This window comes from Ochlerotatus camptorhynchus, unplaced genomic scaffold, assembly GCF_037179485.1.
Source record: "Ochlerotatus camptorhynchus isolate MF236.1 unplaced genomic scaffold, CSIRO-AGI_Acam_v1.1 ptg000242l, whole genome shotgun sequence".
Taxonomy (NCBI): Eukaryota; Metazoa; Arthropoda; class Insecta; order Diptera; family Culicidae; genus Ochlerotatus; species Ochlerotatus camptorhynchus.
Genome location: NW_027040732.1, coordinates 918,978 through 1,063,156, shown reverse-complemented (window position 1 = coordinate 1,063,156; position 144,179 = coordinate 918,978). Strand labels below are relative to the sequence as shown.

The window sequence follows — 144,179 nt, the reverse complement described above, 5'->3', positions numbered from 1 at the left end:
AATGACAAGATTAGTCTTGTGTTAGTTAGTGTTGTTATATTCCAGTACTTTTTTTTATAATGCGTTTATTTTTCCAGGCTCATTTGCCGTAGCTTTGCGGAGCCGATATCCATCGTTTGGGATACAAAATTACTTAAAACTACTTTAGTAAAGCGGGGGCTGGCAGCCCTAAGTATGCACCTTTAGAATTGATAAAACGATCCATAAAATATAGAAAAACGTTCCATTAAAAACATCCAAATGATCCATAAAACATCGGAGAAAATCCCTAAAAAAGTGAGGATGATCCATAAAAAATATCAATATTATCAATATTTTATCTGAAATTTAGCAACACAATTATAAAAATGTACCGTCAAAAAAATGAGCATTGAAATTGTACGAATTATCCATAAACAGATTGCAATTGATCCATAAAACATTCAGCAATGAAGCTTAAACTAAAGAAAGTGATCCATAAAAAATCAAGTTTGCGCCCTTAAAAATATAGACATGATCCATAAACTAGACGTATATTATCCATGTTTAGGACACTTTTTTTAAATTTTGTATAATTGCTCCACTGCATATCTACTTAGACTTACTGTCCTGCCCGTGAATTTCAGGTAGATGTGCGAAGCGACGGGCAAGCGTCTAGAATTAGCTTCCAAAAGAAGATTCTATAATAATATTCTCAAGAAGCTTCGTATGGAAGCTTCATTTAGAAATCTTGTAAAGAAGCTTATTCTAGACGCTCGCCCATCGTTCCGCTCTTCTGACAAAAAAAAAAAAACACGGGCAGAACAGTAAACCTGAGTAGCTACGCAGTAATGTAGCAATTTTCCAAGGTTTATTGATCAAATTAAAAAAGGGTCCAAAACATGAAAAACATCTGTATATCCCATATACTATAATTGGAACACACCATAATAGGAACGTCTACCAATAACTGGAACACATACCCTAGGTATGAACCAAAAAAAAATTAACATTTATTTTTCATATTTTCTAAAGAAGATTATTATAGAAGCTTCTTTTGGAAGCTAATTCTAGACACTTGATCATCACTCCGCACCTCTACCTAAAAAAATCTAAGTAGTTACGCAGTAATGGAGCAATTTTTCATGGTTTATGGATCAAAATTAATAATATAGTGTCCAAAACGTGAATAATATACGTCTAATTTATGGATCATGGCTGTTCAGTATATCGGGATAACCCTGGATGTTTTTTATGGAACGTTTTCCAATATTTTATGGATCATTTATTGGTTTTTATATTCAAAAATATATTTGCCGCGGCTATCTCGAGGTTATGGGTAACAAATTGTAACAAACGGATGGCAGGGTAGGGATTGAGAACACAAGGTTTTTTCGAGCAATCTGCTCTTGATCTCGAACTAAGCGACATACTGATGAAAAAGACAAACATGGGGGTACACCAATGGGCAGCTAACAACTTGGGAGAACACAAGAAGACAATAACTACTAAATCCGTTTTAAAAACACATAAATTAATTTTAAATAGTCGAGATCTTGGATCACCAAGATATCTCTAACGGGCAAAGGTTGTGTTCCTCGGGCCCTGAGGGATGCGGATAACTCGGATCTAGCAACACAATGGAGGGTGCATGACCAAAGCAGGTGGTCGATCTCGTGATAGCCACTACCACAAGCGCACACATTGCTGCCTGCGAGCCCGATTCGGAAGAAATGCGAGTCTAACGAGTAGTGATTGGACATGAGCCTTGACATGACACGTATAAAGTCACGGCTCATGTCCAATCCTTTAAACCACGGTTGAAGAATAGAATGTAACCATCTTTCCAGATCACTTCCATTCCATTTTTTTTACCAGTTGGTGAGTACTTGCTGACGGGTAATTGAGAAAAATTCCGCAAAGGCGATTTGTCGATCAAAAATATCGCCTTCCATAGCGCCCACTTTAGCCAACGAGTCCGCTTTCTCGTTACCCGGATTAGAGCAATGAGATGGGACCCACACTAAAGTGATGGTATAGGAGCAGTTAGATAAAGTACTCAATTTGGCTCGGATTTCGGTCAGGAAAAACGAAGAGTACGAATAGCCTCCAACGAGCTGAGGCTATCCGTAAAAATGAAATAGTGATTAGAGGGTAGTGAGGAAATTTGCTCAACTGCGTAGAATATGTCTACCAGTTCCGCAACTGGCAAACCTGTCAGTGGGAGAACTAGCAATGGGCGATCTTGGATCGAAACATAAGAGATCGATTCTTTTGGTTCGATTAATCGATTTTTTAATCGATCTCAAGCACGACAAAAATCGACTGTATCGATGCTTTTCATTCGATTTCTGTTTCGATAAAAAAAAAATGTCAGTGCATTTGCATTTGCAATTTAATATTGACCTATACCTGTAGTCTTCAGCTCACGCTGGCGCAGTTAAATTTGGGTTCGGTTTACTTTTCGGTCATCAAAACAAAACTTTATTTTTCTCGGATCGGTGCGAATGTTACTTTCGACATAATGAAAATTTGCTCCTGATATGCACACATCTTTCCCCCCTCCAAAACCAACCGGAGGCCTGTGGGATTTTTTATGACGAAATGGTAAAGAATGTTATTAATATACATAGGGGAAATTTAGGACGGTACTAATTGATATTCCTGGTCGCTATTGAAAATTTAGTCGATGGCTGAATTTATGCATGGGCCCAAATTAGGAGCATTTAGGCCGACATTGCATCCATTTCCCCTATCTACAAACATTCACTTCTTATGAAATATTTCAGGTTCATCAGTTCTCTATGTCAGAACTGGATCACCACGGAGGCATATCGGCAGAATTGAAATTTTTTTTGCATCAGCCTGTTTTCCCATGTTCTGTCGATCCTTTTCAAGCATGGGAGAAAATCCGTAGTGAATATCCCCATTGCTCGAGACTATCTATGAAAAATGGTAACAAGTGTTCCGTTAGAGAGGCTATTCTCGAAGACTACAAATCAAGAAGACTGGCAACTATTCCATTCTCCCATACAAATGTCAAACGTCACTGATAACAGTGCCTCTGACAATCAAAGGTGAAACTTTGAAGCACAAGTGTTAGTGAGACTGCTCATTAACAGTGACTGTGTGTGTGTGTGACCTAATGTCACCAAAACGAATAATCATAACACAGTACTCGTTGTTGTTTTGGTTTTGCTCTACAAAATTTCACGGCAATTTGTATCCTAATCACAGCAAGCCGGTGGTTTTCCAACTCCAAACCGAAAAACTCGTCATGGTGGATCAAGTAGAGGATTGAAACTCGGATCGATACCTAGGAATTGACGGCTTCCACCTCCGTTGAGTGAGCTACCGTCATTCGAAAACTGCTGAAAATTCAAGGATTCAAAAAGAAGCAAGATCCGATACCTATATCACGATCCAACGGAAGGCGTAGCAGGATCTAATGTTGGAGAAAATGAAAATGAAAGGTTTGAAGGACTACAATCCCAAACGGTACGTATTGATAAAGAATATATTTCCATTTTAAATGTTGTCAGAACATGAAACCACCGGATAGTGATCCTCTGTATGCTTTAACAATTCTTGGAATCGACCGGACCCTGCCAGATAATGATAACAACAGTGTCGGATTGGCCAGTGACATTCAAATGGTCTACGAGTACTGTGTCAAGTGCCATACGGAACGGGCATGCATTTTACTAATGCATCATACGAATGCCCATAAATGCATCACTAAAGAGCTTAGGAAAAGTGCAAGATAATTCTGAGATAGTCCCACCATAATTGTGAAGGGCATCATTGCCATAGTTTTAATTTTCAAAACAAATTTACTTACGCATCTGTTCAATTTCAGCTGGAATTTTACTCGTTGTCAACATAAAGCAAAGAAAGAAACGTTTCACTTTTTACGACAATCATAACAAAACAAATAATTGACAGCTATTTATTTCTACCTATGTGTGTGAATGCACTCGTGAATTAACACACACCATCATACACAGGTTCCACTTTTGCTCAGAAGAGGCGTTGCCGTTACTGTCTCCTGATTTTTGGCAGAGTTGCCAGTCTTCTTGATTTGTAGTCTTCGCTATTCTTCAAAACTGGTGCAACCACTCAGAATCGATATCGGCTCAATGCAAAATGCATAGAAAACGGCGCCGGTGGTGTAGTGGTAAGCGTGATTACCTCTCACCCCAGCATTACCTGGGAAGTAAAGCCGTTGGTTCCCGGTTCATGAGTTGATGGGTCGATAGGTAGGGTCCAGGTGTGGGAGCTGCCTTCCTGGCACGTCGGTAGCATTGGTGCTCAGCACGGAAAACAAGATCGACGGTAAAAACAAACCAAAGGAAAAAAAATGCATGCACTCAAAAAATTTCACACGTTTGATCGAAGTGTTTAAACACTTGATTTTCTAAATGCACAATCACATTTACTTTAAGTGTATTTCTCCTTGGTTCAATGTGTTATACACGTTAATTTATGGTGTTGGTGAAAATCTTTCACTATCTATTCAAGTGTATTGCACATTGAATCACGCTACTGTTCAAAACAGATGGATTTAAAGTGTTTTGCATTTCAATACGATGTGAATTGCTTGCTCAGTAAGGCAAACATCGATAACAAGAGTTGTGACTTTATCCTATCAACCTGCCTCATATATGAGAACAACCGTGGCACAGTGAGATCGAACGAAGACTCCGGCAGCAGCATATCCCAACAGTCCATGATCGAATCCCAAATCAGACCCATTATAAATATATGTGAAAGCTCTGGCCTCTGGCAGTTTTGTTTATATATTTGTCGATTCATTTTTAGAGTCGGTAAAGTAGAATTCGATAAAGTAGAATATTGTAGAATATTGAAGTATGGTGTGCAAAGCTATTGATATCACCATATGAGGCACATAGAATCCAAGTGTGTCACGATTCAAATCCATAGTGTTCAGGCATGGTTCATAGCATAAGATTCACACATGAAATGGATGTGTTTCACAATATGCGCAAAATTAAGTGTGAGACACATGATGATGACGTGTGGAATTTTTTGAGTGTAGCTCAATTAGCTTTCTTGGGACCCCTCACGGTCAAGTTTTGGGATATCCTATGTACAGAGATTCGCGAAAATATTATCAGACAATTTGACAACGTGATTTGTTAATGTCCTACAGGAAATTAAATTTAAGTTTATCTAGCTTCTTAGTGAAAATGTACCACCAGGGTTAATATATATTCGGAAAAATGCGATGTTTTTCTTCAGCCGAGTATTAGTACAAGACACTGAAGAAGTCTGCACATTGTAGACGAAGTACGCGTATCTGTCAAGGATAAGCAAATACGGTAGTGGAATTAAATGGAAATTACTAATCCTTCTCTCTCTCTCTCTCTTTATACAGGTATTCCACTAAGACGCCCACATTCATCAGGATTCTTTAAAATTTATCCATCCACAATTTATTTTATAATTATTAATTATGCTTAAAACTCTCTTACGTTAACATACGCATTTTACTGCTATACAATGACAGTTTTCGTGGCTCGATTGGCTCAAGATGGCCGCTCCCGCGAATCTCTGTATGTAGGATTACTAATCTGAATCAAGTAATTTCCGTACTTACCAACTCTTACACTCGGACCATCTGTAACCGTTCGTCGAATGCTCTAAGTGAGACATTGCAAACACAGTGGCTTATACGCCACTCTCGGATTAGAGAAACCAGTGGTCGTTTCTTTTAAGTTTGCCCGACTTAGCTTTTTTTAAGCATGAGCGACGTTCTCAAAAGGGAATTTCCGAACGGTACGGCGTTGGCTTCCTCTTAGAGACGATCCGGTAGAGTTTCGGAACCCCAGCCGGTGCCCTTTCCCGCATCTTTAATTTAGACCGTTTTGCACGGGCGCTCCACTCGCAGACGCCGGTTGGAGAAATTCAAATGTAATCAAAATAGTAATTAACTTTATTCTCATCATGTTTGTATGTTACACTCACAACTTCTACTGCGTACGTACTGCACAATTTATTTCTAAATGATATCAATCATCACACTAAATGAATATTAAGGCCCAAACGCAATGTGAGCGGAAGCGGAACGGAAACGGAAAGTTGTCACAAATGACATCAAGATGCCTAACCGAAGTGGATTTGATTCTTATTAGTTTTCAATCCGACAAGTAGGCTTACTCAGCTTGGGCTGCCGCTGCCGTTCCGCTGTCATAGCGCTTGGGCCTTTATAAGTGAAATGTCATAACAAGATAGCTTATGTAACGTAATATCAACTTTAGACTGAACTTGGCGTTAATCTGCACCAACTTTCCTTTGATCCGTTATATTTTTATTTTATTTATTTATTTATACAATACAAGAATAATAGCACAAGTAATCTACTAAAGATTTTCAGAGCATATGCTACTATTACACTACCGATGTACCTATTAACCTAACTTAAGTAGTTGCTGCATAAGTTTTTGAATGTTGTTAAACTTCTTGCTGTCTTGCATTCCCTAGGTAGTTCATTCCATAATCGAATCGAACGATAGCGCATTGATTCACTTAAAAAATGTGTCGAGCATCTTGGAATAATTTAAACACTTGACCTAGAAGATTGTGAGTTAATAAAGAAGTTTCGAAGATATATCGGACTTTCGTTTAAAATTTTAAAAGTTTGAATGAACATTCTAAATTTCATGTAGTTGACGAAATCGTAGCCGAGTAATAAATTAGAAAAGTTAGAAATGTGATCGTATTTCCGCAGGTCGTATACGTATCTGGTAACGGCATTAAATACCAAGTTGAATTTCTTTGTATTTGTCTTAGAAGTTAAACTAAAAAGAATATCCCCGTACAAAAATAACGGATTGATCAAGGATCTAGCAAGCTGAAGTCTGATATGTTGAGGCGTGGAGTGACGTAACAAAAATAGGGAGTGAAGCGTACAATAAACTTTGCTGCACACAGCATTGACTTGAGCATTAAAGTTGAGGTTACAATCCATTACAATACCAAGGTTTTTATTTGTGTCAGAATACATAATGATATCACCACCCAATTTAACTAATGGGATATCCTAAATACCAGTTCGTTTTGATCTAAAAATAATACTTTGTGTTTTTGCCCTGTTCAAAATAAGACCATTAGTTTCACACCATTTTAAGATATTTTCTATATCACTATTTAATAATGTTGACAGTCATCTGCATATAAGTGAAATTTACAATTTGATAAAACGTTGGGCATATGATTGATGACCATAGAAAAAAGTAGGGGTCCCAGGATGGATCAGCTTTCTGGTAAGAGAGCCTGAAACATTTTTGTGCCATTTTGAAACATGAATCGTCTCTTTTAGCAAAGATTGACAGTTTCTTATGGGAATTTTCCGTGGAGCGAAAGGATAGTACAAAGTCCGCCATGTTTCACGCACAGTCTGACGTTTGCTTATGGATTTTAACATTGGAGTAAAGAGCTACAATATAGCCAAGCGCGATTCGGAGACAACGGTATTGAACCCGTTGCAGCTTCAGGATGTGCGCAGATTGAAAGCAGAAGCTACCGCACTCTAGAACCGACAAGATGGTTGTTCGATACAACCTGATCAGATCTTCCGGGTGTACTCCCTTAGGGATAAGTTGAAAATAGAAAGAATAGATAAGAAAAATCGCAAAAAATCTACTATTTATAATTTTTATCTAGATAAACGCGTCATTGGGACGATACTAATGGATATGTTTTGTCGCTATTGAAAATTTAGTCGATTGCTGAATTTATGTATGGGCCCAAATTAAAGGCATTAAGGCCATCATTGTTCGTTCCCCCTTAAAAAAAAACATAAAGTTTGACATGCTGCACGATGGGTTTTGATTCTTGTCGAGAACTGGCCACTGTCAATTACCGGCCAAGTTTTGTAAAATTATTAAGTTCGATATGTCACACGACTGGTTTTGGTTCTTGTTGAGAATTGGCCACTTCCTCGGGTCCATCAGAACTTTTCCGGGATGCCCAACGGGATCACGTACCATCGGTATAGCCGTAATTGGTCCAATTACATAATTTTAACAGTCAAGCCGAATGCCGACCCAGCGTGACCCCAACGGAAACCGGAATAACTCCGGAACCATGTATTGACCTAAATTCAAGAACTTTAATAGATTCCCGATAAAATGCAACTTGTTGTGCAGAAAAAGATATGAAATTAAATTTTTAGAATTAATAGAATTTTGAAATCTATGCAAATTTAGACGTTAGGCAGCAAAGGTTAATGAGGACAAAATCAATATTGAGTATAGTATCTTTTCCATTTTAATAAGGGCGCATACTTTTAAAAGACTTAGCAGTATTTTAACAAATTAAGATACCCCGTTGCACATTTTCCTAAACAGAGAGGTACCTGTTGGTTATGGGTGGAGTTTAAGTCGGTATTCTTTATTGTGGACTACTGGTTTTTGGTAATACCGATACCATTTGTGGACAGTATTCTTAATACTAAAAATCAGGTAGCTAGAAATTGGGAAAAGGAATTCTGGCAAAAAATCCATTCGCAAACAAAGGTTCCTCTCTATACCTTTTACATAGTCAGTCACATTTTTTTGCAGATCAACCCCCTCCTATTTTCCCCTTCTAAATTGCTATCATGTGAAAGAAGCATCAGGCAAAGCAGGAAATTCGGTTGTAAGAAATAAAACACCAAAGAGCAAATATAGATATATTCAACAAAATCGTTCAACATATTCGGCGGGTGGTGGCTATGCTTGTACATTGTACAGCAACGATGACTGCAACTTCTTTCTACCTGAGTGCTGGAAAAGGTGTGTAAAGTCTTTTCACCGCCGGATGCATTTACCAGGCGTAGTGAGAGCTAGAGTCCTGGAAGCTAACGTGCGAAACTTGAGCCTCCGGTGCGTAGCTTAGGGTCTTGGTGGCAATAACGGGAGACGGAGTAGCGTAGATGGGTTGGGCAGAAACGGTCTTAACGTAGGTTGGCTGATGGACCAGGGTCTTGGCGTAAACTGGCTCGGATACGTAGGTTTTAGCAACTGGTGCACTGTAGGCTAGTGGAGTTTGGTACGACACGGCATTGGAAGCATATACGGCTGGCTCCTGGTGCACATAAGCCTTGGCATAGGTTGGCACAGCCTTTGCGTATGATGGTGGGTGAGATACAACATGCTTGGTGACGGATGGCTGCGAAACAACGGTCTTGGCATAGGTTGGCTGCTCATGGACGTACTGAACCGAAGGCTGGGCATATGTGACGGCCTGGGTGGCAACTGGACTGGAGTAGTGCACAGCTGGCTGGGCATATGTTACGGCTGGGGTGGAGTAGTGTACAGCAGGTTGTTGATGGACATAGGATGGCTGTGCAATCAGGGTCTTGGCGTAGGTTGGCTGCTCATGGACGTACTGAACTGAAGGCTGGGCATATGCAACAGCCTGGTGTGCGACTGGGGTAGAGTAGTGTACAGCTGGCTGGGCGTAGGTTAGGGTCTTGGCAACCGGGGCAGCATATTGGATGGTTGGTTGCTCGGCATAGGCCACGGTCTTGGTGACTGGGGTGGCATAGTGGACAGACGGCTGGGCATAGGTTACAGTCTTGGCAACTTTGGTGGGCTCGTGACGGGTGATCGAGCTGTAGCTAACGGCTGAGGCAGGCGAGTAGTGTGCCTCGTGTTGATCAGCTTCAAGGTAGGCTGCTCTGGCACAGGCCAGGGCGGCGAAGAGGACAACCATCTGCAGGGCGGCAATGAAATGGAAAGGAGTTAAGTTTTACATGTGCGTAACATACGTTGGACTGAGGGCTAATATTGCTGGTCATCATGCTTTAGTAGATCTCTGAGTACCCAAAGCTTTTGAAAAAAATGTTTACTTAATTATCTTGGCTCTGTGTTCTCTAATTCTAAGGTACTGATATTTTTAAAGATGTGACGTAAAGTTTACGATTTTCAGAGTTGGGAGGAAATGCTATACTAATGTGCTATTACAGAACTATCAATCGATCCTCTTCTGAACTTTATCTAGCTAATAAATTATGATGAAGTAACAAAACACATTGATTGAATTTATTTATGCAAAATAAACACACACATTTTTTTAAATTTAAGTTTAACATATTTTTGAATTTTTTTATTCAAAATTCCTAAACTTATTTCCCATTTGCATTTTTCCTGGAAAGCAATTGTTTTCTCCTTTATTTTTTCAAGTCGTCATTTTGATTGGAAGTCACGTTGTTGTTCTACGATTTTTTTAAATTGATTTATTCCGCCATTTTGATTATTTTTTGGCAAGTCTCCAAATGGCTGAATTTTAGCTCAATGAATATTAAGCAGAATATGTGCATTTAGAGCCTCAAATTGAAATTTTAGAGAAAACGTGTCTTTTTAAAAATGTTTCTAAACATAAAACATGATAAAGAAGAGGAGGATGGCTTTATCACAGAGCCCCGTCTCGGAGCGAGTGTGTTGTTGATGGACCTGGTCTACGATTCAAGATTGGTTTCTGTGATGATAAGTATCACGATCTTCATCGAAATGTAAGTATTATTGACAATAATCATAACAATCAACTCGTATATACATTGAAATACATATATAAAAGGGAAGGGACGATCCAACAGGGCACTCGATTAAAGCAATTTGGACGGGGAGAGTGGGAATGCGAACTCCCTGTTGATAACATTTCGTGGATAAAGGGCGGGCTCTTTTCGCCACTCATTGGGGCATCTTCCTGTTTGGGGGCTTGTCTTTTTGACCAATTGGCTGATCAAGTTGCTGGAAGGAGATTCTTTATTGTTCCGTAGATGCGTATAGGCGACTTTGCCTATCGATCTACCCAATCCGTTTTTGGCCCTTCAAATAGCGACATGCTGAGGACAATCAGAGGTTATTAAGCTTGATCAAGACACAAGCAGAGAAGAGAGCCCACTTCTGTTGGACTAAGTTCCGTGCTACAATGGGTGGTAAACCACTATCATCACCATCATATCTTTGACAAAGATGTTCCTTATAGTAAGGCCCTTGTTTTGGGGTCAGTGAATACTTGGGTGGTCCAAAAAAACTTGGGTGGAAAAAAAATCGTTTTAATTTGAATTAAATAAAGGCATACATTTTTTGGAAAAATTGTAACTCAACTAGTGCAATGAAATTTTGTATATATCTTGAATTGACCAATTTAGAGCTATTTACCTTAATTGACTTGGAATGTCTCTAAAAAACGGTTTTTTGCTATAATTTATTTTTATTTTTTATTTCTCAGCAATGTTGTCTCTCGATAACTTATTGAAATTCAGAAGACGAAACTTTTCCACGCAGAACTTTTCGATATATTTTGCCGCTCAAAAGTTATTGACAATTTTATTCAAAAAAATATGCTGATTATAAATGTTTACAAATCTCTCTTGTTGGAGCAAATATAAAAAAATATAATTTTGCAGCATTTGAAAGGTAGGTGTTTTTTTCTATGTAAAATTAGAGATAAGTAATTATTAGAACTTCTTCAAAATCATCATATCTCCTTTATATCAAGAGATACAGAAGATTGTTCGTCATGCATCAGAGATACGTATTTGACTTGTTAACAAAAGTTGTAGCTAATGACAAAACCTACAAAAACTCTTTACATTATTTTGCGGAATGCTTTTGATGCAAAAATTTAGAGGCAAATGAATTTAAATGAATGCAAATGATTGTCCATGCCTGCTCAGGACCACGCTTACCAGATATGTTCGCGAAATTTTCCGAAATTTTCCTGATGCCAATGGAATTTCTCTGGAGTTCTGGGAACTACCCTGAAATTCTCTTCAGAACTACTCTGAAAGACTCCTCAGAATTACTCTAAAGTTCTCCTCAGAACTAAGTTCTCGTCAGAACTATTCTGAAGCTCTCCTCAGAACTACTCTGAAGATCTTTTCAGTACTGCTCCAAAATTCTTATCAGAATTACTTTAAAGTTCTCCTCTGAACTACTCTGAAACTCTCATCAGAATTACTCTGAAGTTCTCCTCAGAACTACTTTGAACTTCTCCTCGGAACTACTCTGAAGATCTCTTCAGAGCTACTCTGAAATTCTCCTCAGAATTACTCTGAAGTTTTCCTCAGAACTACTATGAAGGTCTCCTCAGAACAATTCTGAAGTTCTCCTCAGAATTATTCTGAAGTTCTCCTCAGAACTACTTTGAAATTCTCCTCATAACTACTCTGAAGTTCTCCTCAGAATTACTTTGAACAGGTCTTCAGAACTACCTCTTCAAAACTACTCTGAAGTTCTCCTCAGAACTAAGTTCTCGTCAGAACTAAGTTCTCGTCAGAACTAAGTTCTCGTCAGAACTAAGTTCTCGTCAGAACTAAGTTCTCGTCAGAACTAAGTTCTCCTCAGAACTAAGTTCTCCTCAGAACTAAGTTCTCCCCAGAACTAAGTTCTCCTCAGAACTAAGTTCTCCTCAGAACTAAGTTCTCCTCAGAACTACTCTGAAGTTCTCGTCAGAACGACTTTGAACTTCTCCTCGGAACTACTCTGAAGATCTCCTCAGAACTACTCTGAAATTCTCCTCAGAATTACTCTTAAGTTCTTCTCAGAATTACTTTGAACTTCTCCTCAGAACTACTCTGAAGTCCTCTTCAAAACTACTCTGAAGTCCTCCTCAGAACTAAGTTCTCTGAAGTTCTTCTCAGAACTACTCTGAAGATCTCCTCTGAACTACTCTGAAACTCTCATCAAATTACTCTGAAGTTCTCCTCAGAACTACTTTGAACTTCTCCTCGGAACTACTCTGAAGATCTCTTCAGAGCTACTCTGAAATTCTCCTCAGAATTACTCTGAAGTTCTCCTCAGAACTACTCTGAAGGTCTCCTCACAACAATTCTGAAGTTCTCCTCAGAATTATTCTGAAGTTCTCCTCAGAACTACTTTGAAATTCTCCTCATAACTACTCTGAAGTTCTCCTCAGAATAACTTTGAACAGGTCTTCAGAACTACCTCTTCAAAACTACTCTGAAGTTCTCCTCAGAACTAAGTTCTCCTCAGAACTAAGTTCTCCTCAGAACTAAGTTCTACTCAGAACTAAGTTCTCCTTAGAACTAAGTTCTCCTCAGAACTAAGTTCTCCTCAGAACTAAGTTCTCCTCAGAACTACTCTGAAGTTCTCGTTAGAACTACTTTGAACTTCTCCTCGGAACTACTCTGAAATTCTCCTCAGAATTACTCTAAAGTTCTTCTCAGAATTACTTTGAACTTCTCCTCAGAACTACTCTGAAACTCTCCACAGAACTACTCTGAAGTTCTCCTCAGAACTACTCTAAAAAATTTTCCTCCCTCAGAACTATTTTGAAGTTCTCCTTCTCCTTAGAACTACTCTGAAGTTCTCCTCAGAATTACTTTGAACTTTTCTTAAGAACTACCCTGAAATCCTCTTCAAAACTACTCTAAAGTTCTCCTCAGAACTAAGTTCTAGTCACAACTATTCTGAAGTTCTCCTCAGAACTACTCTGAAATTCTCCTCAGAATTACTCTGAAGTTCTCCTCAGAACTACTTTGAACTTCTCCTCAGAACTACTCTGAAGCTCTTCTCAGAAAATCTCTGAAATTTTCCTTAGAATTACTCTCAAGCTCTCCTCAAAACTACATTGAAATTCTCCTTAGAACTACTTTGAAGTTCTCCTCAAAAATACTCTGAAGTTCTCATCAGAACTACTCTGACACTCTCCACAGAACTACTCTGAAGTTCTCCTCACAACTACTCTGAAATTATCCTCTCTTAGAACTACTTTAAAATTCTCCTCAGAACTACTATGAATATCTCCTCAGAGTTACTTTGAACTTCTCTTAAGAACTACCGTGAAGTTCTCTTCAAAACTTTTCTGAAACTTTCCACAGAACTACTCTGAAGTACTCCTCAAAACTGCTCTGAAGGTCTCCTCAGAACTATTTTGAAGTTTTCCTTAGAATTATTCTGAAATTCTCCTCCGAACTACTTTGAAGTTCTCCTCGTAACTACTCTGAAGTTCTCATCAGAATTACTTTGAACTTCTCTTCAGAACTACTCTGAAATCCTCTTCAAAACTACTCTCTAGTTCTCCTCAGAACTAAGCTCTCGTCAGAACTACTCTGAAGTTCTCTTCAGAACTACTCTGAAGTTCTCCTCAGAACTATTCTTAAGTGCTCCTCAGAACTACTCCGAAGTTCTCCTCAGAGCTAAGTTCTAATTCTCCTAAAAATACTCTAGACCTTCGATGAAGTTTTCATAATTTTCCTGAAATATACTAAGTTGTCTGAATATTCTTTTGAAGATCTTTAAATTTTCCTGTCGGAACTTCCCTAAATATATCTGAACTCCCCAGAAGTTCTTTGCACTTCTCAACAAACAAGAGTTCTCTGGACTTCCCTAAAAGTAACGGAACGTTCCTTAAGCTCCCGCAGTTTTACTGATATTCATAACTCTTCTCCGATATATCCCCATGGTTTATGGGGACTGATACTTCTTCAACGCTCCCCCCTTTTTTTGAAGTTAATGTAAATTCAAAGACGATCACTGAACTTCGGAGAATTTCAAAGCCCCTTGGATATTTTCACAATGATTCATATCGATTAGTTATTCAGAAGAATTTCTACTGATCAACTATTTAATCAGATAAGTTTACTATTTATTTACTATTTCAACTGAATCAGAGATTATTAAAATAACCGTATGACTTCATTACGATTAGCTCGTTTAAAGATCTCCAACTAATTGAAAGTGCAAGAGACGATTCTCAAATATTATGCCTTTAAGTAAGCTTGCAAATGCTCATTACAGCTAAAATGATATTTTTCGGATTTATGAAGCTATGAAATATGTTAATGGTAATTCTTATTGACAAGATGCAAGAAGATAAGGTAAAGTATCTGTATGATACATAAAACATGTTAATTTAGCTTTCAGAGGGTCCCAATAGCGGTTAATTGTAACGATGAGCAACGTGATGAGCGAGCAATCAGAGATCATAAAATCGCTAGTTGTGACCTTCGGAAAGCAAAATTGATACATTGTGTATGTCATACACAAACTTTACCACCTATTCTTGCTTCTTAAAAATAAAAATTATCATTATAGTATCTCATAGTTTCATAATTCCAAAAATTAGCGTTTTAGCTGTAATGAGCAATTGCAAGCCTGTCTTTAAGTAGATCAAGTAATATCGTGAAGATCTTGGACTGATCATAGTAAATCAATGACGTCTCGTAGCCAATATTTTAAGTTGCAAGCTAGATCAGGGATTATTCAAAAGATCTCCAGTTTATCGAAAATGGTACTTGGCATTTGATTTTTTAAAATTATTGTGGTAGATTAGGGACAATTCAAGTAACTGAAACAAAACAAAAATCAAATGACCTTCTTCAGATAGGTATTCGCATATGAATTCTAATAACATTAAAATTAAAAATTAAAAAGCTAAAAAGGTTACCTTCCATTTAATTACACTTAATTATTTTTCAAAAGAAAAAAAAAATCACATATTTTAGTCAAAAAATTATCAATTTTTTTTTTTAATTTCAATAACAAAAAAAGGTTATTAACAAAAAATGTTTAATGTTTTTATTCAGAAAACATATTTTTCGGCACTCAATGCTGAAGAATATTACTTTTCGACACTGATTTTAATAATATAATATATAATTTGCATCTTTGCGAAATTTGGTAACATTCGTTTTGAACTAGCGATTTTAAAATATGTTCTACAAAATAGTATTTCCGTTATAGCAAATTGTACATGCAATCTTGCATATTAATAAAATACTTGGCTCAACTAAAATTTATGATAACTGGTTCGTTATTTTATTTAGTTAACGTTGACAAAATCTAAACTGTATCATTCAAATATGAATGTGAATATACCGAAATTATTTGATTCATTCTAGCTAAAATGTTGTTTATTTTTTTCAGTTAGAATAGATTTTACGATATAATGATGCCTTATTGAGGAAGTTCTGCTTCAATTTAGAACTGTTCACATTGATTTTTTTTTTCATCTAAAAATGTGCGATTATTCACTTTGTGACCAGGGTTACACTCTATTTTACACCCATGATTTTGCCAACATAAATTGAAAATAAGCGTTTCTTGATCATTTATTGAACTCAAAATTCCGTTAATTTTCCTCGTGTCACTTATCGATTCACAGTAACAGTCCATTATGTTTTCCTAAAAGCTCACTAATCTTGAAGCTTCTTTCTTCCACGGCACTACACTAATCTGCTAGCCCCGTTCTGCCGTTACACCGGGATCTCACCTTAAACGCCATTATGTCGATGTAAATTTGCACTAGCGATGCGTGCGGGCAAACCGATTTAGTCGAATAAAAGTTAACTGAAGCAATGATACGGCTCTATCGGTTGGGTCCTATATTTATATGGAAAATCCTAGCCCTTTTAGGAACTCACATCAAAGGGCGCAAATCAAGAAGAGAGGGTGACCTTCCCTTTGGGGCCAGATCGTGGCGTGATCGGTGGCAAGAAGTTTTGGAAAATACACACTATCACACGTGTTACAGCAAATCTTACTCCTTCCGATCGTATCCCACACTACAGCTGTACGATTGTTCGGTGGTTGGTGGTTTGTTAGGGATGGTGAACTTTCCTGTCGAATAGTTTTGATTTCGACTCATCGATTTTCTCCGAAATTAGCTCGGTATTTTTCCAAGCAAGATATTGTTGGAATGTTTTCTGAAATCTCAATATTGCAAAAAAAAACATGCATGATTTTGTATCATCCCTATCCCTGGCTTGGAGTTCGTTTACAATGTTTGTTTACAACCGGCATGCTATTGAACGGGTTTCGTAATGGGTAGAGTGTGTTGTAAAATAGAGATGGTGAGTGAGAGAGAGAAACGAGAATTTCGACCACGTTAGAGTGATTTGAGTAATGTCTCTAGCGATGTAATGGATGTGTCTCACGCACCCATGAAAGCAACTGAACGCGTGAGCGAGTACACCGATGTGGATGGGAGGGGTTCACCATGACCCGTATTACAGATTTACGGCAATCCTGAAAGTTACAAAATTGGTACACTCATGAAAATCAATTTGACACCGTATTTAACCACATTATACCGATCATTCGGAAGTGACAATCCACGCGAGCCATGTGACGTCACGAGCTAAAAAACCCCCCCTTGGACGAATGCGACCTCGCAAGGGGTGCTTCTCCGAAGCCGGTCGTCGTGATGGTCACCCCAATGGGAGGTTAATTACCTTCCGTATTGAAGTTTCGAAGTGGAGTGGAAATGAATGGATCCGATGGTGGTGACAGAGCAGCAGAAAAAAAGCACTGTCTGATTCACATCATCTAATCAAAGCCACCGTCGTCGTCGGTCGGTGTCGGTGGGTTGTTTTATGGGTGCACCATAAATTAATGACCAGTTGGCGGGTAGTCCGAAATTGTTTTGATATTTCCTGAGAGCAGAAAAAAAAGCAATATTTACGATCGCGATCGACCTTGACCAAGGGAGCAAAGCCACGAGCGATGAGTTATGGGAGGAAATTAAACTATTGGTATTTTGGCTAAGCTCCGGCTGCGGATAGGCTCAGTGTCACTTCTGCCGGCGATGAGACAAGAGATCTAATTGGACTGTCCATTGTTGCTTCCGATGATTATGGGAGTTTCGGTTTCGCTAATTCTATAGTTGATTGTCTCAACTTCATGATGCCTAAGATTCATTTCCAATATTTCATCTTTGTTTTTTTTTTCGGTGGATCATGGTTAAATGGAAGAGTTTATTTTCCTTGAGGTAATTACTTTTGGGCAACCAATTTAAAACAATTTACCCATGGTAATTGGGCGTTTCAAATTCAACAGGTCTATAATTGCAGGCAGGAAGCCAAGACCGTTTCCAATCAAGCCCGAAGGTGATGGGAATGCATTCCTATCCCAATTTTCTGCTAATGAACAAATCAGAACTGCACAGACAAATCGAAAACAACCACATCGAATGGGCGTCAAAAGCTTAGTCATTCGAAAATTGACTCCGGTCACCTGATTTCCCGTGGGGGTCAAACGTTCAGGTTGACCTTTTGTGCCACCACCATCATCCATCATGCGCTACCGGACAGCGGCGTAGAGTTACAACTCATTGTCACCTTACGAAAGCCCTTAAAGCCCTTGAGATCCATTTATGGATCGATCGGCTCTATAATGCTCGATAATAGTGTCAACCGTCATGATATGGCTGTTTGGACGTAAAAAATGATCTGCATGAAGGTGCTTATCGAATTCTATCTGTTGGTCAGTAGATTTTGACTGTTTATATTGCCTCTCTTTCAATGCGTAGCCTGCGATCGTGAGTGGATATGTTATCTGGGGTAGGGAACAGGGTTGGGGCCTGGTTAGCGGTTTTGATCAGGACCAGGTGTCTTTTCGGTTGTACTACCACTTGATGAAAACTGTATCTGGCATGGTTTCTTTTTAGGAATTTAATCTTTGTAGCAATTAAGGGCAAAAGTTTATATGTATTGTTGCGTAACTGGTGTTCCGAACAACAACTGTGCTAAGTTTAATGGTATATATTTAATAATTACGGAACATATTAATCGTCATGTTACTTAATTGATGTGTTGAAAAAAAAAATTTCCAGAATTTATCAAACTTTTATAATCACGTAATTCTTCTCAGAAATCTCTCAAACTCTCCTCAGAATACCCCTTTTTATTAAATTTGATCCCTCCTCTGTATTCCCTTAGTATTCTTCCAAAATAAGCTTTGAATTCTCCACATAATTTCCTTGTAAGTTCTGTGACAGTCTATAAGTTATTCGACCTCCAAACTATCTATTTTTGTTATATCTATCGTCATTTTAAATAAATTTATGATAGAGTTAGGAGGAATTGCTACACTAATATCAACATGAAGCTTTAGTTCGATATTTTTTTTAGTTAGAGAAAGTTCTGAAGATACATAGATAGTTCCGAAAGAGCACGGCAGTGTTCCAAAAGGACTTCGGATTAGATTTCATGGATGCTTGAATGTTGCGCTGGTAAGCAGAAAAGCATGCTTTATTAATTTTTTGGTAACGCTGGTTGATACGCAAATATAGTAGTGCTCTTTCAGCAGAAGTGTTTTGTGCTTCGTTAATCTCCGAAAAGCAGCTCTTTTCTTTGTTTTTATATAGCGCAATTCGCTTGATAGCCATAGCGGGTACCTGGAAGATTTAGCAGTCTTCATAGGAACGTGGCGGTCTATGACATACGATAGAATGTTTGAGAAAGTTTGCGTAGCACTGTCGGTGTTCTTGTGATCTAGTTGGGCTTCCAAATAAAGTGTGTTCGAAACGGTAATAATGTTTCAGTAGCCTTGTATAAATCAGAACATCATACTCTGCGGTATCATTGAAAACTGGAAGCTTCTTGTCTTTAAGGATTAACTGCATGGGTGGGTGATGTGGCACGTGTTTCGCGAGTGGAGCTGGACTCACTGATATGTCTGGAGCAACGTCTTGAAGGATTACGAAACATTCTGTAGCTATCTAGCAAGGCATTGATGCACTATGGGAACAAAGACCTTTCCGTGTCTGCGAACACTTACTTACCAATCAGGCTAAGGCCTTGTTGTCCTTTGCTGTCCGAAGAAGTCGTCTCCATTCTACTCGATCAATGGCCACACTTCGCCAGCCCCGTAGTCTGCGAAGGGTCCGCAGGTCGCCTTCTACGTGGTCGATCCACCTTGCCCGCAACGCGTCTCTTCTTCTTATTCCTGATGGGTCACTTTCGAAAACCATTTTCTCTGTGTCGTCGTGCGGCATTCTTACGACCAAGCCCACCGTAGTCGCCCAATTTTTGCAATGTGGACGATGGATGGTTCTCCAGCAGCTGGTGCAATTTGTGGTTTATTCACCTCCTCCACGTTCCGTCATCCATCTGCACTCCACCGTAGATGGTACGCAACTCCTTCCGTTGGAAAACACGAAGGGCGCGTTGGTCCTCCACGAGCATAGTCCAGGTCTCGTGGCCGTAGAGGACCACCGGTCTCTTCAGAGTCTTGTAGATAGTTAACTTCGTGCGGCGGCGAATTTTAGTCGACCGGAGCGTCCTCTGAAGCTCAAAGAAGATACGATTTCCTGCAAAAGTGCGTCTTTGAATTTCTCTGCTGGTATCATTTTCGGCGGTCACCAGTGAGTCCAAATACACGAACTCGTCGACCACCTCGATTTCCGCCAATCTTCCCTAGAACCTCTTCCTCTTATGTATTTTGTCTTCGATGCGTTGATGTACGTTTCCGCCATCGTCTCAAAGTTTCGTGCCATGATGTCGATGTCATCGGCGGAGCCAAGAAGTTGGATGGACTTCCTGAAGATCGTGCCACTCGTGTCTATCCCAGCTTTCCTGATCGCGATGTTGAATAGTAGACACGAAAGTCCATCACCTTGCCGCAGCCCCCTTCGAGATTCAAAGGGACTGGAGAGTGTCCCCGATACTCAAACAACGCACATCACTCGATCCATCGTCGCTTTGACCAATCGCATCAGTTTATCCGGAAATCCCTACTCGTTCATAATCTGCCATTGCTAATCTCGATCGATTGTGTCGTATGCGGATTTAAAATCGATGAACAAATGATGTGTGGGCACGTTGTATTTGCGGCATTTCTGTAGAACTAGCCGAATTGCGAAAATTTGGTCCGGAAGGGTTCATGAGTTGCTTGGCAAAAGGTAGGGTCCAGGTGTGGGAGCTACCTCCCTGGCGTCGGTAACATTGGTGCTCACCATGGAAAACAAGATCGACGGAAAACAAATCAAGGAAAAAAAAAAACAAAAAAAAAATCAATGTTTTGAAAACTAAGGCCGCTGTGATTTTAAGTCTTGGTGTTTTATTATTTTCTACTATACGATGGAGCGACCAAAAAGTATTCACACAAAATGAAGTGTAGATAAACAAAGCTTATAAATTAATCTTCTGTATTACGTTATTCTGGCACCTTACTCTCCCATAAGCCCTTATATTGTTGATTTGCCAAATACGAATTCACGGACTTAACAGTTGACCCCTTCCATTAAGTTATGCTCAATATTTTTTAAATTGTCGAAGTATAATGAACTTGGTGGATTCTAGTATTTGGCTGCAACAGGAACGTTGTTGGTTTCATCTAATTTTCACGTAATTTTACCGCAGTGACAAGGTGCTAGATCAGGCCAATACAGCTTAGGGTATCAGTGGTCTCTAATACAAGGCAATGCACATTTGTTCAAACACTCGCTCACGTAAATATTCTGGTTGATGATGCCAGCTGGCTCAAAGATATTTGTTCTTCAACTCACCAGTGCAAATAACCTGTCCAACCAAATAGTTTTCTTCAAAATTTAGATTTATTTAGCAGTATAAAATTCTTAGCCATGAAGCTGTTTAAAATCAGCCTTCACGAATGGGCGAGCAGAATTTTTAAATGCTGGTTCTGTTGCTATCTTAATAACTGAATACGGGATTCCAAAGCCAAAAATCTCAATAGCTTTCATAGACACAGACCTTTGCAAATCAAGTTTATTTTTTTAATTTTTTTTCATATGCACGCTATTTAGACATTTACTACTTTTTGCTCATTCCACCCTTTAATAAACAACGTTATGAATGACTTATTAAAATGATATATTTTCAATTGCATTTTAGTACAAATTTAGTACCATGTTTTCATAACTAAAATTTTGTTTTGTTTTTGTTAATAACTTTATTTGCACAGGCTCAATCGAATACACTTTACAAAGCCAAGTTATTATTTGCGTTACACATTATTAATGTCTTAATTCTAAAGCTACAGGAATTGATTCAAATACTCGTGGTCTTCTTTAGTTTATTTGTTGACAATTTAATGGATGGGGTGAGATAGTAAGAGATTTGAAATATGATTTATGTTTAAAAATAACTAAAATATGACGCTTTTTATAAAAAAAAAAAAAACAGTGCCGAAAATCTCAGCTTCGCTCCTTACAGGATTTCCTGCCGTTTTTTTGTTTTTTTTTTAATGAATGGAGCGAGGCAGATAGTATCTTTTGTGCAGAATATGTAAAAAAGGATGGACTTCGGATGTTAACCTAATTGTATACAAAAAGGTAGCAGATATGTTTTGTAGTCGATTGTTGATAAATCACGAACATGATCAAAATGCCTCACAAGCGATTTTTTCTCAAATTTGAATGTTTTGGCTCTCTGGGAAGAAACGGAAATTAATTTAACTTAATTGTATATTTGTTAATTGTTATTTATTGGAAAAAAGTGATCATCAAAGTTCATGTCTTTTTCAAGTTTATGGGAGGAGGGATAGAATGCTAGTGTACTAGCCAACAAGCACATGGCCTGCTTACATTATGCTGGCCTATTTTTTGCACAGTGCTAGCACACTAGCATTAGCAGTAGTACAGCAGTACACTGTGTGGATGTCAACGTACTCCTGTTTTACGATAAATTATACGAAATCTTGTATGCTAATGTTCCTCGTCGCCGTCGTGCTCATAGCAGGGACCTTGGTGGTCAGCTAGTCAACAAGCTCCGAAAAGCCCACAAACGCTTTTCGCGTCTAGAACTGATGAAAACAGAGATTTTCTCCGACACACTAAAACTACCTATAATGATCTTCTTGCTTCAAGTTACCATGTTTATTTTCTAAGATCGCAGTCGTCTTTGAAACAAAACCCATCGATGTTTTGGCGCAAATAATCAATAATCGCGTTCCGAACAATGTTAGATTCGATTCATCTACGGCCACCACGCCCGAAGAAGCTGCTAATCTTTCATCAAACTTCTTTCAAAGCGTGTTCAGTTCAACGTCGCCTCAAATTCACCCAGATGTTTTCCAAAATGTACCTTCCTATGATGTACTGCTGCCTGTCCTCAATTTTCTCGAGAGGCGTACAGAAAGCTTTGGAAAATCTCGAATCTCTTTAGAAGATCCAATGACACAGCTGTACAATCGATCAATGGAAGAAAAAACGTTCCCAGGCCTGTGGAAAAACTGTTGTCTAGGAAAGATCCTCGAATCCTTAGTACTCGAAGTCATCTTGACTGCAGCAAAACCGCTGATATTTGAATACCAGCATGGGTTTGTTCCTCGTCCCTCAACAAGAACTAATCTGATACGAGCAGTTTATTCCGAGACATGGAACGCCGGAATCAAGTTGATTCTATTTACGTCGACTTTTCGAAGGCGTTTGACACTGTACCGCATTCCTGCGCCGTGGAGAAGCTGAAACTCATGAGTTTTCCGGAATAGATAACGGACTGGTTGAAGTCATACATCTGACTGATCGTGAAGCATTCGTCCAGCTCAACTCTGCACGTTCCAAAGCATTCGAAATACCATCTGGATTTCCACAGGTAGCGTGTTAGGCCCTCCTATCTTCGTCCTCTTCATAAACGATCTGTGCCTTCGTATGTCGTCTAAATCTAAAATTATTAAATGTTTGATCATATTTTAAAAATCTGTGTAATGTGTTTAAATCCTAAAAATCTATAATCTGTGAATACTGAGTCTTGGTTTTAAAGTCTCTAGAAATACAGATTTATCTGTAGTTTTGGTAACCCTGACGACAGCAGCTCTATTTTATATCTTTTCAGGTTCAATCAGAACGATGTGCAACCAAGTGGTACTCGATTATGACGACCGGGTTTGGGGTCACTTATGTTATTGTTTAACTAGAATGAGCTAAGTTTTAAACCCTATTAATTCAAATCAATTTAGATTTACTTCAAGTACTGCATTCCCTAAAATAAGTAACACTTTTATATTGAGCATGAGCATGATTGACCGCCCACGGTTACTACTCTGTTTTTGCCAGACCAGCTGTAATTACACAGAGAACCAATAGACGATGCTTGGGACTAGCAATCATCCTCAATGTGTAAAAACTGGTGATCTCGAATTAGGCAATACCAGCGCCAGCCGCGCCTGAACGCAGGTCAAGAAAGGAATGGGAAGGAATGTGTTGACATGACACTTGCTTTGATGGAAGCCGAGGAGTCCTCTGCAGTTCCACGAGAAATCACAGGGATGTTGGGTAAGAGGGTTGGGTTAGCAGCAGGGTTCGTGTTGGTAAACGATAAGCTGAATTGATGTCCTAACGATCGTATAACGCGAAGTAGCTTGGGATTGAACCTACGGTCTTCTGCTCATTAAGCAAAAACGTTTGCCACTAGGCTGACGAGCTACTTTTTAATCATTCACGAATCTTGAATGTGGATGGGCTTGAGATTAGACTCATGATGTTCTGCTCAGTAAGCAAAACCGGTTGCTCTAAGGCCACATTATAACGTTACTCAAGTTTTTATGACTATTCAAACCCGGCACCGACGACAACGAAAAGTTTTACAAAATACACGATAAACAAGCGATCTAACCATGCATTTTTAATATGAAAGGATCTGGGACCGCGTTTTTCTCCTCAGTAAGCAAGCCACTGCAACCGACGATCTTTGAAATCCTAAAACTAAAAGCTACAAAAGAGTACTTAGGCCTTCATTAAGATCCACTTTCACGCGACGTTCAATGTTTCGATTTTCTCTTTACGCATGGTTCAGGCAATCATAACAAGGTATGACCGACGTGACGATTGTTTAAGACCTAGTTAAACAAGCTATTCAAATGAAATTACGTTCTCGAATTTAACTTGGCATGTAATAACCAAAAGAATTACGCGATAATTCATATTTTCAGCGGTTGATGTTTAATTTTAAATATACTAACGGTACTGCCTACGACTACGACGAATATCTAATAGCAATTACCTTTGTTGTGATACTTCCTGTATTGCCATGGTGATCTGGGAGGAGGTTCGCATCTAGTGCTTTCCCCAGGAACCGTTCACGGCCACCAGCTACCGCCCGTCCAGTCTTGGGCGTATCCAGCGAGACATCCTTCAGCTTCAAAATCTCCGTCACTCGATGCAAATCGCAGGCACGCTTACGCTAGTTACAAAAAAACACCCGTGCAAATAAACGGATCCAATAAACGTCACTCTTGCGAAAGCATACCCGTCGTCGTGGAACGGCAAAAAAAAAGGAATCGGTGGGCAATTTTGTGATACGGATTTCCAAAATCAAACGGGAATGCACGAATTTCACCACACCCAACTGCGAAACACGTTCAGAAGCATTTATGGTACACTTTCGTTCGAAAACACTTAATTTTTTCAAAAATAGTTGCGAGTGAACCAACATCATCACCGCGTAAATAAACTAAAATTAAAATTATTACTCGCGATGCCACAAATTTCTGCACCGGGAGAAAAAATCAAACAACGCAGATGAGCGGTTCCATATCATTAAAGCAACGAGTAATTTTCATCTTTTTTGATTTGCATGAAACCTTGCATACAAGTTTTTGGGGAAGAAAAACGCCTTTTTGCATACTTGGTTTGCCATTTTGAATCTAGCCTTATTTATGAGAAGGGCCTATGAAAAATGCACATGATATCTTCAAAAAATTGTATCTCGGAAACGGTTTGTCCGATTGGTTTGGTGTCTTGAGCGAAGTTTTAGACAATTGTTGGTGTTATATGGAAAAAATATGCACGGTAAAAAAAAAGTTTGGTATTTGTGTTTTGAACTAAAATATAAATTTTCCCTTTAAAGTGACATGTCAATATTTTTTTTATTATCTTTATGTTATAGCTGACTGAAAATGCTATCTAGTGCACAGTAGGTTGTTCTGGAGAAAAATAGGTTACAATGAAAAAAAATGTTTTTTAAAAAAATACAATTTTCAAAAAAGCTATTAAGAAAAGTCAAAAAAGTTTGTCACCCTAATTTTATGAAAGTACATCAAATTTGCAAACAAAAAGTACTTCGGTAACATTTTTCTAAGATGCACCGTTTAGAAGATATTACTGATTTAATATTGTTTTTTTTGATAACTTAATAAGTTTTGGCCCTTTTCGGATGTACTCCGTGTTTTTCCAGTTTCAAAAGTATTTTTTTCGGAAAGATTGAAAAATTTTGAGTTAAAATGACACTGACAGCTTAAAGATTCGAGTGAAATTCTCTGCCTTAAAAGTATTTTGAAAAACAAGTTACAAAATCCCACTATCAGGAACAATGATTTCTTCAAATGATTTTTGGTGCGTTGTGCTAAAAATGTGCATTCAACTCTTGCATATCGCCTAACAGTTTAATACTGTGCATATTTTCTCTCTATTGCCGAACATCGCCACAGACATCAAACCGATGAGACAACTCGATTTCGAGATACACCTTTTTGAGAACTGCAAATGTAAGCTCCTCAATTAGCAAGATTCAAAAGAGCGAATTAAGCTTATTTTTCAGGGATGGTGATTGTGCGCAATAAAAAATAACATTATATGTTGGATATCATCAGTTTATTTTTATTCCTGTATTTTTATAAAATTATTGTTTACACAACTTTCATAACAATATTGAATATTTTGGCATCATTGTCAGGACAGTTTGAATAAAGCTTTGCCTTTATTGTATTTTCTGATAGAGGAAGAAATGAGTGGAATTTTAGAGTTCCTTGAATTGTTTTTGCATTATTATATTGATTATTTAGCTGCAAAGACATATTTTCGTATTCTTCTGTAGTAGAATAACAAAATGACAACTTTGTAAGTTCTTCTTCTTTTCGTTTGTTTGCCCAATTAAACAACTCTCTTGCAGTCTTTATCGGGTGTTCGCGTTCTTTGGCTAAACTTGCTCTGGTAGCCATGCGTTTTATCGTACCTCCAATAGCATCGCATGGACCTTTTCCGTGCGATGTTGCGAAGAAATGCCATTCAGCGTCAATACCATACTTTGACTTAAATTTACAAAGGCTAGAAAAGTTTTTTCGGTTTTTATACTGTGAAGCAGCACCATGTGACATAAAATATTTTTTTTTTATGTTTTTATTTTGATCAATTTGTAAAAAGTTTATCATTTTATCAATAAACAAATTGACAGCGACTGAATCATGTCTTAGTTCTTCAGAAATTATAATGAAGCTAAAATGTTTAATTTGCATATTTTCAGTATAATATATTACGAAAGGATGGATTGTGGCCTGTTGCACGTTCCAATGGTGTGATTGAACTTCATCCTGCAAAACGAAGCTGTAATTTTCAGAAAAGTCACAAATAGCTAAAAATTCACCATCTTGTAAGTTTTGTTTTGTAGTTTTCAAAAAATTGGATTGTTCGGTTTTTACAAAATCATGCGGAATCAAACTTTCTAATTTTGAGCTGAAAAATGAAACAAACTCATCGGTTTGCTTTACCTTGAGATGAATCAAATACATTATCTCTTTCCTTTCTTGCATCTGATGCCATATTTCTACTGGTTTTAAATTCGTCTACAATTTTTTGTACTGACCATGATTTTGGCAACAATGATAAAATTGATAGTTTTTCTTGCCTTGTGACTTCATCAAACTCGTTTGCTTTTTCTGTTTTAGCGTCTAATTTAAAAAGATTTCTTCGTACACCTTCGACGATTTCAGCGCACTTTTTTTTCAGGATAGTGAACATTTTTAACCTTACCTAAATCTATAGGCGAAACACGAATAGCTGCTATTCCTCGGTTGAATATTTCGACGTCTACAGGCATCGTGAAGTCTTCATTTGATTTAATTGTGCTTAGCGTTGACTCTGATGGTATCGTGACCAAACTTTCATAGCTTTGCGAATCAGGTACATCAGGTATGGTCTGAACAGTTGGTATCCTTGAGCCGCCGGCTACGCTTTGTTCCTCGTTTTGGGTGAGGTGAGCTCTTGAATCAATATGTAGCAAGATGAACAAACACGAAAATCCTTGGTGTTCAGTGTGGATACCTTGGAAAATCCAATTGATTTTAGTTTTTGGATGATACCATCCGTGAGATATCGCAGCTCTTTCGAACACTGAATGTCTTTGAATGGGCGAATACATCTTATTTTACTCATTTTGTAATCTGTAACATAGAAAATATTTTCCAATTGTTAGTTTTGTACGAAAATATCACAAAACATATAATTAAAATGTGTATTTAAAACTTACCTTTGCACCAAAACGTGTTACACTTTCCTTTACAATTATTATGTTATCAAACAACACTGGATCTCGTTCAAAAACACAGGATTATGAGCTGAAATTACTATAATCACTATGCTACTAGCAACCTTTCTGCATTTACTGTTTGGTTTTCCCTAGTAGATACTGGATGAATTCAGAACCGAGTCAGACATTATTATACAGCTCACGGGTAGAAATCATAGAATGCTGGGTAAAGACTGTTGGAAGATAGGTAGAGTTGAACGCTCAGGTATCGTCAAACCTTCAGGTACGAGTTTGGAGAGTTGGAGCGAGGTAGATTTGCTGGCGTAGGTATATTGTTATTGAAGAAGATTGTAAATTGTATATACCTGTAATGAATAAAGAGTGCGGCGGTTGTTGATTGAGGTATCAGTCGGCAGCCCTCTAGTTTGATGGAAGGTGACTACTGCGTTCTTTTTATTTATTATTAAGGAACGGTCAACGACGGAGCTAGCCTCGTTATGGCCAGCGTGGCCATGGTGGACTAGTTCCAACAAAGACCATGTTTACAATCACCAACTGTACGTAGTACAGCTAACTGGTATCTGATTACCTTGTTAGCACGTTTTCAGCACAACGCACCAAAAATCATTTGAAGAAATCATTGTTGGGATTTTGTAACTTGTTTTTCAAAATACTTTTAAGGCAGAGAATTTCACTCGAATCTTTAAGCTGTCAGTGTCATTTTAACTCAAAATTTTTCAATCTTTCCGAAAAAAATACTTTTGAAACTGGAAAAACACGGAGTACATCCGAAAAGGGCCAAAACTTATTAAGTTATCAAAAAAAAACAATATTAAATCAGTAATATCTTCTAAACGGTGCATCTTAGAAAAATGTTACCGAAGTACATTTTGTGTGCAAATTTGATGTACTTTCATAAAATTAGGGTGACAAACTTTTTTGACTTTTCTTAATAGCTTTTTTGAAAATTGTATTTTTTTAAAAAACAATTTTTTTCATTGTAACCTATTTTTCTCCAGAACAACCTACTGTGCACTAGATAGCATTTTCAGTCAGCTATAACATAAGAATAATAAAAAAATTATTGACATGTCACTTTAAAGGGAAAATTTATATTTTAGTTCAAAACACAAATACCAAACTTTTTTTTACCGTGCATATTTTCTCTATATAACACCAACAATTGTCTAAAACTTCGCCCAAGACACCAAACCAATCGGACAAACCGTTTCCGAGATACAATTTTTTGAAGATATCATGTGCATTTTTCATAGGCCCTTCTCATAAGTAAGGCTAGATTCAAAATGGCGAACCAAGTATGCAAAACGGCGTTTTTCTTCCCCAAAAACTTGTATGCAAGGTTTCATGCAAATCAAAAAATACAAAAAATAAAAACTGGAAAAATTTCCCACTTGTTCGTGGAACCGCTCAGATAGCGTTAAATCTTCTGTTGCTTGCAAACATGATGAATCATGTTTTCTTTCTCGATTCTAAAACTTCTCGGAAAGCGAGAAAACCACCACTCTCACACGTATAACCGTCCGTCCGGGAGGCAGAGTGCCAGCGCTAATCCGGCAAATGCAGCCGAAAACTATGAAAGCGCGCACAAAACAGAGAACAAACTTAATACACAACCGTATCCAAAGGCGTTCGAAACTCCTTTCTCAGTAACACTTTTATATTGAAATTCTTAAAAATTGAAATATTTTACTACCACTATATTCAAGGCTCGAGTGAAGAAATTAATCTAATAGCGAATTCGTTTATTATCGGGGTTGAAACCAGTTCCAACCCAGTGCGAAACCGAACTTTTTGTCAGTGCGAACCTCAACCTGAGCTAGGTTTTAAAAACAAACGAGCAAACTGACGTTTGTCGGAAAACAAGCAGACCCAATCCTGATACCCGATCCAGGTTGGAACTGAATAATAAACGAATTCGCTATAAGTTGAAACACTATTCTTTCACTGTAGTTTTCAACTATTTAATCGCTTTTTGTATAGCCAACGAAATTTTCACTCCACTTATATCCACCGAGGTTTGTTTTTGTTTCCTCATTTTTCTTCCGTCCGATCGCTGTCAGCTCGATTGATCAACGATCTACGCTACCCAAGCAACACATTTCCATCATAATAAGTTGCTATAACTTGATTGTGACTGAAATAAGTTACATACAAGTCACCACAACTACTCAGTGACAAGTGTGTTGCTAGGGTATGGTTCGGTTCCGGAATATCGTCGAAATTGCCGGATTTACTAGGAACCTCGATAAACGCCAACTTGGCAACAGCCCGTCTGAACACACCTCTAGACGTTCGAACATTCACCTGTCGTACTCTGCCATCATTACCTTTAAACAATTCCTCGACGATCCCTCTGATCCAGTTCTTCCTCCGCGCGCCATCTACGACAAACACTAAATCGCCTACCTGTATCGCTTTGCCCTCGTTGATCCATTTTGTCCGCTTGTTTATTGTCGGCAGGTATTCTTTGCACCAGCGCTGCCACATTTGGTCGGCCAAGTACTGCGACCGTTTATACGCATTCCGCAGAGCTTCCGCAAAGTCCACAGCGCCGTCCACAACCGTGTCTGCATCCTTTATAACGCCACGGAGAAAAAGGTTTGGTGTTGTGGCAGATAGGTCAAAGGACGAGTGTTTATTATATCCTCTGCCTCAGACAACGAAGTCAGCAAGATTTCATCCGTAAATTTTCGACCATCATCGAGCGCTCAAATACCACCAATGTCTGGGGTACCTGGGGGAGTTTGAAGTTTGTGCCGTTGTCGGAGAATATTTCGTCCGGAGCTCCACGTTTGCAGACAAACCTCCTAACCGCCATTAAGCACGCTTGGGTGGTCAAACTGTGCACAACTTCTAAGTGCACTGCTCGCACCGCTAGACAGGTGAAGAGCGCTATCGGCCTTTTCTCCCACCGTCGGCCCACCAATACTTCTGCGGATCCTAAATAGTCTACGCCAACCGAAATGAACGGACGAAGTTGTGGCGTAATCCGTTGTACCGGTAGAGATGCAATCATGGGAGCTTGCGGCAAACAGCGATTGACTCGGCACCACATGCAACTCTCACCGCTTGTTGAATAGCCCATCGCAATTTGGGAATGTGGAACCGTTGCCGCAATTCATTACACACGGTCTCACGGTTTCCATGGCCGAACTTCTTATGGTAGTACATTATCAGCCTGTTGGTTACCGCATGTCCTTCAGGGAGTATGACCGAATGTTTCATGTCGAATGTGGCAAATTCCACTTGCTCTATTCTGCCCCCGACACGCATAGCTCCTTCGGTATCGAGTACGGGGCTTATCTTGCAGATGGAGCTTGATTTTTCTAATCGTTCTGGAGCTTGTTCCGGTTTCAGATCTAGGTTTCTCTCAAGGATCCTTTTCTCCTCTGGAAACCCGTCACGTTGAGCCTGCCTCCACAAGATCGTTTAGGCCGCTTGCAACTCGTACTGTCGAATAGGTTGCAGGATAGATTTTGGTTTTGCTTTTAGCAGACGTTCCTGACCCGGGGTTGCCTTGGACACCAGGATGGGTTGACCAGCTATTTCTCTGCGCATCTCTTCACTGGTATCAACGGCAGGCAATACGCTTATTGGCCACCGTTTCTCAGTCTCCAAAAGAAATTGTGTACCGTTGCACCACGAACTGTTCGACGCCAATTGAGGACCCTGTCCTCATTATATCAGAACGTCGGCGATCTTTATTTTTGTTGGCACCCAACGCCAGTGGGATATGTTTGTGTTTTCCCGAATCTCGCCAATGCGAAAAGCCACAAACTGCTTATATTTGAGCTGGTCGGAGCGAATCCAACTGAGCACCGTCTGGGAATCCGTTCAGAGGAATTTGTTACTAATAGGGAGGAAATGGTGTGACTGGACTGTGCATAATAGCCGTGAACCCAGAAGCGCTGCCATCAGTTCAAGGCGTGGGATCGACTGTCGTTTTAACGGCGTTACTTTCGTGCGAGACATCACCAGAGAACTCTTCACGCTTCCATGCACTACCGTTCTGAAATAGGCCACACATGCATACGCGTGCTCACTGGCATCCATGAAAATGTGAAGCTGGAGTGATTCGACGGCGGATGAATACGAGTCCCCGAGATAACAACGAGGAATACGAACACCTTCTACCTGCGTCAACAGACCCGTCCAACGCTTCCACTTCTTTAACGACTCATCGTATATTTCGTCATCCCAACCGCAGCCCGTCCGCCACAAATCTTGGATGAGCATTTTGCCTTGTATCGTAAACGGAGCCAGAAGTCCGAGTGGGTCAAAGAACCCCATTAGGTAGCTTAGGACCAACCGCTTTGTTGGTCGTTGAGTACCTTCGAAAAACAGTTTCAGCTATGATCAATGATCGGTGGCGAATGAAAAAACGTCTGGTCTTGGATTCCAAATTATTCCAAAGACTCGCTCGTTCTCCGTTGCTTTTTCGACATTGAACTGAACTGTTTGGGTCGGCTGTGGTTCTCCAAGACACTCAAGTACTTCGGCGGTGTTCGAGACCCAGTTTCTTATCTCGAAGCCCACATTTGAATGGATTAATCGTACCTCTTTAGCTCGACGTACTGCTTCAATGGTGTTGACGCTGTCGTAATAGTAATTTTTCACTCCATTTATACCAAAAATTATATCAAAATCAGCACCACATCACTTATCTGATCCAACGAAACCTGTTAGCTTGATAACAAAATCTAGCCCCTGCAATCTTTGTGGGATCAATGCTATTTAAAATGAATCGTATAATCGAGTCCACCCAACCCAATCTACTATACAAAGCCAGAACAACTAATCAACGTAAGCCAGTCTTGCATGTTGATGTTTTTTTTACGTTCGACTCATAAAATTCGCCCTAGCATAATTCACCTCCGGTTTCACATCGGAAACCGGGACGACATTGACCACTCAAATGTCGAAAAGCCCGTAAATCTGACATCGATCATAAACCCAGTATGGAAATTATTATCTGAAAAATAAAAAAAATAAACAGCAAGAATTCGGATCGCCGTAAGCGATTCGATTCGCAACACTCAGTAGTGCAACGTCTACTTTTAACGGTTGCACGGTTGACGGATCCTTTGTGGAAATTCGTCGATCCGAAAGCTAAAATTGCGACCCAATCTGCGGCTGTTCCAAGGCTAGTCGAGCGTGTACGGCGGTTTTGTGCTTTGGTGTATGATGCCTTTCGGGATGTTTTCTTCCAAATTTGTCTCTTGCAGCCTTGTGAAAGTTGCAGTTCAATGCAACAATAATGCAGACACGCGCGAATCCGAACTAACTTCTATTATATCACGTCGATTCGATCAGTGTTGTTATGGATGCATTCCGACACGGAGATGGTGGCAGGGATTAAGTAATTTGGCATTGCTTTTGTGGAGCCGGGTTTTTTCGGATGCTTTTGTCAGTATAGTTCGGCTGGTCCAGATTTCCCATTAACCTTACTTTCAATTGAATCCATGCGATGACGGCCTTGCAGGGCCATCAAACGAGAGACAGAAATGAATAAATCCACTTTAATTACTCTCACTTGTTACCATGCCACGACCATCGGCGATTCAAAAATGGATCTCTTCTGCAATGGCAAGCATCCCTCGGAACGAGAAGAACTCGAGATCAGTACCAGTCCAGGGCTGTGCAAGACGAAGGCAATACAACGGTTGCATTTCATTCACAAAAGAAAAATCACAAACCGAACCGAATGTAGCTGGAATGCCTTCGACGAACGTGTGCGCGCGCGGGGTGGTATATAATGTGTGTCACGTAAATCAATCACTTATGTAGATTTTAACAACTGTCCGACACGAGAGACACCTTCAAGCAGCGAGTTTTCTGAGCGGTTTTGCATCAGTTGTGTAGTATAACACCAATCACAATAATGGTCCGAGCTCCCAAAACCTGGGGGTGTAACTCTCCGACTCCATTGGCGGAGTTAGCTCAACAGTCTGACAAATATCAATTATTTTCCGAAAAGGCCAGGAGTCAACCAGCGTAGCGTTTTCAAGAGTGTAGAAAATGATCTATTGTCCCGATCAAGAACGACCCGCCGCATTCAGCAGGCACTACTACTGTTTGGTAACATTGTAGCACGTCGTGGTCGGTCAGCGTAAGAAATTCTACACAGCCCCAGGTCATCTCACTCGAAAGGCCACGTATGACATAATTTCATCTCCCCCTCTATTTATACCCGGTGAATAATGTGCTTACAAGTCTATTTCAAAGATCAACCAGACCGGTGCCAGACAAGAAAGCCGCAATTGAGTCACTAAGCCGACACTTCTGACTGACTGTTGTTCAAACCCTTCGCAGTTCGCTCCCTTCAGCTTGCTTTGACCCAAGTCAGCGGGCTGCGCGCACCACAAGTGCCAACAGTTGTGCCAAGTGTCGTCGAAGTGGTGAGGATTAAAATAAGTTCCTATATCTCTATGCGCGTTGAGTGGTGCGCCAGCGTTCAATTGTTACCCTTAATGCGCTCCTCATCCCCCTCCCCCCAAAAGCCCATCTGATGCATTGGTGTCCCAATGCACTTAAAGGCATTTTCGGAGCTTTGGAGCGCGTGAATGCCACTATATGTATGGAGGAGACATTGGGAAATTTACGTGATTGATAATTGCTCAACGCGCCACATCAGAAGAGACTGCAGGGCTAATGTGCTGCACTTTCTTAGCTTACAGGTACGACCAAGATCGTTGGGCGTAGATTGACGGCGTGTTGCACAAATTGACCTATTTAGTCGTACCAGACCACCTCGTACAGTGGTGAAAAGTCACTGACTGCATGTGCCGTTTGAACTCATTAAAATGTCAAATTCCAACTTTTGTCGAGGGTGATTTACATATTTGGTGCGGTTTGTAACCAGCTCTGAAAATAAGGTACGTAAAGTTGTTGCAAATCATGCTTGGCGAGTTGTAAAATTTCCCGATTTCGTTACGTCTTAATAAAGTTTGTAAAATGTTATTTGGATTGATACTGAACTGAAGACAGATCGGTAAAAAGGGTATGTTACGTTTGCAACCATTGATGTAGTAGCTCCTCGGCCAAAAATGTCAACTACTTTTTGAATGACTAGTTCATTCATCGTCAGTTTCTACCTTTTTCCATTTAGAGTTGTAATACCGGTAGTACCGGTACCAAAAACGTGGTACTGGCTTTTGAAAATAACGGTATTTTCGGTACTGGTCATTTGAAAAATGCTAAAGCAAATTACAAGTTTTGATGGAAATATATTTTTAAAGCATTTTTAGTAGCACTGACGAATGAATATTTGAAATATTTTATAAAAACGTCTTGAACCAACAAGCTGATCAGAACGTGAAAGTGCAAAATAATCGGTGAATCAAGAAGTTTAATAGTAATGGATATGCTTTACATCAGCACTCCGAACAACTGCCAATATTAAAAACTGCAGGATGCAGGTAAACGCGTTATTTCTACACTAAGGTTATATTTTCTGGATATGAAGAACATTTTTTGTGCTGTGAGCTGCCAGCTAATAAAATACTCAAACAATTTAATACTAGAAACGACGACGTGGACGTGGTAAATAAATCATCAGCACACATGGATGAAGGAATTGGCGATGTTTTCGATAATCTTATAATAAAGAAATCTTTCAGAAGAAAGTCTTAGCAGTAAAAGGTAGTTTCTCCGGCTTTAAAAAAATTGATGGTGAATCGCGTATTTAATGAAAACTTTGCAAAATTTGTTCTTTTGCTATGTCTGAAAATTTTGTGACTAGAATTCTTTCTCATGTGAGAGAAGATATGTTGAATTTACTTCGTATATTTACGTTCACTCGGCTGTCGACAAAGCAGGCCACTCTCGATCGTCTGTTTACTCGGCAGCAGTTCTTTTGGTCGATCCGTCGTCGACTTTGGAAAGCAACCGTTTTGTGATGAGTGTGTGAGTGATGACCACGTTTTGCATCCATTGCTGCAGTGGATGCACTCTGCCCCCGTTGGCGATACTGCCTTACAATGAAACCACTGGAAGTAGCTACCGTTGTTATAGAGAAGGCTTATTGGATAGCGCAAGATAAAGTGTTAATTGTGTTGACTATAATTTTACCACAGACAAACCGACATTACACTCACCTTCATATTCTTCGCAAATAAGGTTTTAGTTGGGAAAGTGCTTGCATTTGACATGGTGGCGCCACTGAAGCGTTAAGCAAGCCACTACATTTCGAACTTATCAGTGATGCCAGTTCTTTTTCAGGTCGATTTAGTATATGTCAGCTCAATGATAAGGGGACCAAGGCATCCCACTGAAGATATATATAGTAATGACCCAATTTTGCCAGCCCCTTTTTAGAAAATCTTTTCTCATATTCTACGAAACCCATGCGCTTTTTCAGTGGTCTTATTGGACCAAACTATACCTTAAACAACCTTTCTTTAGTGGAAATGCCTGTGTCATCAGCGAACAAAGATTTGTGGCAGCCTTGAGGCAAATCAGGGACACACTTAATCTAGCTCGGTAAAATCTCCAACAGCCGATTACCTCGACATTTACTTTTGCTGATATATCTGCAAAATATCTGTTTGTTAGCTGATATCTCAGCAAAGTGATATTTGTTAGCTGAGTCTCGAAAATTGTTTTACTGAACCTCAGCAAAATAAATTGCAGAACTACTCGGCTGTTGGAATCTCGGCGAAAAAATTAAAGTGTGGAGGTCCGAAGTGAAAATGTTATACAATATAGGCCCAAGAATGCTACCCTGAGGAACTCCTGCTCTAACAGGTAGTCGATCAAATTCGGAATTTTGATAATTTACCTGCAGAGTTCTGTCAGTTAAATAATTTTGAACTAATTTCATAATATAAAGTGGAAAATTAAACTTTTTAAATTTAGCAATCAAAACTTCATGCCAAACACTGTCGAATGCTTTTTCTATGTCTAGAAGAGCAACTCCAGTTGAGTGGCCTTCAGATTTATTTGAACGAATTAAATTGGTAACTCTTAAGAGTTGATGAGTAGTTGAATGCCCATGGCGGAATCCAAACTGCTCATGTGCAAAAATTGAGTTCGTATTGATGTGAAGCATCATTCTATTTAAAATTATCTTTTCAAAAAGTTTACTTATTGAAGAAAGCAAACTTATTGGACGGTAGCTAGAAGCTTCAGCTGGCATTTTTCCATTTATCAGGAAAGTATGCCAAATGGAAACATCTGTTAAATAATTTTACCAAGAAAGACAAGGTACTCTCTGGGAGTTTTTTGATGAGGATATAGAAAATTCCATCATCACCTGGAGCTTTCATATTATGAAACTTTTTAGTTATAGATCATACTTCGTCCAAATCAGTCCCCCAGAAATCATCAAAAATATTTTCCCGAGAGAAAATATTCAGATAATTCCGAGCAACCTGATTCTCAATAGGACTAGTAAGACCCAAACTGAAATTATGGGAACTTTCGAATTGTTTAGCAAGTTTCTGAGATTTTCCAAATTTGTGATCAAATTTTTACCACCTTCTTTAAGCGCTGGAATAGGCTTTTGAGGTTTTTTTTTCAAAAATTTTGTGAATTTCCAAAAGGGTTGGCACTTGGGTCTAATTTAGAAACATTTTTTTTATAAGTGTTGTTCCTCAGGGCATAGAACTGCTTTTTAATTTGTTTTTGTAAATCCCGCCAGATAACTTTCATGGCAGGATCGCGTGTTCTTTGATATTGTCTCCTACGGACATTTTTAAGACGTATCAAAAGCTGAAGATCGTCGTTGAATCGAATTAGACCTCGCATTTTGGTACTGAGGCAGCTTTTGCTTCAACTATAGAAGTAGTCAGAGATTCAAGAGCATAATTAACATCATTTTTGGGTTGCAAAGGAATGTTTGGATCAAAGCTATATTCCATAAATGTTCGATTTTGCTCCCAATCAGCTCTATGGTAATTGAAAGTAGAGCTGTTGGGATTAGAAATTATTTCTTGGGATATTTCAAAAGTTACTGGAAGGTGATCAGAACCGAAGTCAGCATGGGTAACCAATAGGCTACAAAGTTGACATCAATGAGCGAGAAATAGCAGCATAGGTAGCTCTATTTCCTCGCTGAACATTGTTAGCAGCAAGGGGAGTAGGTATAGATGAAGATGAAGATGAAGATGAACCAACACAATCATTCAATCAATTCTGTGAAAACGAATTCTCACATGATCATAATTTGAAGAGCCCCTTTCTCATTCGAAGCTCAATGTCAATGTCAATTGAGTCACTCACTATCATTTGATATTCGACGGTGGAGTATGGAAGAAATCCAGTAAAATGATCCCGAACAGACAAATCGACCAGTAAGGCTAATTTAAGGTCGATTTCGACCCAATGACCCTTGTTGGGTCAATTTTGGGTTTATGTCGGGTCAATGTCGGGTCAACATCGGGTTGGGGTTTGGTAGAAGTCAGGTTGGTGTCGGGTTAGCTTAGCTTTTTCGCCGGAATGTCGACCAGAGCTCCGTTTATGTGTAGGATACACTCAATTGAATGATATATAGCGTTTCTCAAATGAGAATGATCCATGCCTTAGTCAAACAACTAAGCAACTGATATCACCCATTCGGAGGAGGTCCCCTTTGATAGCGAATAGCTGCTTTTCTCATTTTCATCAAAAATGTTCAAATGATGTTGATAATTTACAGCAGTGGGGGTGATATTTGTACCCACGGATACGAATGTAGAATATGTTCCTCGCTGACCGTTGTTAACAGCAGAGTAATTTGTACCTGGTCGGAAACATGGAGCGTTTCCTACCTGTCGCTTAGAACGAGATTGTTGGATCGCTTTGCGAGTCTTACATTCCAAAAATTGGATTTGTGGTTTTCACCACAATTTAAACATTTAAATTTCTTAGGATCTTCCTTCACAGGACTGTCGTCCTTTGCGTGAGAGGAATCACCACAATTCATGCATTTAGCTGGCATGTAGCTGTAATCTCGTCCCTGGCACTTACGGCATTGGGTGAGGTTTTGGGAATTTCCTCCAGTCTTCCTAAGGTGTTCCTACTTCACTCGGACATGGAGCATAAGGCTAGCTTTTTCTAAGACCTTAAGGTTGTTTAGTTAACTAGACTTGAAGTGAACTAAATAAAAATCATTAGAAATCCCGTTGCGCGAATCGCCAGGACGGGATTTCATTTTCATTCTGATAACTTGGAGTGGCACAACTCCAAGTAATTTTGCTAGTTCATCTTTGATTTGATCCAGGGATTACCCACTGGGCAGTCCTTTCATGACAACCTTGAACACACGTTCAGTTTTGGTGTCGTAAGTAAAAAATTTGTGCTACTTCTCAGTAAGATACTTGAGAAGACATTTAAATCTGTCCAAGGTTTCAGCCAATACACGGCATTCACCCCGACGTCCAATTTGTAGTGAAAACTTAACTTGCACGAAGTTCAAAAGTTCCATGCGAAGAGTATGGAAATCGTATGGAATGGTTATCACAATAGGGGGAATCTTTTCCTTCTTGGCATTAAGCCGGGAAAGTTTACTAGAATTTTTCTTGGATGATGGAACATTCTCATCATCCGTGAGCAAATCAAATTGATTGCTCAAATTAATTTCATCAGAAGGGGAACAAGAGTTTGCCCCTTTCTTTTGCGTTTAGGTGCCTTGGCGGCAGTAAATTTTTATCCAAATCGACTTCCAACCAAATTACTATAAGAATCTGAAGGATCGAAGAGGAATTTTCCAAATCGATATCCAAGGAGGATTACCTCGGGTAGGGTCTAAACAAGGATCGAAGAGGAATGATAGTTGAACAAGGTAAAAATTTTACAGGTTGAGCACTGAAAAGTGCTGTTTAAATTTGTTGTAGCTTTAGGTAGTAGTAACACTTCCTTCAGCAAACAGCAAATAGATCCGCACGGGAAAAGAGCACGATGCTGACTGACGGACTCCTTTAAATAATGTTTTCTTCTAAACTGTTTCTATCGATATATATGTATTTTCTTAAAGTACCTTGGTACTGGTAATTTACTTAAGGGTCCAGTATTGACAACCAGACCCTAATAAAAAATACCATACCCGAACGATAACCCAAATGATAGAACTATTCAACAAATGGTTTGGATGATACCCTGAACACGTCGTTAAGCAAAACAACCATACACATTTTATTAGGGTAGTCCCATTCCATGCCATTAGTTATTGGTTGTTCATCGTTATGTTTAATTCATACACGAATTGACTAACTGACTGATCAAGTTCAGTGTGGCGGATCGGTAACTCATTTTTTAATGTGAGAAATTTCGTCGTCTTTTACCTAATTTAGTAGGGAAATACAATTTATAAGGGACCATGCCATCATATGGCTTATTTTGACCCCCCTCTTCATCGACAGATTCCACGCTAAAATGGTCCGTCCAGAGTTGTGAGCTATCACAATCACGATCGTCAAACCGCTGATGGTAGTAACGCTTGGCACATTCCTATCAATGTGCTTGTCGATGAACTCTCCATGATCATCCATCAAGTTGACGAAAGAAGTCAAAAGCAACTATGGTGAATGTCGTCTTCGGTGGTGATCCATCATCAATCTGGTCATTCCCGACAATCACGACAATCATCTGTGCTCGTTTTGAACCAGTTACTGCTTTGCTTGCTTATGTGAGTGTGTTGTTGAGTTAGCCCTACAGCTTTCGTTTAATTTTGCCAGCTTTGTTTGTAACTCACACAGTCGCGTCTGGCGAGACGAACTTGGAATGCGTAGGCATTGATTTCATTTTCTTCTGTCGACTCGCTTTTTCTCATCATCGTACTGCAGAAGTCTTCACTGTTTTCGCTGTGCTTTTCATCATCTGCAGCGAGTGTTACGTTTTGCCTGTGAGCAGCAACCATTACTGGTGATTGTTGTTTGTCATGGCTCCATCTCTCACTGCGTGAAAAAACGTTCTGTCAGCGATAATCGGTTGATTTGTTGACGATTGTCGATTGAGTGTCACGATATCACTGGGTTCTTCACCCGAACCGAATATCTTCGGTCTGGATGACACATGGCACATATGTTCGGTATGATAGACCAAGTATTTTCCGCAGGTGAGAAAACCATTATAACTGAAGACTAATTTTTGAAAAGGGCCTACACACACATTATTAAAAAAAAAATAGTTCGAAAACAGTGGATTGTTTAGAAAAACTGACTAAAAAACAGTTCTAGGGAAATCCATGATCATTGGAAAATTGATGGAAATTTAGCGCCATTGAGAGAAGTTCAGAAAAGTATACAGATTTTAAGGAAAGTTTCGTGAGAATCAGGGTAGATTTGAAATTCAAGGCAGTTCCATTAGCTTCAGGAAAACTGTCGGAATTTTAAGAAGAGAATTTCAGGGAAGTCCAGAGAAATTCACGAAAGTTTAAAGCTTTAAAGGAAATTACATGAACTTCAGATTAGTTCCGAGAACTTCAGGAAAGTTCCAAGACCTTCAGGGCTGTTCTATGAACAGCAGGGAAATTGCAGGAATTATATGGCCTTTCCCTTACTTTTAATATCTGACTGGGGCCTCATACCCTAGTCAGTAAAGGCACGGTATTACCAAGCCGGAGGCGGCGGGTTCGATTCCCGGTCCGGTCGAGGGAATCTTTCGGGTTGGAAATTTTCTCGACTTCCCTGGGCATAGAGTATCATTGTGCTTGCCACACAATATACAAATTCATGCATTGGTATTGGCATCGAAAGCTCTCAATTAATAACTGTGGAAGTGCATTTAGAACACTAAGTTGAGAGCACGCAATAAGCTAATATGCGCTAAGCAATAAGCTTGAAATGCGAACAAGAAGAAGATGGTCTACTGGTATCTGTTGGAGATTCATATTCTCACTTGAATTATAGACATTAATTACTTAATCATCTGTGAAAAGTTTAGTTATTGTTGCTTCCAATTCTTATTTGCGAATGAAAAAATTCAAACAAGCATGGTGGGTTCGATCAGTGATTAGTGGTTTGGGTTATCAAGACGAGAATACGGGTCAACTATAATTGGTGAAAGTATTTTACGTCTCAGATATCGATTACTAACATAAGGAATTGATGGCATTTTTTCGAATGGCGCGCCTCACTGTTAGTGTTTTTAAGATTTATTGCGAACTAATTGCAAACAAGTTCTTCCCATACCCCAATGTAATCTAGAAGGAACTAAATTGAGTGTACATGCATTTACTCATTTTTATACACTGGAACCTCCATTTACAAACCAAACCGGGGGTTCGTAAATCGAATTTGTTCGTAAATAAAAACCTCATTATTTGGGTTTTACTTCGTAAAAAGAGGTTTTTGAACATATTGTCAAATACCCCACAATATTGGTATTTTTGGAATCAGGGTGAAAATCTATGACTGACGGGAACAGAAAACCTACATGTAACTCCGATTCGAAAAATACCCATATTTTGGGGCATTTGACATTATTTTCCAGGTTTTCTGTAACCGGATGCCGCCATATTGGATTTCATAATAAAGTCAGACATAGATTTCCAGTTCCTACACGTCACCCTGAGTCCAAAAATAGCCATATTGTGGGGTATTGACAGTATTTCCAGTTTTTCATGAACCGAATATCGCAATCTTGCATTTTAAAATGGTGTCAGGCATGGATTCCCGGTTTCTACACGTCACTCCGTTTCCAAAAATACCAATGTTGTGGGTTATTGACAGTATTTTCCAGTTTTTTATGAACCGGATACAGCCATCTTGGATTTCAAAATGGTGTCAAACATCGATTTCCGGTCCCCACACGTCACTCCGATTCCAAAAAATACCCATATTGTGGAGTATTTGACATTATTTTCCAGGTTTTCTGTAACCGGATGCCGCCATCTTGGATTTCATTATGGCGTCAGACATAGATTTCCAATTCCTACACGTCACCCTGATTATGGTACTTGGTATGGTATTTTAAAAATACCCATATTGAAAGTATTTTCCAGTTTTTCATGAACCGGATGCTGCCATCTTGGATTTCAAAATGGCGTCAGACATAGATTTCCGGTACCTACATGTCATTCCGATTCTAAAGATACCCATATTGTGGGATATTTCACAGTTTTTCGCAGATTCCCAAAATCGCAAAAAAAAACTCGTTATTTGGAATTTACTTCGTAAAAAGAGGGACGAAAATTGAATACTGCGTAAACAAAAGACTTCGTAAACGGAGGTTTCAGTGCACACTAAGATTTTGTTTTCGTGTTCGGTAAATTTTACCGAAAGCAGAACAGCTGAACGTTCGGTAAAACTTTGAACTTCATTTTACAGACTATTGAACTTGAAAATAATTTCAAAACATGTTCAACCTTGTTTAAATGATCAAATCTCGTCATTTTAGTCAAAGTAGCTGAAAAGCTATTGAATTGAATTGCATAAATTTTACCGAATAGTTCAGCTGTTCAGATTTCGGTAAAAATTACTGAAGTCGGCAATAATTTCTAAGTGTGTGTATCACAATTATTAGAGCTCTTGATAGGGGACGCATGGATGTGAAGTTGGCGGAGCGTACACATCTAAGTAGTCTAGGAGTAGGAGTAGAAGAAGGATTCGTAAGTTTTTGGAACTTCCAGAGTTTTGAAAGTACTTGGAGTATCGTGATCGTTTCACGAGGTACGGGAGTATATCAAGTTCAAATTTTTTTTTCAAATTTCAGGACGATCTTGAACCATTATGTGGATTGTTGAATCTCTGGCAGCGAAAATTTCGGGAATTATAACAGTTTCAAGCGTTCCAACAGTACCTAGAGTTAAGGAATGTAAATTTATAAAAAGTAACTCACAGAAGTTCTTGAAACTACATTTTTTTTTCTTGATTTGTTTTCCGTGCTGAGCACCAATGCTACCGACGCCAGGGCGGCAGCTCCCACACCTGGACCCTACCTATCGACTCATCAACTCATTAACCGGGGACCAACGGTTTTACTTCCCTTCCGAAGAAGGGCGTGATCAGAGGTGTTATGCCTCAGAACATCCCGGCGGCGGGATTGAACCCAGGCCTGCTGGGGTGAGAGGTAATCACGCTTACTTAATTGGAGATCCAAAAATATAGGCAGTTCCACGAAATTACGGAAATTTTTCGGGTTCTGCATGATTCGGAAACGGTCTCTAATATTCAGGAGCAGCGTATGTTTTTGAAATTCTAATATCCGAGTTCGAAAGTTTCCCAAGTTTCACAAGCTCTTAAACGTCAGAATGTTCTTGGATAATTCTGAGACATGAAGAAGTTATATAAGTACTAGAAGTTTCTAGAATTCCTGAAGCTCCAAATGAATCGGAAGTTTTTCGAGAGCTACTTGATTTTCTAGTTTAGAAGTTCCATAAGTTGATATAAGTATCAGATATTCCTATTATTTCACCATTCACTGCTTATAATATTCTCAGTACTTAATGTGTTTTTGAGCGTCCAAATGTTTACGCAGTCCCGGGAACTACCTTGAGCTTCAGAAGATGGTTTACTTTCGGAAATTTATTTTGAACTCGATTTTGGAAGTATTCAAATCATCCTAAATTTCCTCATTTTTGGGAGCTCAGAATATTTGGGCAAAGATACCAAACTCTTAGTAAGTTTCTGGTATGTCAAGAGTTCGGAAAGTAAGATGGTGAAGTTTCACGCCTTTCACGAGTTTCTCAACTTTCACAAATTTTAAAATTTCAGATAGTTTTTCATCTGTTCTGATAGTTGATGCAGTTCCAGAAAGTTTTCAAAATTCTTACAGATTCTAGAGTTCTGAGAAAACCGGAAAATTTTGGGATAGTTACCCTCAAAGTATACACAGTTAATGGAGTTTTCATAATTTCAGAAACACCAAAACATATTTCGAAATTTGATATTCATAATGTTCCGGCAGTAACAGATATAAGTTTATTTAGTTTTGAGCGATTCGTGAGATCCGGGAGTTTCTGATATTTCTGAGATTTCATGCAGGAGCTTTTCGGGATTTGGCATGAAGAGGTGTTGCTTTGGAAAGAATTCGTTCATACAATTCAATATTTAAAAAGCTTTTCATCTTTGGACAATAATAACGTTATCCAAGGGTGTTACCCAAAAAGCGTAGAAACAACATTATTTTTAAAATTATTGTAGAATCTTCTCCTCCCAGAGATGACATGGTATGATAAATTGGAACATGTTTCATCGTGTGATTTTTACCATCCAAATATTTAATCAAAACGTTGAATTCAATTCTTCAAGCTATTCATCATCAGCAGCACCGTTTGAATTCAAAACGAGCTAGGTCACTGTCTGTTTAACCACTTAATTATAATTTTAAACAAATGATTTGTCAATTTCAAACCTCAAATTCGGCTCGAAATCTCACGTTCCAAACCCTTGTGGGTCTCACAGCATCACCCTCCAAAATTCCACACAGATAGCAACGAACTTGCCCTCGTAAATCTCCACTCCAGTAGAATCTAATTCATGCAACACAATATGATTAATTTGTACAAGTCAATCTCGTTGACGGGTTGCTCACGCTCGGGGGAGCGACCAAAAGACTACGAAAAGTGCAGTGCGTGCGTGAGACCTCCCGTCGCCAGCCAGCCGTCCAAAGCGTTCCGAAATGGAATGGTTGTGCACGTGGAAAATTAACCTCATGTCAACATCGATTTGGCGCGGCTTGCCAGTCGTGGCATCTCGGAACATGACTAACTAACGTGTATCCAAATTATATCAAATCAATTTCGTCCTCCAAGTCACACACAGGTTCCTAAGTGTTGGCGCGTGGAAAAAAGATCTCGCTCGCGCTCGCGACATCTACCCACCAAAAATTTATCGCTGGCGGTCATCTTTTCAACGGCCAACGTTGGGTCGTGATCTTGTTAGATGGTAGTAATATGCATTTTATAGCAATTCGAAGATGAAAAAAAAAAAAAATCAGGGTGAAATCAACACAATAGAGCGTGCCCAATTTTACAGTACGGTTGTTGGTTTCAGGCCAATGCACACAAGCAGCCATTTTTTTGGTGTATCGGTGCGACGAAATCTCCGAAAAATTGAGTAATGCTGTATGGTAGGGAAAGACAATAGCTTGTTGGGGTTTTAAGGATAGAGAGAAATTTGTCGTTAGTTGATTTCTTAATCCAGATTGAATAATTGATTTTTGATTGATACAATTTTTGAAATATTACATCTTCAATGGAGAATTTGGTTGATGTATACATGAAATGACTTTGCTGGGAAAAACATGCATTTTGCGTAATGATGATGTTTTTCACTGCATGATTTTCTTTTTTCAAGTTTTGATCTCTGAAAATGTTATGGTTATGAAACTCTGAGAACTTTCCATGTTTTATAAATTTCGACAGCAAAAATGTCTGCGTTTTGACAAAATTTTCATTGAAAGCCTGAGATAAAATCCAAAATTGTGGGATTTTTGGAATTAAATTGAATCAGAATTCTCAATAAATTTCCCAAATTACAGAATTTTGGGATTTCTTTCAGGCTTCCAACAATTTCCCTTGATTTTGTTTTCCGTCGATCTTGTTTTCCGTGCTGAGTACCAATGCTACCGACGCCAGAGAGGCAGCTCCCAAACCTGGACCCTACCTATCGACCCATCATCTCATGAACCGGGGACCAGATTTCACGTCTCAGAACATCCCGGCGGTGCAAACTGGTATTGAACCCAGGCCTGCTGGGGTGAGAAGTAATCACGCTGACCGGACATACCTAAAAAAACGATTAAATCACATCATTCGTACGTTGATTGATAGCAGGCTGTGCTTCTGAACGAACGTCACGTTCAATTTTTCCTGTTCTGTTTTTTTTTCTCCTTTGAGTGCTGAACGAGTGAACAACTTTTGATGATATCAAGACTTAAGCTCTACAACTGGAAGCCAAGCAAATAGAGATCTGAAGTTTGTGAAGTGTGAAACTGAACCGTGAAGTCCGAGCAGTGATACTCAAATTGAATGGATCTCCTGTGATGTTTGGCTGGACTTGTTCCACATTTCCTTTGTGGTTGGCCTTCATAAGGGCTGTACTGCAGCCAGAGCTCGTAAATATCACGACCGTCAAGTGACGATGAGAAAACAGGTCCTCTCACTATCACGAGACGAAACTACCTATCAATAGCATTCTTGTCATTTGTCAATGATCAAATAGCAAATTAGAATAATTCTTATGTGGTTTTGACATCAAAATTTCTAACTAATTTAGATTAATTTAAGCAAACAACCGTATGAAATCGGTAGAGTGAATACATTATAAAGATTTCCTCGGTACTAGTAACTTTAATAGCATTAAATGAGCTAGTAATTACGATGATCACAACATTGTCACGTTCTGTCATCCAAAGATAGTGACAGAAGTATCTCTGTAAATATCGCGTGAGATCTTTGATTGAAAATTACATTTGCCTGCCCTGACTGCAGCCCCTGAGCTCCGGGAAGTGAGTATTTAAACAAGTGGTTTTGACAGTGTTAAGGAGGTTTGTCGGAGTGTTGAGCCTATCACAGGAGGACTCTAATCGAGGAATTTCAGACAGATGAACCGATCCGGTTGGTTCCTCTCAAGAAGTCGACCATCTACAATTGGGATTGCAACGCTGAAAACTGGCATAGCATCTTGTTGCAGACTTGGTGAGATCGTCCTTTTTTATCTTTTCCACAAACTGGACTAGTTCATGTTGGTCTTTGTCAAGTGGATCGTCTACAATTTGGACTTCTACAGCAACACATCTCAAGCTGCCTTTGGCTAAACTTAGTGAGTTCCTTCCTTTTTATTCATTTTTATCTTTTCAATCCAGTAACGCTGGTAGATAAAATTTTCGTGTTGCGTTACTGGAGTATGATTTTTCACCGGGCCCTAGTCCTGAACAGAAGTTTTCAGTAAGCAAAGGCAGAGTTTTTTGTGCCTTGTTAGTAGTGGCAAGACTTGGGTAGTGACCGCTCCAGTTATGTATATTTATATTGTGTATTTTATATCGAAATTAAAGTGGAACTTAATGAAGGCCTAAGTGCTTTTTCATAGCTTTTAGTTTCTGATTTAAACGATCGTCGCTTGCAGTTGCTTGCTTACTGAGCAGCAAAATACGGTCCCAGGAATATTCGTATTAAAGAGATTTTTGATCAAATCGCTTGTTTATCGTGTATTTTGGGGAAACTTGTCGTCGTCGTCGGTGTCGGGTTTGAATGGTTACAACAACTCGAATAGCAGTATGACGTGATATGTCGGGCTCGGTGGCCTTGAGCGACCGTTTTTGCTTACTGAACAGAACATCATGAGTCCAATCGCAAACCCATCCACATTCCAGATTTGTCAATCGTTTTATTTGTTAATATGCAACTGGTAGCTCGCTCATGCATACTAACACCACTATCAGGTAGGGGCGAATTTCCCCAATGCGTTGGTGAGCTACCAGTTACACCAAATTGATGGACAAATGCATTGTTTATAAAAGCTAATACGTGCCTTTGAAAAAGTAATTGAGAATTACTATTCGAGATTTGCATCATACTGATACCGGTGGTGATATTGGAAACTCTTTCACTCAAAGGCAAAATATATTACCTATTCTATATTCAATGTGCACTCACCAGATGGCACTGCGATCGCATAAGGGTGGTGTTTCCATTGTCTTCTGCAAGGAATTGATTATTGGGATATCTTGTTAATTAGATATCTTCGACTGCAGGCAAGTACGATTCCTTTTTGATCAGTTTAACAACTTCTGATTCGTTGCTTGGTTTCAGTACTTCACCGTTTAGCCGTCATTATTCAACAATTTCAACTCAACATTTTTCTACTCTGGGACGCATCGCTATTGGCTACATGGAAACTCCTAATCCCCCCACCACAATCGAGCTTTTCCTGTCATCGTTTAGCAGTCGTCTTGGCCCTGTGTGTGGGGTCAGAGAAGAGGTTTTCCAACCCGCTATTTTTGGCAAGTACGATTCTGTTTTGAGCAGCTTAACTTCTGATTGGTCTACTGGTTCTAGTGCTAGAACCAACTGACTCTTCAAACGGCAACGAGTAAACTTTTTCACTTTTCAAAATTCTTCCGATCTTCTGATTAATTTCAGCCAAACGACGTATTAGATCTTAGTGCGCTTGGCCTGTTGACTTTCAAAATGTTTTCTAAATTCTGCTGCTTTTTTTTAAAGTTTAATGTTATGAGTGGGGGATCCTTCAGCCAAGATAATCCCCTCTAATTAGCTTGCCAAATGGCTAGTAGATGAATTTAAAAAAAATATGCCTAACCCTTTTGCTACAGCACACAGGAATTCGCAAATCAGTTTCAGGCATCAGGAGAGATTCGGGAAGATGAAGTCATGGTTTCATTTGATGTGACAGTACTTGTTCCGCGTGTACCAGTAAAGGAAGTCATCTACCATTTAGAGGACTGGCTTCTAAAGCAATGTGAGGATTCTACTTGGAAAAACAAAGTTCGGTCATATCTCAAGTTTACTCGTATGGAGGAAAATAATTTTATTTTCAGAGGAAATTTGTACAAACAAACCAAAGGTGCTCCTATGGGCATTTCGCTTTCCCCATTTTTATGTGAATTGTCCTTGAAATAATTCTGGAGGATTGGAATTTGTTGCCCAAATGTTGGTATAGGTACGTGGATGAGATTTTTAGCACTGTCAAAAGGGAAGATTTATCAAAATTTTTGGAGGCAATAAGCAACGTTCACAAGGGCATCAAATTTACTCACGAAGAAGAGAAAGACGGCAAACTCCCCTTCTTAGATCTTCTCATCATCAGGGAAACGTTCTTCGTTCAATTTAGAAATCTATAAGAAATCAACAAATACAAAAAGAGTAATACCAAGCTCTTCAAACCATTCCCATCAACACAAAATTGCCGCTTTTCACCACATGGTTCACAGGATACAAACCCTTCCTCTTAGAGATACAGGCAAATCAAAGGAAATAGCTCATATTTTTTAAGTCGCTAGACTTAATGTGAATCAAGGAAAGACAATTCAGGCAGTAATCGATAAAATAATAAGGGACCATTTTTGGCGTTCTTTGACAACTCTTACACCAGTAAATGAGGGTTTGAAACAGGTAACGGTGAATTTCAACAAAAACATAACCAAACCATTGAGTTCGAAGTTTAAAAGTTTTGGACTAGATTTAGTATTCAGGATAAATCAGCTGAAGTCATTGTTAGGATCAACAAAAGATTAAATAAATGTCTTAGGAAAAGCCGATGTCTACAAAATCTCTTGTCCATATTGCAATAATATCTACATTGATCAGACGAAAAGGACTTTGGAAACAAGGTTTGAGGAACACATCGCAGATGTAAAAAAGACTAATAAAGAGATGGATAAAGGACTTCATTATGAATTGGTTAGTTGGTTGGTTGTCTTTATTAAGGAGATTTTTAGCCAGACGCTGGTTCATCTCCGCATTATGAATTTGAATCCAAGGTTGGTGCACATATCTTTACAAAGTAGCACAATTTTACAAAGGATAATACAGTGCTTTCCCGATTTTCTCAGCTCCCGCTTTTGTCTACCCCCGATTTTGTCAGCTTTTTTTTCCCGATTTTGTCAGCCTGAAGATGTTGCTGAACTTTTTTGGATTGGTTGTTAAGCCTGAATTCTCAAGCATTTCGCTCCGAATGATATTGTCGCAACAATAACAGAGGAAACTCAAATAAACCTCAATTATTGCAACACTGCACAGCTATATCGAGTCCCTCCCGATGAAGGTAACTAGGTGGCGGATAGAGCTGGAATGGCTGCTATACAAGTTATGGGCAGATACCACATTCAAGAAGAAGATTTCGAGATCGCCAAAATTAACGGACTATTCATATGCAGTTGCTACGCACCCGATGGACGATGGAGCTGTTCCACGAGACGCTGGTTGGACTTACCGAAGAGCTGATCGGACGAAGACCGGTAGTCATCGGAGGAGACTTCTATGCTTAGGCAGTTGAGTGGGGAAACAGATGTACCTACGCAAGAGGGCACATTCTGCTGGAAGCTCTGGCGAAGCTGGAAATTAGGCTGTTCAATAAAGGCACCACCAGCACTTTTCGCAGAGATGGCCGGGAATCCATTATCGACGTCACTTTAGGCGGACTGCAGTCCGTCGCTGGTGGAAACATGAATTGGAGCACACACTCTCAGGATTACCAATAGTGACCACCAGGCAATCCGATATGGCACCGGCCAACGGAATCCTGTGGCAGTACAGAGGACGAGAACTTGCGACCTGAAGTGGATGACGAGTTGACAGAATCGTTAGGGAGAGCATGTGACACGACATTCCCGAAGAAACAGGAGCTAAATAAGAGACGGCTTTCAGCTTACTGCTGCAACGAGGCAATTAGCACCCTCCGCGCTAGTTGTCTCAGAGCCAGAAGACGTGTTCAGAGAGCAAGAACAGAAGCAGACAGAGAGGAACGTAGAGGAATGTTCCGAGCACATAAACGAGAGATAAAGCAGAGCAAGTCAAACTGTCAACAGGAACTGAATCGAGACGCTGCTGCCAACGATGCACACAGTGTCGTGAGGACAAAGATCAGATGTCAAGTCATGCCCGCTGAAATTTGCTTAGAGAACTTGAAAGTCATCGTGGAAGGACTTTTCTCGAAGCACGATCACCTGGTCACCTGCATCGTACGGAGACAGAGAAGGAGATAACGACGAAGTCACCTACGAGCAACTCGTAGCAGTGCCTGCTGGACTCTTGGAGAGGATCATCCTAAATAGGCTCACGAAATTCCCGGAGAGTGAGCAAGGATTGTCGTAGAGGCAGTTCGGATTTCGAAAAGGAAGAGCAAAAGTGGATGCAGTTCGGACAGTTGTCGAGAGAGCCGAGAAGGCGTCAAAACAGAAGTGGAGAGGAGATCGATATAACGCCGTAATAAAGATCGACGTCAAGAATGCGTTCAACAGCTCCAGCTGGGAGGCCGACGCTACTTCCAGAACCGGGTTCTGATCTACGAGCCAAATATGGGACAGAGGATCGATTAACGGTGGAAATTCCACAAGGCTCCATCCTTAGTCCAACGCTCTGGAACGTGATTCAAAACGGTGGTCTAACGCTGAAGAAACCCAAACGAGTTAAAGATCGTTGGCTTTGCAGACGACGTCGTCTTACGGTAACAGGTAAGACGCTGGAAAAGATGGAAATGTTGGCGACTGAGTCTGTCGTCATGATTGGAAACCTAATGCGTGGAGCGAAGCTGCAGATATCCCACAATAAAAGGTATTGGTGGTATTGATCATTAACTTTAAAGCACTGCAGCGGTCAGAAATTACCGTTGGGGAGCACGCAATAAACTAGAAGTGCCTGGGAGTGATGGTCGACGACCGTTTGGCTTCAATAGCCACGTAGAATACGCTTACGAGAAGGTACCGAAGGCCATCAACGTGGTAGCCAGAATCATACCGGGACCAAGCACTAGCAAGAGACGGCTCCTGGCTAGTGTATTTACGTTGATACTGAGATATGGAGGTTCAGCCTTGGTTGCAGCGCTGAAAATTTAAGGAAACCGAACAGTACGTACCGGCTCAACAAACCGTACGTAAACTTTTCGATACGTTTGGTGTACCGTTTGTTGTAAGAATAGTTAACGTTTATCAGTAATTCCATTAATAGTGGATAAATAGTGGTTAAATTTTATTTAAAAATCATTTTGATGGTTAAAATATTGAAAAAGAAAAATTCCCGATTTTGTCAGCATCCCGTTTTTGTGAGCCTAAAATTTCAGATGGGGCTGACAAAAACGGGAAATTACTGTATTAATATCCTGCGGAGTGTACCTTCACCTGGGCAACTAGACGTGGCAGAAAGTTTAGAAATATTTAAACATAATCCATCAACATTGCACTACAAACAACACTACAAACAGAGAGTAGCAATTTCAAATTTGTATGTTTTGTGGAAGCTGACATTTGTGCCTTTGAAGTTTCACGCTAAGGCTTCCTTAGAGTATCTCCTTAATAGCGATCAATTAACGAATACTCGAGACTCTTTAGCATACTACCAAAAACCACACATCGTAGAATGCTTCTACCTTCTTCTTCTGCTTCTTCTTCTTCTTCTTCTTCTTCTTCTTCTTCGCATTTCAAGCTTATTGCATATCGCATATTAGCTTATTGCGTGCTCTCAACTTAGTGTTCTAGATGCACTTCCACAGTTATTAATTGAGAGCTTTCGATGCTTGTACCATTTTTGCATTGGTATCATTGTGTGGCAAGTCCAATCATACTTCTATGCCCAGGGAAGTCGAGAAATTTTCCAACCCGAAAAATTCCTAGACCGGACCGGGAATCGAACCCAGCCGCCTCCAGCATGGTCTTGCTTTGTAGCTGCGCCTTTATCGACTGAGCTAAGGGAAGCATGCTTCTACCTGTTGGAGGCTAATTTTTTTACAATTAAAAATATATTGGTTAAGACTGTGTCCCAATTGCGTGGTAAAATTCAACTCGTTAAAACAACGAACCTTTTTCTAGTTCAGTCCTACAAACGTTGCTGACCTAAACGTGATGTAAACTTATCATAATTTGGGACCACCTGACCTGTGGGGGAGCAATCATGTCTGCTGATTGTGTTTTGACACGTCAATTCAATGGTGCTATGGGCGTTAATGCGGCACTAAGTTGGTCACGCAATTGAGCCCGAATTCAATAAACACTTGTCCTCTCTGCCATCTTCGTTCGTTGTTGGTGCGGGTACTTGAAGCGTGTGAATTGCAACTAATAATAAAGCACGACTCAATGAGTCTTTCCCATCATCAGCACCATCCCCACCGACGATGATGACGACCCGGGCCGTGTACAGCGTACAGAGTAATGATCGTGTGTGGTAAGGCTAGCAATTACTTGATCGTTTGAAGGATTATTTGCTTTTTTTGAGTGATGAGACTTGTTGATTTCGAGGGTGCTGATAAATTTTCTTCAGTCGAGGATGAAGTTGTTGAAGGCGTTAAGGGATGGTACAATGTATTGTGATGACTGCCAGAGGGATTTTCCTATATCTTTGTCAAATGAGGGATCTCGGAAAATTTGATCTGTGTTTCTCAGATTTATTTTTTTCAACAAAATATTCTTAAACTATCTTGCAGGCTTGATTATCCCACTTGGTCATCAATAAACAAGAATAGGAACACATTGGGTAGATCGTCCAATAAACCTTAATAGGCATAAGCGATCGCTGGGCTGTTGTACTTCATGAAGGAGCTGGTGTAGCTGGTGGCATGGGCCGGGGCGTAGGTCAGAGGGGCGGAATGAGCGATGGCAGCTGGCTGGGCGATGGCAACGGTCTTGGTGGCCACTGGGGCAGAGTATGACAGAGCTGGGGCGTAGCTACGAGCATATGACCGAGCTGGAGCAGCAGAGTAGGACAGAGCTGGGGCGTAGCTGCGAGTGTAGCTCAGTGCTGGAGCAGCGGCATAGGTTTGGTGGGCGATCGGGGCAGCATAAGTCTGATGGGCAATTGGGGCAGCATATGTCTGATGGGCGATTGGGGCAGCATAGGTCTGATGAGCGATTGGGGCAGCATAGGTCTCATGGGCAATCGGGGCACTGTAGGTCTGATGGGCTATTGGAGCACTGTAGGTCTGATGAGTAATCGGGGCACTGTAGGTCTGATGGGCTATTGGAGCGCTGTAGGCCAGATGACGAGCAGAGTTGTCGTATCCGTAGCTGTAGGCTGGGCTAGAGTAGGACAGAGCTGGGGCGTGGTACGAGCTGTAAGCCAATGGAGAGGCCTGATAGGTGGTGGCTGGTTGCAGATATCCAGCGCTGGAGTACGCCACGCAGGCAAGCAGGACGGTGAGCTGGAATGAGATTGGTGATAAGAATCAATATTTCAAGATGTTTCTAGCACAGATGAACTACCTTAAAGGCCATTTTTAACAAGTTACTGGGGATGTTTTCACTGGAACGAAGCGCTGAACAATGATACTTTTTCGATGATCGCCTTCAATATTTATATCAACAAACTATTTTCAGCTCGCAGATTACCCAGAACATCTACCAATGACCTTCCACAACATTAAATCCAGTCACAATTTCGATTTTCCTTATTTCCAGTGTCCCATACGGATGGGTATCGTCTTACACATATAACACTTAACGGCATCCGAAAAAGAACCACTCGCGTGTGACGTTGTGTGCAATCGCAAAAACTGCTTCGCTTCGCTTGCCCCAGAATGAGCAGAAGAGAGTAGCTACCAACAACAGCCGAAATCTGTCCAAGGACACCCACTTAGCAAAGCGGTATAGAACGAAACGGTCCAGTAAAAGGTGACGTCGAAAAACTGTTCTGGACTCGTGCACGGCCGATGAGAGTGGCTCGAAATAACGACGAAACTTTTTCTCAGTCTATGAGTATGGCTCGATTTTCCTCATATTCAGAAAGTTGTGCCTGGAAAATCGAGGACCCTACATTTTCCTCTTTTGAGTCGAATTCGACACAGTCACTGAGTTACTCTCATTGGCCGTGTGGTTTCAAGCCGGTTGACATTTGCACATCTATAGAGAATTTACGGCACAGTTGACTCTGACCTTAAGATCGGAACCTACACACAGCTGTAACCTACAGATTTGCAAAAAAACAGGATTGCGAAAGAGATGATGGTGCTGCTGCTTTCCTTAAGCTTGTCGAGAGTCGGTACACATGCAATGATTCTCGTTCAATAAATCTTGTGAAGAAGCGTCCCTCGTTAATAGATTTTGATTACAATAATCGGCTACTCATCTCATCCGTCTGAGTGATAAAATATTCACTCAAGACGACCAATTTCGATGTTATTAAAGTCATAAAAGTGTCTCATTAAGGATCATCAAGCTGATAATAACATGGTAGCCAATTCAAAACGACATATATCTCAATAAAAGCGAAGATTGGTGTGTGAGCAGACGAGCAGAGCTAGTGGCGCTAGGTCAGGGGCCACCCCTGTATTGCATGCATAATTAAATGGTAGCAGAGTGGAGGCATCTGATCGGTATAATCAGCATCACCATCTTCATAAGCAGAAGCACCTGGTCTCGGTTGGCCAAGTTCGTGCATTGACTATTCATTGGGATGAAATGTGAATGGTGCATAAATCCTTGCTCATGTATCTCTCTGAGGAACGGAATGTTTGCATTTGGGCGAATTCGAATTTACTTTGTAAACATCAGACGATCCAACGATCGGAAGTACCAAAAATCAGTGTGTCGACAGCTACAAGTACGTTTTCAATATAGTAATGTAGATTTCAAAAATGAGCTTGTGAATTAAAGGCAATTTATCACGGAACCCTTCTAGGGCCCAGTGGGCTTAGATTTTAGCAGTAATCCATTTCATTAGCTTATCTAGAACAGTCTAATAGATGATAAAAATTAATTGCACTGGGATTATGTGCTTAAATTTAAGGAAACATGCTTTTCTTCCATGTATACTTTTATGCAACTTCTATTATGTTGAGCAACAGCTTCATAAATCATCAATTCTCGATTACTTTTTCGAAGGGACGTATCTGCATTTATTATTGTTTTCTCAAGCTTTTCTGATGCGTATAACGTGGTAATGATTGAAAATGGATGCAATCATAACGAAGTGAGAATCTTGCTATCGCAATATAATGATGATGACATCGATCATCCTCTTCCCTCGGCTGATCATCAACGTCCACGCTGGCATATGTCATACTGACACCTGTCATTTATTGAGCCCTGGTGGTAAAGTTGGCGGGGGACTCCCAACAGTTTCAATGTGCACTCACGAGATGGCACTGCGATCACATAAGGGTGGTGTATCCATTGCCTTGTTCGAGGAATTGATTTGTGGGATATCTTGTTAATGAAATATCTTTTTTTTTGTGGGATATCTTGTTAATGAAATATCTTTGAAGGAAGAAAAAGGAAGAGAAGCCCGTCCCGGTACATGTAAACTCGAAGCTCGTCTAGCAAAATTGCCCGGTGAGTCAACCCGTTGCCCATCGACCACTTTTCGTTCAATCCTAGTGTATGAAAAATATAGACGACAACTTTTTATGTTCAAGACCCCGATGAAAACTTTATGTAGAAGTATCAAAATGCAAGGAAAATTGTTTTCTTTTAAATTGTGGAAATTTGTGAGTTCATCCCATGGGATGATTTAAGCTAAAGGAAAATCAATTGTGAACTTCTAAAATATTAAATAAATTTAACCATTTCATTTTAGTATTTTGATCTAACAGTTCCTTCCGACTTCTCTGGAACTTGTTCCATCTGCAAACCTTATATTCACAATCCCTACCCTGCCATCCCCTACAGAAATTACAGGTTTATAGTGAGAGAATGTACCATATTGGAAAAGGGTTCAGAGTGGCTGAGCTGTTCGTTTGTAGTTTGACCAATTTGGCTCTACAATTTTAAACTTGTTCTGCATTATTCACATGTTGTAATTATTGAAAAGAGCTCGATATAAGATAGCCACAGAAAACAGACGTTGAGGCTCCAAAATTTCTCTAAAAACTTGTGTAAAGATTCCTATTCGACTTAAGCGCCACTAACGGCGACTTCCCCACTTAAAAACCCTCTTTTACAACATGATGGCGCTGGCGTTGCAAAACTTACACTAGACACTAAATGCTGGTAGCGCCAAGTGGCATTTATCGATACTAGCGCCAAATTGGTCGAAAGTGATAAATTTATAGAGGAAATCAGGAGATGCTAGCGCTACGTAACGGCAACGTTTCCACTTAACTTTACACAAGTTTCTGATCGAACTTGGACGTCTGGTCTCTGTGAGATAGCTTAATACAATTGAATAGAAAGGCCAAAATCTTACCGAGTAGTTCAGCTGTTCTGATTTCGGTACAGTTTGTTGAGGTCGGGTATAGTTTCTGAGTATGGATGCCCATTTTGAAATAACTCATATTAGCACAGAGTAATAGTTTTATTGCTAGGGAACTTTCTTTTGGGATCGTCTTTTCTTAATACAATTCGCATTATTCATACTATATTATATTAATCATGATCAGTCTTAGAAAATGTTATATGTTCAAGCCCCGTTCTAGATTTGTTCGTTATTCATATCTTATGCATTAGCCGGTGGTGTAGTGGTAAGCGTGACTGCTTTCTAACACCCCAATGGGTCTGGGTTCAAATTCTGAAGTCATGATATTTACAAATAAACGAACTAGATAAAAAACATATTTACCAAGATGAAAAATCTGAATATTTCCGTCATCATCCGCTAGAGTTAAGTTGATTCCAAATATCGATTTCCCTTGACGCGTAGCTGAATCAACTTTCAGACATACGAGTTTGTTCCGGAACAGATCGGACATGAGTTTCCGCATTATTTCAGCAGCACGAGCTAAGTAAGTCAGTAACGTATTCCTTTTAATGGTAAGACCGCAAGCCTTCCATGAGGGACCCGCGAGCATCTGCATACCCTGCCACTGGGGGAACCTGATTTATAGGTTATGTTCCGTAGCTAGCAGAAGCGTTCCAAGAAGCACTTGTTTTCGATCAGTTTCTGCGGTAATTTCGGACGACGACGACGACGGGCGAGGACGCTTTGCCGTACTTTGCTCGCCTCCCCTGCCTTCCACTATCAAATCCAACCGGTGGGCGACATCTTTATGACACGAGATGATATGGCGCTTGAAGTTCCCCGGAACAAAATTAACCTGCTCGTAGCTACACTCCACCACGTCCCTTATTTTTTGTTTCAAAGCACCTCGGTTCATTGCGATTTTTATTTTCTGTGTCGAGTACTAACTACAATGGTCCGTTATCGGCGCGAACGAATAATGCGAATGATACAAATGCAAATGGAGCGCATGATACGAGCGATACGAACGATACGAACGGTAACGAATGAAACTTCTTCTTCGACTTTTCATGAGTGGGCCGAATCGAGTCTGAAATGGAGATAGCACGAACAGCACGAAAATTTCTCTCGCCCAGGTCACTCACCGAGACGCATCGCATTGACAGCGTTTGATTCATTCGAGAGTACATGCTTTGTTGCATCTGTTTTGACTACTTCTGGGAACATTGAACGAATTTGAGTGGTACGAAGCGATAATCAGCAACCCTGCCTACCTGAGAACAAATGGGAACACGGCCAGATTTTCAATAGGAAAAAGGAAAAAAAAAGCGAGAAAACGTAAGATAGTAAGCAGTCAGAAAGGATTAGGCCATTTGGAAACAGCCAATTTATACTGGACGGAACTGGTAAGTAGGATAAGAATTGTAAAAGGTGTGTGCTTGCATGATTTACCTATTTAAGAATTACCTATAAGCCACATGAGAACCTCATTTCCTTCAATTACTACTCCATTGCAGCACACACCTAATGATGATCACTAACATTCATATAGTTTCAGCATTATCGACATTTATAATCAAAAGGTGATACGACCACCCATGTGTGTCTAGAGTATCGCACGAGCTGACGAGTGCAACGGGAAGGACAGTAGGTGTATAGACTAGAGGGTTGATCCCTAGATAAGCCTTCTTAGCGGAAGGCACAGCCTATACACTGAACAATTACAATTACAATTACAATTACAATGAGTACGTGCGTGCGTGCAACGAATCATTACCAACATAGGAGAAAGTTCGGTAAGATCCTTCCATTGCATTATTTTATGATTCTTCAATATTGTACAAATATTTAAACATTACACACAACTACACATAATAACTCGGAGCGTTTGGTACGGTATTTCCACGCATCCTTCCACCCCTGCAGATTCCCATTCATTTCCAAGAATCATCTTTGCGGCAAATACAACGCAGTAGGCCTGGCCGTATTGATGTTTATATCATATCTCAGATATGCTGTAAACATCAATGATCATCAATGATGAAGTAAAATGATTAGACCTCATCTAACCTAATCATTTTCCAGGATGCTTTCTCGTACTGGCTGCGTTTGTATCAGATTAGATTAGATTAGATTAGAATGCTTGTATGAAAAAGTTTTTTGTTTCGAGATGCGCAATGTGGTCCCTGAAGCATCTTAAAACATTATTCGCGGGAACTATCGAGCACCGATCAAACCCTACATTTACTATTTTTGCAATTAATAAACATTTATAAGTCTCTTTGTCAACTTCAAGCACAACGTTACATTACTTTTTTTTTTTTGCTGTGTAGTTATCTACAGAAAATCAGCTAAATTGGTTGAAGGAGAGCGGAGAAATAAGGGTGGGTGGGCGGTACTACCCACCACATAAATGAATGGATTACTGTATATCGGAAAGGGGCGTAAATAACCGCTTAGGTTCTGATTACATGTATGCCAAATAGGTTTTAAAGTGCTAAAAAATGTAGTCGTGAAGGCCTCGTATAAAGCTCTAGAAAGGCCTATGGATTTCGAAATTAGCGTTTGAAACAAAATAAAAATAAAAATAAAAAGAATCCAAAGCTAACAAAAACCATTGTACTTTGGCGACGGTGATTTCCTGCCATAGCCAGAATAAAAATCATTGATATTATTTTAAATTGTCTATGGGTTCTTCACTCCTTCGCCTGTCCAAGTCATCGGTGTCCGGATCATTAGTGCGGCACCACTTCAAGCGAAGATGATACCATTCGACATCTCCCATAGCGAGTGGTGCAGATCACATCGGGCATCTTTTTCGTTTCAGGCGAGGGTGGGATGGGTAGCTGAAGGATCGGCCTGACGATTTATTAAATAAACGACGAGATTTTTGACATGCTTGTTGACACACGCCACCCGGCTTCTGTCGGTCTCGCTATATTCACAGCTGTGCGTCTTCGTTTGTGGTCAAAATGGATAATCATCACCGGAATGGTCCGTGGGAAATTGAGCGTATCATCTTCATTGGACATTCGCCACGGTACCGGTCGTGAACCGGTTTCGGCATATATGTGCGATCATAAATATCCACGGTTAATGACTTTTCACACGCATTCAACAAACGGCAATAATTGGCGGCACGGATTGGTGTGGAGATTTCGCACCGAAACCGAAAGCGAAATTATATTTATCGCCAAATTATGCGGTATTTATAATGGCACCTGCGAAGATGACCGATGGTGACTGGAGGCCCGCAGGGTGCAAGGTATTACAACATGTTTAATTGAATGAAACGCGGTTATCGGATGGCTGATGGTTGCTTCCTACGGGGTAAGTAAATATACACATGTGCTTGCGTGAACCTTAAAATTTATTCAGCGGAACAATTTGGCTTCAGGGTTTTAGTAAGCATAGGCGATCTTAGGACTGTTGTACTTCATGAAAGAGCTGGTGTAGCTGGAGGCATGAGATGGGGCGTAGGTGGCAGTCAGCAGCGGGGCGGAGTGAGCAATGGCAGCTGGCTGGGCGATGGCAACGGTCTTGGTGGCCACTGGAGCAGAGTAGGACAGTGCTGGAGCGTAGCTGTCGGCATAGGACGCAACAGGAGCTGCCGAGTAGGACAGAGCTGGGGCATAACTGTGAGCATAGGACAGAGCTGGAGCGTAGTTGTAGCTGTGAGCATAGGACTGAGCTGGAGCAGCCGAGTAGGTTAGAGCTGGCGCGTAGCTATGAGCGTAGGATAGGGCTGGAGCAGCGGAATAGGCCTGGAGGGCAATTGGGGCAGCATAGGCCTGGTGGGCAATTGGAGCGCTATAGGCCAGATGACGAGCAGAGTTGTATCCGTAGCTATAGGCTGGGCTTGAGTAGGACAAAGCTGGGGCCTGGTACGAGCTGTAGGCCAATGGTGCAGCCTGATAGGTGTTGGCTGGTTCCAGATATCCAGCACTAGCATAAGCCAGACAGGCGAACAGGACGGCGAGCTGGTGAATAGAAATCAATATTATAGAAATAATTTCTTAATTCGTAAGAGGATGTTATTTATCACCTTGAAGGCCATTTTAGCGTTTCAGTTGGTTGTTTTTTGCACTGCAGAAGTTGAAGACACAATGATACCGTTCAGATTTTCACCGTCAATATTTATACGAAAAAAAGTAAATCGTCCAAATCTATCACGAAGCACTTCACAAAATGGATGGATACAGTTTTTCGTATGTCCTTGCAGAATTGCGTTATTTATCGCGAATTTCATTACAAGTCAACTCGAGCCAAACCTTCTGGTTCGCTCAACCATGCATCCGCGTTCGCTAAAATACAGTTTTTCCAAATCCGATTAATCCGATTCAGAACGTGCTCCAATCGGTCACACCTAGTGAAGGAAGACTTCAATGCAGTTACTGACTTTAAGCTACGAACCTGCATTGCATAATTTGCCCACATCGTTCGACAACGCATCAGTTACTTGATTCTCGCAAGCAAAGCAGAAATAAACAAGAACAGATCCATACATAATCTAAAGTAGATCGTCGCCTTGGCTTATTTCAGTCCCATACATCCTTTTCATACCACATGCACACCACACTCACCGAGCTAGAAGACAACAAGACCGCCTGTGTCAACCTTGAACTTTCAAACTGCCGCGTACTGCAAGCGAGCTCTTTGCAGTTATTTTGGTTTTTGTTTTGCTTTCTTGCTTTGCTTGTTGTTTTCCTTAGTGTCAAACAATTCAAGCGAAGCAGTTGGTCTACATAGGAAGATATTTTCTCCGTGCTTTGATTGAGTTTTAATTCCTTCATCGATCTGAGTTTATTCAATCTGATTCAATGGTGTGCATTTTGGTGCATCAGTGTCATGCTTGATTTTGTCTGTTCCCGAAAAGTTGATCCAAAAACGAACGGCAATTAAAATGAACGGTAAAAATTCGAGTGTGCCACTGAGTAAGAAGCGAATAATTGCCGGTACGCAAGGACATCCGGAAAGTGTCAAAACCGGGATGCAGTCTTATCGTCGTTGGGTTCCCAGTAAAGTTCAAAAGACTTAGTGCACGTTTGCAGTTTATAGTATAAATATTCGAAGTGAGCATCGAAAAGGCATCATTGTGTCTTCAGCTTTTGCAGTGCGACATCAACCAGCTCAAAATAACTGAAAAATGGCTTTCAAGGTAAATTTTCAATCATTAATTGTAATAGGTATCTAATATTATTCCTAATCATCAGCTCGCCGTCCTGTTTGCCTGTTTGGCCGTCGCCAGTGCCGGATATCTGGAACCGACTACCTACCAGAGTGCTCCATTGGCCTACCACGCCCCAGCTCTGTCCTATTCGAGCCCAGCCTTAAGCTTCGGATACGAGAAGTCTGCTCGTCAATTGAGCTACAGCGCCCCGATTGCCCATCAGACCTATGCCTCCCCAATTGCCTACCAGAGCTATGCCGCTCCGATTGCTCATCAGACCTATGCTGCCCCAATCGCCCACCAGACCTATGCTGCCCCGATCGCTCATCAGACCTATGCTGCCCCGATCGCCCACCAAACTTATGTTGCTCCAATTGCCCGCACGTACGCTGCAGCCCCTGCTCTGAGCTACGCTCCAGCCCTGTCCTACTCAGCTGCTCCAGCTCTGTCATACGCCCCCAGCCATGCTCCAGCCCTGTCCTACTCGGCTGCTCCAGCTCTGTCATATGCCCGCAGCTACGCTCCAGCTCTGTCCTATGCCCGGAGCTACGCTCCAGCAGTGGCCACCAAGACCATTGCCATCGCCCAGCCAGCAGCCGTCGCTCACTCCGCCCCTCTGCTGACGGCCAATTCGGCTCTGACATACGCCCCGGCTCATGCCACCAGCTATACCAGCTCCTTCATGAAGTACAACAGTCCTCAGATTGCCTATGCTTACTAAGGTGATTCCATTCTAGTCTTTGGTAATGTGAAAATTTTGAGTTGTTGAATAAATATTAAGATTTCATAAATCGTTCTTTTTTAATTCGACATAATGATATTTATACTTATCTTGTTTTTTTTTTAACTCCACTCACTTCGCTATAAAAAATGTTTTTAAGATTTGTGGAATCTTTGGATGTTATACACTGAAACCTCCGTTTACGAAGTCTTTTTTTACGCAGTATTCAATTTACGTCCCTCTTTTTACGAAGTAAATCGCAAATATCGAGTTTTCTTTTTGTGATTTTGGGAAACTGGGATATACTGTGAAATATCCCACAATATGGGTATTGTTGGAGTGACGTGTAGGGACCGGAAATCGATGTCTGTCGCCATTTTGAAATCCAAGATGGCGGCTTCCGGTAACATAATAACTTCGAAATTCTGTCAAATACCCCACAATATGGGTATTTTTGGAATCGGAGTGACGTGTACGGACCGGAAATCAATGTCTGACGCCATTTTGAAATCCAAGATGGTGGCTTCCGGTTACATAAAAACTTGGAAATTCTGTCATATACCCCACAATATGGGTATTTTTGGAATCAGGGTGACGTGTAGGGACCGGAAATCAATATCTGACGCCATTTTGAAATCCAAGATGGTGGCTTCCGGTTACATAATAACTTGGAAATTCTGCCAAATACCTCACAATATGGGTATTTTTGAAATCGGAGTGATGTGTAGGGACCGGAAATCAATGTCTGACGCCATTTTGAAATCCAAGATGGCGGCTTCCGGTAGCATAAAAACTTAGAAATTCTGTCATATACTCCACAATATGGATATTTTTGGAATCAGGGTGACGTGTAGGGACCGGAAATCAATATCTGATGCCATTTTGAAATCCAATATGGTGGCTTCCGGTAACATAATAACTTGAAAATTCTGCCAAATACCTCACAATATGGGTATTTTTGGAATCGGAGTGATGTGTAAGGACCGGAAATCGATGTCTGACGCCATTTTGAAATCCAAGATGGTGGCTTCCGGTTATATAATAACTTCGAAATTCTGCCAAATACCCCACAATATGGTTATTTTTGGAATTGGAGTGACGTATAGGGCCCGGATATCGATTTCCGACGCCATTTTGAAATCCAAGATGGCGGCTTCCGGTTACAGAAAAAATGGCAAATACCACCACGTCACCCCGATTCTTAAGATACCCATATTGTAGGCTATTTAACATTATTTGTATGTCTATATTTAAGTGGAAGTCGCCATATTGAATTTCAAAATGGCGTCATACATGGGTTTTCAGTCCTAATAAGTCACCCCGATTCCAAAAAACCCATATTGTGGGGTATTTGACAGTATTTCCCAGTGTTTCTGTAACCGGATGTCAATATCTTGGATTTCTAAATGGCGTCAGACATGGATTCTCGGTTCTCACAGGTCACTCCGCTATCAAAAAATATCCATATTGTTGTGTATTTAACGGTATTTTTTTCTGTTTTCCTGTAACCGGAAGCCGCCATATTGGATTTCAAAATGGCATCAGACATCAATTTCCGGTCCCTAAACGTCACCCTGATTCTTAAGATATCCATATTGTGGGTTATTTAACATTATTTTTCTAAAACAGCAAAACGGTTTATCTTCCATTTAATTCCACTTAATTAATTTTGGTATCCATGACAGATACGTATTTCGACTACAATGTGCAGTCTTCATCAGTGTCATTCCCACTAAAGAACTTATCAAAATCTAACTCGTAGATTAAAGATGGATTCTTCAGTGGTGTTGAGTACTTGGCACTGATGAAGTCTGCAAGTAGTAGACGAAATACGCGTATCTGTCAAAAGATAAGCAATTATAACGGAATTTAAAGGAAATAAACCAACCCACTCAAAGCTCTTCATTTTCCGTCTGGTTCGTCCAGCGGGCTGAACTTCAAGACTTCAAGGTAAGGAAGGTGCCTAACTGAACCGATAAACAGAATACGGTGGCCGAATCCCGCGCCAGGAAGCTGTACCACGAGTGGTTGGTGCAGCCGAAATGCATCGTAATGGTCGACAAAACGTACATTAAAGCGTACCCAAGCAGATCCCCGGCCTAGAGTTTTTCATCGGCAAGTTCCGCCTGAATGTTCCGGAGAAGTTCCGGAAGAAGAAGGTCTTCAAATTTGCCAAGAAGAACTTAGTGTGGCAGGCGATCTGTGGGTGTGGCAAATTCAGCAAGCCGTACATAACGACCGGCACCATCAACGGCCAAATATATAATAAAGAATGCCTCCAAAAATATTGTGGAGTGATCCGGTTCCAAGCTGGCTAAAGTGCTGAAGATGCCGAAAACAACAGTTTGTCGAGTGCTCAAAACCTACAAAGAAACCCTGAGTGTGGAAACAAATCAGCAGACCTCAGTAAAAACTGGAACCAGGGATCGTCAGCTGCACAGCAAGGTGTTGAGGTGCGTTAAAGCCAACCCCAGTCTTTCGATCCGAGATGTGACCAGAAGCTACAACGCCAACTTTCAACCGGCGCAGAACATCCTTGCCAGGAAAGAATACACGTCGTACAAAGCCAGTAAACATCCAAATCGGCACATGAAGCAGAATTCCGTGGCCATAAGCGTATAAGGCTCATCTTGTACGACCATGTTTTGACGAAACACAAGGGTTGCACTTTGATCAATGACAAAACATACGTCAAACTCGATTTTAAGCGCTTCCCGGTCAAAAGTTTTACATCGCGACTGGACGTGGGGATGTTCCGGGTAGATTCAAGTTCTTATCTACCGACAAGTTCGCGAAGAAGACCATGATTTGGCAAGCGATTAGCAGTTGTGGCCTGAAAACGGAACCATTCGTCGAAGAATGCCTGGAAAAGCGTGTATGGCTGATCATCCGCAAGCATAAGGGCAATTTCATATTTTGGCCAGCTGCCATTACTCCAAGGTGGTTCTGGAGTGCTATGCTGTCAACAAGAGTGGAATAACGTCCCTCTGTGCTTGTTCAAAATTGCTCGAAATTATCATCTCCAACTATATGTTCAACAGAACAAAAAGTCACATATCTACGAATCAGCATGGGTTTTTCCCCGGAAGAAGTGTAACCACAAACGTCACTGAGTTCACTTCGATCTGTCTTCGAAATATTGGGCAGGGAAAGCAAGTGGATACAATATACACTGACTTGAAAGCTGCATTTGACCGGGTCAACCACTCCATTCTTCTGGCTAAACTACGCAAGATGGGCTCATCTGCCAATTTCGTTCAATGGCTCGAATCATATCTCTGCAACAGGACTCTTGCAGTAAAGATTGGATCTTCAACTTCTGACTGGTTCCGCAATACCTCCGGTGTACCTCAAGGAAGTAACTTGGGACCGTTGCTATTTTCGCTGTACATCAATGACGCAACTGTGCTTCTGGAAAATGGATGTTACTTTATTTATGCTGATGATACAAAAATCTATGTGATCGTTGAAAACGAAGACGACTGTCTGCGACTCCAGGAGGCACTGGACAAGTTTGCATTGTGGTGTCGTGCCAACAATATGACCCTCAGCGTACCTAAATGCCACGTCATTAGCTTCCACCGCAAGAAAAATTTCCTTCAATATGAATATGTCATCGACGGAACCACCCTATCACGCGTGCAGACAGTGCGTGATCTTGGAATTACATTGGACTCAAGTCTCACGTTCAGGAACCACCACGAAGATGTTATTGCGAAGGCACGACGGCAGCTTGGTTTCATTGGAAAGGTGACAAAGGAGTTTCAAGATCCTTACACATTGAAATCGCTGTATGTTAGTCTTGTTCGTCCAATTCTCGAGACAGGCTGTATTAGATGGGATCCGTTTCATATCACCGTGATCGATCGCATAGAGGCCGTTCAGCGCAAATTTGTGCGATACGCTCTTCGCAACTTACCGTGGAATGACCCGGTTAATCTGCCACCCTACGAGAATAGATGCCAACTACTGGGATTGGAAACGCTGGAACAAAGGAGGAAGAACGCGAAAGCTGTATTTGTAGCGAAACTACTGAACGCCGAACTTGATGCACCGAATCTTCTTGCTCTCATCGACATTAACATTCCCGGCTATGCACTCAGGAATACCGAATTTCTTCGCTTACCACGCTGGCGACAGGACTACGACGGTAACGAGCCAGTACGTGCAGTCATGCGCAATTTCAACGATGTTTATAATTTGTTCGACTTCAATGAAAACTCTGTTCAATTTCGCTCAAGGCTAAGAAGAATGAATTGATGTTGATGCTAAGAATTATTCATTAAGACAACAAATTGTCGGATGAAGATATCAAAGTAATAAATAAATAAATAAATAAATAAATAAAAGATCTATGTTTTCCCCTAGCTAATGAATCCTCTGAATTTCCCGGAATTTCAACCAATCGAAAAATACTGGGCAATTTCGGAGCAGCGATTTCGACGAAGCGACGGGGCAGTCAAGGACATTCAGCTAATGCGGGCAAAATGGAAGAAATGTGCTGATTCCGTATCCGTTTCCACTGTGCGGGTGCTGATAGGCTCCATCAAGATGAAGGTTCGAGATTTCGTTCGACCTGGAGAAATGTAACCATCTAATGCTGTAAATTTGAAGTTTTAATAAAAGTACTGTAAAGCAACCATTAATGGACTTTTTAAACTTATTGAATCGCAAATTACAGGTCTTTTTGTGCGTACCGTAAAACGGGGTAACATTGATAATTTTTTAAAGTATATTCTAAATATATGAGCAATGAATATTTTTCAAATTTTATATTTTTAAAACAAGTACTGAGGATCCAAGAGCTACTTCGTTAGTAATTTGTTTAACGGAAATTAAAGCATTTGCACTATATTTTTAGCTTTGTGACCGAACATCAGTATTTTGATTTGGGGTTTCTTTGATAATGCTTGATGAATGTAGAAGAAAATGCGTGAAACTTAAACATTTTAGTTCTTTAAATATGAAACTTTGATTGAGTATATAATCAGAAAACATCATAGGCAATAAGATTACAACATTGAATTTGTGATGACTATATCGGAAATATATTTCATAAGTAATGGTTTGAGTGCTTTTTCAAACATGCGAAAAATACGAAAATAGTTTCTTAATATGTTTGTAAAATATGTAACACATACTATATAAAAACTATATACGATATCAACGGAAATACCCTAAGCTACAATGTGGAACCAATATTTCTAATTTAGAAAAAGCGCAGCGAGTAAATTTAATCTTTATATTATACTATCAAAGTTACCCGCATTATCAAAGATACCCCGTTTTACGGTACCAGTTTACTTTTACACAGTACGAACGAAACGTGTAATTTTCTATCTGCTGGGATGTAACAAAAAGACCACATGATAAATCATATATTTTTACATGAGATTTTAAAATTACATGTCACCATTGAATTTACATGTCTTTTCTGTAAAATTAAACCTCCATGTAATGTTGCTCTTATTATGAAGGTTAGAAATAAAATCATTTTGAGATTTTGTTTTTTCGAATCATTTGGAATTAATACAAGTTAAAGGGCACTATTAATTGTTTAAATTTATTCACTAACTTTGTTTCCAATAAGATTCACAATAACACTTTCTAGGCAAGCTCTCGTCGAATAAATTCTTGTAAATGACGGTGCCGTGTTTGGCACGGATGTGGATGACACACAAATTAGTGGAATCGATCAAACCTGACAAATAATCCTCATTGACTTCTGCATCACGGTCGAGATTTTAAGGAGCAGATCTGGGTTTGTAAACTTGAACAATATCACGTTCCAAATGCAGGAACAGCAAACGGATCAGCAACACAGTCGATTTCTGATGGAGACGGATCTCTCGAAGAGCAGTTGTTTCTATACTCGTTTCTGGATGGTTGCGATGAGGCTTCGTCATTTTCCCGTCATTCGGAACACTCACGAGTTAGCTGATAACAACTTAGCTAGATTCCATAAAAATAGACCATAATCTGACACAGCTATTTCGAATCAAGAGCAGAACTGTTTTTTAATGCGTGCAACTTTCCAACTGGTCGCCATGATACTTTGCTGACAAACGTCAAACGCCGCAAGCCAAAGACATGATGCGTTTACGTTAAGAACATGTAAAATTATAGTTTTTAAGATGGAAATTTGAATGTGCTGCATTAGATTACATGGTGTTTCATTTAAGTTTAAACCATTACGGTAAAATTATAAAAAAAAATAGATCCAATACTAAATTGGATGTAATGTAATTATTATTTGCATCTTATCTGTTTGAAAATTCTGTGCGATACTGAATTACGTTAGCATTTATTCAATTACATTTCAAATTAAATCACCGTTAATTTTCATAGTAAGCCTTTATAGACTTCAAAGTCAGTGAAGTTGATAGATGAACTTTGACATAGCCTATTACTGTTGTCAGGGACTGTTTATAAACTACATAGACATTTTTTGAGAGGTTGTAGGGAGTCTATAACCTCTCAAAAATATCTATGTGGTTTATAAACAGTCCCTAGGCAATCGTTCATAATATCTTTTAATTTGTATGAACTATAGACACTCGCCAACCCACTCCCCATTTCCTTCAAGTAACATAGTTTATAGACAGCCATTTACATATTAATTTGTAAAACATATTAAATGTGAAACATTTTTGTGTATATCGTTTATTCAATTCTACACACTTAGAAATTATTATTTTTACACGAGACGTAATTCAACTTTGCCGTGAATCATGGAACGTAAACAAACATGGCATGTAAAATTAAGTGTCCTGAAACTGAAACATATGCAACTCGACGAAAAGTGCGTTTGATTGAATTGATTTTCTCGTCCTTTTCAACTGATTCTTATGTCAAAAGGGCCGCTTGCATGTGTCGGTCTCAGGGCACTGAAATTTACATGTCTTTTTCGTAGTGTGTACTGGTCATATCAACAGGTGCATATACACAGCAAAAAATTAATTTTGATATCACATCAAAGTGGATGCACTACAATCATGTCGAAAATTTCATGTAATTTTTATGACCACATAAATAAACAAATGCAGCGAAAGCAGCGTAATGTCAGTTCATGCATTGTATTAATGATAATTTTGTCCTTTTTAGCAAGTAATATTACACCATATTTTCGACATGATTGTAGTGCATCCACTTTGACGTGATATCAAAATATTTTTTTTGCTGTGTAGTCCTCTAACAAAATAACATGAGCGGCTTTAATAAGCGTATTGGCCGTGATGGTTGTTGTAGCCAAGGAGATGGGCACCAGCAGAAACTGGGGCATAGTTGAAGCCATGGGTAGCCAGGACTGGAGCAGCAACGGCATGAGTGGCATAGGTGTTTTGGTGGTATAGCTGAGGCTGGGCAACGGCAAGTGTTTTGGTGCTGAGTGGGTCAGCATATGAAGAATACCCATAGTTGTCGTGCGACAGAGATGGAGCGTAGCTGTGGCCATACGAGAGAGCTGGAGTGCCATACGTGCGAGTGAATGGAGTGGTGGTATATACGTGGTTAGGGGCAGCCAGGACGGGAGCAGCGTGAGCGTATCCATGATGAGCTGGAGCGGCGTATTGATGACGGGTGAAGGTGTTGTAGCTCACGGCTGGAGCAGACAAGTAGTGGGCAGCCGCTGGAGTGGCATAGGGCACGGAATGTTCCGTTCCGGCGCTGGCGTAAGCCAAGGAAGCGATCAGGACTGCGAACTGGGGTAGCAATTAAATTAGTTCATTATACTTTAAAACATTTTTCGATCACTTACCTTAAACATTTTGATTAGAATTGCTGCGGTTGACACTGCAAGACGTTGACTGAAACAATGATACCGTTTCGAATTTGTGGCAAAGTATTTATAGTGTTAAAATCGACCAGTCGATCACCTAACAATCATACAATCAATCAAAATGTTAGGAAGAAGCGATAAATACAATCTGCTTAAATTTTTCGTGGGTGAGTCCTTCAATTTTCGGTGCACCAGTTCAATTTAATGTATTGGGTATAGTACATGATAGTTGCGTTCTGCTACCTTTGTTCATCACCGCACATAGATATACGCCGCAGCAACAACTTTCCAAAAATCGATTCCGGTGCGATCAGTTATGTCAGTTTGGCTGTTCATTAACCTTTGGCCGAAATATCCATCATACTTAACTAGTAGTAAATTGTTTATACAACCTTGTGCAAATTGTCACATAGTTTCAATCAGCCGAACCGAGAGTAAAGCGATAAATTACGGGTTAAATTTTTCAGCGAATAAGCGATGCGTTAAAGGACATTTGCAATAATTATAAAATGATATCGGCAAGCTAGATTATTTCTTCCGCTATTTTTGTTTTTCGAATTGAAATGGAACAGAAATGCTCAAAAGTCATATGACAAATTATTATGATGATGATAGTCCTATCTGTTCTTCGTTCAAATTAGAGGTGGGCATATCGTTTCTCAATCAAGTGGCTGGATTTGGTAAGTTTGTTCCAGTTGTATAACGTTCTTATAGATTTGTTATCATTGTTCTGGATTTCTTGATTTTGAGAGTTTTTGAGATTGGCTTTTCGCTGATCGAAGTGTGTGATTGAGATTTTTTTCTCTGTTCGGGACCTAACACCACTGCGACCAGTAATTTGATCTATTGTGGTATATCCCGTGTTCTTAGTTTAGTGCATGTCGTATTACTCCATCACTATTGAGAAATAATGAAGTATTCGATTTTTTAACAGTTGCCACTCTTGCATTGTAAGGTCCCGTTATTTATACCCTTCGGAGTGTTGAAACACCCTCCAAAGGCGCGCCCCTTTGTCAGTCAAAATTGGATTCCTTAGCAACAAAATTAAGGTATGACACTGATAATGACCATGCATCAGAAGACTAGGGGTCTTAACCACTTCAAACTAGGGAACAACGAAGAGAAGATTAGGAATCACATAGATGAAGACAACTAACTCATTTTTTTCCTTGTTTCAAGATCATCCTCGGTAGACAAAGCCGAGTCTTGTCACTATCAACAAGGCATAAAAAGTAACAAGGACTAAGATGTGTTCCTTGGATGACTGAAAAATCCTGTTCCCCTAGTTTGAAGTAGTCAGGACTAGGAATCGGTGGTAGATCTTACATCCCATAACGTACCACGAAAAGGTGATCAACCCACGTTAAGGGGGGCAGGTGGCCAGTGAAAGTTATATGAAAATATCGTTATCTCTATCACATTATCGTGAGCTTAAGATTTAACAGCACAACATTTGTGACACTGATGTTACAAAACTGCCATTGGATCTATTGATTATAATTATTTAAGTTTATCAGAAGTTCCCTTAACTTAAGTTTATGTTTAGCTCTTCGATGAAGAGGCACCTTTGGATTCACTAAAAAATAAAACATTTAAAATTCTTTTTACATTATATCTAAACCGTATATTTTAAACGCTAACATTTTTTCTTAGCCTCCGCTTTAGCCTTATACCTACTTCTTTGAAGCCGTGATTTTTGACACAAATGCAACAAATGTTGACTTTATTATGTGTAACACTCGAGTTATCAAAAAGATATTTCGCGCATAAGTTTTTGTATCCTTTCAAGGAAGAACATTGGTAATAATGTAGATGAATAGGGTCGGTAAATGCTGGGTAATGCGCAATACAGATCCCATTGAGATCACTAGCCTCTTCCCAGTAATTCCTATCCCTACCTCCCCGTGGTACCGGCTGGGAGCTGTGAGCAACCTTAGGGAAGATCGGGTAGCCAACCTCGGTGGGAACTTTGGTCATAGGCTGACATGGAAGGGGGGGGGGGGGGTTTGCTTCGGCAAGCCTGAGCGTCTGTTCCCCATGTTAGGGGCGGCTGAGCTACGTCCGAGTGCCAGTGAAGGACTCTAAGCACAACTGTGCACCCTGGTCCTCCGGAAAGTTAGGGGGTTGGTGTCAGGCCCTGCGAGCCAGCCGTAAAAAAGCATTGCAACGGAAAATCAGCAACAGAGAAATACGAACCGAGACCAACGGCAACGACCCCAGCGACGAAATAGGACTTGCGATTGGAAACTTAGGTTGTTGACTTTATTATGTGTAACACTCGAGTTATCAACAAGACATTTCGCGCATAAGTTTTTGTATCCTTTCAAGGAAGAACATTGGTAATAATGTAGATGAATAGGATCAAAGCAATTGATTTTTGGGTATTGATAAATTCAGGATAAACCATCAAGCGGAATACCAGAAACGTAACAGTTCTTATGAAAAAAACGTACTGTTTTCGATACTTCCTCCCTTTCCAAATATAACTCAGTTTTTTCAACAATTGTTCGAGCTTTAAAAAATCTAACTAGACATATAGATTCAGGAAGGTCTATTTAACAAAATCCAAGCGTAATATTCAAAGAAAGGAGCCAAAATCCATCTTGGCTGAACATAAAACCAAATTTTAACAAAAATACGTAGTTTTGTCAATTTAAACCTGGCTTTGGGTGTGGGTATAATCATCACATATGAATTCAGCAAGGTCAATTCTATTAAATCTAACCATAACTTTCAAAGGACAGTATCAAAATTCAACTTAGCAGAAAAGGAAAACCAAAATAAACCTTTTCGAATTACAAACCCGGTTCAACCTTCACGTATGGATTCAGCTAGGTCCATTCTAAAAAAATACAAGCCTATTTTTCAAAGATATGAGCCAAAATGCAATTTGGCAGAACCGAAAAACCAAATTTCTATGAAAATACGGATGGATTCAGCAATTCGGTAAAATCCACTCCTATTTTTCAAAGGAAGGAGCCGAAATTCAACTTGGCTGAACAAGAAACCCAAATTTCTATAAAAATACGTACATTTGAGAATTCAAACCCAGTTTTCTAAAAAATTGTGCATGCTTCAAAAAATTTACCATCAGGAATGAATTCAGCAAAGTCCATTTTATAAAATTCAAGTCTATTTTTAAAGATCAGAGCTGAAATTGGCAGAACAGAAAATCAAAGTTTTTATGAAAATACGTACTTATGTGAATTTAAACTCGGTATTCTCAAAAATTGAAGAAATTCAACCCTCATGTATAGATTCAGCAACTTCTATTAAAATACAAGCCTATTTTTCAAGGATAGAAGCCAAAATTCAGTTTGGAAAAGCAGAAAAATTAATTTTCTATGAAAATACCTTCTTTTGTGAATATTAACCAGGTTCGTCCTTCCGGTATTCAGCAAGTTCCATTCTACAAAATCCAAGCACAAATTTCAAAAGATTGAACCGAAATCAACCTGGCTACAAAAAAATCTACCATCTCGTATGAACTCACAAAGGTCTATTCCATAACATATTTACAAGCCTGTTTTTCAAAGGACGGAGCCAAAATCCAACTTGGCTGATCAAGAAACCCGAATTTCTAAAAAAAATACGTACTTTTGTGGATGTACACCCAGTTTTCTCAACAATTGTGCTTGCTTTTAAAAAAAAATCTACCATCAGGTATGAGCGCAAGAAGGTCCATTCTTTAAAATATCAGCCTAATTTTCAAAGGATGTGAATCTCACAAGAACGAGGAATGGATCTAAGGGAGCGGAATCTACGTTAAAAGTTAGGTGGACTCCCTTAGGAAGGTTTTGAACTACTTCAGAAAAGGTTGGATACCATTTGGAAAATTTAAGCTCAAAAAATTGTCGGTTCACTTCGGAAAACTTTCTACACTTTCACTAAGCAAGATTGTGTCCTTGCCAAATGCCAAAGCTGTTAACAAAAATCTGGAGCTCACTTAGGAAAATATCAAACCCGTTCTAACTAGTTTGGTTTCAGTTCGGAAAAAGTAGAATCAATGCAGGAAACCTTGGATTCATTTAGGAAAAGGATTAATCAGCTAATGTTGCCTCACTTCAGAAAATGCGAAACCAATTCTTTAAAGATTGGATTTGGAATATGTTGAATCACTTTAGGAATGTTTTGACAACTTTAAAAAGGATTGAATAACATAACAGAAAAGTTTAGACTCAGTTAGAAAATATTGATGACTTAATCGAAAGTTTGAACTCACTTCAAAAAAGTTCAGACTCAGTTTTGAATCCGCTTTGAAAAGTATCACCTCAGTTAGGAATTTCCTGAATCGTTTCTGATTTGGTCTCACTTCTAAAAATTTTAAACCAATTTTGAAAAGATTGGATTTAGCTCGGAAGTTGTTGAATCACTGTAGAAAAGAAGTGAATCATTAAGTATCATTGCAGAAGGTTTGTAAGATAAGAAATGTAGATCGAATGCAAAAATCTGGCGGCTACGGTGGGCTGGGCACATTGTAATAATGTCGGATAACGACCTACTGAAAATGGTTCTTTGTAGTGATCCGACTGGGACAAGACGAAGATGTGCGCAACGAACAAGAGGGATCGATCAGATTGAAGGTGGCTTACCTAGTGAGTTGCCTAACAAGATTAGGAATGATGTTCGATAAAATCCGTTTTCAACAACTGAAACCGGCTAATCCGATTTCAAGGACCTGTCATGCCGTACTGGTCAAGTACCAATTTATGTGAAAATTCTTTAAAAGAACAAGGTGTTACAACAACAACAACAACAACAACAACAACAACAACAACAACAACAACAACAACAACAACAACAACAACAACAACAACAACAACAACAACAACAACAACAACAACAACAACAACAACAACAACAACAACAACAACAACAACAACAACAACAACAACAACAACAACAACAACAACAACAACAACAACAACAACAACAACAACAACAACAACAACAACAACAACAACAACAACAACAACAACAACAACAACAACAACAACAACAACAACAACAACAACAACAACAACAACAACAACAACAACAACAACAACAACAACAACAACAACAACAACAACAACAACAACAACAACAACAACAACAACAACAACAACAACAACAACAACAACAACAACAACAACAACAACAACAACAACAACAACAACAACAACAACAACAACAACAACAACAACAACAACAACAACAACAACAACAACAACAACAACAACAACAACAACAACAACAACAACAACAACAACAACAACAACAACAACAACAACAACAACAACAACAACAACAACAACAACAACAACAACAACAACAACAACAACAACAACAACAACAACAACAACAACAATGGCTCATTAGTGCCGTAGTTTGTGCGAGAAGCCGGGATATTGAAAAAATAATAGGAACGTAAATTTACGCGTCTGATATTGACTTTATGAGCAATGGCGCTCCTCCTTATTCTCCGTTGTAGCTTCTTTGTTGCTGTCTGTGAGGTTGGGGGGGAGGGGTTTGTTATCACCACCTTTGTAAATTTTGACCCACTTCGCCTGCTGGTCTACTCTTCTATCGTTTAGTTGTTGTACCCACTGGCTTGCATGCGATTCACCCCACTTATTTTGTATAAAATTCAAATTCTACTAACCTATCACATTTTTAATAGACCATAGGTACATATTTACTAACATTTACTAGCCCTACTGCTAACCCTAAATTTAATCCAACACCACTTAACTCTAGAGACGTGATTCTACACAAAATAAAAGCACAGATAAAAAATACTAACAATTTGTAACAGTCGGTTACACTATCCCGCACCTGGGCGAAACAAATGATTAACTAAAAGTTAACATTTATTTCACCTAGAAACTAGCTAACACTCAGTACAAACAATTAGATATTTACCGGTAAAATTTTCAAATAACCAACGTTTGAATAATTACAATTTCGCGTAGCAGTTAAAATTTCAATACCTGTTTTAGCCCATTACATTAACACATTAAAATCATGAGCAACTAAAAGCTAAATTTCAATTAAAATTTGCCATAATATACCAGGAGTGATTTTGTTTAGTGTACATGTGAGTCTGTTATCACTTATCAGGATCTACTACTTCCTTTTTTTAAGCCGTTTAACAACTTTATTCGTGTTTTCGGTTTTCGGGTTCTCGGGTCTACTATAGCAGAAGAAGATTCAGTTTACCTACGTCTTTGATCGCGCGCGTACCGTATTCCTGATGTGTAGTGGATACAGTGAAGCTGTGAGGTGCTACGTTTTCTGGGGTTATTGCTATTAATGTAGTTGGTGATAATCTTGATTAAAAGATGAGTGAATTTATTTCCGTTCCTTACTATGTTAGGCTGACGAAACAGTTTCTTTCTAGGTTTATTCATCAGTTGGCCACCTGGTATGAGGGAATAACCCTAGCAACAATCATATTTCGTGGTATCATGTCATCTAATTATGTATTCAGGTAAGTCGCAATCTATTCTAGGTAAATGTTTCTCCATCTCGACCCTAACTCATTGCCATCTCTGCTACTGAGAGGCACTAGCCTTCTTCTATGCTTTTGGCTTTTGTTTGTGCACTAACAAAAGCCTATCGTTTCCTTTTCTATCCGGACTGGAATTATCGCACGGAGACGAAAAACTACCCAAAATTAAGTACTTTTCCCTCAATTCTGGGGTTCAGCCCAATAACCCAAATTTGAGTAAATCGCATATAGTAGTTTCCATTTAACACCAGCAAAAAAATTACCTGCTCTTAAGTATATTCTACCCAAAATTAAGTTTAATTCACGTAAATTTGAGAATATGCAATTTACTCAAAAGTAACTTATTGGGCTGAACTATATCGTTGGGTCGAATCTCTCGTTCCTTTTTTGACAACAATAACGAGTGCAAGTGAGAGGCTGAAGTCAATATTAAGTAAAAAGAACTCATATTTTGGGTAGTATTCTTTCTCTTTTTCAGCATCCCATCTTCATCAGCGATGGTCCCACCGCTCGGCGCCTAATACATAAGTGCCACAGTCGGAAAAAGTGTTAGTTTGTTTACTAAAATGAACCATGCCCATTTTGTTATGGCATGTTTGCTATAAGAAATGCGCCTCGTGTTTATTAGCGAATTTCACATCAAAGATTGATTAATTGAGTAGGAAATCAGTTTGGCACGGCATTTGTGACCAGCATACACCTTCCGGTAGTATGAAACAGGTCAACAACTGTTCAAATCCACAGATAAAAATTTTTGTTTTGAATTTCTGTATAGCAAAATAGTGAACTTTTCGTGAACATTAACGGCAAAGAACTCACCAACACTGGGAGACCGTGAGTTCCTGCCCACCTGTCATAAAACCGTCTTGGTCCCACCTGACTGCTGAGATGACGTTGATAATAAGGGGCTGTTCATAAACTACGTAGACAGTTTAGGGGGGGGGGGGGGGTTGAGAATTATCCACAGCCCATACAAATTTTAAATTTTTTGTATGGACAATTGTCTACGCAGGGGGAGGGGGGGGGGTCAAGAATCCCAAAAAAACTGTCTACGTAGTTTATGAACAGACCCTAAGGTGCCATAAAATTCATCCTCTCTGGTGAAGACGTAAATGAACACTCACGAGTACTATTTACATTGCGAGACGACTTCACGAATCGGAATCACAACAAAATCGACGATTACCTATTACTTACGATGATGTTGATGACGCTCTCACATGACGAAACCATATATCTCCTATCAATAACAGGCAAAACTGGACATCACACAAAAACGAAACTAATGTAGCCTTTGGACTCTATTGATGACCTAAGGATTTTTACACGTGTCTTAATGTTACACGTGTTAGTACGGTAAGTTGTTTCTGATTTAGTCGCAATTTAAGACGAGACAGAAATTACAATTATTTTTAGGAATCAGCCAGAAGGACGACGTGGAGTCTCGTTGCCCGGACGGATATCACTGGCTGAAAAAACTCCCAAATTTTTCCCTTGTTCATTTGCTAACTCGTACCAGCTGCTACCTCGCTTAGCCACTATCGTACATGGAGTGAACAATGGCCCATATTTCGCATTGTAGTGCTCAACAGCGGACGATTGACGGAAATTCCGTTTGTAAACCTTCTGGCCGACCTCATAAGCTGGTGCAAACTTCTTGAACCGTAAGTTGTACACTTTCCTATGCTTGTTGTCACTTTTCTGGAGATTGTTCTTAACCACTTCCAAGAAATTTCCTCCAACTTCCTTCCTATACTTGTTCCTCGCTTCGATGGAAAGTTCACCCCTCTCCAGACGATGCTCCTCACCCTTCACTACCTTCTCATGCCCATATAGGATACGGGATGGAGAATAGCCTGTGGAGGAATGTAACGTCGTGTTGATCATTTCCTCTACCTCGGATATCCTAGTGTCCCACACTCGCTGATCCGGTTGCATGTAGGTACGTAGGCATGCGTTGATGGTCCGGTTTGTTCGTTCGACTGGATTTGCTTGGCTGTGATGCCTTGTATTTGGCCAGTGACGAATCCCTCTCTTCTTCACTAAGGCCTGGAAGTCCTTACCAGTGAACGTAGTCGCGTTGTCGCTGATAATCACCTCTGGAGTTCCATATCGCCTGAACCACTGATCCTCCACAATTCTACAGACTGCCTTAGCCTCTATTTTCCGTATCGGAATGAGCATTGTCCACTTAGAAAAGAGGTCCATCAGGACTAATAATTGGATGTTCCCATTTTTACTCCGTGGAAGATTTTGGATAAAATCCAAAGGCCAGGATCTGGAATGGGCGATCTGTCAGTTTTTGCTTTTCCATCTGGTGATTTGATGAGACTGTTGAGGGTTTGCACTGCTTACAAACTTCGCAAGCCTGCACAAATCGTTTTGTCTCTACTGCCATCTTCGGCCAGTAGTACCGAGTTTTAATTTTCTGAAACGTTTTTTCGTACCCCGGATGGAGAGAATCGTTATGTTCTTCATTTAATACCGATTTCCTCAATCCTTCCGGTAGACATGATTTCCATTCGTAGCGGTAGTCCAACACGTCTGTGGCTGCTGCTACAAACTTAAAGAGCTTATTGTCTTCGATTTTGAAGTCAACGAACGAACGGAAAAGTGGATATTAAATATTTACACTACAACAATTTTCGTTTTAAAACTACTTATAGAGTAACGCTTATGAGATTGAGCAAATGTTTTTGAATAATTCATCTGAACATACCAATAAGACCGATAAGATAATAAGCTCCGAAGTCATTTCAGATTGAAACTTTACTTCTATTGATATGAGTGAGGGGGCGGGGTATATTATAACCCCCCATCTCCAACTACACATATGAGATAGAGCAATTGTTTTTGAATAATTCATTTGAACATACCAAATCGGCAAGATAAGAAACTCCGAAAATGTTTCAGTTTGGAATCTGACTCCCATTGGTTCACCGGCAGTGTTGACAGAAAAAGGGATTTTCGGTGTTTAATTCATACAAATTCCATACAAATTTTAAATGCAATGTGGAAAGCCGAGTTACAAACAATCGTCCCCAAATTTTGCACAGTTGTTTGGGACTCCAAATTGATCCAAAAAAAAGGATTGTTCTCGATTGGGCAGCTACAGCAGAGAAGTTCTATAGTGGTATCGAGACAACGGGGTAGATTTCTTCTAAAAAGACTTCAATCCACCCAACTGGCCTCAATTCCGCCAAATTGAGAAATATTGTTCAATTGTCAAACAGCAGTTGAAGAAGAGTGGAAAGGTGACTTGGGATGCGACAGATATGTAGATATGGTGGAACAAAACGGCCGCTCAGGTTAGCTAACAGAGTATACAAACTATTATGAGTGGTATTCAAAGAAAAGTTCCAGATTTCATCAAAATCAACTCGGAACATTTTTTTTTTCCTTGATTTGTTTTCCGTCGATCTTGTTTTCCATGCTGAGCACCAATGCTACCGACGTCAGAGAGGCAGCTACCACACCTAGACCCTACCTATCGACCCATCAACTCATGAACCGGGGACCAACGGATTTACTTCCCTGATCAGAGCTGTTATGCCTCAGAACATCCCGGTGGTGCCGACTGGGATTGAACCCAGGCCTGCTGGGGTGAGAGTCAATCACGCTTACCACTACACCACCAGCACCGCTTAAATCGGAACATCATGAGTTTCATGTGTTAATACATGGTTATAGCAGCAAGCCGATGATTAAAATGAGTTCGTTTGCGTTATATGATCGTTCAGACATCAATCCAACTTATCGTTTACCAAATCGAACCCTGCTGCAAACCCAACCCTCTTACTCAACATCCCAGTGATTCCTCGTTGAAGTGCAGAGGACTCCTCAGCTTCCATCAAAGCGAGTGTCACGTCAACACATTCCTACCCATTACGTTCTTGACCTGCGTTCGAGCGCGGCCGGCGAGATCTCCAGTTTTTACACATTGAGGATGAATTCTAGTCCCAAGCATCGCCTATTGGTTCTCAGTGTAATTACAGCTGATCTGGCAATAACAGAGTAGCAACCGTGGGCGGTCAACCATGCTCAAGCTCATACAACCTCCTAGCTACGCTTGATGATGGGAACGTTGTGCGCTCACTCAGTGAGCAGACAGAAGCAGATGCACAAAAAGTGATGGTTTTGGCGCACAAAATTTTGTCTTCCTAAATACGGCTTTGGGACCATTGTGCAGCAGAAGCCCACGGATGACGACCTTGAAGAGTTGGTCACTGGGCTTATCCTGCGTGTAGTATTCGCCTTTCTCCGTTTGCAGATTATTTCCATAGATTCTGGCTAAGTAGTTTGACTTGAACGCTGTCATCGTCCTCTCCAAGCTTCATCCGCTTCACTGCGGCTGAGGGCGAAGTCGCATTTTGCGACTTACTGCAAGTCGTACGCGAGAAACTATCTTCCGGGGAGCGTGTGAGAATCCATCATTTATGCTCAAGCAAATAATATCGTACACAACATTCTCTTTAAGTTAAAATGATTACTAAAAAAAATTATCCTATTTTTGACATGGCTTTGACATTAACTTAAAAAAAAACTGAAAACTGAAAAACTAATAGGGGCACTACTTATGGCTTATAAAGTTTGTTTGAAGTAGTGCCACAACTGGTACCAATGTATGATAGGTTTCTCTGTTCCAATTTCCATTTTAGTGTGGCCCAACCCCTGAGCAGATATCAAACTGCACCAACAATCTCGAGACGGTTCCAACATCATCTATCAACTATCATTAAAAAAATCATGATGAATGATTTATTGCCACCATTTACCCAACCGCTTGTTCTTACCACTCATTCGCTTCCTGTTGACATATCAAGAGAACAGAACCAACAATTTCGAGCTGTTTAAGCACACCTTTTCTTCTAATTCTAGTGCCTAGAACCATCACACCACTACCGACCAGTTTTGTTAATAATAGTCACCTAAGGTTCTACAAACAATTCCAGTGAATCCATACCCTTCTCAGTTGATCTACATTAAATGTCAAACACAATTTAGGTTTTCAATTTGTTTAAATTTGTTGATCTCTACCGCTGCCTGGCGGTGGCACGATAGGCCATAGGATTGATTATCTGAGTGTTATTTTATTGTTGGTGTTTTATTTCGATTGAATTTGATTGAGGTCTAGCAGAACTGGAATATTCCGGTGCGTGTGAAATATACGACCGGAAATAATTGGAACAGAACGATGAGTTGTATAACACTATGTTTACAGGAAATGTTCTACTTTTTTCGATGAAAAAGCACAATTCCTATGAAATTCTTTCAATGGTAGGTTGGCACGATTGATATAATACCAATAAAGGTTGCGAAACAAATTCAACCGATATAATTTATTTGACTAAGTTAGTTTAATATATCACTAATTAATGGTCACAAGCCAGATTGGACGAATGAGAGTCATAATTCAACCATTCAAACAACACATTTGCATAAGGTACAACCCATTAATCAATTTTCTAAATGCCAACGGAGAATCCGTCCAGTCTCATTTTACATACAAAGTGTCACCTTAAAAAGAACACAAGCACCCCCCTTGATCAGACCGAGACATTTCCCAGGATCCATTGGACAGTCGTCACTAATGACGACCACTATCTCAGCCTGCATCGAAGCGATTTGCTCATTGAACCGGCACGGGTCATAAATTTACATCCCCAAACGACCTGCAACCTGTTGCTCTGAAGTAGTAGGCAGTCATGTCCTTTCGCAGCTAATTCGCGCACTCATCATGCCCGCCATCCATCGAGAGATCGATCGAATGGTGAATCCGGCATGAAGGCCGCCATAGAAAACCGGACTCATTAGCACAATTTTACACAAATCAACTCGAGAGCCAATTGTGGCAATTTTTATGCCCGCGCGAAAAACCTGCTGCAGGGCTTTTTGCTCCTCCCTTCTCGCCCAGACCATCTGGCCATCTGTCGCTCGTGTCCATAGCAAAACATCCGTTGCCCCAGGCGGCAACTATATACATCTGTGTTCATGTGAAGTGAGTACCACCTCGGAGCTCGTAAAATTGATCACAATTTGATTAGGACCATGGACCGTCTCAAGATCTCCCAGCAAATTGGATTTAGAGCTGTACTCGAGTAGTGGCGGCAGCAGCGGTGGAAGCAACAGCAGCGTAATCTGGCTAATCTAGATGGTGAGATGTTTGCCTGGCATTGAGATTAATCGAATGCCGGTGCGAGAAGTGCGCGCGTGGCGTGTCTCGAAATGAGTGCCGAATTACTTCCGTTTACAATGTGTCGTGACTCGGAGATGTCTGACCGCCGTGTCCACATGTTTCTAGTGGAGGGTGACGAAGGTGAGCTACTTTGTAAATCTTTAATTTTTATTTGACAGTGTTGGACGCAAACTGACCGGCAGGTCACTTCCGGATGTGATATTTGTAGAATTAGAATTTATTTGGTTGTTGACATAGAGGTTTATTACACACAGACTGCCTGGTCATGGCTGATTAGAAACTTAATGGGCAAAGTGACCGTAGTTGCTGTAGAATTCTGGGGTAGAATAGCCATAGTCGAAGGTGCGGGCATCTATAATTGGGTTGACAGCGTGTTTGTAGGCGGACAATGACGTGGCGTAGGACAGCTCAGGAGCATAATTTCTTGTGTAAGATAAAGCAGGGGCAGCATAGCCGTGAGAATGGGCGTATCCGTATGATGGGGCTGAGTAGGCAACGGATGGTGGGTGAGTTTGGGTAATGGAACTGAAGCTCACAGCTGGAGCAGCAGCATAGTGGGCCACTACTGGGGAAACGTATGATCCGGGATAAATGGATTCAATGGCTCCAGCACTGACATAAGCCAGGGTTGCGAACAGTACGGCAAGCTAGAACGATGAAAAAAAAATTACATTTGGATCTTGAAATACTGGAAAAACCTACCTTGAAGACCATTTTCAACAGCGCTAAGAATTTACTCTTCCAATTGTACTTGAGAACTGCAAAAAGGGTATTGATACGATTATAGAAAATTAAATCTATATTTATACAACTTCAATGTGAAAGCAAACAATTGAAGAAGCTAGCGGAAGAAATCTACTACGGCTAATTTGGTAAATATCCTTCTCGCTGATAAATGGAATTCAATTTTTATGGCTTTGCTTTCCGTTGACTTGACTTAACCTATGTGACAATTTGCACAAGGCTGCAGAAAAATTTGACACCTAATTGCTATCTACATAAAAAAAAAAAACAATTCCAATTTTGATGAGGCATGTTGCCGATAGCTTGGTTGAATTAACTTTACTCTTGTTAGGTTGAGGTTGGCACTGCCAAATTTAATTAGTCCAGTTCATCTAGAATTATTTCCAAAATCATCCAAACCGTAATAGCACATCATATGGTTTCATTGTAAAACCAAGCAACGAGCGAAAAGGAGTTAATTAATGCAATGTTGCATCTATGTGATGGTCAATGGTAACAGGTAACAATATATGAAACTGAACCGGTGAATCCAAATCTGAAGGTCGTTCCAACGAAAATATGAAGCTGATTGTATTTATCGCTTCTTCGGGCCGTTCCTTTTGATCGATTGTCCAGTCGTTAGGACTGGTCAAACATTTCACTATAAATATTTTGTCAAAACCCCAAAGCTGTATCATTGTTTCAGTCAAAGTCTTCCAGTGACAACCTCAACAAGTATAATCAAAATGTTCAAGGTAGGTGATCCGAATTTTTTCCAGTTCAATTGCATTTATTAAGTTTCAATTTCTCCGCAGCTCGTAGTGCTCATCGCATCCTTGGCTTATGCCAGCGCCGGATACGCCGGAGTGGAGCAATCCGTATCGTACGCCGGCCCAGCGGCTGCCCACTACTCGTCTGCTCCAGCCGTGAGCTACAGCACCTTGACTCGCCATCATTCGCCTTCTTTGGCGTATGCCGCTCCAGCTCATCATGGATACGCCCACGCTGCTCCCGTCCTGGCTGCCCCCAGTCACGCATACACCACCGCTCAACTCACCAACACCTACGCCGCTCCAGCTCTCTCCTATGGACACAGCTACGACAACTACGGATATTCTGCTTATGCTGCCCCACTGGCTGCCAAGACCATCGCCTTAGCCCAGCCCCAGCTCTACCACCAAAACACCTATGCCACTCAAGCCGTTGCTGCTCCAGTCCTGGCTAGCCGTGGCTACAACTATGCTCCAGTTTCTCTTGGTTACAACAACCATCACGGCCATTACGCTTACTGATGCCACCCAAGTCAATTTGTTAAACTACTAGGTGCACCTGTTGATATGACCAGTTGAATTGAATTACACGTTAGATCCAAAATACCCAACCTTGGGATGTTTCTCTTTATATCCAAATTCCACACCAACAACCGCGTGGTGCTCCGGCACACTTTTTGTGCGATGTGCTTTTTCTACTTCGTTAATTTCGGGTGGAAGATCGTGACCGATGAGCCTTTTGCATCCACCATGATTGGTACAACGGGAATTATTGTTTACGTCAAAGCTCATTAATCAACTACTCTGGCTCTGAGATTTACACAGGCCGCATAGAGGTCAAAGATAAATGATTAAGAAAACACTAAATGGTTCACATTTGTCATTGTTTATATGCATTAGACAACCAGTTACTTGTGGCTTTTCAGGAGCTTGATGATTCTATTACCAGTCCAGTCATAAATCTTGGTCCATTTAGAATCTGGACGTGTCTGTGTGACGTAGAAGAATTGGTATTGCATCAAATTTAAGGGATTGATATTTTGGGTTTCATTCACTCTGTCTTTTGCACATTTTCAACATATTTGTCACTTTTCATTTGCAATGTTTCCAGTTGCTTTCAATTTCCGTTTGACGATAGGCCAATATTTTCCAGTTTGAAGGAACCGGCTGGTTGGGTGAGATGATATATTGACTACCAAATATCGGTGTTGCTTGGTATCATAGTAGATTAATATTACGCATTCGCCAAAAGTTTGTTTTGCAGCATCATGCACAACTAGAACGGAGATATTTTACTTTATTTGTAATTCTTATCGTCTCCTGAATCAATGTCTAGAATAAATGAACTATTAGTTATTATATATCTCGCTAGATCTTGTCTTAACTTAGTAGATTTGTTAAGATTCTGGGTTTCGATTATTTTTAAGTTTTAGAACTTTGTGGAAATTTGATAGATTTTAGATAGTCAGGAATCCTTATTGCCGGGGTAACGGGGGCGTGAATAAGGAACCGCGAATAAGGATACCCTCAGCTTATGGGATTTTCACTCATAGGGGCTGTGGTGGATTATCTCATTTGTTTCAATATATAGAGCTATACTGTCTTCAACAAAGTTGTTGTACTGGGATAAACCAACAAGCCTGTGTCATTGGATTCAGGTTTAAATGGGAACTACGCCGCTAGAGGCACTTCACTTTTATGTTACTTATGACGGGCGCTATGATACATGAATCTTAGGTCCAACATAGAATATTTCGTGATCCTGGCCATATAGAAGGCTACTGTCTTTAGCAAAGTTGTTCAGGTGATCATGTCCTTTTGTATGGTGTTCATATTAGTTCAGAACTCTCTCAATACGCAACGATGGTCTGCATGTGAAGTTCCTATATAAAAAGTATCTCAAGAACCTGGCCATATAGAAAGTTGCTGTCTTCAGCAAAGCTGTTCAGGTGACCAAGTCCTTTGGGATGGTGGTCATATTATTTAAGAACTCTCTCACTACGCAGCGCTAGTGTGCACATGAAGTTCCTTAATATATTATCAGGGATATTATAGCGCCCGTTATAAGTAACATAAAAGTGAAGCGCCTCTAGCGGCGTAGTTCCCAATTAAACCTAAATTCAATGACACAGGCTTGATGGTCTATCCTAGTACAACTACTTTGTCGAAGACAGTATAGCTCTATATATTGAAACAAATGAGATAATCCACCACAGCCCTTATTAGTGAAAATCCCATAATCTGTGGGTATCCTTTTTCGCGGATAGCCCGGCAATAAGGGATACCGGCAATAAGAAATCCAGCAATAAGCATTCCTGACTGTAGTTTTAATAAATTCTAGATTATTCATCCGCTTAATTTTTAAATTCTGTTGTTAATTACATTTTAAATATAAGATTGGGTAAAGTATTCGAATAATTTGCAATACCTCTGAAGCATGGCCCACATAGTAATGTAACAACATCATTTGGGTCTATTTCGGATTTGAAAACGGTTTTCACTCAAGTGTATACTATTCCATATATTTTAAGAAACAATACGAAAATTTGTTGTTGTACCTCCCGGTTATAGTGACAACTCGAGAGATCCGGCCAAAATGTCGTGTGACCATCATGTGTATGGATGAAGCGTAGAATTCGCTACTGGAGACATTTGGTTTTGTAAACCTCCAAGTTCATCATTTACTTAGTGACGAAAACCTTTGCCGTCTGGCCGCAGCTTCAAATTCCCAGCCAAATTTATCTGCGTGCGAATTTATCCACAAAAACAAATTTAAATCTGCCGAGGACGCCTCCTCGAGCCTTCACCTTGTAAAATTTTGATCCTGGAAGTTGGCCTATACATAGGTTTCATCATCCATAAGTATGTACCCACCGGACTTGACCAGCAGGCTGTCATACAGCTTTCGAGCACGGGTTCTAGCTATGGTACTCTGCTTGAGTGATCGATTTCGTTGCCCACTGACGCGGTATGCCTGTAAGCCTTCGCTGCACTGTACTACGGGTGGCATCATACTTTTTACTCAAATCGCGATCGGACATACCTGGGTTGCTTCTGATGGACCTCACGACCTTTCCATGGAGCTGACGGTTGGCAGTTCCACTCCGGCGTTTACTTTGAGGCTTCCGGTTCGTCGTCAAGGTTTCCCTGTACGTTTTGAGCAGCGCCATATGGTGTTTCTAGGAAAATTCAACACTTTAGCCAGCTTGGACGCGGACCACGATGGATTTGCCAGGTGACTGCACGATTTTGTTCTACGCTCCTCTTGCATGGTGACTGTTTCTGAACTGAAAAATTATACTGTTATTGTTATTGTTGTTGTCAACAAATATATGGCAAAAGCTTCCGAAAACATCCACTAGGAGCGCTGAGCAAAAGAGTTTGTTCCATTATTGCGGATTTCACACCTGATGAGACTCCTGCGCTAAAAATAAATACACAGTAAAATTTTCGCACTGGTCATAAAAGTTAAATATGGAGCTTCTTAATGCTTTCTAAATCTTTAATTCAATAGTTTAGCTTGCTAGTAATGTTATGAAGGTCTTACTGCTTTCAAATAAGTCGGTTTTTAAATTTTCTGGCCTGTGCGAACATATTACTGTGCAATTATTTTTTGCACAGGAGTCTAATTTGGTGCAAAATGTAAATGCGCAATACTAAGTGGGCTATGGTTTAACAAATTAACATGGTGAGGAAGACCACGACGAGGATGATAGGATTACCGATGGCGGAGGACGATGATGGTTCAAGACGATGCCAACAGTGGCTGGCTTGGACGCAAGGGGTGTTCCATGGGACTAAAGAGAATGGTGAGAAGCCTGAGGTGAAGTAGGATCGATTGTTGCTGGAGCTGGGGGCCCAAATATGTTGTCAGTTTTTGATGCCAATGTCGAGCTGATACCGCCGTGTGATCGCTGTGAATACGTTAGAGATGGAGCACGTATTTGCCGAAACTGCTGGCGAACTGGAAAAAGCACCAAATAGTGGGCAGATTGCGAGAAGTAGTGGCTTCTAATCAGGGTTGCCAAAAGGAAATTTGTGTTTTTGTTCAAAAATATCTTTTCATCTTTGTTTTTGTCCAGAAAATCTGTGATGATGTCTGTGTTGACAATTTATTAATTGAATCTTTAAAAAATGTCATTTGAAAAGCATTTGAGCATTTTTTCTGACAGAGACAAAAAATAGATAAAAATATATGTATCGTATATTGGCAAAAAAAAATACCTCTGACAGTTTTCATTCCGCAAAAAAGCATGCATAGATATAAAAGTTTGTGATGATAAAATAACACTGAAGTGAAAATAATATTGTGTTATTAAACATCTCAAGTTTAATTTATTAAATGTTTGATCATATTTTAAAAAGTCTGTGTAATCTGTTAAAATCCTAGAAACCTATAATCTGTTCATACAGAATCTTGGTTTTAAAAACTCTGAAAAATCTGTAGAAATACAGATTTATCTGTAGTTTTGGTAACCCTGCTCCTAATGCCGCAACCCGGGGGCAACTTAACAACTCCAGTATATTGCCAGTGTACCCAGATACTTTGGTGCTGGTGGTTCTGTCAAACTCACAAGTCTCAGAAGGGTTATCTGAATGGAGCGAATGCGGAAATGATGTACAATAAATAAAATCCAAGCTTAAAATTCATCTCACTGTCGCGCGCCCACCAAACAGGAACGCGCGTCCGACGTCAAAATTAACATTAGTGGCGTAGGAAGTCCAGTGATATTCTTCTTCTTCTTCGCATTTCAAGCTTATTGCATATCTAATATTAGCTTATTGCGTGCTCTCAACTTAGTGTTCTAGATGCACTTCCACAGTTATTAATTGAGAGCTTTCGATGCTTGTACCATTTTTGCATTGGTATAGTTGTGTGGCAAGTCCAATCGATGGGAAGTCGAGAAATTTTCCTACCCGAAAAATTCCTAGACCGGACCGGGAAATTGAACCCAGCCACCTCCAGCATGGTCTTGCTTTGTAGCTGCGCCTTTACCAACTGAGCTAAGGGAAGTCCAGTGATGCTAGCGAGAAATGTCGTTTTGATTTTCAGTCGTATGCACAATTTATAATCCGTTTATGAAACTTTTTTTTTGTAGTCTCGTATGTCTTTGAGCAGAATAGAATCAAAAGTTTCAACATATGATTTGTAAAACGAAATATGTGATTGTCATCGAATTAATCGAAACAAATAAGAATTGAACGAGGATACTATCGGTGATTTCGATGCTATTGCTATTATCGTCGATGAGGAACAAAACAAAAATGGTTTTGAAACGAGTAAGAGCGTGCTTATTACAGTATCCCCCGCTAATCCAAAAAAATTTATAATCTGACTTTCAAGTCCATACAAATCAATGTTACCATTGTAAAAAAGCTCTATAAGGGACCGTGATGTCAGATTAAGGAGAGTCAGAGTGGAGAGAAAAAGTCTGTTCCATTTAGAATTTAGCCGCACAAAATAGGTCATTTCTCCAAGGGAAAATAAAGTACAAAAACGCTATTTGGAAAATAAAGTACAAAAACGTGATTTGTCCAAATTTCATTTTTACGTAAGTTTCATCGTCAATCAAAATGAGAGTGTGCAGAATTTTTTCACCTCTGTCACGTTCCATCTTCAATAACATTTGAACAAGTATATGAATCCTGATGAAATTTTCACTACTAAATAAACAATCCTTCTGGATCAAAACGCTGTCAATAGTTTCTAAGACAACGAAACCCTGCCCCAAAGCTCCACCCCTTTTCCTATACTACAATATACCTACAATATACCCCTATAACCTCGGGTAAGCCACGAGTATTTGACCCAACTCCTACTACACATAGAATTAAGTGAATTTTATTGCAAACAAATAACAATGAATTATCGGCTCCGTAAAGCTAACGCAATTGAGCCTTACAAATAAATTAACGAGATAAAAAAAAAACTAGAGACCCTACAGTAATTAAAATGAAGCGGCCACATACTAACTGGAACAGACTTTACTGTATACGCAGCTAGTGCTGAAAAATGTACAATTTGAGGAACTTGCTTAAAAGAATACAGCGGTGAACTTTGTACGTCTTTCGAAGGCCTTAAATGCATTGAAGCTAAATATGTACTATATCATGCAATTTGACTAATTTTCAATTTCAGCAGTTTACTTTACTTACCCCGTAAGAGAAACACGGGAAAGTATAAACATTTTTTTTTATTTTACGGGCGCAGGACAAGCCTTCAACTGCAACTAATCAAATTCAAGAGCAAAAAATAACTGTATAAACCAAAGTATTTTTATTGCCTTACGATGATATAGGAAGCTGAAATTTGATTCAATTTGTACGGATTTATTTCACTTCAACACGAAAATCATAAATTAGCTCTTTTCATATGGCATGCTTGTCTATTGTTTGGCATCCACACATGATGAAAGAAAAAGTTTATTTTCCATAGAGAAATACCGTTGCGATGGTGAAGGACAATCCCTTTGTTTACGTCGTGTGGCGACATCTGCTATTTGCAAGTGTTTACTAGCAATCCTATATACAGAGATTTGCGGAAATATTATCAGACGATTTGGCAACGTGATATGTTTTGTTTACAAAAGCTGCCAACACTTGCCGCGGAGCAAAATGTTTCAGCTTTGTGCGTGACTTTATCGTTGTCTACGGAATGAGTTGGTTTGCATTCTCAGTGAACTGGTAAACTATTTATGCCATGTTTTTCCCTAACCGCGGTCGTGGAACTGCAACGAAGTGTAACAATGTGAGTTTTTACCGGTTTCCAGAAAACACTGAACTTGGCAAAAAAATGTCGGACTGCCGTCGGATTTTTCCGTAGTGGATTCTATGCGTTCGTGTGGTGTATGTTATAATGATAATTATTTGGTGGTATCTAGTTAAAATGTAATGCCACTTGTAGTAATTTAATTTGAGAACCACTGTTAATTCATATCAATCCACACCAAACATAAAAATAAACAATCATAGAGGCCAACCGTCTTAAAAATGCATAGCACACGAAATAGGAAATTATTCAATTGCAATCATATGTGTCAAAGGCAACACCATACACAGATAAGCATTTCTTTTCCTTCTCTCCTTTTTACCCCGTGTGTGGCCGTAACGAAGAGCCCTCGATCGAGTGGCATCAAATTACATAGCTCAATAATTCCAACAGTCCACCAAAATTCTGATGCAGCAGTCAAGAACCTTGTTGCCTGTCGGTACTCCAGTCGTCTCGCTCACCCATATGCAAACCATAGATTAAGAATCATTGTAAAACCATATATAAAAGAATGACTTTTGTGAATAAACCAATTTTTTTACCGAGAGCCAACTTGGGTAGTCGCTTGGTCCGAACCGGAGGTTACTCCTCAGAGCCCTCCCTAGTTCGGATACCATCTAGACTGAAAAGAAAGCCTTCTCCATACAAAAGACTCGGTGCCTCCCGTCACACTCTTACAGTACCACTTCGAGCACAAGCAATTGTATTTTGCTAAATTAATTACGATATATTTATGAAAAAAAACAGAAATATTGCGCACAGTTTAATTGCGAACTTCACACCAAACTGGACAAATAAACCCGTTTTCGCTTATTAAAAAGGGCGATAAAAGTGCGAATGTTTTTCTAATCATCTTGTTGTCTTCAGTGCACTCATTTCTTATAATAAGGAAGCAATAAGTGATCCAGAGACAAGGACAGAATCGTGCATTTTATCACACTTTTTGAATTTTTGGGACTATCCTGTTGCAGATGCAATCAGCAATATTATACGAACTAAAAATGTATAAAATATATCCATTCACAACGTATTATATAATTGTTAATTATGCATAAAACTCTCATATGTCATACACATTTTACTGCCATAATACATTTTTGCATTTAATTTGTATTTATTTTCCCCCGATTACAATACTTTTTAGCTCAATGAGAAATCCTCTAAATATTTCCAAATCAGAATGCTCGTTTGGCTCACAGCTTGACAGTTCTCGCTGCTCGATTGGCTCAAAATGGCCGCTTCCGCGAATCTCTACATATAGGATTACTGGTAATAAGGGCAAGTGTTGAATTTACAGTAAACCCTCCATATATGCGGTTCATGGTTCCGTCCACCAACCGCTGTTTCTCGGCTGTCCTTCAAAATGTTGAAAATGTCCAAAAGACAGAGTGAATGGAACCAAAAAATAAATCCCTTAAATTTGATGCAATACCAATTCTTCTACGTCACGCAAATCCTAAGATATAGACGATTGCATGCGTCCAGATTCCAAATGGACCAAGCTTCATGACTGGTAATAAAACCATGAAGCTCCTGAAAAGCCATAAGTAACTGGTTGTCTAATGCATATAAACAATGACAAATGTGAACAATTTAGTGTCTTCTTAATCATTTCTCTTTGACCTCTATGCGGCCTGTGTAAATCTCAGAGCCAGAGAAGTTGATGAATGAGCTTTGACGTAAACAATAATTCCCGTTGTACCAATCATGGTGGTGGCAAAAGGCACATCGGTCACGATCTTGCACCCGAAATTAACGAAGTAGAAAAAGCACATGGCACAAAGAGTGTGCCGGAGCACCACGCGGTTGTTGGTGTGGAATTTGGATAAAAAGAGAAACATCCCAAGGTTGGGTATTTTGGATCTAACGTGTAATTCAATTCAACTGGTCATATCAACAGGTGCACCTAGTAGTTTAACAAATTGACTTGGGTAGCATCAGTAAGCGTAATGGCCGTGATGGTTGTTGTAACCAAGAGAAACTGGAGCATAGTTGTAGCCACGGCTAGCCAGGACTGGAGCAGCAACGGCTTGAGTGGCATAGGTGTTTTGGTGGTAGAGCTGGGGCTGGCCTACGGCGATGGTCTTGGCAGCCAGTGGGGCAGCATAAGCAGAATATCCGTAGTTGTCGTAGCTGTGTCCATAGGAGAGAGCTGGAGCGGCGTAGGTGTTGGTGAGTTGAGCGGTGGTGTATGCGTGACTGGGGGCAGCCAGGACGGGAGCAGCGTGGGCGTATCCATGATGAGCTGGAGCGGCATAGGCTAAAGAAGGCGAATGATGACGAGTCAAGGTGCTGTAGCTCACGGCTGGAGCAGACGAGTAGTGGGCAGCCGCTGGGCCGGCGTACGATACGGATTGCTCCACTCCGGCGTATCCGGCGCTGGCATAAGCCAAGGATGCGATGAGCACTACGAGCTGCGGAGAAATTGAAACTTAATAAATGCAATTGAACTGGAAAAAATTCGGATCACCTACCTTGAACATTTTGATTATACTTGTTGAGGTTGTCACTGGAAGACTTTGACTGAAACAATGATACAGCTTTGGGGTTTTGACAAAATATTTATAGTGAAATGTTTGACCAGTCCTAACGACTGGACAATCGATCAAAAGGAACGGCCCGAAGAAGCGATAAATACAATCAGCTTCATATTTTCGTTGGAACGACCTTCAGATTTGGATTCACCGGTTCAGTTTCATATATTGTTACCTGTTACCATTGACCATCACATAGATGCAACATTGCATTAATTGATTTATTTTCGCTCATTGCGTGGTTTTACGAAGAAACCATATGATAAGCTATTACGGTTTGGATGATTAATGGAAATAATTCTAGATGAACTGGACTAATTCAATTTGGCAATGACAACCTCAACCTAACAAGAGTAAAGTTAATTCAACCAAGTAATCGGCAACATGCCTTATCGCAAATGAAATTGATTTTATTTATTTATGTCAATAGCAATTAGGTGTCAATTTTTGCTGCAGCCTTGTGCAAATTGTCACATAGGTTGAGTCAATTCAACGGAAAGCAAAGCTATAAAAAATGAATTCCATTTATCAGCGAGGAAGCGATGCGTTGGAAGATATATGCCAAAGTAGCCGTAGTAGATTTCTTCCGCTAGCATCTTCGATTGTTTGCTTTCAAACTGAAGTTGTATAAATATAGATTTGATTTTCTATAATCGTATCAATACCCTTTTTACAGTTCTCAAGTACAATTGGAAGAGTAAATTCTTAGCGCTGTTGAAAATGGTCTTCAAGGTAGGTTTTTCCAGTGTTTTAAGATCCAAATGTAATTTTTTTGTCATCGTTCTAGCTTGCCGTACTGTTCGCAACCCTGGCTTATGTCAGTGCTGGAGCCATTGAATCCATTTATCCCGAATCATACGTTTCCCCAGTATTGGCCCACTATGCTGCTGCTCCAGCTGTGAGCTTCAGTTCCATTACCCAAACTCACCCACCATCCGTTGCCTACTCTGCCCCATCATACGGATACGCCCATTCTCACGGCTATGCTGCCCCTGCGTTATCTTACACAAGAAATTATGCTCCTGAGCTGTCCTACGCCACGCCATTGTCTGCCTACAAACACGCTGTCAACCCAATTCTAGATGCCCGCACCTTCGACTATGGCTATTCTACCCCAGAATTCTACAGCAACTCCGGTCACTTTGCCCATTAAGTTTCTAATCAGCCATGACCAGGCAGTCTGTGTGTAATAAACCTCTATGTCAACAACCAAATAAATTCTAGTTCTTCAAATATCACAACCGGAAGTGATCTACCTGTCAGTTTGCGTCCAACACTGTCAAATAAAAGTCGAGTATTGCCCTCTGACCAAGTGGGCTTTACAGCAAAATATATCACCATTCGTTCTTTTCCCTTCTTTGAATCATTTGCTGTTTGTTCCGTTCAACCTTTTGTCCCCCTTCCCATCATTCGGCCTTTTATCCATTCGATCTATTGTGCCATAAACCAACTGTCGATCGACCTTTCGATCAACCGACTTTTTGTCCATTCAAAATTTTGTCCATTCGACCTGTTGTTAATTTGACCTTTTGACCATTCGTCTTTTTGTCCCCTGTGGTGAATTACCAGCAATACTCCTATAGAACTACCTCGCGTAGTTGTAAGAGAAACATGGGTAGATTTCTGGAGGTATATTATTAAGGAATACTTACTTACCGCAAGAGAGTACGCAGGCGACCAAAGTACGCACTGGTTCGAAAGGCAGGTAAACAAAATGATGGACTAATGATTTTGAATGGGATTTAAAACCTCTACTGAGTTCAAGTTTACTAGAAATATATTCTGTACTAGCTGACCCAGCAAAATTCGTATTGCCTCGAATAATGATGATTGGTTCAAATAATTAGTTGACATTTTTTTTCAAAATTGTTTCAGTTTTTGTTTTGAAGTTTATTTCCTTCTTAACTTTTAAGAAGTACGGTTTCCTGATCCTTTAAAATTGTTCCAAATAACATTATTTTGAAAACCTTTTTATGTTATTTTTTTCTTTAATGTTGTATTGTTCAGTTTTGTAGAACAGTACAAATATGAAAGAACTGCACATGATTAAAAGAAGGAATAATGAACAATTAAATATTTATTTCCTTCTTTTGATCGTGAGTTATAACTTGCTAAGTTTGATGTAAGAGTATTTATATGGGAGAACAGCTCATGCTATAAATAATGCTAAATTACAAATTCAGAGAAATGGCATTCAAGGCAATGGATTACTCTGGGTGATGATTTCCGGATTATTCGGAATAGTGTGTTTTGGGAAACTTTAATGTTGTTTTTGATAGATTTAGGAAAATTATTTTGAAGCATTATATCTTCCTTACTACAATAGCTGGATCCATTAATTTCAACTCTTTACTTTTGCAGCAATAAACTTGTTTCTATGTTTTGCTGTTACATACTTGTCGGGATGTGATATTTGAAAAATTAATAATACAGAATGGACCTATACTTACTCCTAGTTTTAATTACTTACAGAAACAATGAATATCATTATTCTCGAAAATTATACAGATTAATTATTGAAGTGCGAAATAAAAATAAACGACATTTTTGGTTTTGCCGTCTGCAGCAAATACATACAATGCAGAGCTTTTTCCCACTCGTGAACATGCAACATATAACTGACCATGCGAGAAACATGGAAATTCCAGATTCAATGAATGTCCTTGCGCTTTGCTTACAGCCATTGCAAACGCAAAGCGAACCGGAAACTGCACACGTTTGAATTCAAAAGGCAAATCGGTTGGTATCATTGGAATGCGCGGAATTAAAACGTCCTCATCCTTATACTTCCCTTTAAGAATTGTCGCTTCAATGACCATTTCAAAGTCGGAGATGATTGATATTCCGCAGCATTATTATAACCTTCATTAATGAAAAATTGATATGTTTTGTTAGTTGTACAATTAAATGAAAAATTTTAGGATTATTATAATTATCGTGAGGTGCCAATCTGGGTAATTCCAATTAAATCAAAAATTCAGTGGGGTAGTTCACGACATCTTCATCGTTTGTAATGGAATCTATAGATTTGTATGAGCGTAACTGGCCAGAAATTTCGAACATGCTTCAGCGTTACGGCGTCCTGTGGCTTCATTCATTTATAGCCATTGTTCCGTATTTTGGCTCGCACGGATGGTTCTCTGTTGGCTCACATTGCGTTTGCAACGGCCAATGTTCGCACGTTCCACTTTGGGCATCTTTGGTATACGACGGCAGAACTAAAAGCAATGAAAATTGTGAATTTAACCTCGTATCAACCTGGAAAGACTGCAGAAGAAATTGAACTTACCACTTGAGGTTACATAGCTCCAACAGTCTCACTTCTATCACAGCCGGTATGCCTTGAACACTGCTGAAACTGATATAAAAATATTGAACTTCGGCACAAATCACTTGATTATTTACAGTATACCTCATATATTGCAAAATTCTAGTAGATTTTTTTTCACATATTAATGTTTGGACAGGTCAATTTCAAAGAGATAAATTGAATCTAATTGTCGGCGATCGATTGTGAATGACAGTAGCTGACGTGGTCGTGGTTTCGTATATTTGCGATACCGCCTCCTAGATCAAAGTGGATTCAAAAGCGTTGGATCCTTTTGGGGCCCACGGCATTTCTGGGATTCGGGGGGTTTTGAATGTTCCTGGGGGGTTTCTTCTACATTTTATTGCATAAAAACACGGCGGGGATCAAGACGAACGAATTCATGTTTAAATATTGCAAATCCGTCCATCCGTTCTTGAGTTAATGCCGAGGGGGGCGACACATTTAAATCTCAAATTTAGATGCTCAATAAATCTGATACTAGCGAATAAATCTTCGAAAAATCTTCTTTCATTTCTCGCATCTACTTGCATCGCGCATCATCTTTTTGTAGGAAAACTTCAAAATCGTGATAAATTTTCTTTCTATCTACTCAGCGTACGCGCAGCTAGCCACAGCAAAACACAATATTTCCTGCAGCGTAGATAGAGTCGTCCCCCTCAGTTAAATCGTGACATACACAACTCAAATCCATTTTTATTTATATAGATTTTGATTAAGGGGGTATTCCCGATCTTTTTTTTTCAAAAAATCAAATTTTTTTTTTCACGTTTTTTTGTACTTTAGACTATATACTTTCATCCCCCCAAGCCGTTTTCTGATCAGCGAATTCGGTGTCCAGGCATAGCTGACTAATGGTAAGAACCCCCAAATGGTTTTAACTAAAATCAAAACTTTAAACGCGTTTTTCTCGAAACCACATTTTTTTTATCGGGCGAAGATTTTTCTCAGTAACTATAAGAGATATTGACTTGAATCTTTGCGCATTTTGTTCCTTATTAAATTCTTTGGAGCTTCTCCCACTTTCAGCCAAAAATATTAACATTTAACATTGTTTGAAGCACCTTAAAGCTGCAAAAAAGCGGGCTAAAAATCGCCTGTTTTTTTCATATGGCCGCCATTTTGTTAATTTGCAAGATTTTTTGCTGCCAACGGGAGAAGCTCCAGAGAATCTTATGCAGATTATTAATTTCATCACGAAATCTGTTTCAGATGAAGCCGTTCCAGAGAAAAGTATTCGCCCGTCCAGGCGTTTGCGGCGAACAGGGGTCTCTTTGCGGCCATTTTGTGACGTCAATAATGTCTTTTTTATGTCGAAAAAAATTTATTTGTAAACTTTATTTGTTTATTTGTTTATTTGTTCTTCGTCTTCGACAATGTCGTACAGACTAGTTTAACTTATGCTATGTTTTTAATCCTATTTTTAAAACAATTTTTGGACACATTAAAATCAAACAAATCACTAACATTGTTGAAAGCTCTGAGGCAAGAACTGAGCGGGTTGTTATGACCATAACATGTTCTATGCGATAAGTGCTGAGTACCGCAGCTGACGCTGTGGAACGTTCAGTGATACTTGCAGGAGAAGATCCGAACAGTCGACGTTATTCTGGACGATATCGAATATAACCAGCCGCTGCAATTTCAGCCGTCTTGCCGATAGCAGTTCCAGATCAATTAGTTGACATCGTTCTGGATATGCAGGTAGATGGACAGGATCATTCCACGGTAGGTGCCGAAGAGCAAAGCGAATGAATGATTTCTGCACACGTTCGATGCGGATCACCTGAGATGTATGGTACGGTGCCCAAATGGGAGCAGCATATTCCAGGATACTTCGCACTAAAGCACAGAACAAGGCTTTTAATGTGTGCACGTCGGTGAATTGAGATGCTTTGCGGCGAATGAACCCAAGAACGGAGAAGGCTTTGGCAGTGACGGTGGATATATATTCGTTGAATCGAAGCTTACAATCCATGATAACTCCTAAATCACGGATAGACTGGACACGTTCCAGCGGAGCAGTGTCAATATTGTAAAGATGATTGATGGGAATCCAACAACGGCTAAAAGTGATCACCTTGCACTTATTGATGTTCACGCACATTCCATTTTCCTTGCACCATCGTGAAAGGGCATCGATGTCAATCTGCAGAGCAACACAGTCCAAAACAGACTTGATGACTCTGAAGATTTTGAGGTCGTCGGCAAAAAACAACTTTCCAGAAGATATTTGCAGGCACAAGTCATTGATGAAGAGCACAAAGATCAATGGACCTAACACACTCCCTTGTGGAACTCCAGATGGAATGTAGAAGGTCCTGGATCGTGCTGAGTTCACCTGGACGAATGCTTTCCTACCAGTCAGGTAAGACATTAGCCAGTCGGCTATCCAATCGGGAAAACCCATATGTCTCAGCTTTTCCACGGCATAGCTATGCGGAACAGTATCAAATGCTTTCGAAAAATCAATGTATACAGAGTCCACTTGATTCCGGCTTTCAATCTCACGAAACAAAACGTTGGTGAAGCATAATAAGTTGGTTGTTGCAGAGCGATGGGGAACGAATCCATGCTGGTATTCCGAAATTATCGGTTTTGCTGCAGACAGTAAGACCTCGTGGACCAAGGATTCAAAGAGCTTTCCCAGGCAACAGAGAATCGAGATCCCGCGGTAATTTTCAACGTGCCGCACGCTACCCGATTTGTGGATGGGAATCATTTTGGCAGTTTTCCATAAACCTGGGAATGTTTTTTCATTTAACGATCGATTGAACAGTATCGTCAAAGGTTTAACTATAGACTCGGCGCAATTCTTCAGCAGTGTTGGAGTTAAACCGTCGACTCCGGCTCCTTTCGACGCATCTAGTTTGGCTAACGCTCTCAACACTTCCTCACGAGAAAAATTGAAAAAAGGAAGGTGGATATCATGGGATGGCACATTTTGAAAACAACCCGGGTGAGGTTGGGGCGAATCCGCATTAAACACACTTTGAAAGAAGGTCGAAAAAAGATTAGCTGCCTCTTCAGAAGAGCAGGCCAAAGCGTCACCATACTTGACATTGTCCGGAACACGATTGCTTGCCCTTTGTTGCTTCACGAACCTCCAGAACATTGATGGGTTTTGTTTCAAATTCGATTGCAGCCTCTGCATGTATTCATGGTAGCTTGATGCTACGAGCTCTTTGTAGGACAGTTCCACAAGGTGAAGCGATTCTCGGTTTTCAATGGCTTTGTTAGCGAAGAATCGTTTACGTGCTTTACGCAGTCTGTTGCGCAGGTTTCTTAACTCAATGGACCACCAGGGCTTCCTGTTGGCTCCACTAATAGCAGGGCGGCGTCGAGAGACCTTCAAGTGGAGAATTTCGTAAAGCTTGTCGTAAAACAGAAGAACAATATCATCGACAGAGTGCCCCTGAAGAAGCTGCTCCCAGTCAACCGATGAAAATTCTGCATTGAGAGATTCGAAGTCGCAGCGCCTAAGATCCAGATCAATAGAGTCCGACTGAGCGTTTGCTGGAACGTGCACACATCTATGTACATCAACTTGAAGTTCTAACGGCGGATGGTGAGGATCGATAGGCAAGAGTGGTAAAACAGGATGCGATATTTCAAAATCGTCAGGAGCGTTCGTAAAAGCCAGATCGAGTAGCCTGCCATTCGGGTTTGAGATTGAGTTTAGTTGAACCAAACCACATGTAGAAATGGATTCGGTTAGTACGAGTTCTTGTTCGCTGGAGGCATTCGCAGGCAGGTATCCATTGACATCTTCATCGAAGGTCCATTGCAGCTGAGGGAGATTGTAATCCCCAAGAAGTAAGACTATGTCGTTGGCCGCCGATCGATCAGCAACATACTGAACAGCGGAAGAGTGGGTGGAATATAACGCAGGATCAGAATTCGGACGAAGGTAAATACCGAAAATGTGCAGAGACCGGTTTGGTAGTTTCACGCACACAGCGACTTGCTCAAGCTGTCTACAGTCGGTTAAAGATACCTCGGTACAGTGCAGACTCAATTTTACTGCAACGAGCACACCCCCGCCTCTCGACAAGTTGCTTGTTGATTCACTACGATCACATCGAAACAGCGAGTAATCCGATGTTAGCTCCGCATCGATTATATCGGGCCGGAGCCACGTTTCGGTGAGAACGACCACATCGTAATCGCAGCTGGATAATCCTAACTTCAAGTCAGATGTTTTCGTTCGTAGACCTCTGACGTTTTGGTAATAAACCGACAGAAATCGATGTCTTGATGGGGTTCCACTACTGCCCCCACAGTCGTCGAACGAGGTCACGCAACGCTGGTAATCGGGTGCACTAGAAAGTGAATGATCATCAGGGAGCGAGCAGGTTGTTAAGCTTGAGTACTTGCCGGTGTTCACTGTTTGGAAGACCCCCTCTCCACTCCCGACAACGGGACCGAGACTCTGATGGCAGGATACTAAGTTGATACGGGATGCAAACTGGACCATGTCGGGAGGATCGGGGGCTTCCATGATGCTGTATAGCGGGCGTCTCGGTGTCGAAGTGTAGTTGGTTTGTATCGATGAAGTAGTTGATGCAGTATTAGCAGTCTCGGTTTCGATCTCGTCATTGGTGTTTGAACAAACAGAAGTCACAGTGCTATAAGTCGAAGGTACATCAGGCGAAGCATAAGTCGATAGTGGAAAGTACTTGCCTGATAATTCCGGTTGGAAGACCCCCTCCCCTACCCTAACAGGCCCGGGACGACTCGGTTGGCAGGATGCAGGAATGGGCACGACTGTTTCAGGTGCCTTGGGGGCTTCCATTAGGCTATCGACGTTGCATCCCGGGATCAGCCAGTAGGAGACGGGTTGACGGGCTTTCGAAATTTTTGGGAACCGTTGAACTCTCGAAACATGATACCTTCCGGCCACGTTGAAGGGTCCAGCGCTTGGGATTTCAATCCAGGGTCCAAACCAATTTTGAAGGAAATAAACGTTAGGTTCGATACGTCTTTTCCTTTGGGCACTAGTTTGACTATGTCAGGATTTTCACTGAGATTCAGGTTTGCCTTCACCATCCCCAGAACTGACTCGTTTGCCACGTCAGGCCTGATTCGTGACAGGTAAAGCCAGAATTTCTTCGGCTCCGAGTACGTTGGGACGCATACGACATCCTGGCACGATGCTTTGGATCCAGACAAACAGTTGTCAACGATGCGAGGCTTCTCAACTTGCGGAATCGGCCTAGGCGCAGGCGGCGAAGCGGTACTGGTAGAATTAGACGCCAACTGCTTGATTTCGGTGCGCAACTCACTGATGGCCTGAGTGAGAGACACGAGCGGAGCAGTATCGATGGGTTTGATTGCAATAGATCGAAGGTGAGAATTTTCGAATAATTCCACGCATTTGTCGCACATCCAATAAAGGTTGCTTCGGTGTGTGGTGAAGTATCCCAATAGCGCACGAGACACTCCGGCGCAGCCCATGTGGAACGATCCACCGCAAAATCCGCGACAAGCAACCTGCTCAATGCCAACGATGGCAGAGTCACATTTCGAGCAGTTTTTCTCCATCTCGATGTTGATCACGTCTGAATGCGCCTAATGATGTACTCTTCGCTGTCCTTCGATGAAAGATAATTCGAACGCTGGTTGCAGGAGAACAGGCGCCACAACCAATGTCGACTAAAGCGGCAAAATCAGTGACGTGGGTGGTCGATGAGTTACGTCAATAAATTTTGGATCACAACAGCGTGAAACAAAACCACACGAATTCACACGGGACAACTAGTGTTTGCACTGAAATTCACGTTGCTCTTGATGTTTATGGAGAACTCAAGCCAGCAAACGTTAAGACAAGAAAAAAGTCACAAAATATACACGAGAAAAGCAATAAAATTGAAACAGCTAGTAAACAAACTTAACCGTAAATCAAGTGCGAGTGTATTGTAACTGTTTGTTCAATAAACAAGAATCCCAAAGAGTTAGGCGCATTACTATTCATTTTCCTTGAAAAAAAATTAATTGAAAAACAGGCCAAAAAAAGGCAAAAGATTGGGAATACCCCCTTAATACACCTAAAATTTATCACTAGATGTGTGAAAATTTTTCAATTTTTGCATTTTGATATAAAATTAAAAAAATGTTTGAAGTGGTATTATGATATCATGGATGAAGATTATAACCTAAGTATTTAAGTATTATGATAGTTCTATATGATAGGAATTTTATGGTATGTATCAGCGGAAAATATAGGAAAGACGTAATTTATGGGAGACCCTTTTCATTGCTGACTTCGAGTGGGGCAAGTGTACGAATGGCTTCGAATGGTGATCAAATTGTGTCGTTTTAAAAAATGCTGATAGAACCTGTTTTTAATCTTTTATAAGTACACTGTAGTGCAATAATATTACCATATATATATATTACCCTTAGATTTTTTGGCAAATTTTCTCACACGCACGTCTCTTGCCGATGATATGTGTTAACCTCTCAGTATCTTCTAACTGTCGCATATAACAAATTACCAAATATATTAAAAACATCAGATTTCTACGATTTTGTGCGAATTTCTACAGCTAAAAAACTTTCAACTGACAACACTTCGACCAGGAAGACCGATGAGTGCATACAAATACTATGTGCGTAAAGATGAAGTACTCAGATCCAATTTTGATTTTTATTGATTTAGAAAGCAGTCATTAAATTAAAATAAACGATTGTGAACCATTCAATAAAATGTGCAATCTGTGTTCCTTTTACTTAATCAATATTTTGAGAAAATATAATGAGTTTTCGAACAGCTATCCATCAGGGATTGTTGCCAAATAGTCATGGAATCGACTCACGCTTATAAACTAAAATCAGTGCTCGAAACAACTCATTCATCCTGACGAGAAGAAGAATCAGCTGTTTCAAGGAACGACGAATTTCTTCCAGAGCGTGGTTCAAAGGTCTAGATGTAACTCGGAGATTAATTTGCGTGATGTCAAGACTTATGTTCAACCACAACTCGCTAGACGCACATTTCTCCAGAATAAACCTCGTTGACAGCAATATATGTAGGTGCAGAACCGGTTATGATGACATCGATTACGCAGTTTGGTATTGCCCGGGTCAGGCCATTATCCAATCCGCTCCACCGAACACCACCGTTGCCTGGATACCTGGCCACTGGGGCATCCAGGGTAACGTTGAAGCCGACCACCTCGCCTCTTCTGGTCGACTAATGAACAAACTGACAAGCGAAGTTCCAGGTCCAGACTTAATAAATTGGCTGTTAAAAATTACATGGGAGAACCGGAGCAAGGACTGGTTAGGCAGAAGAGGTCTTTTTAGCCGTAAGATAAAAGGAGAGACGCACCGATGGGAAAACCTACCTGACCACCGTTCTCAAGTGGTGTTGTCTAGGCTGAGGTCAGGACACACTCGAATTTTGCACAACATTACTGGGAATGGCGAATTCCATAGACGTTGCCCAATATGCCAGATCCATCAATCGGTGGAGCACATGATATGCCACTGCCAACAATACCAAGGCGCCAGAGATCTATACGGTATCTCTTGCAACATAAAAAATGCCCTCAGCAAGGACCCCAGTCGTTCCGCTGCGCTACTGGTCTTTCACCGCGAGACAGGCCTGTACAATAGAGTGATGCAAAATTTGAAATTTTCGCTTCACAATACTTAAACGATTCCAAACCGGATCCTGACTAACTTCTCAAAATTTGAACCCATTTGGTGAGAAACTGTAGTTTGTATGGGAATTACTATGGTAAAACCAAGATTTTTGTTCATGTCTATCTAATAATTCACGATATCGGTCTGCTTCAAAAGCTTCGTACTTGTAGGAAAGCTACAACTTTGCTGAAGACCACGTTTTGATTAAATGCAAGGATCAAAAGTTATCAATGGTTCAATGCACTGATGTCTTATGATCAGCGAATCCAAACACATAAAGCAACCAACGATACAGACAAAACGGTTGCTACGACTACCATGACAAACTCGCTCTGTAACATAGCTCGATCCGAGTGGTAGAAGGATAATGATATATTGCTTGCCTGCTTTGTTGCAATATACACGGATGAGGACATAGCTTGATATGAATCGAGAAAAGACATAACAAAAAAAAATCCCATTAACACACGTGTATCATCTTCGGCTTTACTTCGTGAAGCAGCTTGCCAACAATTTGCTCGTTTCCTTCTACCGCCCCGAGTGAGTTGTGTTGCACGGGCTGCTTGTCATGAAAAAGAAGGAAGAAGATTATATCATTATTGCTTTGCACTTCTGACATAGCGTTATTATTCGGTTCGTTGATCGCTTGTCATTTTGTCATTCGGAGATATTTTTGATTCCTTGCTTATGATCATGCTCAATCAACTGCTCAGCAGGCAACATTGGTATTTCTGGGGCGTTGAATAGGACACAAAAATCATGGCTACTATGTCACACTGCAAAATACAGTGTTGCCTACAGAGCAGCTGCTTGATCATGTCATAAGTTTACCAATCTCTTAAATAATTAATAACCTTTTCCTGTCTCGTTTTACATAGGACCGATCTAGAGCAAAGTTGTAGCTGAAAATTTTTTCTATAAGAATGGCTATAGAACTGTTTCGCAGCTCAATATGAAAAAAAGACTAGAAGGCAATGAACAAAAAGTTGAGATTTCCCATAGTAATTTACATGTAAACTTCAAATGGCTTGTGCGAAGCCTGTTTCTAACCAAATGAGTTGTAATTTTGGGAGGCTAATCAGGACCCGATTTGAAACCATTTAAGCACTGTGGAGCGAAAAAGTCAAATTTTGCATCAGTCTACTGTACAACCAGATATAACTCCACCCGATAGAGTCATCACCGCCTACAGCATACCGCGGAAAGAAACAACCACCGCTATCACACCATCAGGAACACCTTCAATAACCACGACCATAGATTCGAACTTGAACTCTCCCCTGTCAACCACCCTAGGAAACCCCCACCAGCATGAAACAGCATGAAAAGACAGCATTACTTTAGTTTTCTATTTTAAGAAACTCCTCTCAGGAGCCCTCGCTTTCTTTTTAGAAGTGTCCCCTATGGGCACTCCTCAATTTTTCAACTTTGTGACTTTCAACTTTGTGAAGCAGCGTTCGACTGAAAGTCTCCTTAATAAACATAACTAACTAACGGGTAATGACGCCTCCAGAGCACGACTATTGGATACCCTAGTGGCCCGAGGTAGACAACCCTTCCGTGAAGTAAGATATGTATTGGGAACCCGTGATCTTCCCTACATGCAGGACGTTAGTTTGTCTGATGATAGAGTTTGATGTGTCCATCCCCTCCTTTCCAAACAAACTTCCAGCTATTGTGTCCCAGTCTTATTATCCCCCTGTTATTGTGCTACTTGCCCCTGCCCAGCTAGGATTTGGTCAACCGTCCGAGAGTAGTATCTGAAGGAGGCTTCAGAAACCAGTCTCCTACCTAGCTCCTTCCAATCGAAATTGTTACCCATTAACCTCGAGCCCGCCACGAGTAATTGGTACGCAATACTAACCGTGATTTACTGCTGTTTAAAATTTTAATTAAAAAATTACGGATTTTTAGCTCCGCAAAGTGTCACACAGGAAAAAATCCAACAGATGGCAGATCGTCAACCTCACCAAACGGTAAAATCTCAAGATCGGTAAATTGGATATAATTTTTTATTCAATTCAACAGTCACATATACTTGCTCTAACAATCTGACTTGGGTGGCCTTAGTAAGCGTAATGGCCGTGATGGTTGTTGTATCCGAGGACATGAGCTCCGGCAGCAGCCGGGGCATAGTTGTACCCATGGTTAGCCAGGACTGGAGCAGCAACGGCATGAGTGGCAAAGGCGTTTTGGTGATAGAGTTGAGGCTGGGCAACGGCTGCAGCCTGGGCATAGTTATATCCATGGGAAGCCAGGACTGGAGCACCAACGGCATGAGTGGCGTAGGTGTTTTGGTGGTAGAGCTGAGGCTGGGCTACGGCAGCAACCGGGGCATAGTTGTAGCCATGGGAAGCCTGGACTGGAGCAGCAACGGCATAGGTCTTTTGGTGGTAGTGCTGAGGCTGGGCTACGGCGATGGTCTTGGCAGCCAGTGGGGCAGCATAAGCGGAATATCCATAGTTGTCGTGGGACACGGCTGGAGCGTAGCTGTGTCCATAGGAGAGAGCTGGAGCGGCATAGGCTTGGGTGGCATATGCGTGGCTAGGGGCAGCCAGGACTGGAGTAGCGTGGGCGTATCCATGATGAGCTGGAGCGGTGTTTTGATGGCGGGTGAACGAGCTGTAGCTCACGGCTGGAGCAGAAGAGTAGTGAGCAGCCACAGGGGCAGCGTAGGTGTGTTCCGTTCCAGCATAACCGGCGCTGGCATAAGCCAAGGAAGCAATCAGGACTGCGAGCTAAGAAAAAAAATATAGTTAATTAATAGAATTGAACTCCAAGAGATTCTAGGATTATTTACCTTGAACATTTTGATTAAACCTTTTGAGATGGACACTGAAAGACGTTCACTGAAGCAATGATACAGTTTTGCGGTTTTGTCATAATATTTATAGAGAAAAAATCAACCAGTCGATCACCGAAATATAAATCAATAGGAACGCCCCGAAGACGTAATAAATAAGCTAAATTTTTCATCGGTGTGGCCTTCACATTTTGATTCAGTTTCACATACGCACAGTGACACCTGTTCTGTTACCATTAACCATCTTTACCCTCCGCACACAAGAGTCAACCGAAAAAGCAATATTGATTCCATTTTGTGTGCGTTATTAGCCGAAGTAAAAATTGGCTTTAGTATTTCAGACAGTGATTGGGTCAGTTCTTCTTCAATTGTTTGATTGCAGTCGGTACCGTCATGATGGGTTAAACGTGCGTTCAATGAACTTGAAGCATGTATATGAACTGAGAGTTACTTAAACTATTTGTTTTGAAGAATGCTTCATGTGAGATTGAAATGCAGCACCTCGAATAAAAACCTAATTGAGAGGGTTTTCCATAAAGTAGAGGATATGCATATGTTTTTATGCAACATAAAATGTCACCACCATAGTGGTATAATTAACTAAGAGCACCCATTACATCGAAAGCCATTCAAAGAAAGGAGAAAAAATCCTGCAGCCCATGTCGCAGTATACTTACGATAATGTGTGAAGGTCACTGTAATTACTTGGCGTAACAATTAGCTTCCATTTTCAGTTGGGGATCCATAAGAATGGACTCATGTCTTTCATGCACCCTCATCTCAAGTGGACTATCAACTTGCACGTTTTTCGAGCTCCATTTTCAAACCTGGCACCACGGTAGACGACACCATCAGTTTAAAGAAATTCACCGCATCATGTGCCTTTTGATCTGCTTTCCTCTTATTGGTACCGTAGTGCGGGGACAAATTGATCATTTAATAATATAAATATAGATATAAATTTTTACGTTAAGAGTAATCAACGAACTAGTAGTATTAAAATCAGTAGCTTAGAGATCTCTATCGTTCTGCATGATTACTTATCATACTGAGCGATTAGTTTCTATTGAGAAAATTTTAAAAATCTCCAATTTGAAATATTGATATGGGGTGAATTTGGTCTGTTAGAGCGAGACATGCATTTTAATATCGACATTTTAATTTGCATGGGCATCCCTAATTAAGATTAGATACGAGAGAGAACCTCTTCCGCTGGGCCGTTCTTGCTCCTTATGGCTTGCGTGGGTTTACTTCGGTTCTCGTGAAAAGGACCTAGCAAATTATTTACAAAAGTTGATAGGCCCTTTTCAAATGTTTCGCGAGCATTATTCGTGTGTTCATTTTTAGTAAACAGGGCCCCGCTGTTGTGTTCAGTAGATGAACTAAAGTTCATCCGTGCACAGGTCTATCAACCGGTGGAAACTAACGATTTTAAATTGATTCACTACTTGAATAGCCTATTGGTCCCAAGCAAATCGATTAACGTACCCTATTCTAGTCGAAATTCTAGTACTTCACTATGTTTGTTTTGATTCGGTATGAAAGTTTGACAGATAAAATGAGGGGTTCGTGGATTTTCCTATGTTTCGAGGGGTGTGTCGATTAGCTTGGGACGGAAGATAGTACCAGAGCTGAGCCAAAAAGTAGAGCCTATTTCTTTGGGACCTTCTGGTCTTAGAGCTACCTCTATGGGTCTATTGAGTCAGCTGTGTGGCCATTGACCAATGCACGGAATGAACTGCATGAACAAATTTGACGTTTGAGCGGAGCCGTGTTTACTAAAAATGAACACATGAATAAAACTCGCGTAACATTTAAAAATGGTCTATCAACTTATGTACACAAAACTTGCTAGATATTTCTCGCGCGAACCGAAGTACGCCCATGCAAACCAACAACACCAATGGGTAGGGTGAATTCTCTCCTTTCCGATAGTGGTTTGGTTTGCGTGGGTGTTCTTCGGTTCGTGAGAAAAGGGCCTAACAAGTTGTTTTTTTTTTTTCCTTTGGTTTGTTTACCGTCGATCTTGTTTTCCGTGCTGAGCACCAATGCTACCGACGCGCCAGGAAGGCAGCTCCCACACCTGGACCCTACCTATCGACCCATCAACTCATGAACCGGGGACCAACGGCTTTACTTCCCTTCCGAAGGAAGGCGTGATCAGAGATGTTATGCCTCAGAACATCCCGGCGGCGCCGACTGGGATTGAACCCAGGCCTGCTGGGGTGAGAAGTAATCACGCTTACCACTACACCACCGGCGCCTTTAACAAGTTGTTTATAAAAGTTGATAGGACCTTTTCTAAAGTTACGCAAGCATTACATCATGCGTTCATTTTTAGTAAACACGGCACCGCTCAAAAGCTATTTTTTTTCGTGAGTTCATTCCGTGCATTGGTCAATAGATAGTATAAAAATATCAGTGACAATAAACCGTCGGGGAAGACACTTCGTTCGTTCCGTCCTTTATCGTAATAAATGTATTTTAGCGTTCACGTAATAAAAGGTGTTTTGTTTGTAAGTGCGCGAAAGTGCGTGGCCGGATCCAGCCGGGAATACACCATGTATGCGAGAATCGTACTCCATGCAGTAGTTTCTTCACCGATCTTCTTTAACATTTGCAAGTTCTTCTCGTAAACGCTGATGAGATTGATCAGTCCGTCGTAACTTTATCACTTCAAGCCTTCCACGACAAAAAGGGAATACAGATGTGCCTTCACAATCAGCTTCTTGTTCTCGTAACGGGACGCAAGCGCCTTCCACGGTACGCTGTTATTCACCGCCGAAAGCTCAACCGACTCGATCTCCTGCAGGGCCTCTCGTGACAGGACTAACTTCAGATAGCTGAACCTGTCCATATCGATTAGCTGCTTGTTTTAATGGATCAGACAGCCACTCCTTAATCCTCCCACCGAACGACGGAAGGCGAATTTATGGAAGTTTCACCTTCGAGAATGATGCTTCAGATCGGTCACCAAGTTGACCATTTCCGATAGACATCCATGTAGATGATAGTGGGGTCTACTTTGACAACAAACTGGTCTTCATGGATTTGGCCTAGCAGATTTTCCTTCTGCTGCGTTTCCTCGTCAGCATCAGCATCATCAACATCATCCAGCAACAGCTCAATTCGTTCCCGAACCTCGTAGAACTCCTTGCTGACTGACGCTAGAGTTTCCAGTCGTACACTTGGCACTCGTCTCTAGCAGGATCATATTTCGTCGCGAAATTCTCCATTCTAGCCAATTCCTCCCCTTGGCTAGTTTTTGCACCTTGCTGTTGGTGGGCGGGCTTAATTTCTAATGCTTTATAGTGGAGTGTTGGAGACGGTAGGTTTATGGTCGGCGTTGCTGGCTCATGCCGCGATAGAATGGCGTCATGGGCAGCCAATGGGGATTAATAAGCTTCCCCTCTCTGATAAACCACTGCATGAGAGAGCCAAAGATCTAGTCTAGCAGTGATAGTATCACACTTGTTACTCCTTTAATTGAGAGCCGCGTCGTAGTACGCTTACGTATAGGCACTGACGTTGGGTGTGATACTGGCGGGTTTTGCCGCAAATCACTCTTATTTTATTTATTTTTACGCAGATAGATTTATGTGGGTTTGCAAGGGAATTATACTATTGAAATATTTCAGAAAGTGCCCAACGGTGCTCCTTCTATTTGCGTGACAAGCTTTCATTGTTGTTTTCATTGAAGTATTACTCTATTTGCGTGACAAGCTTTCATTGTTGTTTTCATTGAAGTATTACTCAGGAAACATCATTTTTGTACATGGTATTGTAACTAATCTTATATGTGCTTCATTTTGATTTGGGATAAGTGTTTGAACTATTGCTCGGGATTTCCACTGTAGCGTGCTTCTATTGTGACATACCCATACGTATTTTTGTGGTGCGACATAGTGGAAGCGTGTGAGCGTAATTGGAACATATACCCTATATAATTTAAAAATCAGCTAGGAAACTAACTTCAAAATGAAGCATTTTAGTCACATGAATAGTATAAAATGCTAGTCACATAAATAGTATGTTACCTGGGTCGAACTAAGATATAATAAATAGGTATAGGCTTAAATCAAAAATACTTGAAACACGTTTAATTTTAGATTACAAGCACAAGTGCAGGTACTTAATAAAGCATGGTTTATGATTGATTAGGTGAATTAGAGCTTTTAATAATTTATTAAATTAGACTAATGAGATATCATAATCATCAAATGAACTTAAATAAGAAACTTCAGAAAGTCTAATGACATTAAGTAGATTAATAAAAAAATTAGGATGCGGGGGGTCCGCTTAGGGAGGCAACTAACCTTTAAAGTTGTAGAATAAATCTTCTTATTTAGTCTTGAACTTTAAAAAAAACGCAGGCAGCATTAAGCAGATTAACAAGGAGAGGAATAGTTTAGGAAATAAGTAAACAAGTGGACATCACAGGGCTATGTACCAAAAGGTAAAAAAGGACTCGCATGCACTATCAATCAAATATTATTAATTAATTGCCACGGGCGCGAAGAGATCAAACCCCCAAATTTCTTTCGAGTTTATTTCTAGTAACCGTTCTTATTACATTAGGGTTCCAAATCAGATGCTGACATCCTTGTGATATTTCCTGCAGAAATTTCAAAAAATTATTCTAGAATGAAAAATACCACTTTCAAGTTAATGACAACAATCGCAAATGCAACCATATGATCGATTTTTGAGATTGAATGTTATTGAACGTCACCTAAATAAAATATAAATTTATGCATAAAGTCAACTGAGAAAAACAATCATCGGAGTTTCATTATGCGCTGCTATAAAGATTTGTCTTAATATCTGTCACCGAAAATTGTCTTTGTGGCAACTAAAAACGCAACCCTCAATGATCTATTTCACCTCGGTGATCAATTTGCCCCCAGATTACGGTAGTACAAAATAGTGAGGTAACGACCCTCGATGGGATTATAATGATTCGCACAATCATGCTCCCAACAGAGCATGGACACCACAATTGTAGTCAATGGTTGGATCATGAAGCGCGGAGTGTATGACATCACTAATTCCATGAGTAGATGTAGTTGAATTGTTAAGAGCGCCACTGCTATACTTACAGTCATTGTTGACTCTCGGCATCATCTCATCTCATCGGTTGGTCGTTACCTCCGTTGGGGGTCCTCTGCGTGGAAGTACTTCAGGGGAACGAATTGCGAAGGTCGGATTAATGGCGAAGTGAACTCTTGGAGTAGCAGCGTGACCCAGGAGGCTGGAATCGAGAGCATGATTCATTTCCAGCTCTAGAGAGGAGGTGCTCTTGAAGGAGGTTAAGGTTGCTGTTGATGGAGGTAGGACAGCGTAAATAGTTGCAATTTTATATTGTGGCATTGAAAGCTCTATTTCCTATTACCTGTCAGAGAGTATCATTATATCCAGGGTAAAGCAAGAGATCGATATTTTATGAATTAAGGCCGTTTTGAAGTTTTAATCGTTATTGTGAAAGTTTTAAAATTGCTAAAATAAAGGGAAGGATTAATCAAATGAAAATTGCTATTGTGAAAAAGTCAATCCAAAAGAGGAAATCAGCCAAACATTGACAAATTTACATGATCCAACACATAGAAAAATAAAAAAAAAACGTTATCAGAAGCAGTGTCTAGCGGCGCCGGTGGTTTAGTGGTAAGCGTGATTACCTATCACCCCAGCAGGCCTGGGTGCAATCCCAATCGGCGCTGCCGGGAGGGATGTTCTGAGACATAAAATCTCAGATCACGGGGAGTAAAGCCGTTGGTACCCGGTTCATGAGTTGATGAGTCGATTGGTAGGGTCCAGGTGTGGGAGCTGCCTTCCTGGCGTCAGTAGCATTGGTAATACCCTATGCAGGTATCGCCCCTTATCAATCAGAACATTTTTACTTTTTGGACAACACACACACACATTTATAGAAGACTACTGGATAGAAACAAATCTGGTGAGGGAGGAACCGGTGGTTACTAGTACTAGTGAGCTCCTTAAAATTATGTTGTGCTTTGTGGGTTTTGACCAGCGTTGCCAGAATGTTTTAAAGCTTATCGGTATCAAAGGTTTAAAAAAAATCTGTATTCGTCGGTATTTACTATTTTAATTAATTTTAAATTTTTGCCGTTTTCGAAAGCGAAATTTTTAATCTTTTGGACTGTGATCGGAAAATTCCGAAAGAAAACTCCGAGGAATGTATGAATTAGCTTCTGGAGGAAGCTGAAAATAACACCCAGAGAAAGAAGAAAGAAGCTCTCTTGGAGGAAATTTGAGGAAAGTTCTGAGAGAAGTCGGAAAATCATCCGCGAAACTTCCAAGACATAAATTGAGAAACTTCTGGCGAAAGTTTAAAGAAACATTCAGAAATCGGAAATAAATTCCAGAAGTAGCCATTTACAGGGAAAGCCAGAAGGAGCTCGGATAAATCTTCCAATAAAAGTAAAAAAAAAGCCAAATGGACAAAATTCCAGAACTAGACGAAAGAAATTTCTGTGAAAGTTTAATTGAACTTCCTGGAGAAGACTGAAGAAACTTCCTGAGGTAGATTGAAATAAAAAATTCTGAAGGAAATCGAAAGCCAGAGCGCTAATGGAACAGTCGAAAGAAACAAGGACATAATTCCGGAAGAAAGAGCTCTTGGGGGATGTTCTTATGATCCAGAAAATTTTCCAAATGGTCATAAAACATCCCTGAAGACGCCGCAATGCCCCTGAAGTTTTTGGAACATTCCTGAAATGCACTTAGGAATATTCCATAATTCCTCGGGCTGTTTTGGAGTACTCTGATCATCTTTGAAATACTTGGAACTAACCTGTTTATAATGAGACTACCGGAATATCTCTAATCAACTTTGAAGGTCTCTAGACTTTCTTGAAGATTACGAAATTTCTTAAGCGCTCTCACAATTTTCTTGAATTTATTGTAACATCAGCATTGAAGTTCTCTGATCTTCCCGATTTTTCTAATTTTTAAAAGTTATCAACACTGCCATTAATAAGAACGGAAATTTCCATAAAATGTTCTCACAATGTGCTAATGTTCATGTAAATTCCCTTACGTTTCTTAAATTTGCATGAGCCCCTCGGAACATTGCTGAAGTTTTCGGAAATTGTCTGTGTTTCTCGGAACTCCTTTAAAATTTCAGCGATTTCCTTGAAATTTATTGATCTGTCCTGATGTTCTTCCTAAAGTTCTCTCAATTATCCTGAAACTAATGAAACTGTCCTGAACACCATTAAATTTTCTAGAAGTTCTTTGGACTTGTGAAGTATCCAGAATATTTATGATGTTTCCTTAAGTTCACTGGAGTTCGCTGGACCGGGTTTTGGAATTTTAACAGAAGTTATTGAAACATTCTTCAATTTATCGAAACTTACTCAAAAGTCTTTTCAGAAGTTCTTAAAAGTTCCTGCTGCTAGTGTGGATCCGCAATCAAAATCTGGAAGCATTCCTGAAGTTGCGGGAAACTTGAAAAAACTGGCGGGAAAAGATGGAAGAATCATTCGAGCGAAGGTTGAAGAAACGTCCAAGGGAAGTCGAAATAAGTTTCCGAGAGGAATCATAAAATAATTTACGATGTGAGGTGGAAGAAAATTCAGGAAGTTAAATAATGTTTGAAAAGTATTTCCCGATTCCCCGAAATTACCAGAAAGAGCCATTGACTGTTTATCGATTCATAGGTAGCCAAAAACAGTGAGGAAATTGAAACATTAATCAAAAGAGACATTTTTAAAGATGATTATTTTTAAAGGCTCAAAAAATTTCAGGTATTCAAAAAGATACAAGTAAATACGAAATACGAGCGCGGGCAGGCAATAATCATTTTGATTATTTAATAAAATCGGTATAAATCGGTATCAAACCTCAAAAATCGGTATTCTGAGGAACCTTATCTGGTTGTATCTGGCAATGCTGATTTTGAACTACACAATGTGTTAGTGAGAATTTTCGGTTTCGGATGCAGCCCAAGGGACTCGATCTTCAGAGCGTGTCCAGTTTGTGAACAGTTTAAAGCTGGAAATATATTTGCATTAGCTTTAAGGTTATTAAAGTAAAGAAACAAGCTTACAATTCGTGTTTCCTCCTTTTTTCCTGCACCTCTGATTCCCTAACCTCAATTTCACTAGAGTAACAAACTCACTGCTAAAAATTGAGGTATAATTAGTTTGTTTGTTTGTAATTCAATTCTGTCCTGTACATTACCGTTTAGTAATCAAAGTTTGAAGTTTTAGAGCAATAGAAACGCAAATAATAATGAATATGCTGTAAATTAAACTTTTGTCTTCCTAGCGTGCTTACACTGTGTCAAATTACGATCTTTTTTTATTTCTTCTTCCTTTACTAATACTCTAACCCGTCCGTTTTCGTGTACCGCTAACTGCCAAGGTTAATTTAAATATCGAGGTGCGTTCGAGGTACCCAGTGGGCTTAACACAATGTTTGTTTTGATTCGCTATGAAAGTTTGACAGATAAAATGAGGGGTTAGTGGATTTTCCTATGTTTCGAGGGGTGTATCGATTAGCTTGGGACCGAAGATATGTTACACATTTTGAAGTCATGCCGACAAAACTACAAGAACCTTCTACCGTGTTTGGAATTACGCAACATGGAATCAAGATACCATATAAAAACCCCTCACTCCACGGATCTCACTCTCACAAGTAGCTCAATAGATGCTCTCGATTGGCACAAGCCACAAACCTTTGATCAGTGCGCGGCAAAAATGGTGCATAAAACCAATAACACCGAGAAGTTTTACCACTCCCGTGAATATTCCTGGCTTTTCATCCTGCACATCACAGTTGAGGTAACGCTGTATTTAATATAGATCAGTGCAAATCTCATTGTAACTAATCTCCGTAGATACGAGCAAGGGATCCGTAGATACGATCACGGAATCCGTAAATAAAAAGCACAAGACACGTGAAGCGCCAAGTGGTACCTTAGTCGCAGGTATCACCGATAGAGGTAATTAACAGCACTTCCCCGCGAAACATAGTTTTGATGATAATCCTCTAATTCAGAAACTCGCCTGATCTGACAAGCGGATCAATGAAACGCAGCAGTCTCGCACATTTACGGCTTGGCTAGATCAGGTAAACACACCGATGGTGCAATACGGACAATAGCTAACCCACAACGCATTGTTTATTAGGTTTCCACCCGATCAAAGCTTTGGGTCTCGAGTTCATGAGGAGAGGCGAAACAGAAAGGCCTTTGAAAGTTAACAGCTGCAGCTCATCGATCTGCGAACGGACGAGTTCACTCTATCGGTAGAAGTTGCAGTTCCACCGTTGTCCAGCGTGTTATTTCGAAACCAGGCTACCTGGGAACCGCTCGCCTGTAAGAGCCACGGCAAGCAGAAGAATCGACGTCTTGTAACAGCAGTAGCAGGGACAAGAACCGCATAGGATTGACGCGACATTGCGTATCGCTAAAGTACAGCAGCGAGTAGTCGTGCGACAGCGTAGCGTATCGCAAGGCAACGCTACAAGGTGGTGCATTGGTGCAACAGCAGAGTTACGGAGTTTCGAGTGATATTTTGTGTTGGGTGCGTTGAAATGGTGAATACTACGACGGTTGCGGTAAATGGCAGGAAAACTACGGCGGCAGCGGAGCACAGGGGGCCTCCATCATCGTAAGTGCTAACTTCGAGGGCATGAAGAGATTTCGTATTCTGGACGAATAGACGTATCATTAAAACCATGCTTTTGTTTTCAAAATAAATATGCCGTACAATTTTGAGTAGTTATTGATTGTGTTTACTTTGAGTGACTTTGGGTTGAATTACATTCCGTTCGCATTAAATTGGGCTAGCGAGATACCTAACTGCTTAGTTAAGCTCGGATTCCTTTTCGTTCCTCAGTTCTTTCGACATATACGCGCGAGATGCTATAGTACTGCATATACTATAGATAGTACCAGAGCTGAGCCAAAAAGTTGAGCACGTTTCTTCGAGGACCTTCTGGTCTTAGAGTAAGCTCTATGGTAATACCCTATGCGGGTATGCCCCCTTATCAATCAGAACATGTTTACTTTTTGGACAACACACACATTTATAGAAGACTACTGGATACAAAATAATCTGTGAGCACGGTGAGAGGGAGGGGGGGGGGGGTACGACAGCTGGTTAGTAGTCATGAGTTTCGTAAAATGATGATGTGCTTTGTGGGTTTTGACACTAACTACAATTTTTGTGAATAACATAAATCTGTATCTCTTGTACATGACGACCTAGAGTGGGTAGAACTTGTTTTTGTTTTTCAGTGAATGTGATTTACATTCACTGATAAACAATGGTGGGTTCTGTTCGCTCTGGTTTATCCTGAAAAGATAAACAAATTTGAGTTATGAACAAAAATTGTAAAGATTATACTCGGAAAAATGCAACACTTTCTTTTGTGTATAACTATTTATTACATGGGTAAAAATTAATGAAATTTTGAGGAAAACTTGTTTAAAGTGTAATGTTTCAATGTGGAAAATCTCATCACAATCTGTCAAGTGGTTATCGAGATGGAATCCAAGCAAGAAGTGCTTCGACAAAAATTTATGGAAGCGGTCGTGGAAAAGCCAGGCCAGTCCCACAGGTGGATTGAGAAACAGTTTGGAATCGACAATTCGACCGTTTCCCGTGTTCAAGGAGTCCTAGACGACCCAGCGGCGTGCTGGCAGCGGAAGAAAAGGAGTGTACCCCATTAGGCATAAATACGTTAGGCATACGGACGTTAGGCATACGGACGTTAGGCATAATAGACGTTAGGCATGAAGTCATTAGGCATAATGGACGTTAGGCATAAAATTCTTTGCTGCTGTGCAACTCTAGAAACCTGTTTCAGGCATGGTAAACAATAAAGTTTTGAACTATATCTTGAAATCAATCGCATCTAGAAATAAAAAAATCACACATTTGTTGTAATATATTCTTACACACATATTGCAATTGTCAAAGAAGAAAAAGTTTTCCTCAAAGAACAGCTCATGAAATGAAGAATGGTGAATTCTGTGGTTTTTCATTCAATACCAAAAAAAAACATACCTGCTGCTTCCAGGATTTCCTGCTACACTTTTCGATACAACGATTCTGTTTTTGTTGTCATCAGAATGAAAACTAGCGGAGCCGTCTGCTGATGTGAGGGAGCGATACTTCCATGAACAGTGACGAGTTGCCGAAACAAACAAGGAACTGTGGCAAACGTACCATCTGTAATCCAATACTTTGCCTGTCAAAGACGTCACAAGTTTTCATGAGTTCCAAAAATTAACCACTTCATTCGAGCAGTTAACATGACGTTTACTACTACTCGAACTTTGAAATAAAACATTATCTTGAGATTTTTTTCTTCTAGAACCACAAAAAAAGTAGCCAACATTTGTGCGTTTCATAAAAAAATATAAAGTATATATAAGTCAGCAATGAATAGACATTATCATCCTTCTGGAATTCATCGGGTAGATTATGCCTAACGTCCATTATGCTTAACGTCCTTTATGCCTAACGTCCATTATGCCTAACGTCCGTATTCCTAACGACCGTATGCCTAACATCGTGTACCCGAAGAAATGCGAAGACGACCGACCCCGTGAACGCAAGGAAGGTGAGGGATTACGCTTGAAGGAATTCAAGCGTAATCCGAACCTTTCCATTCGGGACGTGGCCAAGAAGGTCAATTATGCCGTCTGGTTCGTCCAGCAGACAATGAAGCAGGCCGAACTTCATGTCTTCAAGGTAAGGAAGGCCCCTATCTGAACCGATAAACAGAATACGGTGGCCAAATCCTGCGCCAGGAAGCTGTACCGCGAGTGGTTGATGCAGCCGAAATGCATCGTAATGGACGACGAGACGTCCATAAAAGCGGACGCCAAGCAGACCCTCAGCCTGGAGTTTTCCGTCGACAAGTCCCGCCTGGATGTTCCGGAAGAAGAAGGTCGACAAATTTGCCAAGAAATTTTCACGGAATATTCTCAAATTCTTGTGAATTAACTTGTGAAAATTGAGGATCAATTTGGTTTAAGAAATATTTCCTTTCCGAAATTATGCGGAAAGGAAATATTTCTTAAACCAAATTTATCCTAAATTTTCACAAGTTAATTCACAAGAATTTGAGAATATTCTGTGAAAATTTCTTGGCAAATTTGTCGGATTTAAAACGGATGTAATAATTATATTACATCCGTTTTAAACTATCGATAATTTTCGCAGAATATTTCGAATTGAAATACCAAAAGATATGTTACAATATTCATCAATTATTGCGAACGAAAAACGTCACGCGCAAGTTTGATCATGCTCTCGGTGCTGATGGTTTTTCTTGCTATTTCATTCATGGATCGCCTTTCGTGTGGTTTTTTTCGTTTCTCACAAAAGAGCGTTCCAAATCACATTGGCCTTCCACCTGGAGACTGCTTACGCACAAATACATACAAACGCCAGTTGATTTCTTAGGAAAACGAACTTTAATGCTTGAAGTTGCGTTAGAATAAAATGTTTTGTATTGAAATAATGCATTTTACAGGTATAATGTCTTCGAAGGAAATGTTTCAAACCATATTTTAAAACGATCTACGAAAGTCAAATATGACCTTTCATACTAAATACTTACTAAAAACTTATACAAAAAACGACGACTAAATCCATTGTTTACAAATGTAACTACGCCCCTTTGAAATGTTGGCACTGAATTTAAGTTCTTCAAATGTGCACGGCAGAGTTTTTCGATTGAGCGTTGCGTTTTGTGAAAAATCGATGAAGTGAGTCATTCTGAAACGATCCACTTTCACCTTAATTGAGAGCACGAATGCATGAATTTGTATATTGTGTGGCGAGCACAATGAAACGCTATACTCAGGAAACATTGCCAACCCAATATTTCCCCGACCAGCTTGGGAATCGAACTCGCTGCCCTCGGCTTGGTAATACCAACAATCAATCCGATACTAACGATTTTAAATTGGCTCACTACTTGACTAGCCTATTGGTCCCAACCAAATCGACTAACGTATCCCATTCTTGTAGGAATTCTAGTACTACACTATGTTTGTTTTGATTAGCTAAGTTTGACAGATAAAATGAGGGGTTAGTGGATTTTCCTATGTTTCGAGGGGTCAATCTATTAGCTTGGGACCGAAGAGAGTACCAGAGCTGAGCCAAAAAGTTGAGCTCGTTGTATCGAGACCTTCTAGTCTTAGAGTTACCTCTATGGTAATACCGTGCCTTTGATGACTAGGCTATCTGATGGCACTTCCTTTGTTTCTAAAGACTTAGTAAAGCACTTAGTAAAGTAACAAAATCTTTTGCTTATTACAGCGCTCCTACAGTGGACGTTTTCGGAAGCTTTTGAGATAATTTGTTGACAACAACAATAACAGTGTATTTTTTCAGTTCCACTCTTGTTTTGGAGACAGTCTCCGAGCAAAGTCGGATATCAAAATAATATCAAAATGATATCAAATTATGTTTTTGAAATCATATTGCTAACAAATTTTGATAGATTATTTTAATTTCAGTTGAATTCATATTTTGATAATATTTTGATGTTTCTAAAAAATATTATTAAAAACAAAATTTGATATATTTTTTTAATATAGCATCCACGCTTTTTACTGAAATCTACATTTTTTTATATTTTTTCTCTTACGAGTCAATCAGCATGCTTGCTATTTTCTTTATGATCATCACAAAACCAATTCAAGCTGAGCATTGCATTAGGTCCAAAGTAACATTGATCGATTATCTTCGTCGACATTCTCTTTCGTTAATAACTTGAGCACAAAACCGTTTCTTATTGTGTTTGTCGTGTTAGATGCTAGATAAAAGTTTCTTTTACAGATCTGTGTGCTGAAAATACCTGAAAATGTCTTAACATGGCCGTGGAGATACAAAGAGAAAGTCCACGAAGAGAATCTGTCAATGTTACTTAGGACCTAATGCAATGTTCAGTTTTAATTATGATTTGTACAGTTATATTTTACAACATTTATTGATATTAATCGACAAATTTAATTTACTAATCAATATAACTGATTGAAATATAGGTTTGTTTATATGGAATAATTTGAATAAATGTAAATTTATTGATAACAGTTTTTGATTTTGAATCTTGATATCAACAAATAGATTTCAAAACATTAAGATTACTGATCATGATATCAAAATAATAACTAATTTAGTTTTTCTTATTATTTTTTGTTTTCCTACCATAGTTATAACAACATATTGATTACTTATTTTGTTTATTATTAACGAAATTTTTGATATCAAAACGCATACATGGATTTGTTATGAAGAAAACATGATTTGTTATCTTTTTGATATCCTTCATATATCATTTAGATCTCATTTTTGTTATGATTACTGTTAACTCGACCACACGGAAGGTAAAATATGTTATCACGAACGCTTATATCCAAATATCATATTTTGTTTTCATTCTCTGCTCGGGTCACCATGCAAGAAAAGCGTAGGGAAAAAAAACGCGCGCAGTCACCTGGAAAATCCATCGTGGTCCGCGTCCAAGCTGGTTAAAGTGTGGAATTTTCCTAGAAACACCGTTTGGCGCGTACTCAAAACGTACAGGGAAACCACAGACAAACAGACATAACTCTCGCAAGTTGTTCATCGAACAAGCTTTTGAAGGTAAATTTAAAAGTATCGTAGTTGGTAGTACCGCCACCTGTGGCGCGCATAGTCAATTCCCTTGCGTTTGACGTTTACACTACCGCCATCTGTTCTGAGTACTACCCACCACAGTGTACTCAACAGATGGCGGTAATATCTTTGCAACGATGTTTTACAGTGAGAAATATTCAATGTGTTACGTCTGTTTATCTTTAGGGAAACCTTGATGGCGAATCGAAAGCCTCAAAGTAAACGCCGGAGAGAAACTGCCAACCGTCAGCTCTATGGAAAGGTTGTGGGGTCCATCAGAAGCAACCCAGGTATGTCCGATCGCGAGTGAGATAAAATCGCCAAAACAGTAGACGAGACCGTTGTGTGCCGCTTGATGGGTCGTATGAAGGGAAAATTTCGAGAATTCCTTCGAAACCGCGACGAATAATTCGTTTCGTATTTTTTCTTAAAAAATAAAGAATACTATGCACTTGAGTGGAAACCGTTTTTAAATCCGTTCATTCAATTTCGAAATAGACCCAAATGGTGTTGTTGCATTACTAACTAAGTTTAAGGCGACGATGGATCGAGTGATGTGCGTTGTTCGAGTATCGGGGACACTCTCGAGTACCTTTGAATCTCGAAGGGGGCTACGGCAAGGTGATGGACTTTCGTGTCTGCTATTCAACATCGCGTTAGAAGGTGTGATCAGTAGAGCTGGGATAGACACGAGTGGCACGATCTTAAGCAAGTCCATCCAGCTTCTTGGCTTCGCCGATGACATTGACATCATGGCACGGAACTTTGAGACAGTGGCGGAAACGTACATCAGACTGAAGGCTGAAGCTAGGCGGATTGGACTTGCCATCAACGCATCGAAGACAAAATACATAAAACGAAGAGGTTCTAGGGAAGACAATGTTAGCCTCACACCCCGAGTTCAGATTGACGGTGACGAAATCGAGGTGGTCGATGAGTTCGGGTATTTGGGCTCACTGGTGACCACCGAAAATGATACCAGCAGAGAAATTCAAAGACGCATTATGGCAGGGAATCGTGCCCACTTTGGACTCCGGAGGACGCTCCGGTCGAATAAAATTCGCCGCCGCACGAAGTTGACTGTAAACAAGACGCTGATTAGAGCGGTGGTCCTTTACGGCCACGAGACCTGGACTATGCTCGTGGAGGACCAACGCGCCCTTGGTGTTTTCGAACGGAAGGTGTTGCGTACCATCTACGGTAGAGTGCAGATGGATGACGGAACGTGAAGGAGGCGAATGAACCACGAGTTGCACCAGCTGCTGGGAGAACCATCCATCGTCCACATTGCAAAAATTAGGCGACTACGGTGGGCTGGGCACGTCGCAAGAATGCCGCACGACGACCCAGTGGAAATGGTTCTAGAAAGCAACCCAACAGGAACAAGAAGAAGAGGCGCGCAGTGGGCAAGGTGGATCGACCCTTCGGACCCTTCGCAGACTACGAGGCTGGCGAAGTTTGGCCATGGATCGAGTAGAGTGGAGACGACTTCTTCGGACAGCAGAGAACAACAAGGCCTTAGCCTGATTGTGAGTGTGTGAGTGCATTACTAAGTGGGCCATGCTTTATTGCAGCTTTTGAAGAAGAGCATCGAATCAAACGTACACACGTTGAAAAAAAAATGTATAAATTTAGGTGTTCTGAGACTGACATATACGAGCGTCAATTTTTTCATAAAATTTAGGCATAACAAACGCGCATTCCAGCTCAATCAAACGTATGTTTCTAATGAGTATTTAACATTTGTTTGGTTAGTATTTGTTTACACCTCATCCTTTATGTCAAAGATGGATTTCGTTACGTGTAAAATTAGTAACTTCTATGTGATTATTCACACGTAAAATCACGGTGAAATCATAAATATTTTGAACATTGTGCGGATTCCGCCTCCTCAATTTAAAACTGTATGGAAATTTTACGTTTTCGGATTATTTTATGTACAAGGAAAGAACTGAACTCGTCACCTAACCTAGCAATTGATATTTATTTGTAATTGTATTTTAACGGTAAATGTGGAGATCGAACTATTCACTACCAAAATAAATTTGAAGTTATTTACTTCACAAAACGTGACTACTGAAAGTCTGAGCTAGATGTGCATATCTCCCCTCACCGTAATCATAGTCCAGCATAATGGGAGCGGCAGCAAAAGTTTGTCGTACCGAGACATTATGGTAGTAATAGCCTATGTTGACCGGAACGGGGTACTTACGGGTGAACACGCTGTAGCTCACCGAGGGCGCTGGGGAATAATGAGCCAACATCGAGGGATTTACGGCTCCAGCACTCACGAACGCCAAAACGGCACCCAGCACGAGAAGCTGCAAGCTCAAGATAGTAATCAGTAAGAGAAACACTGCAGATTTGAATATCACTACCAAACCGATCGTCAAGGCTAATTGAAAATTACTGGCTGTTGCAGAGTCGTCACAATCTCGACGTAATGATACCATTTTAGGGCCTTCGATCTGTATTTATACTGAGCTCATTCCATCCTTAACGGGAGGCTCTCTTCGAAGGTATGCAATCTGCATCATGGTCGTGGTTCACGAAGAAGTAACTAGTCCAAGTTTACTATAATGCTGGAATTGCTCCATATTTTTTCAAGAACCGATTCAGTTACTTTCGATGACACGAAACTTGACTGCACCAAATAATGCGCAAAAAGGAATAACTTATTTTTTAATAGCCGCTGCTTCAGCGTGCGATCGCATGAGGAAGGTGAAGATGGTTAAATGTAGCAGGTGGTATTGTGTTTGTATGAAACCAAAATTTGAAGGCCAAGCCGACGAAAAATGTGCCTTATTTAGTTTATGACTACTTCGGGGCGTTCCTATTGATCTATATTTTGGTGATCGACTGGTCGATTTTCTTCACTATAAATATTATCACCCAAACCCAAAACCGTATCATTGTTACAGCCAACGTCTTTCAGTCGCCACCTCAACAAGTGTTGTCAAAATGTTCAACGTAAGTGATCAAAAATCGCATTCGAGTACAAATTTGTTAATCAGGTTTTAATTTCTCTCCAGTTCGTACTCCTTATCGCTGCCTTGGCTTACGCCAGTGCCGGATACGCCGGAGCGGATCATTCCGTATCGTACGCTGCTCCAGTGGCTGCCCACTACTCGTCTGCTCCAGCAGTGAGCTATAGCTCGTTCACCCGCCATCAAAACACCGCTCCAGCTCATCATGGATACGCCCACGCTACTCCAGTCCTGGCTGCCCCTAGCCACGCATATGCCACCCAAGCCTATGCCGCTCCAGCTCTCTCCTATGGACACAGCTACGCTCCAGCCCTGTCCCACGACAACTATGGATATTCCGCTTATGCTGCCCCACTGGCTGCCAAGACCATCGCCGTAGCCCAGCCTCAGCTCTACCACCAAAAAACCTATGCCGTTGCTGCTCCAGTCCTGGCTTCCCATGGCTATAACTATGCCTCGGTTGCTGCCGTAGCCCAGCCTCAGCTCTACCACCAAAACACCTACCCCACTCATGCCGTTGCTGCTCCAGTCCTGGCTACACATGGCTACAACTATGCCCAGGCTGGTGCAGGAGCTCAACTCCTAGGATATAACAACCACCACGGCCATTACGCTTACTAAGGCCACCCAAGTCAGATTGTTAGAGTACTATATGCACCTGTTGATATGGTCTGTTGAATTGAATTACATTTTATATCCAATATACCCAACCTTGAGATGTTTCACTTTCATTCAAAATCAACACCGACGATCCGCGATGAGGATGGCGCGGCTGGAGGGGGAGGGGGGACGATCGTGACCTACCGCGCCACACTGCCGAGATTGACAAAACGAAAATTATGGTTCACGTCATAGCTCATTCATCAACTGCTTTGACTGAGATTCACTAGACTTCATGGGGATTGAAGAGGAATGCATTTAGGGCAAAGTTATACATTGATTGAACATGTTTGTTTAGTCATTACTGGGTGGTAAAAAAAGCGGTTGTATTATGTGTGCTTCATCGGTAGCTTGATGGTTCCATTGTTTGCAGATTAACACGGTGCGTGTGACGTGACCCCCCGGTAATGGTGGTTGAAATATGAATTGGATGAAATCTATGTTTTTCTGGTTAGGTGAATGATGGAGATGATGATTTACTACTATAGAACATGATTCTTCGGCGTTTACATTGAAAGTTTTATTTAAAAGAAAACCAATTAAATCACAGCAAATGATCACTATTTCGGAACATTGTTCTCTTCTGATTTAAAAAGGGAAACGCTGATTAAAATAAAGAACTGGAATAAATAAATTAAGTAAAAATAAGTGAAAATATCACTGCTTATTATTAAAAGCAGAACTTTCTATGCCCCAGCCTTCAACTCACGAATCACAGCTCTCCTCCGCAAATAAACTAAACAGAAGTTCAAAGTGCCAAAACTAAACTAAATATTAATCATCAGGTGGTGCTTAACAGGTTCATAACTTTTGAACCAGTAATCTTTGAAGTCGGCCCAAGAATTCAAAAGTTATAAATTAAAAAAAGTCTTTTCTGAAAAAAAAAATCGAAAAAACCGATTTTTATACCACTCTAACATGGAAATGGTCACCCCAATAATGATGATGATGGTCCCATTTCTTACCCCTACAAAGCTTTGAGCTGGACGATTTATCTTTAAGATAATTAAATATCCAGGTTAGCAAACGAAATCGAACTGGTTACTGTTACTGATATAAATTCCCTCTAGAGTTTACAGCTGTTTCACAGCGATATAAATGTGGAAAAACTCAGGCGTCCACCTCTTAGTTCGCCTTTTTGTCCACCTAAAATATTCATAAGTATTACAGAGTATATTTAAAATTAACCACCAACCGCTGAAAATATGAATTATCGCGTATTTCTGTTGTTCATTACATGCGAGATTACATGCCAAGTGAAATTCGAGGACGTAATTTCATTTGAATAGCTTGTTTAACCAGGTCTTAAACAATCGTCACGTCGGTCATAGCTTGTTATGATTGCCTGAACCATGCGTAAAGAGAAAATCGAAACATTGAACGTCGCGTGAAAGTGGATCTTAATGAAGGCCTAAGTACTCTTTCGTAGCTTTTAGTTTTAGGATTTCAAAGATCTTCGGTTGCAGTGGCTTGCTTACTGAGCAGAAAAACGCGGTCCCAGGGCCTTTCATATAAAAATTTATGGTAAGATCACTTGTTTATCGTGTATTTTGTAAAACTTTTGGTTGTCGTCGTTGCCGGGTTTGAATAGTTATTATTATTATTATTATTTAGCTTTATTAGGGAGGCTTTCAGCCTTGGGCTGGTTCGCCTCCAGTTTGAATAGTTATAAAAACTTGAGTAAGGCTATAATGTGATATGAGGGGCTCGGTGGCCTTAGAGCAACCGGTTTTGGTTACTGAGCAGAACATCATGAGCCTAATCTCAAGCCCATTCACATTCAAGATTCGTCAATCGTTTTATTTGTTAACATGACTACATGGTAATAACAGCAACTCGATGATTAAAAAGGAGCTCGTCTGCCTAGTGGCAAACGTTTTTGATTACTGAGCAGAAGACCGTGGGTTCAATCCCAAGCTCCTTCGCGTTATATGATTGTTAGGACATCAATTCAGCTTATGGTTTACCAAAACGAACCCTGCTGCAAACCCAACCCTATTACCCAATATCCCAGTGATTCCTCGTGGAAGTGCAGAGGTGTTCTCAGCTTCCATCAAAGCAAGTGTCACGTCAACACATTCCTACCCTTTCCTTTCTTGACCTGTGTTCGGGCGCGGCCGGCGCTGGTATTGCTTAGTTTGAGATCACCAGTATTCAAGTCCCAAGCATCGTCTATTGGATATCTGTGTAATTACAGCTGGTCTGACAATAACAGAGTAGTAACCGTGGGCGGCCAATCATGCTCATGCTCATGATAAAATATTCATAAGTATTACAAGCGATCAAGAGTTAATGAACAATCAACAAAGCATCCTATTACACTAGAAACCCTGATGCTATCATAATTTTCAGCAATGTCAGGAATGCTCACGAACCCCCGACATATACCAGAAAACTTATTACTTACTCAACGTAGAAGAAATAAGCTTCATTTTTTTTTTTATTAAATTTTAAATTCAGTCCTCTACGTCAGTTGGTCAAGGCGAATAGAGATCAGTAGTACATAATTTTCTCACTATACGGCGCTAATATGCATGTCAATTTCCTGTACAAAATATATCTTGAGATCTTTACTATTTAGAATGTTTCCGTCTCCCGAAAAGTTGTTCAGATTAGCAATGTCTTCAAATTGGTGGGTTAGTTAGTTCAGAGTTCTCTCACTACGTGACACTAGTCTACGTGTGGGGCCTCCATAGCACGAATTCCTCCATAGCACGAATTGGTATGGGTTTAATGAACGTAAGTTTTTTTGGTTCGAATCCAGTCTGTTGCGTATGGTTAATTTTTTTTAAATTTTTTGGTTTAAACTTAAATGTTAAACTCATGAATTTAGCTCATGATTTTAACTCGGATGGTTCATGATTTCGGGTATCTTGGGTGCGTTACGCAAACATAGCTCATGATATCATGAATATTATTTATGGTGTATTTTCATAACATCAAAATACGCTATGTTCATGAAATCATGACTCATTTTTCTCATTTCGGATTTTTGATTTGTTCCCATGTTGTTAACATGAATGTATTTTACAATACAAACTCACACTTAGAAAATTTTACCGAACTCGGTTTGATTTCAACCGAGTTTTTATTTGCTGAACACTCGGTAGTCTGTTTGACTCAAAGTTCGACTCTGTTCGACTCGACCGAGCTGTCGTTAGTTTTTATTGTTACCCACAATCTGTCAAAGTTACCGAAAATCTCGGTTGACGAAAAATAAATTTAAGCAGAAATAACCGAAAATCGGTTTACTCAAGAATTACCGAGCGCTGTCAAACAAACCAACCCACCTGTTGTAATTACGGAATTCGGTTCTCTTGGGCAGCGATCGGTTTTCACTTTAAATCCCGCTTTAAATTTTGATTAAGGATGCATTGCTTCGAATGGTCATAAAAATAAAACCAGTTTTGTCAAAGGAATGTATGAAATATATTTATTTAATTTGTTTTGGAGAATAAAAACTCCCGTAACGCGAGTTACAGCGTGGAAAGTCAAACAGTCAAAATCTATCACTGGCTTTGAAGTCATTCTTATTCAAATGGTTTTTAAATGCTTTTGCAAGCCAGAGACATAACCTTGTACATTTTCACGGCAGTAGAGACAAACTATAGCACAAGATGCCTACAAATAAAATCATACAGTTAGTTTCTAATACTTGCAAAAGATTTCAATCAAACGTTCACCCTCCTGTTACAGCTGCTCCAGAACTTTTTTTTTCCATTTTTTACTTAAGTTTTGCACACGTCCGATGAGCACACGCGTGAAAAAATGGCTGACTAATTTTAGACTCAGCTTAGAGAACCGAGTTTTCGGTTAAAATTTCCGTCGCGAAGTTGAGCGCAAGTGGATCGTTTGACGTTTGACACGTTTTAGCGAATATTCGGTTCAGTTTACCGAGTTTCGATACTTTACCGTACTTTTCGGTTCAGTCGAAGACATCAAATCAACAAGACTGGCAACTCTACCAGAATCCAAGCGACAGATACAGTAGCGCTGTGCTCGAGTGAAGGTGGAAGTAACGCATAGATAAATGAGCAAATACACAATATTCTGAGGTTGTAATCTTTGCTATCCAATTCGTTCGAAGCATTTACCTTTTCGCGTCAGATGACGCGATTGTGCCGGTCTCATAGCGGTCGTTTGAGAAAATGGTGGAGTTGCCAGTCTTCTTGATATGTTGTCTTCGGTTCAGGGGTACTTCGGGGGACGACACATCTAAATCTCAATTCTCGGTGCTCAACGAAAAATCTTCTTTAATTTCTCGCATCTACGTGCATCGTGCATCATCTTTTTGCAAGAAATCTTCAGAATCGTCATAAATCTTCTTACTATCTAATCAGCGTACGCGCAGCTAACCACAGCAAAAAACAATTTTTCCTTCATCGTAGATAGAGTCGCCCCCCTCGGTTCAGTCTTCATTTCTATCTGTCAAATTTATACTCTTTTACCGAAATTCGGGTCTGCTTCGATAAACGATGATTTGTAAACCATTTATTCGGTTTCTCGTTGGTAACCGAAGACGTTTGGTAGAAAATTGAACCGATATTATTTTCTAAGTGTGTATAGTATAGCAAAGAACTCTGTATCATTATTTTTTTTCAAGAGTTAATCGTTCCAATAATTAATAAAGGGTGGCCGTCTTACCCCGTCGTCCCCTAAATATTTTTAGAACGGGAGGTCAGAAATCGGTGATTGACGTCATTTTGGAATCCAAGATGGCGACTTCCGGTTTGTGAAAAACTACAAATTCCTGACAATATATACTGAAACATAACTGGACCAGGATCTCTAGTAAAACAGTGGAATTTAATTTGAAGTTTCATTTAAAGGGTCTACTTCAGAACATACGCGCACTAGAAATTACAGTATTAGTTCATAACTTAACGTCCACGATGTCCAATTGGCTAAAAACCGATTTCAGTAACATGGTGTCTTCATTCACTGAGTTTCATTATCGTTGACTATTTGGTGGTGTAGTGGTAAGCGTAATTAACTCTCACCCCAGCAGGCCTGCGTTCAAACCCAGTCGGCGCAGCCGGGATGTTCTGAGGCATAACATCTCTGATCACGCCTTCCTTCCCGGAAGTAAAGCCGTTGGTTCCCGGTTCATGAGTTGATGGGTCGATAGGTAGGCTCCAGGTGTGGGAGCTACCTACCTCCCTGGCGTCAGTAGCATTGGTGCTCAGCACGGAAAATAAAATTGACGGAAAATTAGGTACTATCAACAATCAATACGAAACTAACGATTTCAAATTGGCTCACTACTTGACTAGCCTATTGGTCCCAAGCAAATCGACTAACGTACCCCATTCTATTCGAAATTCTAGTACTACGCAATGTTTGTTTTGATTCGCTATGAAAGTTTGACAGGAAAATGAGGGGTTATTGGTTTTTCCTATGTTTCGAGGGGTGAATCGATCAGCTTGGGACCGAAGATAGTACCAGAGCAGAGCCAAAAAGTTGAGCTCGTTTCTTCGGGACCTTCTGGTCTTAGAGTTACCTCTATGGTACTATTGAGGCCATTACCACTTGTTAGAAAATGTCTATTGCTACATGTTTTCTACAACCATGTTGCACGAGGGTTGTGCTACAACTAGCGTTGCCAGGTCACACTCCAAAAAAAAGAATCCTGGTCCTGGCATGTTTTGACATTAGTCCGTAGTCCGCTGTTCGCTCATGTTCAACGCAGTATTGCCAACCGGTGGAAACTAACGATTTTAAATAGACTCACTACTTGACTAGCTTATTGGTCCCAAGCAAAGGATTAACGTACCCCATTCTAGTCGAAATTCTAGTACTGCACTATGTTTGCTTTGATTCGCTATGAAAGTTTGACCGATAAAATGAGGGGTATATGGATTTCATTATCATGGGACCGAATACAGTACCAGAACTAAGCCAAAAAGTTGAGCACGTTTCTTCGGGACCTTCGGGTCTAAGAGTTACCTCTATGGTATTGTCCTGGTTTTGCAGTTAACACTACTGATAGTGTACTGCTTCGGATAGGTAAACGGACGTACGCTGCTGGGGAATCCAACTCTATTTTGCGGAATCTTTGGCAAGTCTTGGCAGAGAATTCGCGGTTAGGGTTGTAAAACAAATTTTGTAAATATTGCAGATTTCAGTGGAACGTCAAAACTCATGAACTGAGAGCAAAACTGTCGGTGAACGCCTAAAGATCTTGCAGCCAGTGTTGCGATTTGAAATAATCTCGATATTTTAAAATAACTTTATAAATTTGTTTTAATTGTCCAAAAAACTAGTTAGATGTATTCTATTTTATCACAAAATGTTTATCTTAACATCGAACAATATAAACGGGCAAACTTAACGAACATCATTGAGAAAACCGGAATGCTAAAAATATTGCAATTATTATTTCGAAACTTCTTCCGAAAATCCGGCATCACTGCTTATGAGCACAAAAGCTGATCAAATCTGACAGCTTCAGATAAACAAACACGCTACCATCTCATTTTCATCGTGGAAAACAACCGGTACGGTGGTTTCTTTTAAACTGTGCATTAATTTTCGGTGATTTCTTTTACTGTTTAGTAATTATCGGTGTGTGTTCTATAAATTTGATTTCTTTTGCAGCTGGGCATTTCGGAATGCCCAACAGCAGCCTGCGGCAGCATGATGGTTCCACAAGTTCAAATAGTGGAAGTGAAAACAGTAACAACGACATTGATTACGAAGACATGGAGTATCTGGATGAAGATATCGAAGCCGGTCCATCAACAAATGATTGCTCTGCTGGCGGAATGGAAGGATGTGAGCCTGAGAAAGAAATATTTATTTTCGATTTTCACATCGAGGCTCTCGAACGTGAATTCCGGGCACAAAAGAAGGACAGGCCACTAGAGGTGCTTCATGTACATGCGAACGATATAGACCAATTTGAAAAACAGTTATGGCTTACGTACAGCCCTATTCTGAAGCGTGAAATATTGTACCAGCGTGCCGAGGAAGGGTGTGAAGAGCGAGTGGAATGGAGTCCCATCACAAAACCGTCTTGGGAGGACAGGGATCGGTTCTTCCTGCTGCAGTACAGACGGAGCATCTTACGACTTTCAGATCTAAGTGATGACTTCTTGAAGTGTTTTAATGGACTTACGGTCAAAATGTCCGTCTTTGTTTACTCTACTTCGCTGACCAGTGCAAAGAATTACGACCGGGCAAAGCAGGTATTGGCGCTGGGGAAAACCGCCGGTGGCTTAAAGGACAAATCTGGAGCGAATGCTAATCAAAGCCTGATGAAGCTGGTGTCCAAATTGAAAACAGTGAACCTGCATCGATTTGTGAAGCCTTTGGATGCCAGTTTCGTTTTGTGGGCGAACCAGATACAAAGCTCCCCTGCACATCTGAGAGATTCCTTAACAACTGGATCGCCACCGGATCATTTACAAAACCTGTTTATTGAAGTGGACGAAACCAGTACGCAGGCAGTACTTTCGGAATCAGTCGAGGATGTTACAATTTCTGAGACTGTGAATGAAAACTTCGGGATCGAGATAGCGGAAATCGAGGAAGCTTTCGAAAAGGTGGAGACCAGTGTTAGTGAACTGCGAACAAAAATTGAGAAACTTTAAGCTTGCAGACGGAACAACAAGTCTTTAATTTCAGCCTTCAAGCGTTCGCTCAAAGTTTCCGAGGGAGAAGAATCAAGACTGTACGCTGAGAAGGTCGTCGATTGTCCTGACATCGATGATATGTGTTTTTTTATAACCCCTGTTGAAACAGTAAATCGCTTGTTTTACTATTTTTAATAAATAAAACTCGGTTTTTAATGATTATTCGTGTTTATTGCCTTGGTTCAAACTTGGCTTCAAACCGTCCCCCTGGATAGTAACCCCATTTTTTAAAAAGCTTGATAGCATCAAAGCTTGTGAACTTCATTATAATTTGGAGCACAAATACTTTAAGACTGTTATGATCCATGTTGTCGTAAAAGCGCTTGAACATTTGTTTGATCAGACCAAATAAAATTTCGATCGGGTTCATGTGTGGACAGTAACCAGGAAGAAAAACGAATATTATTCCTAATGACCGGAAGTACCGTACCATATTAGGGTCAATGTGAATCCTCGCACCGTCGAGAATCCATATTGAATTTTTACCTGGATATTGATTCACTTGGCCGCTCAACGCAAAATTTCTACATGCTTCAAAAAAATCTTTCTGGAAAAAGTCCGGTCAGTTGAAAATGCTTCCAGTAATCCTCCAACTCCCATGAAACAGAGTAAGGAAATCCGCGTTTGTCGAATATGGTTACCACGGTCAAGGATTCTTTTGCCAATTAGGCCATAGCCCATACTTCGATTCATGTCACGGTTGTCAAATGACACCTCATCCAAGAAGACAATGTTGAATGTGTCCCACTTCAAGGACTGAAGTTCTAAACAATAAAATTTGATTTCTGCGTTTTTGATCTGTATCGCGCGCTTCTCAAGCACCTTTCGAGAAAATCCTATTTTCTGCAATATGCGACAAATCGAAGACTTGCTAATATCCTTTGAAAAATGTTGTTGGAATCGATGCTGAACCTCGTCAAGGTAGAATGTTGGATCCGTGATATACAACTGACGCAACCATTCAACCTCCTTCTCTCCAAATTTCCTAGATTTGTCATAAGGAGCGTGACTGAAGCTGCCGTTTATTTCAAATTGATGTATCCGTCTGTAGATCGTAGAAGGGTTTTTTCCATACAGTGTCGCTAGTTCTCCTACTGGCTTTTCCAGCACGTAATGCCCATATAGTGCGTGATATTTTGTGTTTTCCGACGCGTGTCGTCGGTGAACCTGTTCAACCACAAGGCTAATCCTTTTTTCCCGGTTCACTGCCATTATTCATTATCCTGGAAACATAAGGTGAGACTTTCACTACAGAAATTATAATTTTAGAGTTACTAAGAGTTGCACTAAGATCTACACTTACCCACATAACCAGTCATGACATATTCATAACAATTCTTTAGCCGGAATCAAATGATCAGCAGCCAAACTACATGAAACTCAAAAAGTTTGATCAGTTTACTTCTAACACAACCAAAACAAACTATTTATTTTGACAGCTCGCAATGATTTGACATGAAACAGTTGACAGCTCACTGCTGGGATTTTGCTTGCAAACTGTCTGCAAGTTTCTTGAGGAGGCGCTCAAAATACGAGACGGAGATCGGTCGCGTTGTTTTTCGCGTGGAATATTTGTGTAAATTTACGTGTGTTTTCGGCCGGTTAGTGTAAAGTGTTTGGTTAATCACAAATATTAGTGGTCAGAGCTTTTAAAACGAATGGAATTGCGAAGAAAATATGTGCTGAAAAGTGTAATACGATGGTTTTGCTCGACAGAGTGTGTAGAAATTTATATTTTATTTTTCCTTTCGATTATGGTTGTGTTACTTTTGCCCGTTTATACACACACGTTCGGGCGCTCGATACCGTCTGACCAGTTGCCAAGCAATCATTATGTGTGAGTGCCTGTGTGCCCTATAGGCCGCATACGGTTATACATGGAAAAATGAGAGAAGTAGTGCAGTGAGCATGAATAAGCACTTTATCATGAAGGTAGTGGTGGCATATTGTGATGCACAAGTGAAATTGCCGTGAAATCAGGAAAAAGGAGGCAGTGAATGGAGGGTCGAGCTGTGATGGTATTGTACAACGACTTGGAGGTCAATTTTTGAGGGCTCGTGGCGGTTTCCTTCTTTCTAGCCTGTGTCGCGCATCGAGCCCAGGTGGCTGACTCGTGTTTGACATGACATTGTGATTGTTGCCGTAGACGAGACAGATGATGTGTAGTGTGCGGCATTTGAGTGTATGGAGTGTATGTAGCCGATTGTAATAAAGAGATGAGTGTACAGGTGTGAATGTGACAGCACGATGTGCTGGCTTTTTGTTTTTTGGTGGTGGTGTACTGTACTGTTTTGCATGACAGGGAAAATGAGAGAATGGGAGGTACAGCGAAAGGTTGCCATGAGTAAAAGGTATGTTGAAAAGTATAATGTTTCAAAACAGCAGTCCTAACTTTCTTTGTACGGATTATAGTCGGAGTGAGCATTCAGATTTTCATGCTGCATTTCATAAAATCGTTTATTCAGAGTAGATGTGAGGCTATTGCGCTTAGACGGGAGTTGTCCGGATAAGTGCTTTCTGTGATCTTGGCAGCCCAGGTTGGGTAGAGCGGGACAGTGGAGAGAGGACACAAATACATACGGTGACACGAGAGTGACCTCACTTGTTTGTGTTGTGACGACAGTGAATGACGCATGGTTGTATGACAGATTTAAATTGGAAAGACTGTCCATCTGATGTATGTGAATATGTGTGTGTGTATTTCTCCAGGGAGAAAGAGAATATTGATTTAGGTTTCTGCAATGAATGAACGTAAGGAGTGAATTTTGTCAACAGCAAGGATGGTATGCATATAAATTTAAATCTAAAAAGCTTCATTCCGTGCTGTGAAGTTTTGAATGAATATTAAGCAGTTGCAGTTTCATTACTTATTTGTAGACGAAAATGTGCATTGATTTTATTAGAGAGTTCAACGATAAATTGAGCTATTTCAACGTGTTTCAAGAGCGGTAGGTGGGCATATTTCTTTCAGTAGTGGTAGGGTTGTAAAAGCATCTGGGAATGGTTAGACGCATGAAGCGAGTGTGATGGAAAGGTTGAGTTTGAAGACACGATAAAATAACAAGAAGATATGTATTCAAACTTTTAAACTATGTAATGTATAATGACGTATATCTCGCATATATCTATGATGGCTATGTAACTAAGTATCATTATCGGTCTCTGAAAAAGTGAAAAATGTTTCGGTAAAAAAATTTTTAAATTCAATCATATAAAAAGTGTAAAAAGAGCTTACCCCAGTCGCTTTCGGAGTTATCAGATTCATCCTTGTCGTAGATCTCCAATAATTTTTTATGAAATTGATCTCTATCAACTGCCAAGCGTTTCCAATCATCGAAACTTAACTCCCCATAACGTTGCATTGTCTGAGAAATGCTATCCCTCCATGTAAAGCTTGGTCGGCAAGGCCTCAAATGTCGGGAACGTAGGCGTGCTGCAACTCGTATGGGGTGTGATCTAGGACGCCGACGCACATGCCCCCACCATCGCATTTGATACATACGGATTTTCTTAGTCACTCGACGCTTGTCCAATAGAAGATTTACGGATTTAGGCAATCTGGCTCTATCCTGAGCACTGCAACATTTGAACATAGATTGAACTATCTGTCTCTCGTATCCCCGAATGGATTTCCGGCTATATTTAGTCAGAACCAAAGTTTGGGTCCCATAAATCATTGCAGGTGCAATCACAGACTCGTATACTATTTTAGCAACTTTCCATGATGGCCGGTATTTTTTTAGGAATTCAAGGACCACTCTAGAAGCACGCATAGCATTTCGACATCTGGTACGAATGGTCATGGGACGTTCCAGACGGGCAGTTAAATATACACCTAGATACCGTAAAGGCTCGGTAGCCTTGTATTTTCTCCCCAACACTTCTATCTCTTCCACAGCTTCTGTATTGGGTTCCCTCACCAAAACTTTACACTTGTTTTCGTTCAAGTTTAACCCTATATACCCCAGATATTCTTTTAGTTTGGATACGATCAATTCCACGTCTTCTACAGTTTCTGCTAATATAATGATATCGTCAGCAAAAGCAAGGATCAATGGAAGAGTTAAATACCCCTCCTGGTTGAGCCTGAGATTGGCAACTTCGTCTTCAACTGACTCGAGGACCGCCTCCATAAGTATATTGAATAGATACGGTGACAGAGGACACCCTTGTTTGATGCCTCGCACTCGTGAAACGGGTCGTGATAATTGACGCTGCCATAATACTTGCTGCTGCTCACCCTGCAGGCACTCAATGACTGTTTATCAAGAACCGAGGGACTCCCTTACCTGAATTGAAAATAACCCTGATGATTGTTATAAATTATGAATATGTTAAAAGTGGGTTGTATACCTTCTAAAATGTCTGGTAATGACGTCAATGAGACTCGATCGAACGCTTTTTCGATATCGAGTGACATTAAAATTAACGGCCTTCCCTCATTCCAATTTTCTTGCAACACTCGCTGCAAGACATGTAGATGGTCTGTTGTAGATCGCCCAGGTAGAAAGGCTGATTGATGGCTGCCGATGGGTCCAACGAATGACTGCAGTTTATGCAAAATCCAAGTTGCATAGATCTTGTATGCCGTGCATGTCAAGCTAATGCGACGGAAATCATCAACTGATTTCGGTTGCTTGACTTTTGGTATAGGAACCAAAACTACCTTCTTCCAATTCATATTACGAACACGCTCAAATTCTGAGCACTTGTGTTTTTGTATGGGACGGATTTTGAAAAATTTTCTTTTAGGATGTCCATATTACGATAAGTCGTGAGTTTAAATACATTCTGAGCGGATCAGCAATATTTTAGGTAAAAAAGGTGTTTTTCAAAGGATGATTTTAACGCACTGTTCGGAATTTGAATCAATACGGTAAATCGCGCGATGATCGAGACGTTTCCGTCGGATAAGATTATTTTGCGGCCGAGTGTCTAGGAAGCTATGGAAACCGAAATGGCTCTTGATTTTGTTTTATGCCCTTATAGTATAAACCACCATCGCACTTCGTGAGTTGCCCCAATAGAACCCTTGCTTTTGGTTTGAATCAGTACAAATTCGTTCTATTATATAAAAAAAAAAGAAGTATACATATTCATTTTCTTCCGAACTAAATAAACCACCATCACACTTTGTGAGTGGCCCCAACAGTATCCTTGCCGTTGGTCTAAATCGGGTCAAATCGGTTCTAATAATTATTTTATATTCAATCAAGTAAACCACCATCACACTTTGTGAGTGGCCCCAACAGCATCCTTGCTGTTGGTTTAAATCGGTTCAAACCGCTTATAATTAATTATTTTGGTCATTGATAAAATAAAATAAACCATCATCACACTTTGTGAGGGGCCCCAACAGTATCCTTATTGTTGGTTTAAATCGGTATACACACATCTAATAATGATCTACATCTCTAGACAGCCGGCTGTTTAGAGCATAAATCGAAAACACTTATAAATAACTACACAAAACAAAAGATCGCATCACTTATCAAGGTGAATCCTGATCCAACGAACCTAACCCACTAACAAAACCTCCTTCCTGTGACTTTTGTGGGATGCAGAGGTAAACACGGTCCCAAAACAACAAAAGTCACACACTAACATTCCTTCCCTCTCCCACCTGATTGCAAGGACGTGGCCGGTGACGTTATTGATCTTTAAAGGTAGGAGTCACTGGAACATGTACACTGAGAATGGCAGGTTACTCCCAAGCCCCATTCAGTTGATTCTTTGTACAATTTCACTGGTTCAGATCAATCACGGAGTGCAACTATCGATACGTGCAGTCAGACTAAGCTAAGCTAAGCTAAGCTAAAGCAAACTGTCTGCAAGTTTCTTGAATTTTGCGTTTCTGCAAAAATTTGCAATAACTATGATTTGACACATGTGCTGCGGAAACGCAAGGTTGCCAGTAACTTCAAAGAGCATGACAATTTCTACCCATGGGTGCCAAACAGTGCAAATGAGTGTGCCTAACTGTGCTTTTGGCTCACTGTGCGGAGTGAAATCTATGTCTGACGTCATTTTGAAATAGATGATGGCAGCTTCCGGTTAGAGAAAAATTTAAATATACTGTCAAATACCCCACAATATGGGTATTTTTGAAATCGGGGTGATGTGTATGGACCGGAAATTTATGTCTGATGCCCTTTTGAAATCCAATATGGCGGCTTCTGTTTATGGAAAAACTGAAAAATACTGTCAAATACCCTACATACAAATATATATTGTACACTGATACAATTCCAGACATTTTTATTGACGAATTTCCATGTAAAATTTCACATGATTTTCATGTAACCACACATAAATACAATCCACCCAAAAGCACACAAGAAATGTATGAGTCAAATAAATAGTATGTGTGGTTACACATGGCTTTTACGTGTACGTGGCTCTTCATCTTTGTTTAATTTGATTTTCTAATTTAATATTTCCGTTTTTCAACTAGTTTACAGAATACCTCTTTGGGGATTTGTTTTATTTGAATTGGAAAAAGTGATAACCTACCTAACTACGAGTATAACTTAACCTAACGTGCTAGATCACGTATGATCTGATGATTTGATCTCAGACAGGTTTCCAGGATGAATACTCTCCGTTCTTCTAATGTCTGAATTCCAGCCAGGATGTGGATCTCAGAATTTCTAGTCCGCGGGGGACTGTTTAGGACCATCCTAAGGATCTTGTTTTGGATCCTTTGGACTTTAAGGTGATGGCATTTTGCGCAACTCTCCCAGATTGGCATACCGTACTCGATTACAGGAAGGATGATTTGTTTGTAGACAGCAAGCTTATTTTTCAGGGACAGGGTTGACTTCCTGTTGATAAGTGGATACAACGATCTTATCAAGATGTTGCACTTGGTTTTTGTTTTGTCAACGTGCTCCCTGAAAAGAAGCTCGCTGTCTAGTGTTAGCCCGAGGTACACGACCTCTTTGGACCATTCCACCACTGAGCCGTTCAGGCAGATCTTGTTATTCTCCGACGGAACAAGTCTGGGAGATTTATAATGTGGAAAAATAATGACCTGGGTCTTTGCCGCGTTGATACGGATCTTCCAGCTGTTGAAGTATTCAGACAGGACGTCCAGGCCTCTCTGAAGTTTGGCAGTCAGAGCTCCGATGACCCTACCCTTGTAGACGATGGATGTGTCATCTGCGAACAGAGACAACGATCCACCATCAGAGAGAGCCGGCATATCGGAGGTGAACAGGTTGAATAGGATGGGGCCAAGGATGCTTCCTTGTGGAACCCCGGCACCGATGTTGAAAGCATCCGATGTGATGCCATTAAGAGAGACTCGGAACGTCCTGTCTGATAGATAGTTGCTTATTATCTTCACTAGGAAGATTGGAAGACTGCACTGCTGCAATTTGAACACCAGGCCATCATGCCAGACATTGTCGAACGCTTTTTCAACGTCCAACAACGCCATGGCAGATGTTTTCGAAACAGACTTGTTCCGTCTGAGAATGTTTGTTACTCGAGTCAGCTGGTGGACGGTCGAACGACCTTTCCGAAAACCAAACTGTTCCTCGAGTAACAAGTTGTTTTCATCGGCAGATGTTAGGAGCCGGTGGTACACTGCTCTTTCGAACAGTTTTGATAACCCTGAGAGAAGGCTGATTGGTCGATAACTTGAAGGAGATGACGGATCCTTCCCAGGTTTCCGGATGGGTATGACTTTAGCTGACTTCCAACACGAGGGGAAGTAGCCAAGTCTGAGGCACTGATTAAAAATCAGTGCCAGATGGTTGTAGAATCTGGAACTCAAGTGCTTGAGTTCCAGATTCAGGATGTTGTCGAAACCTGGGGCCTTCATGTTTTTAGATGATTTTATATAGGCCAACAGTTCGTCAGCCGTAATCTCGGATTCCTCTGGAAAAATGGTAGGAATCTGAAGAACATTGGTTGCATTTTCAGCAACCTCAGATTCATGAGGACTGACGATGTTTTGTCCGAGATTATGGGAGCTGAGGAAGTGTTGACCTATCGCGGCAGCCTTCTCTTCAGGAGTTATCAGATGAACCACTGGGTCGCCGGGACGATCCAGTGGGGTCAGTGGGGGAATGGGCCTAGGCTTGTTTTTAAGATTTTTTGTAAGTTTCCAGAAGGGCTTACCACAATCTGGGAGAGAGCGAATCTTACTAGCAAAATCGTTATTTCTGAGATCCACCAACCTGGCCTGAATGATCTTTGTTAATCGATTACAATTGGTCTCCAAGTTAGGCAGGCCAGTACGCTGGTATTGCCTACGAATGGTGTTACGGAGTCTAATGAGATCTTTGGTAGGGCTGTCAAGGTTCAGAGTGTTACTCACCTGTCTGGATACTGGCACGTGTTATTCCCTGGCCCGGGAAATCGCCTCCTCGATGGTTTGTAGACACCGGTCAACATCTTCAGACGTCCCCGGTTGGACATCGTATTCGATGGTTGTGTCGACGCAACGTTGATATTGCGCCCAGTTGACTCGATGGTAGTTGCGCCGGGAAGCTTCGAATCGGTTTACCGAGGATCCAACTTCGGCCACCACCGGGTAGTGGTCCAAGCTCAGCACCTGGAATGCCACAGGTTGCGAGATGTTGTGTCCCATGTTGCTTACGAAGATGTCGATGGTCGCATGGACCCCAGACCGACTCAACCGGGTGGGAGAGTCCGGGGCCAAGATGGTATAGTGGCCCTCTTGCAGGTCTTCATTGAGGATGATGCCGTTTCTATTTCTCCAACCGTTGCCCCAAGCTTGGTGTTTTGCGTTCAGATCGCCAGCGATGATAAAGTTCCCGCTCTTCCGGGTGAGTTTGATTATGTCTTTCTGGAGGGCCACTGACGAGCCGTCCCTGATGTTGGTTTGCTTGGGGCAGTAGGCCGCGATGATGGTGATTGGGCCAAGTTTTCAGCTGGAAGTTTTGTAGCAGCCGGCAACTGATGTTCCGTCTTGCAGCGATGGCCACTCCTCCACCTCCAGATCGCGATCAAGTCTGACGATCCGAAAGTCGGGAAGGAATATGTTCAGTTCGGGCTTCAAATGCGTCTCGGTGATGATTGCAATGTCGACCTCCTTGGTGTTGAGGAAATCGAGTAGCTCTCTATGCTTGTTCGTCAGTGAGCAAGCGTTCCAATTTGCAATTTTTATAGCTTCACGGTCCATACTTGGTGACGAGTGACAAGGCAGCATGAAGCTGTTCAGATCGAGTCTTGCAGGTACGCATGATGATGATGACCTCAGCCACGAGCGTCACAAGTTCCTCCGAGGTGAACGGAGAATCGTCGACAGATTCACCTGAGACAGCACCAGCGTCGGTGGATGAACCTGGAATTGGCTGGACCGCAGCAGCAGCGAGACGATGCTGATCTGTCTGACTGTAGGGAACCATTTGAGAGGAAGCGGGGCTAGGTTCGGAACATGTCGACGGGGCTGGAGAGCTGGGTACTGGACTTCCGTTAGTACAGGAGGCGAACGATGATTACGAAGGCGACCAAGCTGGTTGTTGATTGTGGCCTTCCGACGCATATTAATGAACTGCACTCGCTTGGGACATCCGCAATTGGAGGCTTGGTGGTTTCCACCGCAGTTGACACACGTTGGCTCGATGTCATCGACTTGCTCACAGGACGCAGTTGAGTGAGTTCCAGCACACTTGCCGCAGTTTGTCTTCATGTGGCAGTTTCTGGTGC

General features: G+C 40.4%; 9 protein-coding genes and 1 pseudogene across 9 annotated transcripts; 2 read left to right on the top strand and 8 right to left on the bottom strand.

The window, feature by feature from the left end:
* Window positions 1-8,787: 8,787 nt before the first annotated feature.
* On the bottom strand, window positions 8,788-9,763 carry LOC135704498 (cuticle protein-like). The gene is made up of 2 exons (XM_065225983.1): window positions 9,734-9,763; window positions 8,788-9,678 (listed from the first exon to the last, which is right to left on the bottom strand). Exons 1-2 carry the CDS (start codon window positions 9,761-9,763, stop codon window positions 8,788-8,790), a joined length of 921 nt encoding a protein of 306 aa, XP_065082055.1.
* Window positions 9,764-53,889: 44,126 nt separating this feature from the next.
* LOC135704492 (pupal cuticle protein C1B-like) lies at window positions 53,890-54,811 on the bottom strand. The gene is made up of 2 exons (XM_065225978.1): window positions 54,725-54,811; window positions 53,890-54,663 (listed from the first exon to the last, which is right to left on the bottom strand). Exons 1-2 carry the CDS (start codon window positions 54,734-54,736, stop codon window positions 54,019-54,021), a joined length of 657 nt encoding a protein of 218 aa, XP_065082050.1. The 5' UTR covers window positions 54,737-54,811; the 3' UTR covers window positions 53,890-54,018.
* A 6,176-nt stretch (window positions 54,812-60,987) lies between these two features.
* LOC135704493 (cuticle protein 16.5-like) lies at window positions 60,988-61,790 on the bottom strand. Its single transcript, XM_065225979.1, has 2 exons — window positions 61,681-61,790; window positions 60,988-61,615 (listed from the first exon to the last, which is right to left on the bottom strand). The coding sequence occupies exons 1-2, from the start codon at window positions 61,690-61,692 to the stop codon at window positions 61,037-61,039; spliced, it is 591 nt and encodes a 196-aa protein (XP_065082051.1). The 5' UTR covers window positions 61,693-61,790; the 3' UTR covers window positions 60,988-61,036.
* A 906-nt stretch (window positions 61,791-62,696) lies between these two features.
* On the top strand, window positions 62,697-63,594 carry LOC135704467 (cuticle protein 16.5-like). The gene is made up of 2 exons (XM_065225943.1): window positions 62,697-62,793; window positions 62,849-63,594. The coding sequence occupies exons 1-2, from the start codon at window positions 62,782-62,784 to the stop codon at window positions 63,524-63,526; spliced, it is 690 nt and encodes a 229-aa protein (XP_065082015.1). The 5' UTR covers window positions 62,697-62,781; the 3' UTR covers window positions 63,527-63,594.
* A 7,146-nt stretch (window positions 63,595-70,740) lies between these two features.
* On the bottom strand, window positions 70,741-71,291 carry LOC135704506 (cuticle protein 16.5-like). Its single transcript, XM_065225987.1, has 2 exons — window positions 71,283-71,291; window positions 70,741-71,226 (listed from the first exon to the last, which is right to left on the bottom strand). The coding sequence occupies exons 1-2, from the start codon at window positions 71,289-71,291 to the stop codon at window positions 70,741-70,743; spliced, it is 495 nt and encodes a 164-aa protein (XP_065082059.1).
* Window positions 71,292-84,273: 12,982 nt separating this feature from the next.
* LOC135704505 (cuticle protein 16.5-like) lies at window positions 84,274-84,706 on the bottom strand. Its single transcript, XM_065225986.1, has 2 exons — window positions 84,695-84,706; window positions 84,274-84,639 (listed from the first exon to the last, which is right to left on the bottom strand). The coding sequence occupies exons 1-2, from the start codon at window positions 84,704-84,706 to the stop codon at window positions 84,274-84,276; spliced, it is 378 nt and encodes a 125-aa protein (XP_065082058.1).
* A 755-nt stretch (window positions 84,707-85,461) lies between these two features.
* Window positions 85,462-126,914, top strand: LOC135704494 (cuticle protein 12.5-like). Its single transcript, XM_065225980.1, has 3 exons — window positions 85,462-85,470; window positions 85,531-85,962; window positions 126,766-126,914. The coding sequence occupies exons 1-3, from the start codon at window positions 85,462-85,464 to the stop codon at window positions 126,823-126,825; spliced, it is 501 nt and encodes a 166-aa protein (XP_065082052.1). The 3' UTR covers window positions 126,826-126,914.
* On the bottom strand, window positions 94,192-94,737 carry LOC135704497 (cuticle protein 16.5-like). The gene is made up of 2 exons (XM_065225982.1): window positions 94,729-94,737; window positions 94,192-94,668 (listed from the first exon to the last, which is right to left on the bottom strand). The coding sequence occupies exons 1-2, from the start codon at window positions 94,735-94,737 to the stop codon at window positions 94,192-94,194; spliced, it is 486 nt and encodes a 161-aa protein (XP_065082054.1).
* On the bottom strand, window positions 107,814-108,575 carry LOC135704496 (cuticle protein 10.6-like). The gene is made up of 3 exons (XM_065225981.1): window positions 108,567-108,575; window positions 108,156-108,504; window positions 107,814-107,957 (listed from the first exon to the last, which is right to left on the bottom strand). The coding sequence occupies exons 1-3, from the start codon at window positions 108,573-108,575 to the stop codon at window positions 107,833-107,835; spliced, it is 483 nt and encodes a 160-aa protein (XP_065082053.1). The 3' UTR covers window positions 107,814-107,832.
* Window positions 126,915-134,667: 7,753 nt separating the features above from the next.
* LOC135704504 (uncharacterized) lies at window positions 134,668-135,710 on the bottom strand (annotated as a pseudogene).
* Window positions 135,711-144,179: the final 8,469 nt, after the last annotated feature.

Coding starts and splice junctions, on each gene's coding strand:
- LOC135704496 (XM_065225981.1), bottom strand. Junction 107,958..108,155: donor CCAGCCTCAGCACTACCACC/AAAAGACCTATG, acceptor TCTATCACCAAA/ACGCCTTTGCCACTCATGCC.
- LOC135704498 (XM_065225983.1), bottom strand. CDS start 9,763: ATGACCAGCAATATTAGCCCTCAGTCCAAC. Junction 9,679..9,733: donor ATATTAGCCCTCAGTCCAAC/GTATGTTACGCA, acceptor GCCGCCCTGCAG/ATGGTTGTCCTCTTCGCCGC.
- LOC135704494 (XM_065225980.1), top strand. Junction 85,963..126,765: donor GTGGCTACAACTATGCTCCA/GTTTCTCTTGGT, acceptor AACTATGCCCAG/GCTGGTGCAGGAGCTCAACT.